Here is a 144,179-nt window from a genome sequence, read left to right as displayed (position 1 = left end):
TGGGATGGCAGCAGCTTGCGTGATCAGAACAAAGCAAAAGAGCATGACAGAAAATCCCTCAATACCCGGCCTTTAAAAAATGCAGGAGGCCAACGCACGCAGAAGCAAGTAAGGTAAATGTATAAATTATGGACCAAAAAAGTCTGCTTCAAAAAGAGGGAGAGATCCCCCACATGAGGCAGCAAACTTTATTGCATGTAAAGAGCGAGTGGCTGCAGCTGCTGACTGTTCCCTTCACTCTGTCGTGTTAAATAATGAGCCGGCACCTTTCTAATAAACGGACCGTGCAGAGCTCGGCTGCCAAATATTTGGCCTGCAGCCAGAGTGGTTCGCGCTACGTTGGGCCGCAAAAAAACTGTGATGAAGTTCTTATCACTTCCTGTTCGGTTATTTAGTTATATTTAAAGCACATTCATGAGGTCTCCTGACATCACACTTAAGCCTTACATTAACTAAAGTCAAATAATACTTTTACATGTATACAAATTCAAATACATTTTTTATAATGAAAACAAAAAAAACATAAAGCAAATTAAAAGCTTGTGTTAGATGTGACATGTCCACATATCACAAGCAATGAAGGAATGAAGGTAACAACAACATAACTTACAGGTATTTAAGTATAAAATTTGTCCCTTTAATTTTTCTGTTTTTGTATTTTTTCAAATTATTTTTAGAAAATAAAATAAGTTAAAATTTTGTCAATACAGAAAATGAAAAGAAATACTCGTAATTATCTTGGAATTGATTGTCAAATCAATCCTTGCTTATTACTTTTTTATTATTTACAATAAGCTTCAAATTAGTTTAAGATTTATGTAAGGGTTAAAAAAACAGCAGCATGTCAGCAGCAGCAGTATTTTTAAAATATTTTTAACTTTATTTACAGTTAAATATACTTTTTCTTAAAGGAGCCATGCTAACATGTACGTTATCACAGTGTCTGAGATGCATTCTTTAGTTTTCAGAATAATATTTTTTAACAGGCAGTATTTGTTACTCTACACATCCTGCTGACTCTATGGTTATTACCAGCAACTTACCAGGACAGGTTATTTTTTTATAACTGTTTCTGTTGTATATACACAATAACTTTATTCATATGTGTATTTAAAAGGTTTTAGTCTCAGTACCAATAGGAAAAACTGGGCCTCACTGAGTGTCCATAAAGACAGCAGGCCCATTTAATGTATTTTTATATTTTGCTCAAAATGTAGAGGAGCGATTCATTGCAAGAATGTGTAAGACTAAAATGGGTTGTAACATTAATAGTTGAGAATTTAAGCTTTTAGAGCCGTAGCAGTAATGATGTCAGGCTTCATGTTTTAGCTTACTGTGGAAAACAACTTTTAAAAGCAGAGTCATGAATAAAACAGTGGGCTATAACATGATAGATGAATAATTATTTTACATTTAACTAACAGTGTCCTGTGTGTGAGGGGCCTTTTTTGATGCAGTAATGATAAAGTGTTTATAATGTCTGTAAATGTAAAATCAAACTGATCCAAAGTCCCCTCACAGCAACACAGGACCGAGGTTTCATGTCAGACTACCAAATGTTGCTGCTTTCCTTTTAAGCACTCAGCGGCCGTGTGTTCCTTTGTGCAAATGTGCAAGAAGTGTGTGTTTTCTGCGTGTGTGTGCGTGAGAAAGACTTGCGCGTGCGCATTCGGCAGGCTTCCTGGAGTCCTCTTTAAACTGTGCATCAAAGCGTGACTAACAAGTCAGCACATGAGTCAGTCCGTGCCCGCTATGACAGCACGGCGTCATCACGCCAGTGTCTGAAGTCTTCAGCACACAGAGGGTTTGCATGGTAACATACTGTAACAATGCACACTATGTGGTTGAACTATGTGATTTTTCCTAGGAGGGGATGAGATGCTGCAGCACACCAGCTGGTCCTTTAAACTCTATGTATGTGTCTCACTTCAAAATTTAAAAGGTGCCTTACATAAAAACAATGAAACACAGAGAATGAAAAGTACTGCATCCGCCTGAATGGCCACTTTGAGCAGATTAAAAATATACAACTGTAATACAGAGATTTGAAATGTGTTTCATAGACATTACTATGCAATTTATACTGAACAAATACATTTCCCAGTGCGAAAAAAAATGCACCCATAAGCACATATGCTGCATGCACGTAACTTGATGGAGCTCTCTGGAGTCAACATTAGAGTTAAGCACCAGCTGAGGCACACTGATATAACACTGTATGTTAGACTGTATATTAAGGAGGGAGAGGATGTTCTCAACGAGGGCATGACTCATGACATTCAGCAGACAAGCTGCTCACTTACAGTGATGCTCACACTTCTGCTCCAAACTGAGCATTCAGATTATAAACAAACATAAACACTTCATCGCAATGCCGCCTTCTTTAGGACTAAATACACTGAAGTACGGCAGCCCATCCTCACCTTTCTGTAGGTGCAAGTTGCAAAAATATTTGTTTGATACGAAAGGCAGTGAATTATTCAGAGATTATTTAATAATGCAAAGAACTGAGGGGGAGACTCAAAACCATGGCAGTGAAAACTGCTCAGCCTGGCTGCCTGGAAGCTCTTGCCACAGATACAGAACACGCCATATGTACGTATCTCCCTGTTTGTTTCTAATTGGCAGCCATACCTCGGCGTCTCAGACATACAACCTTCATCTGCACTTCATTTTGCACTCATATAGTCCCTCACATATATCCCATTACTGAGCAAAGTAGAGGAAATGTAAATTTGCTCATTTGCTTTTCACATTAAGCTGCAAGTCCCCTGGATGCACCCAGAATAGCACATAACTCAGTGACACTAAGTGCACAGATTGTGTTTGAGTGTGCGTGTATGTGTGTGTGTATGCATTAATCTGGGGATCCTGCAGATTCCAGTTTGACGCACAGACAAGTGCTATCGTTAGAAAACAGCTGCACTTGTCACCAAACAGAGAAGGCCCTGGCAAAGAAGAACTAAAGCCGAGATGATATAACGAACCCAAACACACACTCACACAGACACAGACACACACACACACAGAGTGAACAGGGCTGATCTGTTTAGGTGAGTCACCACTTCTTAAAGATGCAGTGGGTGGTTACGGCAGCAGCTTTAAATAGACAGCATACAGCACCGAGTCAATCTGTAGAATAACAGACAGAGGGAGAGCGAGAGATGGAGAAGAAGACAGGGAACACAGGAAAGAGAGACGGGGAAAGATTTGGAGAGTGTATCTGAGTTGTGCTGAGTGTGTCGTGCTGAGCTAGAGGGCTAGGAATCATCTCACATCCGTCATGGAGGCTGGTTGCAGGGTCAAACTCAGTACTGTGGCGAATGGCCCTGTTATCACACAGCTTTACATTCGCTGCGCTGCCTTTACTCAAAGGCAGCAAAACAGGGCTGGAAGACAACCAAAAATAGAGACGCCCAATTAGAACTGCTCCCAAAGCTTTGATGGAATTAGCAGTGAAAGGGGGCTTGCATAACCCACCCTCCCAGAAAACGACAGAATGTGCAGACAGCATATGCAATGCTTGTCCTATTTACTGGAAATGAGTCCTGGGTCAATTTTATGGTGCTGGGAAAAAATTACATAAACAAACTGTGCAGAAGGTAACTTCCTTTTTACGTTGTCCCGTTTGTGTAAAGCAGATTTCTGCCTACTGTTACATTAAGTTTAGCCCTGTGGGCCTGGAGTGTGTAGTCTACAGATATGCATGTATGCATCCTGGTGTACATCCTCCACATCAGCAGCAGCAGCAGCAGCCTGCAGCCTCAGGCTGTACAGCCTCTCGCTGCAGAGGGGAGAAGCTTACAGTTATTTCATCAGGCTACTTTATATATAGCACATTTTCTTAAGCCTCCCAGTGCCAAACACTGACAGACACAACTCAAGACTCCACCAGCATTCTAATTCAATAACACTTTTTAGAGTCAGACTTAAAAATATTTAAATTAATATTGATAGAGCAAATCTAAAATGTTTGATGAATGCCTTTTTTAAAACTAGGTCTTTGTAAAAGAGGTTACATCAAAAATCAAACATTTCAAACAAGGAAAATATCAAACTGAAAACTTTTCCTTAGCTTTATGAATTTCTTTAGAAGAAACTATCACCTTGACATTTTCCAAAGGAGGTTTTGTCAGCTACCTTTGTGAAAGGCTGTTTACAGTTTACAAGTCTGTCTTTGATTTGTATATTTCTCTATTGTTTTAGCTTTGTAATTATACTTCTTCTTACACCAGGAAAGTATCTTCTTTCATGAGGTGACCTGCTGTAAACATAGCTTTCTTCTAGTTTAGTACACAAGCACATACAAAAATACACACGCTGTTGAGACAGTCTGACTCAGGCGTGTGATCACAGCTCCGCTTCTCAGCTTCTGACTGGACGTGAAGATCAACACATCCACAATCCAGCTGTACTCTAAAACAACAATAAGGCCTTAATTACCACTTTGAATAATCCAGGACTTCATCGTGTTTATAGAGCAAAGAAAACTGAGTCTGTAAGGCAATGGTAAGGCAACATGTCTTGTTGCCTTACCAATGACAGTGATGAATGAGAAACAATGCTAGAATTATCATATTTTTTAATAATTCCTGACAATTTGTGTGCATAACAGCTGAAGCTTGTAAAGGCTGTCATTTTGTTGCTTAATGACATTACACAGTTCATTTAAAGACACTTACACACTCACTATAACACACACACACACACACACAAACACCATTATGGCCAGTCTGTCAGCTACATTGTAATTGGTCGATGACATTTGTGCACACCCGTGAATGATTGGACAATAAGGGGCTTAGCATGACGTCTGAAGGCTGACAGATTTGGGGACCAATCATGTGTGTATGTATGTGTTTTTTTTTCCATTTTCACCTTTATTGACAGGACAACTGAAGAGATAGAAACAGGAAATATATTGGGAGGACAGAGTGGGGAACGACATGCAGCAAAGGGCCGAGGGTGGGAGTCGAGCCTCTGTATATGGGGCACCTGCTCTACCAACTGAGCTAAACCAGTTCCCAGCTGGTTTTTGATTTTTTATACCAATATATATATATTTTTTTTTTATTTTAATATTCTTATTCTTATTATTTATCTTTGATTTTAACCATTTCCATGCTGAATATCTTGACTGTCTTGGCATAGAGACAGACATTAACCATGCATAGGTTTGCAAGCAGCTCCTTAAAAAATAAGGGTGGTGTAATTTTAGATTTTTGGTATTGTTAATGAACCCCATCAATAGACTAAAACCAACAACTACCATATAACATGAGTTTTTAGAATACTAATAAATACAGTCTTTAGTAGATACACCAGCTCAGTGTTGTAAAGCTCCATTGTTGATCATAGTTCATCTAATAAAACACATTAATGAGCCCTTACTGCTTTGAGTTTTGAGTTTCATGTTCCATCATTAAATGAACATGGGCACTGGAGTTTATTGGAGGAGCTCCCAGATACACCATCCTGTCAATGTTAAAACTCAATACCGCACCACATGTGTGCATCCACGGCTGAAAGTAGTTCCCAACAAGTTAAAGCAGACAGTGGTACAGAGTGTGAACAAAGTCCTTTGTTTACACAGTTACATTGTACTTACTTTTATTTTGTGTAAAATTAATTAAATTCAATTAATTGTGATAAAGACAAACTAATTAAAGAGTTAAAGAATATTGAAAAAATGTATCAGTCCCTCCTTATAACTTGCCATGGTGTGTAAAATAATGGGTCGGCCTGCGCAGAGGCCAGAAAAACAGAACAACAGATAAGAAAAAGGGAGCAAGCGATTGCAAATGTGGCAATTAATGGGTTAAGTCTTTGGAGCAAATCTCCTGCTCCCTACCCAAACACAGAGAGAGAGTGAGGGAGAGAGAGGCTGCCGATTGTTGGAAGCTTCGCCCTCCTCCTCCTCTCACTAAGTAAGGAGTCGGACGGGTGGAGGCGGTGGGGGTGGAGCGAGTCGGGGGGACGGAGAGCGCCGCCGAGCGTGCCTAATCGGACAGGACAGTTTCTGCTTATTATAGAACCAAGCACGGATAATAAAATCTGAATCAAACTGCCAGCTGAGAGCCGCGAGAGAACCTCCTCCTCTTCAATTTTTAAACTTATGGAAGCGCTTGACACTGAGGTGGATCAAATAACACCAGTTTGCGTGCAAATACTTACTTAGCGAGCCAGCGCGGCCCAAATCTGCGCAGCTGACACGCAGGTGAGCGGGACTGGAGCTCTGGATAATTACACCACGGCCCCGCTACCCCCCACCCACCGTACTCACTCCGCTACCAAGCCAACACACCAACTGTCACAGTCACCCACTTGAGTTTATTTCTTTCCATTAGTTTTAATGAGAGCAGTGAGCACGATGACAAATTCCTGTTTTGGCTGCTGGGAGCCGGTAGCAATCATGAAACACCAAAACACCCAAACATACGGGAGGAAGACGAGAGCAGAGAGACGGGAACGGCCAAGAAGAGGCTGGCATGTGTGAGCGAGCTGCAGGCCAACCTTTATCTCCTACAAATTACGTTCATATGCAGCTGATTTGCATTAGCTAAATGTATTTGGGGCGAAGTATAATGCTGCCTGGATTATGTTTTTCTTCTGCAGATCAGACAGAACGTTGATACTGAATGTATCTACCACTTTTTTACTGCCAAAGTTTGTTAACAGGCTTAATTGTTTGTGCCAGCTCTGGTTAGGTTTAAAAAATGTTTTAAGGCCAAGTTAAAGTTGGTGCAATAACTCAGAGAACTAACAAAAGTTAGTGCAAGACACTATAGTAAAAAATGGGACTCAAACTGGCAGTACTGAAGACGATTTGTTCACCCATTCAACTATACTACACCTGAACTGTTCGCTACTCACTGGTTACATGGAAATTAAATGTTAAATGGACTGTACGTACTATATATAACACTACCACTCAAAGCGCTTTTAACACTAGATGTCACATTCACCCATTCACACACTCATTCATACCCGATGGCTATGTCTTAGTGAGCAATTTTGGGTTCAGGGTCTTTTGCCCAAGTACACTTCAACATGTGACTGTAGCAGTCGGGGATCGAACCCCCAACCTTCTGATTGAGAGACGACCACTGAGCCAGCAAGTTTAAGCACAGGCTACATTTATTTTGCTAAATAATGCTACTGTATAGACTGGGAGCAAAAGTAGTGAAAAAACAGTTAGCCACTTTTAGCCTGAATATCCATGGCACTTCCTGAATGTGTCTGATGGAGTTAGTGGCCACACATGATGACTTTAATCAACATGACCTCAATTAAATTTGCTTCTTAAAGTTGCCCTCAGTAGCTTTTTATTCTCAAGGTGGTGAGTCCGGAAGGGTGTGGCCATCAGAGAGAGTTCAGAGTTGCTCAACACATTGAAAAGTGACTCAGCAGCACTGTTACAGTGACATCACCGTTTGTGGTTACAGATTGTAACAAAGGACCTTTCTGACCACACACAACTGCACTGTTCAGAGATGCTGGATGTTGTCAGAAGTAAAAACTAGCCTTTGGCTAACATGGATGCATTTATATCTGTTTGAATCTTGATTACTGGACATCCCTTTTTGATTAAACAAAAGAAATAAGCAGATTTGGAACTTTGGAAGCAACAAGACAAAACAGCGAAACACTGCTTTACAGCCTGCTGTAAAGACTTTACTCTTATGCAGCATTCATGTCATATCAGAGTCATGGGAATTGCCAGTTTCCAACTTGTAAATAACATTTGCATCATTATCCAGGTCATTATTACAACCGGGAAACCGAGAGACCGCCAACATTTTCAACTTTGCGCTTCATTAACAGGGAAGAGATTAAAGGCAAACAAACATCCATCCATCCATCCATCCATCTTATCCTCTTCAGAATCCCGGGGAGGCTGGAAGCAATCCCAGCTGTCTTTGGGCGAGAGGCGGGGTTACACCTGGACTGGTCGCCAGTCAATCACAGGGCTGACACATACAGACGGACAACTTTTCACACTGAGATTCACACCTAAAGGCAACAGAGTCACCATTTAACCTAACAAGCATGTCTTTGGACTGTGACAGGAAGCCCACGAATGCATGGGGAGAGCATGCAAACTCCACCATGCAGCCTGACAAACAAACACAGACACTCAAGAAAAAAAGGGTCTATGTTAAAGCTAAGTAAGTAAGTGCATAATTTTCTACCACCAACTCTGCAAAAATACGCCCTCCTGAGTTGTTCAATAAAGTGAATACTCACAGGTCTTTAATATAAACTGAACACATTAAAACCTTATATCTGTTATTATTTGTGAATGTAAAAATGTGCAGGTTGAGAAATAAATAAATCTCACTTGATCTTTCATGCAAGTCGAAGCACCGGTCACTAAAAATCGCTGAGTGCACCGAACGAGGCGTTGCTCCGAATCCCTGCCCTGGTTTAGAATGCAGAGTGTGGGAATAATTATGCATCATCAACTTTAGTGTGTTTGTTTTTTTAAGCTGCCTCATGATCTGATTGGCTTGATTAGGTCAGCGGTGTGAGGATTTAACCTCCCTAATGAACACTGGACAGGGGGTTGGTTAATATTCATTTGCTTTCGGAGACATCCTGAAAGGGGAAACAGTTAATACTGCAGATATCCAAAACCGGTAGGCTAACTACAACTGTAAATTTAACCCAGTTACACAAATGTGATGCAAAGAAACACACTACTGAAGCTGTACAGTGAATTGTTCTGCAGCAGTGATGTAACAAAAGTAATAATCTATGGGGTCCAGCTGGTGTCATATAAAAAACAACCTAATTTGTGCTCTCTAATTAACAGCTTGTGTGACTGAATTAACGGACCACAGCAAACAACTGTTGACATTCTAGCATACAGGATATATAGGAGTCACAATGCTGTTCAAATGGCTTCAATTCATAGTATTTGTCTATTTCTTCTTCCTCAAGAATGTAAAAAAACTGCATTTAACCAAGAGACAAATGGCCTTGCAGGATTAGGCCCTGTGTCCACATAGCACCTTTTTCTGTCAGAAAAGCGGTGGCAGGGTGCTGGGGAGAGCTAAGAAATGAAGCTTGTGCGGTGCACGCAGGTTTTGTTTCTATGACAACAATACGTTTAACTTACTACACAGCTAACAACAAGCTTCCAAGACGTAGGGCGATAAAAGCACAACGCTTACCGGCCAATCTGCTCCCACAAATGGGCTTTCGGGTCTCTATTGTGATACTGTTTGTTTGTCATATCTTACAGCCCCGGGTAGACGGAAACGGCCAACACAAGTTGCACCTCCATGTTTGGGGTTAACCAGGGTGACGAGTGGCGCCCCATCTGATTGGTTGCCTGAAAAAAGCAGTGAATTCTAACTCGAAGCACTCGGAGCAGCCCAAAAAACAGGCGGAGCACTCTGGCCGGCTGCATACGCTCTGTCCTCATTGGGAACAATTGAAAAAGACACTGGCGCTCAGAAAAAGGCGTTATGTGGACACCAGGCTTTAGGCTACTTTGAGCTTTGAGCAGTCAAAGCTGTATTTGGACAGCGTGTAACACTACATGATTTAGTAGCTAAACTGCATGAAACAGAGAGCTGAGGTGAACAAATGTAATAAATTTGTGTATGTTGAAGGCCAAGGATAATATGAAAGAATGATTGCATTCTGTATTTTTGGCATCTCAAGAGTAAAACACAGCAGCAAAGTAGCTTCTCACACTCCTCCTGCTCGAAAGAACTTCATTCGTGCTTTTACAAAGCTTAAGATTTGATTTTGGATGGAGATATCTCAAAAACCTGGCCAGTAAAACGATATTTACCTGTAAAATATCAACAACAGCTTCAAAGTAATGTTATCTTTGCGTACAGAAAATACTCAAATTAGTTCATCATTAGCTTGAATTATTAATTCCTGAGCACAAATAAGTTCTCCTCTCCATGACAGCCAGCTGTCTCCACAGTATTCAAACAGCCTGGATTTGACGGTCAACCTTTGCCTACCTGACAGTAGGTGTGCCATCTGTGCTTGCAGCCCCCATCTGGAGTGCTTAGTCAGAGCCAAACCATATGTTTGGCTTTGCTCCGTCCTTTTTTTTTTTAATATGTGTCCACCGACTTTATCTCAGTGCCATAAATCCTACTGCTTGTCTTCTAGTGTCTGTCTGATGCCCGTACGAGTTGCCAAAAAACATAAACTTTATTTATACAGGGAAGTTTCACAGGGAGACAGACTCTCTTTGCAGGAATGTCCTGTTCACACTGACACAGCACATTAAAAGCAGGTAGGGTTTCCTGCCTCAGTCTGGTCCAGTTAAGTGAAATCATTCAGTGTGGAGGAGCGTCTCTCAGAATAAGTAAATATGTCATATTACTGAGCCACATTCCCCCTGCAGGCCTTATTTCCAAACAAAGCAAAGCAAAAATAGGGGGCTGAGTGTTTTCAAAAGGGAGGATAAGAAGAGCAACATCTCTGTGTGGGATCATTAGGGTTTGTGTTTTACTATAATAATGAATTAAAAATGTATTTGAGCCTTTGGGGAGTCCTCTCTTCCGTGTACCTAGCAAAGGTCAACATCTGCTACACGTCAGTACCCGAGCAACCGGTGGGGATTCAGTGTCATTCTTTCAGTCACTTAGTGGTCGCCTTGCAAACAAACATGGCCTTTAAACCAGGTTGTGTGGTGTAATTACAAGTCATTCATTCCCCCCAGTATATACTGTGTTGAAGACAGACAGTCTGATGAGCCTTTGGTTTGTGATTGGTCGCTCATTTAGCCCAATCTAAAAAATGGTTAACACATGTTTCATGTTTTATTTAAAATGAAAAATAACAGCAAAAATTTGATGTTGGGGTAAATTATAACGTTGTAGTTCAATGCGTGCAAAATGGGCTTTTGTTATTGTTATACCACGATGTTGCATAGGAAGCACTTTGAAAAATCTCAATCTATTGCAAATGCACTTCAATTCATCTCTACTGTGAGTTCAGACAGAAAGCAATGCAACTATTTTCCTTGTGCTACTGCTGAAGGCTTGGCCGTGGGATCATTTGTGTATTCACCCTGGATGAACACGAACCTTGAATATCCACCATTTCACATATTTTGCTAAACAAAACGCTGTCATGTCTGGGTTCATAACATCACCTTTCTGCTGCTTCTAGCTAACCAGAGCTGTGTTGGGCCCGGTCCTGTAAGTCGGTCAGGTAGGAGTCGGCTCATAAAAAGGATTTCAAAAATGGAAACTAACAGTGTTCCACTCAAGCTGAAGGCTGTCCATCTGTTAAGGTGAGTGGAAGTTATACTGAAATCTTTCAGTCAATCTGGTTTACAACTGCTGAGAAAGGCCATCCGCAAGAGGACAAGAATGTTGTCCGAATGGAGGTCAGATGGACTGTTTCCACAGTCTCAGGATGTCGGTGAAATCTCAACGCTAATATGCCTTTGCAACACAGCTTCACATGAAATTCTTGCATGAGTTGAATATTTTCTTATCACAGAAATTCATGTTATTCAGATGATTTGCAAATGAGTGTTGAGTGAAAAATTTGCCTCGCTTTTGTTCCATGCACACCGTAAGACTCAACAGGCCTTTAGAGAAAAAGTTCCAAACTCAGTTGATTCCCACTGACAGCAGACACTATGCACAAACCAACACATACAGGCCCTCACATTGTGTCATCTGCACTCAGCGGTAATTTAGCCGTCTGTGATGAGATCTGGCAGGCCGACATGACAGGATAATGACTGGGCTGACAAGTGTGAGCAGTACAAGAAACAGAAACAGAAAGGAGAGGAATTTGCTCTTTCCAGGGTCTGTCTGTGTGTGTGTGTGTGTCTGTGTGTGTGAGTGTGTGCATACGCACCAGCGGACAGAGGAGGCCGTTAATTACTGTGATAGAGACAGTGAGAAGGCTCGTCACGTTGGCCCCAGGTGGCTTTGACAATAGAAGGTGATTTACATGAAGGAAATGATGGAAGGATTGGAGGTGTCAGCAAGTAGAAAGGAATGATACAGTCTTAAAAAGTGTGTGTGTGTGTGTGTGTGTGTGTGTGCGCGTGTGTGTGCGTGTGTGTGTGTGTGTGTAAGGGAGCATTTGAGCATTCATGTTTACACATTATCTGTTTTTGTCCCCTTATAGTTTGGACTAAAACTCCACAATGAAAAACTTTCACTACAACTGTCAGCGTTTTAATTTGAAATTCTATCTAACAAACCCATAAAACAAAATACTTTGTAACAACATTCAGAGCTGCATGGTCTAAGTTCTTAGGAATTTTAATGACTTGTTTTTCAAATGTAATTTACTGGAAGTTTTTGTAAGGTCTGACTTTAAGTCTCCATATCAGAAAAAGTAGATAAACACTAAATAAATGATTGGTTTGTAAAATAAATCTAAAGCAGTGTCTGCCTGGCTGTAAGATGTATGTCTTTTGGTTCGTCTCAACCCACTGAAAAGGATTCCTTTCATATTACATGTTACTGAAGACGTGGGAGAAGTAGACAAAAGAAAGAACTGATGTTAAAGGAAATGAGATGACTCAGACAGAAGACGACAGATGACAGAAGACTAAAGGGGATGAGATAGAATTAGGCAAGATGAGATATTCAGAGAGAAGGACAGAAATAAGGTGATGGGAGCATTTAGAGAAAAGAAAATATGCTGACAAAGATGAGGCAAGACAAAATGAGATGACACGAGGCAAAAGGAATCAGGTCAGATATGAAGGAAGAAATATGTAACGAGACAAAATGAGAGGAGGCAACAGGACTCAAGGCAGAACAGAAAAAGATTAGATGTGAGAGGCAAAATATGAGTTAATGATATAATCTCAAAGTTTTTCACTTAAATAAACGTCTGTTAAGTCTCTATCTATCGCCAAATGAGGTAACACAATGGTGATTGAGCCTGTGGACCCACTGATGAAAGCCTTTGCATTTGCAGTATATAGTATTATTATGGACTGGGTGTCTGTGGCAAAGTTTGCGGAAAATATCCATCACCCAGCAGTGGTTGGTCTGCCAGAGAGGGTAGGCAGAGATAAGCGGCTGCTTTTCCGGTCTCTGCAAGTGTTGCGAGTAAACAGTAATCTGGACAAACAAAGAAAAGATCGATGACTACACAATAATTTTGTAGTCAACTGATCAAATTATCTTTCATACCTGATGGCTATGCCTTAGAAAGCAATTTGAGGTTCAGTGTCTTACCCAAGGACACTTGGACATGTAGACTGGATGGGCTGGGAATTGAACCGCCAACCTTCCAATTGGAGGACGACTGACCTACCTCTACATCCTCTCTATACAAGTGAGGTCTAGAGCAAAATATGTCAGGCAACATGAACATAGATTAGACAAAGTAACAACAGGAAATATATATATATATAAGACCATATATGGCATTATGGTATTAGACTAAACAGAACAAGGCAGAATAAGATAAACTGTCAAAATAAGATGAGATAACAAAAGGAAAAACTATACCAAATGAGACAGTTAAGGGCAAAATAAGATGAAACAAAAAAACTCATCAACATGTGACACAGAAAAAGTCCAATTAAGTGAGAAACGCTGGAATGAGAATAAATGAGATGAGATCAACAGTAGATGAGATTAAATCATACTAGAAGAGCAAACAAACATGTATTAGGATGCGGCCTTGGTCATCGTTTTCCTCTGACGCTGTCTGAATTAAACAAAAAATGAGGACACAGAGGGTCAAAATGAAATTAAAGGCAACCCGAAATGAGACAAGATGAGAGGAGACAACTGCAGATAAGTCCTAGTGAGATTAAATGAGACCAGATGAAACAGCGAAAGGACTTCATCTGCAAGTTCACTGATCCCTTAATGAGATGAATCCTGACACACCAATGAAGCAAAATGAGAAAAGATGAAACATGATTAAGGAAGGTGAGATAAAAAGAGAGCGATGACACAGCGAAAGGAGAAAGACGAGGTCTCTTTAGCTGCTGAATAACTGCAAAGACTCTCCAAGAAGCCCTCAGATGCTTATCTGCAAACCGCGTCCTGTCCCCCTAATCACTGCAGATGTGATAACTGAATTATCCGTCTCCTCTGATCTTTCCATCTGATAGAAAAACTACACTTCCTTCTCTCCGGGGCACAATTCAACTCCAGTGAACTGCCACTACTTCCCAGCCGCACATCTGCAGCCCAGCTCTGATCATATCTCTACGGTTCAGCAGGAGGAAAAGGAGAGATCACACAGAGTCAATTGCCTGTCATGATACATTGGTTAAGCGGCAGCCTTGAAGACCGATGCTTGTAATGTATGTCATGGCTCATAAGAAGCACACATTAGAATCGCAGCTTCACACTGGTTAATGGTCAGCGGAGATCAGAGCGGAGAGCAAAAAAGGCATAAATATTTTTTCTAGTCAATTAAATCAGATGTGTTCTTTAATGAATACAAACACAAGCACAGATTTTCTATGAAAACACTGCAAGCACTCAAAACTTTTGCTTTACCAAGAAATACACACATACAGAGATTTAGGGACGAAAGAGAGAATGGATGAGGAAAATATCCATATATACATGAACATTTTTGAAGGCTGAGCTTTACAAGATAATACCTTGTGTGGCTTAAATGCCCCGATACTTAAAGGAGGTTATTCTGCTGTTTCACATTTTAAGACATAATACAATGTTACAATGTTTGATGTCCAGAATAAATGTGGGTGAAGTTTCAAATCTGTAGGTAAAAGTATACTGGAGTTATCCCCAGGCTTCTCAGCTCAGTCTGCAGGCTGCTGTGAACGCCAGGTTTCACACAGTTTTTTCTACAGGCTGCAGCGGGCTTCAGAGAGCTGGCCAATCAGAAGGAAGTGGGCTCGTATGGGCAGGGTTTCTTAAAGGCGCAGAGCTGACTGAGTCGTTTCCGGCAGAGGCTGCACAGAGCACCAGTGAGAAAAATTTGTTTTTTTTAACTGTAAATTATGCTAAGCTACTCCACTGGTATCACAGTGAGTAAATATAAAGCTAAATATAAATCTTGAAATTAGCATAATACCGCCCCTTTAAATGTTTTCTGCATATACAAACAGGCTCTTGGTAGTTCATTTTCTGTACACTTGAACATGTTGACAGGAGGGTTGTTGTGATTTTTATAAGCATACCTAACCTGACACCTTCAACCAGAGGATTTTGGGGAAAAAATTGAGACACTCAAGTAACTATCCATCCATACATTACCTATACTGCTTATCCTATTCAGGGCCCCGGGGGGCTGGACCCTATCCCAGCTGTCATTAGGCAAGAGGTGGGGTACACCCTGGACTGATCACAGTCAATCACAGGGCTGACACATAGAGACAGACAACCTTGTACACTTACACTCACACCTACGGGCAATTTAGAGTCACCAACGAGCACGCCTTTAGATTGTAGGAGGAAGACGGAGTACCCAGAAGGAACCCACGCATGCTTAAAGGCCCACCTTGTCTGAACTAGACTGTCTAGCTGTGAGGCAACAGTGCTAACCACTGCACCACCATGCAGCCCCAGTCAGCCTATGACATTTTTCAACATCATGTTTTCAACATCATTATTTTTCTGAATATGATAACTTTCCCAAAAAAAGGTTTCTCTTTTCGCCAAAAATCGCATCATTGTTTCTGATAATATTATGACTTCATACTTGAAATTTTAGGTATCTTTTTTTTCCCTGATGTTGGCCCTATTGCCCGAAGACATTTCTTCCTGCACATGTGTGGCTCTTGGTTGTTCCTTGTCTGTAAACTTTGATAAGTGGGACAGGAGGAGATGAGGAATCACCCACAAACCCTGCAAGTAATGACATACTCACTGTAGTCCCTGATGTACAGCCATCCAGTGTTTGCCTGTGGTTTTTCAAGACAAAGACAAAAGACATGTGTGTGTGTGTGTGTGTGTGTGTGTGTGTGTGCGTGTGTGTGTGTGTGTGTGTTGGGGGGATTGCCATTATACTGTGATGAAGAGTGTAAATCTGTACCTGACAGCCACCCTTCCATAGTATAGACCTCAGGTCAGCAGTTCTGCTTCACCGACTGTTATCCTGCTCAGCTTTATAAAAATATAGCTGTTTTGTTTAAGGGAAATTGATTATTGCCACACAGCGCTCCACCTTTCTCATCCTCTTCCAAAGTGCGATGCAAAATGATAACAGATCGCCAGTTAATGAAGCATGAATGATTAAAGAGCCCCGCAGGGAGAGGTTGTCAAACACTGCAGACAGTAAACCTTTTTTTTATTCGTGTCATCCTCTGTTCACTTTCAGCTGGCGGGCAGGAGATACAAAGAGAAGAAAGAAGAAAGAAAGGAGGTGCTGTGCCACAGGGTGAACTTAAAGGAGACCAGACAAATGTGCAAGAAATAAGATAAACAGAGAGAATACGAGCCAGGATGAAAGACGGAGGTTTATCTCACCATCAAAGAAGTCTAATGTAGGAGCAAAATAAGGACCTTAATAAATACACAGGCATATTTAAGAGCCCGGCAAGTGACCTGCTCTAATATGAATTCAGAATGGCATGAAAAACCAAACCATTAAAATCTTCTCATCTCAATACGGGCCATTAGACCCCCACATTAAACCCCCCCACACACTCACACTATTAACCCCACAGCACACACACACACACACGTACAGTGAGTCAGCTTTGCAACTTCCTTTTCATTTCACGTCCCTCCCTGCGACCATCCATCTCTCCCTCCTCCCTTTGATTAGGAAGCGTCAGTAAACACAGGCAGGATTTACATCAGTGGAGGCAAGCTGTTCTCATCACTTTGCTGTGCCAAAACTTTTTCCATCAGCAGAGCATTCGAGGCTCCCAACATGGAGGGGGATTACATCAGCTCTTAGGGTGCAGTTTGTCTGTCAGCTCGACTATGACTGTGTCTCCCAGCTAGTAAATAATCCCTAAGTGCTCCTTATTTGACCTCAGGTTGATGTGCTGGAAGTAAATCTTATTACGATGTGCGTGAAAAGTATAAGGCTCCAATGAAAATATGAAAAGTTTCATGGCTGACTAATTTAGTCAACAAATTAAACATTAAGAAATATTAATATCATAAAATATGATGTATGTGGTATGGAGAGAACAGTAGCATTTCTCTCGTGCTGTAGATCAAACTGTTTGTAATTTAAAGCCTCTTTTATTTCCTCACAAAATAGTATCAGGTTCAATTTGTCATCAAATACCAAGTATACATGTTTTCTTCACTAGCCAAACTTGTAATCTTTGTAGTTTGTAGTTTCTCTTCTTCTAATCCTTTTTTTGTTGTTGCTGTAAGTTGCTGTTTTAACGGTCCATTCATTCTCTTTATCACATATCTTATTCAAGGGCACAGTGTACAGATGTACCCAGACACACTACATAAATGTGACCACTACAGATGTGCTGTAGCTTTCAGGCTGAAAGTTAGGTGCAAAGATTGACCACATTATCATTTTCGGTAACAATAAAGCTGCCCCTGCTAACCTGCTCACTGAGCATAAAGACTGGTAACAGAGAGAAAACACTATCCTGGTTCTTTCCTGGTGGTTACAAAATTCTACCAGCAAGTCTGCAGCTCACATTAACATGTTATATTTATTTGATTAGTCGTAGGCGTAGTTTAGGGGGTTCAGGGGGTTCTCTGAAGCCTATTTATTTATTTATAACAAAGAACTAGTAATTTATTGTAATGCCTTGCTCTATAATAATCAATACAAACAGTAAACTAATTGTGTGCCTGTGATTATTTTCATAAAGCTGTGGTAAGGTAGCCTGCAGAGACACTCTCACACACGCCCCATGACAGGCAAAGAAGAGGTAAGCGGTCAACATTCTGTCAACACTTGTTCACTGCATTGCTACTGCCTTACAAAGAGTTTTTGCCACGCCCCAATCATTCCTGGTTTCTCTAAGCTGTGGGGTGGCAGCGTATCCTAGGTTATACTGTAAATGACCAACAATCCCACTTCACTACAGACCTCTCTGTGTTTTAATATGCTAAGGTTTTTATTAAACGACATGGGGTCGGTCTACAAACGAGCTTGCAAGGCTCCTCTCTGGAGAAACACTAACAGCTGAGGATCTGTATCAGCTTTACTATCGGGTTCATGGTTTGTGTGAGTTCGGTTTCTGTGATAGGCCTAGTTCTTGCAATATTTCATCACTCTGCCTCTGTTGTACACATTGCATATCTTTTATTTTTTGCTAACCACCAACGTCAAAGTTCAAACTTTATGTGTTTAGTTCATCATAAAAATATATAAAGATCCGCACAGCAGGAAGCTCCCGTAAAGGGTTTTATTCAGCACAAAGTGACGTTTCGAGCCAACATGCATGTCAGCTCGTGCTGAATAAAACCCTTTACGGGAGCTTCCTGGTGTGCGGATCTTTATATTTTTTTTTGATATACTTGATTGTTTTGGATCCAGCACCCACTAGGGGATGTGCGTGTCTGTATTTGATTTTTTGCTTTTAGTTCATCGTAACCCAAGTGTAAAAACAAGAAGTTGTTTCACTGGGGGCTATGTGCTAGACTATTTATTGGAAACTTTCTGTGGACCGGCGTGTTTTGTTCCATTTGTCATTAGTTAGTGCATCTCTTTGAGATGGATAACTCAAATAAACAAACATCTTCGACATAATCCCTCAAAACAAATAAAATACATAAAACGTAAATTAAAAAGTTTAAAAGAACACAAGTTTAAACAACTGCCATCTTTTTGATACATGTTTTAATTTTATGAACCTTAGATGATGGCAGTAATGTGAAGAAAAAGATTTCAAATGAAATACATATATTTTACAAATTACATTTTGTGTATTTCAGTGAAAACAACTTTTTGTGCCAGTGTAACACGTCGATGGACCTTTAAATCCACTTGATAACAACTGGTGTATCGCAGCAGAGGGATATAAGCAGATAAAAAATTCAACTTCACCACTTCAAACACCAGTAACACTTAAACAACAGTAACCTAAAGTATAATCCAATTTTCTTAATGACTTTTGGCTATTCATCTGCATTGCTGATTAAGCGCCTCTAACACAGATGTGCCCCATTAATGTACAACATTTAAACAGACTGTCACATAATGGGGGTCTCCCAATATAAATACTGTAAGTGAACTACTGGTGCTATATAAAGAATGATCAGAATGTGTTCTTAGCAGAGCAGATGGTTGCAATTGTGCCAGCGCTAACTAGCGCCGAGCGATTATGTGTGATGATAAGTTGAAAGCCTATCATTAGAGCTTTAATTAAAGCAGTAGCCAGGGCGGGTGACACTGTCTGCCACAGATTCCTTGTACCCATGGGTGGGGGGCGTCTCACGCTCGTTCTCTTTCTGTCAGAGACACGTGGTGCATGTGTGCGCCACATGAATCTCTTTTTCCTTTCGTGTAAGTAGCTCGGTATACACAGACTCAGCAGCGTGCACACACAGATGGCAGTGTCTAAGACAGGGGCAACTGATGTCGCCTTGTGTGGTCGAGTGTCTAGACTAAGTGGATGCCCCGTGGCATTTATAAAAGGGATGGCTGGGGAGAGGGCAATGAGGAGTCATACAAATTAAAGCAGCCTTTCTCTGTTGTTTGGACACAAGAGCAGATGAGATGTGTGTTTGAACAGCAGAGACATTCAATCACTCTGCTCTGTGTCACCATGACGGACAGTTCTCAATACAAAAATGAAATATGATCTGTGTGTGTGACCCGAGCATGAAAACCAAAAGAAACAACAACTCTATCTGCAAGAGTCCGAGCTGTGTGTCACTGGCCTAGATTTTGGGGATGCAGATGGATTAATAAAACATGGTTGGGAAGAGAAGTTGTACCCAAGACCTGATAGGAGAGTCAGAGGAGGACAGTGTGGACACTCAGGACTCATCCAATCCAATGTAAACACATATTAAAGTTAGAGAGCATAGAAAGTAATATTTCATGTAAGTCATCATTTTGAATATGTATTGGGTTAATGATGTGAAGGCCTGCACAGTGCCACAAGTGTATATACCATGTGTTTCCTGTGTCTTTTGGACCAGTGGTGTACTCAGACTATTTGAAGAAAAAAATGGGCACCCACTATATCCCATGGAGTACCAGCACGCAGAACGTTGTGATGGGAAACAACAGTGTGGACATTTTCAGCTATAGAGGCATACCATGAGGGCACATTGTCTCACACGTAGGAGTGTGTGGAGGCCAACTCATTTTCCAACATGTATCATTTATTCACTGGAAGGACACCCAGAGGGCACTTTATCTTTTCTTATCAATGACAGAAGCATCCATGAGGGCACTTTCACAGCATTTTTTCAGACATGGGGGCACGGGCATGTGAAATCATCAAATTAGAGATCATCGTCATTGTTTCATTACCTGGAGTTCAGAGCCAATTAATAAACAAGTTTCACAGCAGAACTCAGTGTTTACTCAGCCCGGTGAAAAAAGCTGGTATCTTAGAATAATTGCTTCACAGAAAGCACATCACTTAGTTCTGACCTTCTTTGTGTCTCCCTCTCTTTCTCTTCAACTTGCTGTCTCTTAAAGAGCACTTTGGAAGCACCAGGCATCTGGCAGCACCCTTATTAAAAGAATATACTGTTAAATTGAACGCCATCAATACCACTAAATTGCCGGCGCTGTATAAAATGTCAATCAGTGTCCCTGGGAGGCTGGCCATCGACTGCTGCTGGAATGAGCTGATTTGAATGCTCCTCCACTTTGTTCGCATCTCGGGATTTATAGAGGCTGGAAGGACAGTTGATTTTATATGAGACAAACTGAAGGAAAAACACTTCAAAAGATGCGGCATCACCTCTAGCAACAGACTGACGTTTATGCATGTCATTTTTCAGAACATCCATTGTGGGATAGACATCTTTTCACACAATAACTGGCAACAAAAGTTCATATGGTTGTATTTTTAATTTGTTCCTCGCAAAAACAGACATGTATAATCTCTCCTAAAAAAGCTGAGCATTTAATTTATTCAACCCTTATGGATGTTCTACTTTCCTATCAGTATGTTTAAATGGAGCTTGATGTTGTCCTATACATAATTCATTCTCTTATAGTTTTAATCCAACCTAAAGGCTGAACACTCCCCACTGAGGTTGTTTCTGATATTTGGATTTGCATTATTAAGTGGGTATATTAACACATTTCCTACAGGTTGGTGAAGTTCAAAGCATAGCTTACATTTAAATACAAATATAATTGATGAAAGACTCCTTTTTGCCAAGTTCACTTGTCTTATATGGCTTAGTAATGAGTAAAAATACAAAGGACTTTGATGTTTTCTATGGTTTTCCAGCTCTCTGGAGTTATTCGTGAAAAGCATGTTTCCATATTTTTACAAAGCTGAAGAATGTGATCCCTCCAAGTTCAATTACAGTAAGTGATAACATGAAGCTAACCCGATCCTTTATTGAAACAAAGTTTGACTGATGGGTGTCATTTCAGACAGCCTGGGTGTGTTTAGCCCAATAGAGCAAGCTATCTAAACACTTCAGCTGTTTGAATTAATGCTGTACTGCACTGTAACCACCTGGAGAAAATGAAGATGGATGACCTGGCTATGAAAAACATTTCTTGGTCAAAGGTTACACATCACCTCACATGCAGCTTCTGACTCTCTCAACTAATAATCCAGTGTGCTGAACTCTACACAAACACAATCCTGTAGCTTACCAAGAAGTTATGGACAACGTGGAGGCCAGAACCGTCAGACGCACAGCAGAGGCAATGGTCTGACAATGTGGTGCCTGTGGATTGCTTGGAGTAGAACAGATCAAAGCTACGACTTTGCAATGGGAGATGTTTATAGTCCACCACACAGCTCCAAGAGTGCTTTGGCTAACCTAGTAGCCAGAAAGCGGTAAGCTAGCAAGATTCAAACGAATAACATTGCGTACATTTGACATACAGTGCGTATAATTCGACAGTATGTTAAACAACAGAACTAGCTAGCTAACCAGGCATGTCATTGTCCCCAAATTAACACGAAGATCTTCATTAACAAGTACTAGGTCATGTTTCCTGTCGGCTACAGCCTGAAGTAGCAAGATGAATGTGGAATGGGATGTGAGATTATCTCTTATGTAATCCCTAAATTTAGATTATGCGTTACAGGTGCCATTCTGAGGTGTTCAGAGGTGGCTCACGAAAAGACTGCACTCTTTGTAAATATTCTTTTAAATTTTTGTCATTGTTTAATGCTATGCTAGCCTGTTACAAGTTACATGCATTGTAAATGGAGGCATTGACTTTAATACAGGCTAATACCTAGCCAGCACATTCATTTAGCAGGTGAACAGTCAGTTTCACCAAAACTACTATGAAGGTGTCCAATAGTCAGGCATAACCTAACACCCTGCAGCCAATCAGAAGCAAGAATTCATCTAGACCATGGTATATGCACAGTTTAATGTCTTTGTTGGCACCAAAGCTCCAGAAAGCTTTTATTAATCAACATTTAAGATGAAGAAAACAAAATATGGGAATTCTTGCATATCCAACTGCATATGATTTATTCATGATTAGCATCTCTGAAATTGAAAGTCATTCTGTCCCCTATTAGCTGACTATTATATTACAGTCTCAGGAAGGTCGAGGTGACATGTGTAGACTTGTTCTGCTCCCCTCCTTGACACGCAGAATTAATTCACGGCAATAGCTGCAAAGTTGCAATTTCCTGTAATTTGCTAGGAGGGTACTCGCCGCCCGGGGACCCCGCAGGGAGAAGCCCGTCTTTGCTCGATCTCCTCGTGCTTCTCCTTTTTTCTTATTTGTCCTTTTCTCCCCTGTCACGTTCTCTATGACCCTCACTAAATGCAGCTGAGTCAATTACCATCTCAAGCCTGATGATATGAAGCCCAGAAATGTTCCACTGAGAATGATTCTGTTTTCCAAATGGCCGTAATATTGCTGTGATACCCTGGCTTTTAGCAAAGTACTTCATATTTACAGTCCACTTTCTGGTCTCAATTCATAAATATTGTCCATTTCTGGGCTGTGCTACGGTTGTGTACTATTATTGCAAACTGCAGTCGCTTTCTTTGGCGGATTGATGGTGAAGCTATTGTATGGGAAGCACAGTCAGAACGTTGTTCAAAGGTATCTGTTTGAAACGTATGGGCTTGATGCTTCTTTACCTCTATAAAGGCCTTTTCAGAAATGTTTCTGTTGAAAATAGGATACTTTTGAAGCATTTCTTTATGGCCAGACTTCACATTTTCCCTTGTAGCCCCCCACACAAAAGATAAAACTAAATAATTCATGGGCTACATTTGTACGGAAGGTGTATCATCCTATGAAACGGTCGGTTTGTTCTCTACACCAGCTGAAATTGTATTGTCAGCACAGCCAGGTTGGACCATAAGTGCTTACGTCTGCTTATACAGATCCAGCCGTCTGAGCGTCCCCCCCTTACACAAAACAAACGCTCCCTCATGGGTCTGTTCATCGTCACAAATACCTCTCCATCACAGGAATGGGAGGAATATCATGGGCTGCTTGAGTTATGGCCCTTTCTGTGAATACAGAGAAGGTTTATATCCTACAATGGACACTCAGTGGAAAGAAATAATAATAAAATGGAGACTGTTTTGCTGACACATCTGCAGTGGGTTACTATGCTGCCAACTGGCAGCTATGACGATGATGACATATTGACAGAGGCTCCACCGGGATGCTCCCGGCTCCATGGCTTTGTTGGGCCCGGGGCAGAAGATTTCTGCTTTGGGGTTTCGTCAAGGGAAATCTAGACGCGGCTGATGACGCCTGCGGGCCTCTCGGATGAGGATGGATGAGGACATTTGGCTGTCAGCAGTGAGGAGGCCTATCTGGCTCTGTCAGAAGTCCACAGGGGACAAAGAAGACACCAGGGGCCGGGCTTGGTCTCAATAGGCAAATGTAGCCTTCCTCACATTCATCCCTTACGTCTTCATCTTTCACAGGCTGGAATTTGTGGTATTTTTGTGTCTGAGTTACTTTCTAATGCCAGGATGCTTTTCATTCTTTTTTCAGTCATCGATTGCTGCTTTAGTACAGAATGTGCTTGCTATTCTTCCCTGAGCTCTAGTGTCTTTAACAAATCATGCTATTTTATCAGTGGAGGTGCAAGTAAAAGTGCCAAGGGAGCCACTTTAGATGATTGGGAAGAACCCATCAGAGCTCTGTATGAGACGGCCATTGATTTCACTGTCTTCCCCTGCCTGTCTGTGTTGTTCAGGGCCTTCAGGCAGCTGTCTGGTATCCCGCAACAAACACACTGTGGGGGGTGAGCAATCCACAGGCCAGTCCACAGGGTGCTTTATCAATCAATATGACCTTCTGCTACAGTCTTCCCTTCGTCTTTGCCTTTACCCTCCAGCATCTTGAGCAGCCTACAATGCCGCTGGGTAATGTAGTCCTTTCATACCTGCAGAGCTGAGGCAATCTGTGCTCATTATCTGGCTGTCCTTTAAAAAGACATCAGCAGGTGAACATTACGTGTGGAAGTCTGGCTTGTCTACAGGATTCAGCGCAGCCAGGATCAGAGTATATTTGTAACCCACTGGCATTACATTGAGTTGTTGAGTCACTCCTTGGTGAACCATTAAAAAGAGTCCTAGAGAATTTCAGAAGGAAGGTAAAACTAGACGTGGATTTAATAAATGACTACGACCCTCTTGGGAATTTGAGTCTGGAATGTTTTCATTTTCTCCGACTGAGGACCGCTTCACTAATTGGGTTACGTGGGCTCAGCGAGGAAGTTGTCAAGCTTCAGAGGTTTTTATTTGTGCCTGGCCGTCAAATCACAGCCCAGGGCCGTGACCCTGAGGGCGACGCCCCCATGAGGCTCTTTAAGGTACAGCTGTCTGATGAGTCAGTCCAGAAGCCCCGCTTTCTCTTAAAATCCCAGGTTCTGAGGTGATAGGGTGTCAGAAAGCAAGAGGCCACACAGCTTGGCATTATGGGAGGGTTTTACTGGCCCTCAGGTCGGCTTGGTGGCTGCTGAGAAGAAGTAGCAGCTACGCATGGTACCTCATTCACAACTTTAAAGCACAAAAAAGACACGCTGGTGACAGCCTTGGGGAATGATGCACTCTGTGGACAGCCATGTACATAGAAACACACACCCTTATGCGACTGTAATGTTTTATCCTGGATCAAGTGCTCATGATTCGGTTTTAAATACTTCAACTACCTGATGTTTCCGTATGTTAATAAATCACACACACACTCGCACACATTTTTTCCGTGTTTGTTCACTTAGGAAAGCGTTTAAAATCCGATACTCCCTTTAATTTTGCCACTAAGCTGCTGTAGCCTACTTCAGCTGATTATGCTTCATTTGCGTTTGTGTATGAGCTTGAAATTTTAATGAGTCAAAGGTAATAATACGGTCTGACATTGATTTTTCCTAGCAATTTTGAGTCTACAACACTGCTATAATTACAAGGCCACCCTGCCGGCCCAGATGTTGGGACTTTACCAGATGTGGTCCACCTGCTGGGATGAGGACACTGACTTATGACCAGCAGGTCGGAACTACTTTCTTCTTGTCCCCTGTCCTGCAGAGCGAGACCAGCTGAGGAAGAAAGCAGACTCAGATCACAGCTGCTGTTGACATACAAATGGACGGCTAGCGATGACACAGAGGGAGTGTTTGCATCTGTGCGTATGATCACAGGAAGCTGGCTACAAGGAAGTAATGAAAAACAACACATGTACATAATGACTACCTGACTCACAATAATAGCTGACATGTATATAACTCATAAAAATGAAAAATGTACCAACAATGTAGTGTCAGAAAATAAAAGAAACATTATAAACATATAATAATATAAATATTAAATATGATAGTTATGGAGTTTTAAAGCACTGCCTTAAGACAATTCCCCATACACAATTTAATTCTATTGTAAAGCTCTCTCCCCTATTTTGAACCATAATTGTAGTATTATGCAGGCGTGCTAAATGAGTAAAACATAGTTGGACTAAAAAATTGATGTAAAAATGTCCCACATTGTACATTAAGTGCATATAATGCGATACAAATATGCATTTATGCCTGTCCATGCATGTATGTGGGAATGAGAGCATGTCTGTGTAAATGTGTGTGTCTCCGCGTGTGTGTGTGTGCCTGTCTAAATGCAGCTACGGTGGTGGTGGCTTCCTGGGGAATTGAAATTAATGAGTGTAATCAGAAGCAAACAGCGAGCCAGGCAAGGGCAATTAATACAAGCAAGGCGAGCAGAGCTGCTGGTTTGCGCGGCCAGGCATGGCTGGAGCTGAAGAGATGGAGGATTAAGATGCAACCACAGACAAACTCCACAGCTTTTTCCACACGCAGCAGATGTCCACGGGGAGGGCGCTGGGAGCCTGGCATCGACACGCATCCGCCAAACGGCCACTCGGTCAGCCCGGCCCAATAAGAGCTGACAACCTCCTGGCAGCATCCTGATAACACCATCCTCTCTGTTTAGTTGGAGAGCCAAGGGAAGGCCCTCACCGGGGCCCCTGCACTGCATACGAAAGGGACTCGGTGCAAAGCTGCACAGAGGAGCTTCTATGTGTGAAAGAGGGAGAGAGACAGAGGGACATAAAGAGATAAAGAGTGAGAGAAGAGGGGAGGGCATTGTATGCAACTCAAGTACATCTCAATGTGAGGGACATTTTTCTAACCCCTGTTCCCTCTCCATGTTTTTGTGATTCAAACATCCTTGGATGCATGCATTCCCTCAGTCATACATATTTGCCTAAGTATAAAGTATAAACAAACACATCAGACCCAGCTGCCTTCACAAGCAGCTCTGCTTGTTGTTTTCTTTAATTGACGCTAAACGAGAGCGTAACCGCCCAGGATCTTTTCACTCAGTCCCTCGCTTTGTTGCCTTGAATGGCGTTTGTTCCCTCGGCGGTCTCGCGTTTCCACTGTTTACGTGAGATAATGATGCATGTGTAAGGATACACCGGCAGGCCAAGAGAGACGCTGATATGAACTGTGACGGCTGCCTCGTCGGGTCCAAACCAATTTGTGTCGAAACGGAACAATGATGTCAGCTCACACTTTGGGGAACATGCTATAGAGAGATGCAACAGGGGGGTACTGCAAACACAAAATAAAGGCTCAAGCTCACTCCCCAGAAGGGCCTTGAGTTCACGTAAGGTCAAACAATGTGAGGCCTAACCTGATTCTGCAGACACCAGAATGTTGTTGAACTCATTCCCCTTTTCTCTAATGCCCTAAAAATGTTGCATCTTGAGTTTAAGCAGACCTATCAAGGAAGTTACTACTTTGAGGTTAGATGTAATCTCTTTCTCTCTGGATTTTAGATCAACTTGCGATGTACGGATAATTAACTTGAGTAGAAGTGAAGCAGAATTAGAAAAATTCAAATCTTAATAATAACCTTGCAATAGGCCACAGAAGTCTGTCAACTCCATAAACCCAAACAAAAAGTACAAAAAATGTAAACCCCCTTCAGCAAAAGTATAAGTTTGGAGAGATGTGGATTGTGGCTTTAACACCGATGCCAAACACAGTTGACCTCATTCCCTCCGCCCCGAGTTATGTGGTTGTTTCTGTGCACTTTTAGTGTGTACTAGTTTATGAAACACTGCTGGGTTGGAGGGCAAGTCCAACAAAACAACCCCGTCACACTGTGATTGAATTCCCCTCCAACATGTTTTGTCAGCAGGAGAAATATCATAGCCTATTGATTGATTCCCTTCCCATTCATAAATCCTGTCCTTTATTGTCCAGTGAGTGCAGACTGTGGAGAGTATTGTGTTAAAGCTGTCTCCGACACCTTCACAGGTCCCGATAAATTACTGACACTTCAATAACTCGTGAAATACGTGCTCTTGTGCCTATGAAAGGCAACAGTTTAACGTGTCTCTCTTTTAGAAGCCCATTACTTTAATGGAGGACAATTCAAACTCGAAAAATTTACAGTTTTCCTCGTTGCTGTGGCCGGATAGAAATTGCCTGGTAGCATCAGCTCACTCAGATGGCTCTAAGGAATTGATGAGTTTCCTCACGTAATAGTGTTAAAAGGATTTTTCCCCTCTCTTTTCTTGGCCAGGGATCAAAGTCTTCTTTCTTCCGTCTGGTGTAGCTTGTCTGCCCTCTTCTGGCCTTGTGCTGCCATGAGGTCAAGTCGTACTGACTCCTCACTGAGCAAAAGAAGTATTACAGAATAAAAGTATTTTTTCTGTAAATTTGTCATTCAGAATCACAATGTAAAAGATTACATAAGAATTTCAAACAAACCCATACTGAACTATTAATGACGAGATTGATAAATCTCCCTTTTAAAAGCTGGAATTTAACAGTGATTGAGCTACATGTCTTATTCTAGCCATTTGGGATAATAACTATGGAATTAGAAGTACTATCAAGATTTGATTTATTCCTCCTTTTTCATAAAATGCCCAGAACCACTTCAAGGACTCTCTGAAGTCCCAGAGAAAACCCTGGGTGTCCCCAGGCGGCACTTAAAGAATTACTGCTGGAGGCATTTTTTAAAAATACACTTTGGCATTAATGGATCCGTAAAGCCATCATAATGCCACAGAGTGAAAAATGGCCGTAGCATGAAGCATTAAATAAAGTGATCTTTGATAACTAATGATGCTGTTCCTATGAGCAAACCTAACGTCCAATCAGTCACAATCAAAGTATATAAGGTGGAAAAAATGCATCGACAATTAAAGCAGCAGTCTCCATGGTTCACCACACATAAGCTATTTCAAAGAGCTGTGGATCTAAGTTTTAGCATGTTTCTTTATGAGAAACACACTTCCCTATTAGAGGAGGGGAAAGAAAAGAGGAGGGAAAAAAAAGCTCAGAGTCAAAACCATCACCAGACGCCACAGTAACGGTATTTTTGAACGTGTGCGTCAGAGCTGCGACCGTGGCCAAACCGCTTATTAAAACGCAGAGAAGCCAAGTGCCATAAAGACAGCAGGCGAGCAGCTTGTTATTATTCTTTCGGAGAGGTGAACAGGCTGAGATCAATGGCTGCAGTGGTTTCCCCCTCACCACAACTATGGCCCAGTGAAGCACAAAGGGCCACGCGGCTCCGACCCATACAGTCACAGATATTAACTATTCCAGGGCCCTTTGAAAACAGCTGCCAAGAATAATTTCCCACATGCAACATTTGCCACCAAAGCCACAGAGTCACACTGGCAGATTGTGTGCCCCAGCAGACCCTGAATGTCCTGAGTAGGATGACAGAGTAGAGTCAGTGGAAAACCAGATTCACTTCGGAAATAAGGAGTCAATTTGGCGCTTGTGAAATATGCTGTACATTAATTATTAAGCTTTATCCAATTAGTGTCTATATATTGTATGTAATATCAGTGCAAATGTTCTGTTGTGCAGCTGAAATGTGGCGAAAAATAACAGTTAGCGACAAAGGGAAATGTATTTTCAAAGCTAAGGCCTCTGCTACTTTGTTGCTTTGCGTTTTAATACTAACCTGTTGTCCTGCAAGATGCTGAATCTTCTCTTGTCTTCTGACTCTTGCCCTCATCACCCTGAGACTCAACCTTGTGTAGCAAGAAGGTGAGACCTGCTGTTGTCTTCTTTTCTAGCAGCAAAATACTGAATTTTAGCTGCTTTGAGAAGAGCTGGCCAGATACATCTGCATACCATATGCCAGTTAAGCCAGCAAAATATAAACATCACAAATATGTTGGAGGTTTCATCCTGACCATAGCTAGTGAATTTGTTTATTTTTATACCAGCCTGACCACCAAGGGGAATCATTGCAGTGTGGTGTGGGAGGCTGTCAGCCTGGAAATGACAACTAATTTCAAACATGGCTAAAGGGAATGGAAATGGAAATACTTTCACAAATTATTAGCCTGTCAGTCACAAAATATCAATTTTGGGCTCTAAAACTTTGTTTTCATACACTGACAGGAAACAATGACATGCTGCCAGGCTGGGATATGTGCATGCTTCCCCTCAGAAAATCAGAGGGATGGATTCACTCTGGAAGTTATCTTACTCATGATGACTGTATAAACAGTTGTGATTATTTGTGATTCCAAATAAAGTAAAAAAAAAAAAAAAAATCTGAAAAAAAAACACTTTTCTTTGCAGCGCAGTGATACCAAGATGGCGCCACCGTGGCTGACGTATTTGCTTCGTGCTCCCGGTACCAACGGTATTTAGTATTTATATTTGGGTTAATATGTATCTTACACATACAGTTAAGGGAGACTGACAAAGTAAGAATTTCATTGTATGGTGCAACCACTGTGTTTTAACCGTGCATGTGACAAGAAACTTGAATGTTGAACCAAAATAAACATAAGAGCATCATGTCTGAGAAACGTAGGACTTGGTGTTCATCTGTCTCTATCCTGCATCTCCTTCTATCCCATTTTCGGCCCATACAGTCGAGGCAGATGGCTGTTCAACATGAGTCTGGTTCTGCTCGAGGTTTCTGCCTGTTAAAAGGAAGTTTTTCCTTGCCAATGTGCCGAATTGCTAAGTGCTACTCATGGTGGATTCATGTTGGGCCTCTCTTTAAATAACTTAACAAAGAGTCGGTCTAGACCTGCTCTTTCTGTAAAGTGTCTCGAGATAACCCTGGTTATGATTTGGCGCTATACAAATAAAATTTGATTGATTGATTGATTGATTGATCTTGAGAACACTTTGCTGAATGATATGATTTCACATCTTTTCTAGGGCCTGCAATTCAGCATCATCAGGTGTTACATGTTTAGCTCTGAGACATGAAACTGCTTAGCTTTTGGACTACCGGGAAGTAAAGTAATACAGTGTAATCCATGTTCTGTTTTCAGTGGGGCCAAACAAGACTCACATCCATCAAGCAAGGTTTCTGCCAAATTACACAGTGTCCTTGGATAAATGGCAAACACAAAAAACAAATAAAAAACTCAAAAACTAGTCAGTGATTCTCCAAGTGTAGCTGCTACTGGGAATCAATAGCTCACACGTCATTTAATTCACAATGGTAGATGGTGGCTTAGTCCGTAGGGGCTTGGCTTGGGAACCAGAGGGTAGCCGGTTCAAGGCCTGTTGTGGACCAAGCCTGGAAATTGGGACTGGTAGAGCTCAAGAGTTGCTGTGTCGTTTCCTGGGCACTGCCGAGGTGCCAATGAGCAAAGCACAGAATCTGCATGTCCAGTGTAGACATCTCTGCATTAATGCATGTCCATGGAGTCACTGTTTGTGTGTGAGTGAAAAACATTGAATTTCCCCTCAGGGATTAATAAAGTATATCTTTTTCTTAAAAGAAGGCCCACAACAATGTTAGAGCAGCGAAACAAATGATCCATCAAAGTGGAATTCACTGCATTACAACTATCCTCAAAGAAACATCACAGAATTGTCTGTGTAACCGAAGCCATAAACATTACAGAAATTTTAAAAAGCACACATTAATCTTGGAATTTAATAATCTGTTAATTTATAATAACAGGTTTGAACCCTTTTAATGCAGCTAAATGTTCAGGCCCTGCATGTAAATGTTTACTTTAAACTTGTCTGTAATGTGCAATGCCACAAACAACTCTAAGTATAAATGCTGCAGTGCAGGCCAGATATATAACACGTAGTTTATGTATTAGCCACAGCCACCAGCACCAGGGGATGGAGGGAAGCCAGCACCCTGAGGTCAAGCACCTGTGTGGGGACATAACTTGCTTGACATGATACTTATCCAATTCATCTGTAAACATTAAGGGCTGACCTTTACTCATCCCATGTAAGCACAGCAGTCTAACATTATTTTCAAAATCAATTTTAATTGTGTTGGTACCATCATATGAACAAACACAACTTTTCCTGTTGGCATGCAGCGACCTTGTCATATAGAGCACAACTTAATATTCCATATCATACTACATATACATATACATACTGTTATACTGTATACAAATACTGTATCCCTAACCACTTTCATATTGCACCTTAAATTGAACAATATCTTATACCTTAAATCCCACTTTATTATTTCATACTGCTAAAATGCCACTGCTATTAACCATACATGTCACTTTAACTTGTCACTTTTACTACTACTTGTAAATCAGTTTTATAAACCTCTTATTTTTATTTTATCTATTCCTGTTTTTATTTGTAGTTACTTACTAACTACTTTGCCTTTGTGCTGTTGCAACACCGGAATTTCCCCTCTGGGTTCAATAAAGAATTACTCTTACACGAGTGTTTATATAATCTTTATATATTATACATATTTACAAGTATAAGGCACGGGATGCAAAAACAAAACTTGCTTTCCAACAAGGTACAGTGTCTATAAATGATTCCAAGAGAAGATGCAGCAGAGACTTCCATTGTCTGGAAAGTAGAAAACAATAGGGGGAGTTTTTACATGTGTTTAGGTAACATTACTCATTAAAAGGTAGATTAAAATGCAACGTCTGCTGATCTGTAAACCGCCACCTGGAGAGGAATGTGTGCAAGAAGAGCCATTTCTGATCTCTGAATACCACCGCCTGGGTGAACATTTTTAGGCAACGTGGTTGAGTGACGAGTAAAGGTAGAACATGCTTAATCAAACTCCACTTAATAAATAATATAAAAGAATGAATATCATCAACTGCAGAGAAGCTGCAGTTCAGAGGAGTTGTAAGTCAAGGCTGGCGCTGCTATCTCTGCCCCACCCAGAGCATCCTGCCCTCTGATCTTCAGGTTGACAAACTTGATCTTCCAACTGTTCTTCTCCAGTGGGGAGCGGATGAGGCCAAATATTTGCTCAAAGATGCCTAAACAGGCTGCATCTCTGTGGATGGTCCCGGCTACGGCCACCAGCACCAGGCCGTGGGGGGAGGCCAGCGCCTTGAGGCCATGAGCCTCCAGGTTGGGGCTGAGGAGGAGGCGCTCTTCCCTGGTTAAAGCCTGGAGACGAAGGCTAACCAGTTCAGCTCCCAGGAACTCCTCCATTTGTTCACTGCCGGCTCTGAGAACGAGACACACTGATCTGTCATCGTAGTTTAGTTTCGAGTTACGTTCCACAAAGTTAGTTGTAACAAATTAAAAAAACACTGTTCAAACTTATGCCATCAAAGTGAATTAAAATGGAGATTAATGTTCTTAAAGTATTTATAACATAGGCAAACTTAAACCTCAACATATATTTCTATTTACAACAGGTGCTCTTATGGTCGCTGCACTAAGCTCCGTCCTTGAGAAAATATCTGCTGCAAGGAGGTGGCAAAGGTAACAGCTCACCAAGAGCCATAAAAAAGCTAAATATCTTTGACCTAATACTGCGGCCTGACACTACTGCAAAGTCTATGAACACAGGGAGATCACATTGCATTATTAGCTCGTATTATTAGTTGTGTATTGAATACAAGAGGCAAGTAATTGACACACATGTACTTGTGTGGTTATAACACATTGCAGCCTGCATAACTGCTGACCCAGGTTTCAAACCAGTTGCCCTCAACCCCTATGTGCTGCAGGCTGTGTATGGGACATACAGGCAGCTCTATGAGGAGATGCAGGAACCAGAGCTCAATAGGCCAGTTTTAGGAAATCTAAGTCAGTTTATACGGGGAATAGTATTTAGAAAAATTTTTATTCATTTTTTAAAGTTGCTAAGACACCTGGTATATCGAAAATTTGTGCAGTGGTGCTGGGGATACCTGGGCCAGCACATCAGGGTGGTCTTGCTGTCACCCACATAAGGCAAGAGTTCCCTGAAACTGGGGAAACTTACACCGGTTTCCAACTCCCTCCCCTTCAATAAAATATTGGTGGAGCTCTACCATGTCCACAGCTGTGTCCATTCCATCAGTTGTTGAGGCAGGATGATTTACTGACACATAACAGAATCTAATGCAATACAGGTTTGATTTAAAAATATAGTTGGAATCAGACATGTTATATATTTTTCATGTAGTAAAAAGGGATTAAGCGATACATATTTTATGTCATTTATAGAGAGAATCCCATGTAGATGGAAATGTCCTGGTCCTGGTTAAGAGGCAGCAGCAACTTCACATGGTGACAGCATATCATAAAAAATGTCATAAGGCCCTTTATCATATAAATAGTTGTAGGAGCCGCAGTGGTAGTAGTCGTAATACCAGCTGCAGTAGTTGTTGTGGCAGTTGCCTAGATGGAAATACCGCCGGCAATACTAGATGGCTTTTATCAGGGAGGGGCCTCAATTATTACACTTTTGCTAACGTACTCTGTTCTGTTTCACAGTTTAAATTATGTTAGTACTACATGATGATGGTATGTATAGATGGTATGGTTTGGTATATATGTAGACAGAAATTTTTGTCAGAAATCCAAGATGGCCACCAAACGGACCCTTGGGACAATATTTCAAGTTGGGAACATGAAAATTTGTTTACTAGACACCTTGAGGATTACAAAAATCTAAGTTAGAAAAATATATCCATGGGGTGCATGGGGACCCTATCTTTCTTCTAGACTAATACTCCCGATGGTCCTTTATCCAGGAGAGACCATACACATGACAAGCAGCCTCTGTTTATCAAACCAAATCATTTTCAAAATGCACAACTACCTTCAAGCGCTGAGAGGCTAAAAGACCACAAGACCACACATCACCAAAGCTACATTACCTGGAGAGCAGGCGTAGCTTCACATCTGGCCAGAAGTGCTGTGGTCCCCAGTCCTGAGGCTGCTGGCCCAGAGAGAGGTTCTGACTGTTTAGGAGCTGGAAGAACCACTGGCAGAACTGCTGGCCGAGGACAAGAGGGTCAAAGCCCTCTTCAGTCTTCACGTTTGTTGAAACAGATGTCGTATCTGCAGGCAGTCTCTGTCTGGTCTCATCCCTGTCTTCAACCGTGGCCTTAAAGGATTTAAGTTATTGGTAAATTCAAATATTTTGCCAAGTTGTGCCTAGAGTACGTTTTAGTAGACATGTCCCAATAACACAAGCTGGCAGCTGCTAGTTATGGACATTTACTTTGTAGGAAGCCAACATTGTAAAACTAGTGTGCCCTATCCTTATTACAACAAGGTCTGAACAGGTGAAAGACTACAGAGAAAATTGTAACAGAACAATCACTTTATCAAAATTGTGTTTGAAATTGTAAATGTGTAATACTTATTCATTTGATTCATCTTTTATTTAAACTTAACGCTTAGATGGGTTTCCTTCCGTATCTCGTGTCGCCATGCCGGTATATTGTGAATGACTGACCTGACCTCCTGCCCTTACCTTCCCAGACGACCAAAGCTCCAGCGTCCTTTTCACCAGCTGGTGTTTCTCGCTGTTCGGGGGCATCACCACACCTTCTTTGGCCAGGTACTTGAATATGAGGTCACGTTGAACCTTCTTCCTTCTCAGAAACTCCTCGGCATGTTTAGTGAAGGAGAGAATAGTTTCCATAGCCTCTAAAATAAAAAGATAAAAGACAATTTGGTGACTTTATTATCTAACTATCTAACTATTATCGGCACGTTATCGGTATCTCCAGATATTGGCTTGAAAATGACAATTATCGGCATCGGCAGATATGTCATTTTTCTGCCGATATTTTCCGCAGATAAATCAATGCTAAACAATGCTTGATGATTCCCTAAAAATAAATATGGCATTTTGTACATAACCTCAGTTTAAGTAGTTTTCTTATATTGCCCAGTGAATGTGTAAATTCTAAAAAGCACTGCATTATGTTCTTTCTGCATCTGCCAGTGGGCCACTACAATAAGAGTAGGCACTACAGAGGAGACATGATGTTCTCTGCAATGAGGTGGAAAAAAACGTGTCTAATATATGAGTAATGAAATAGGCAATTTGCAAAAAGGTTGGACAATTTCAGCATATCGGATATCGGCAAAAAATCCAGTATCTCGCATCCCTATATCTACCAATAAAATCAAACACACAACTTTACCACACCCAGTCTGTTCTGGTGTGTCGAGATGAATGGGGTATTCTATATATACAGTCACTGGGTAATAGTCAAGGAATTTGACTGCGGTTGTACATGGAGAGTTATTTAAGTCAAATTCCTTGTATGTACCCACATACTTGGCCAATAAAAAAGGATTCTGGTAACAGTGGTGGATATGCTAATAACTACTGCATATGGACTTAACATGAAGTATATGCTTTCACTTGTTGAGTTTGTCATAGGAGAAAGTAAATTAAATGGTATCCTTGCAAATTAGCTAACGAACAAACTGAAAGCATACCTGCTACATCTTCCACAGTTATCATCTTATTCGTGACTGTGTCACTTAAAGAGAGTAAGTCGCCTTTTGACATTAACTTCAATATCTTTGTACATCCAGCTCGCTCTGTTCTTGACAATCCTGACATCTTTGACGCCGAAAAACAAAATGTTAAGCTCTTCACCCTCCATTCGTTTCCTACTGGAAAATTGTCCGTACTAGAACAAAAAGCAGTCTGACAACGTTCCGCTCAGGCAATAGGCACTACGGTACGTCAATTTATCCAACAAGAGCTCTGTTGCCTTTAAGGCTATAGGAATTATTAGACTCTCAAGTTAAAATAACACATCAGTTCCATCACGTTTCTTTCTCTCTTCTGCTCATGTAAAAGGGTTTATTAGGTTTAAGGCTCGTCGTTATTTTCTGATGTATCCATGTCCATTCTAAGAAAGAAATTATTTTTCATAGGATTTTGAAATAAATAGTTTCTAGAGTTTTTTAATTTAACATGCACCAGTCACAATTTTTGGAGTGATTCGATCTTAGCCAGTTTGGATATTATTATTTTACTATTACTATTATTATAGCGGTACATATGCATTTCAGCTCAGTTCACCAACATCAGTGCCAACCCCAGGACTATTATTAAAGACCAGGGAGGTGGCATTATATGTCCTGCAAGTAAAAAAGAGAAATAAAGTCTAAACAGGTCTGAAAAGGCACTGGGGCAGGACCGATCTGGGTGGGTGGGCACAAAGGGCAAATAAGGCAGTCCCGTAATTGTCAGATAAAAAAATAGAATTATGTATGCTTTTATTGGCGTCCAGAAAGTTTCAAATATACAATCTTGGACAAAACAATGTAGTTTACTGAGGCAACTATCTTCTTTCATGTATATCCCACCGTATACGATATAGTCAGTGGTTTGCAAACAGCGCTAGAAGTTTTAATCTACGAGGAACACTTGAAGGCAGCACAAAACAGCTAGCTCAACTAAAGCAGCTAATATTGGCTAGCCTGCGCAGTGATGGTGTACTGTGAGCGCACCTGGGTAATTTCCCTGAAAGACAAGCGACCTCTCAGCTGGCGTTACGCATAGTATATGTTTCAACTAACATGTTTTAACAAACAGGACAAACGGGATCAACTGAGCGAGTTAAAATTTTTACTGACAGTCGCTGAAAGGTATCGTATCGTTGTTATTATTGTTTGCTATGTTCACATTAGCGAGTTCCACAATTGAGCTAGTTAGTACTGTTAACACTATATCCAGCGTTAAATAGTGTTACTCATATATATCTGAAGAGTTGTGCAATGGTTTAAAAATGGTTGTCACTTTTGCTCGTTATCGCTATATTGTTGTTTAGTTATAGATTTAAGCACAATGTGTTTGCATACTGAACTCCATAATACATGGGGAGTGATATTTACTATTTCCCGTTTCACTCACTATAAATTAAAGAGCTTTTCTAGAGTTTGTACCATTCTGTGTATACTGTATCTGTGGTACCTGCCGTTTTCTATATTGGTATAATGTATCCTCTGACTTAAAAAAAGCTTATATCCTATGAACTGATATATATGAAATTACTACTAGTTTTGTTTTCTCTGCCTTCATATTCATCTGTCTTCTCTTTTTCCTATTTTGATCTATCTTTTAAAAATTATTATTGCTATTGTTACTATTATTGTTACTATGGTTTTTTGTTACGTCAGCCCTTAAAATACTACTAATAATATTAAAAAAAGAGTTAGTACCATTCTACAATTCAATATTCTCATACAACCTAACAGTGATTTTAACTGTTAAATTTAAAGATTCACTACTTTGTCAACTCAGTAAGTCATCTTCCATCTAATTTTGGAGGCATGATTATTACTCTTAAATACAACCAATTTACAGCATCGTGTGGTAATACAATAGTGTGTGGCAAACAGTACCAACTAAACAAACTCGAATAATAGACAATGTGTGAATCATTGCTCGGCAAGTATGTGTAAAATGTTAGGCATCACATGTCCACAATGTAGTTACACTGATTCCTGACTGATTTTTTAACAGCAAAAGTAAACGAACGTTGGACCTTGACCGTTTTATTCAAACTGAAATCGACACGAGGTGTGGTTTGATCTGGCACTTGATAAGCCTAAGCTAACATTGACTAACTGATGCCCTCCAGCTGTATCAGTATAAATGAGGAAGAACCATTGTCTAACTTCATGTAAAATCACCCACTAACATTTCACATAGTTGAAATACACATTGCGATAGCCGGCTTTCAACACAAGGAAATGAGCCTGGAGGAAGTTGTGCCATCAGTTCTCAAGTCAGAGAAGGAGTGCCCTGTTAACTCCTCTTAATCACCTCAGATTACTAAATTAAATTCCTCACCTGGCTATGATAACATAACTCTAAATCATCCCTATAAAGGCAGACAAAGAGAAATGTTTTTACATGTTTGTATATATTCACACAAGTAATGTCGTAAGTATACACATTAGCTAATACACTTGGTATGAACTGTTGTGTAAAACAGATTGTTGCAACATGGAGCTCAGCAAATTTCTCTGGACCACTAAAGATGTTTGTCCTTTTTATTTCCTTCATATTTGCAGATGGGGGACTTGGAGAAAAATCTTCTAGGCCGTGTTACAGTGTACTCCATTCAGGGCTGTCCACACTGTGTGCAAGCAAAGGCCACGCTGGGACGTTTGGGAGTACCGGTATGTGACGTAGATGTCGGGAAGCATCCGGAGCTAAGATCCATAGTGAAGGAGCTGACAGGACGCAGCACAGTCCCTCAGATCTTCTTTAACAACATCCACGTTGGAGGCAATGATGACCTACAGAAATTGGTGAGGAAGATGCTAGTTCCCTATTTGACTTGTGAACTTAGTGTCATACAAATCCTAATTTGATCTACAAAATTGCGTTTAAACTTGTGTGTCTTTGTTGATTTGTTTCCCTTCCTCAGGCTCCTGAGGAGCTACAGAGGTTGGTGACTCTGGTAAAGGAAGAGCCTCTTCCAGCAGATGCTCCACCGCTACCAGAGGAGAATCCATCAGAGGACACGGCCGGGGAGAGCGATGGAGGTGAGGGATTTATAGGTCAGACAGAAGAAAAGATGAAAAGGAACAGCCAATTATATCTCTGGTTAAAAAAACTGCAGAGGAAAACTTAATCCTGCAGTCCTTATAACCTGTTCTTAATCCACAGTGCATACTATGTTTAACTTTTATAGAACAGTGCTCTCTCTCATCATAGTGATTTAGCTGTTTAATGTTGAAGGATTAGTTTGAAAACAAGATGAGTTTCAGATTGCTTTGGTCTGCTCTGAAGTTGATTGTTAAGGGTAAAAAAGGCACCACTCTGATGGGAAAGCTTCCATACTGACTCTAATGAACTGTAGCTTAAAACTAGTTCTGGCTTATGTGGACTTGATTTATGTTTGGGTAACAGCAGATGTGTGTGTGTGGGTGTGTGCTCATGTCCAGTCACTTTTGCCAACACAGGCAGTTGATACAGGAAACTCTGATACTCTGGATGAGCCTGGCAGGCCCAGAATACCTCACAGTGCCTCATTAAATGTGGTTATTAACTTCCTACTGTGTAAACAAAGTCGATACAACAGGGAGCTTGCACAGCCTTTTGTGAAGAGAGATTTTTTTTTGCCATTTTTGCCTTAATTAGATAGTGAGAGCGATAGAGAAATGGGATACGGGGGGAGGAGAGAGGGGGGTCGACTTGCAGGACAGGGATCAGGGTTGGAATCAAACCCTGCAGCCACTTTTGCAAGGACTTGACCTCTATACGCGCTACCAGATGAGCTACCAGTGTTAGCTTTAATGTAGTGGTAGCAACATCATCACTAGTTAGTTACCAGTAAGCTAGCGGCTTTGCTTTGATAGAGAGGTGCCTACAAAGCTTCCTTCATATTTATATAAATATTCCATTTGTTGTTGTTTATTACAACATTTATTGTATTATATTATTATGTCTTGTATGTCCCTACAGGAAGTTGCAAAGTTGAGATTCAGCAAATGTACACAAATTCTGTCAATCCCCGCAACTTTTTGGCGACCTTGGAATTTTTCCCCCACAGGCGTTGACGTGTACATGACCAAATATTGATCTTCATAGGTCTACAATGTTGTATAAACATCGGAGAGTATTGTTTACTGTGCCTTGAATTCCTCCAAAATGCTACATACTAGAGACTATTTTGCGGTGAAGCAGGCAGCTGCGCTGGTCTAACGAGGCTCTGGTGCAATCGTCTTTCTTCTTTCATAAACTACCTAATCGGGTCTCAAATTACAGTGTCTTTAATGAGACTCTATAAAGTGAATCCATAATAACAAATACAATACTCAGTGTCCTCTTGTGATTATTTATCCATGTTGAAGGCCGTTCACTTAGCTACATTTTTATGTATGGGCCACTTTATAGTGCAACGTTAATGTGGTGATAAACAACCAATCATACTTGTGAGGCCATAACAGTCTAATCGGAATGATCAAACTGGATTTAATGTTGTTTTGTTTAGTTTGTTTGTTAATGGATTGCAGATTTCCCATTAATTTACATTGTATTTTCTTTGACATCTCTGAAAAATATTGCATGTTAAAAGGAAAAATAAATACATAATAGAATCTCAGCTGGGCTCTGCATGACTAACTGGTTAGGATTCCATATAGATAAACTTTGATGCTTCTTTCTGAAAAACTCAAATCAGCCATGCTGGATTTGGAGAATCTATCACTTTCATTTTCCACCAACAGAACATGTTTTTTTTCCGGCAAATTTGCACGTATTCTTTCATACCTATGGCTGTGAACATGTGTATCTCTGTGTGTTTGTTCATGTGTGGCTTGGCATAATCCTGCCCTCACAGACTTTCAGTGTGAGAGAGATGAGTTTGCAGACCTGGTAGAGGACCTCAAACATGGCAGTGTGATTGGCAATCATAGGAGGGGACTGACATTATACAAAAAGAGCTTCTCAGGTGATCAACTGGTTGACTGGCTACAGAGAGAGAAGGGCATGGGTAAGTAAGGCTGTAGACCTGCAGTAAAACAGGCTTTTCAATGTCTGTTACATGAACCGTCTAATTGTGCCCTGATCATACAAAGTGAAGTCAAATGACTGTGGCCCTGTGTGTGCTAGCCAGGGCTGAGGCCTTTAATACTGGCCAAGCATTGTTGCAGAAGAAGTACATGGTGAGTGTGCGAGGCTGTGGGCAGCAGGATGGCAGTTTTGGAGAAGGGAAAAGCACCATGGACACTCTGTACAGGCTGCTGGAGGATGACCCTCATTCAGCCCTCAACGCAGGACAGACTGCAGCCTGCAGTCCCCTCGAGGGTAGGTCGGGACCGGACCAGGCTTTGGGGCACACATACATCGCAATCGAGTGTTCACTGGTGTCCTCCGATGCTCTCTGTCCGCTGTCCTTTCTTTGCTGCTGGCTTGTGTGATCCTGTGGGTTGGCTTGGGGTTGTGTGTTACGTTGGCTTTGAACTACAGTAGGGCTTAATAATATATCTTATAATGGCCTCATAAAAACATATAATAATCCTGTATGGGTATCTGATAAAGTATGAGCTTAAAAGACTAATATTAACCAGGAAATACCTGTAGCTTTGTCATGATTGAAAGTTAAAAAAAATCTGAATTAATTTTGATGCAGTATGTTTTGTGTAAGAAAATTAAGACCCACCATTCTCTTACACAGTTTATCAGAACTAATGAGATCTCCTAATATAAAAAGGGAAAATGTGGCCTTAAAAATGTATATCATAAAGCCCTATTGGTGTATCTTTTGAAAGGTAAACACTTGTTAGGTTTAAAGTTAAGTTTATTCTTGTCCTTGCGTTGGTGGTGACACATACTGCCTGGCTCTGTCCTGTTGTATTTATAACTGTATGTTTCACACTTCTAGTGGCTAACTAACAAGCTAATGTCTGCTTTATTACACGTAGGTTGTTCCTATCACGGCTTTTTTAAGTGTTACTGTTATCCTTGTGTGTTTCAACATGTTCCCTAAAAATGATCTAATTTAATCAACATCAAGGTGCAGTTTTTCTCATTTTTGCCATAGGTTTATTTCACCGCAACTTTGAATATAAATGTAATGATTTTGTAATCTCTATTTACAGATTCTACATAGAAATGTAGAATCTGAAGGCAGGGTTGTAGATTTTAGGGATGGCAAGTGTTCTGGTTTCCATCTGTCCGAGTAATATTGACCAGTCACGTATCAGCAAGCTGCGGCCTATGCAGGAAAAACAGTTCGTGTGGAGAATAAAAGCAGGCGAATGTAATGCACATCTTAAGCAAGTTCAGCTAACTATCCCCTCTGTATGAAAAATGCAACTTGTCACAAAAACCATTTAGCGTTCAAATTACCCTGACTTCCTCGAATGCATCAGATCGATCCAACCTCCGTTCAACAAACGAGCATTTTAAAACATTCTTTCTTCACCTCTTGAGGACAGACCTGACAAAGCTTCATTTTTATCATTTTTCATCATGATGTCATAATTTCGGCAAAGGTAAGATCTGTAAATGAACGTAAATCACAAGAAAAACAGTTTTTCTGTAAACAAACAATGCAGCACGCGGAAAAGGAAGTCTTGACTGGAAGTCGTTTATCACTAACTGCTGGCTACACAGGACACGCCCAACATGTTCACCATTGTCCCGTTGGCTATATCATGGTCAGACTATGACCAATGGGATCTGAGATTGCAGATTCTGTAATATGGCTGAGTAATACCCCCCAAAAACTTGTCCCAGCTTTTATTTATTTTGCATCACAGCAAAACATGGAATATGTCTTTTTTAAAATATCAAATCTGTCCAGGTTCTGTGGCTTTGCTAACATTAATGCTTGGTTTGGTTCTTCTTAATTGTCACCTAAAAACACTGTTCAAAGTAACACACATTAAACATCTCTTTCTCTCTCTCTGTCTCCCCCCCCCCAATGCTCTTTCTGTCTCTCTTTCTCAGCTGCTGAGCTCTCTTTGCTATTACGGGACATGATTCTGAAATTGTTCTCTGAGCATCTCTCTGCTGATGGCAAGGTAATGTCTCCATTATCTCAGGGCTTCTGACCCTATGTACTGGCCTGTATGCCTCGTTGATTTGAATTGCAAGGTTTTTATAATGTTTCATACACTCCATACTGCTGCATTGTGCAAGTTGTTATTATTAAGTTTAATGAGCATAGATGGAGCAAAGTCTTACACACACTAGTTAACCTGTGTGTCTTATATGAGGCCTTTCATGACACGTGTCAGTTTTTGTTTGAACTACGCAACCTTACTGTACAGTGATGTTGCTAAATTATGTAACAAAATAGGTCAAACAAACAAGTGATTCTGTGATCTAATTTTTAGTAAAATTAAATGTAGTTCATGTTGCTCTTGTCCTTGCTCCCACAGTCTGTGGACTACAAAGGCATGAAAGTGAGCCCTGCCTTTGAGCGTTACTGTGAGCTAGCCATTCAGCTGCAGAGGGTTGAGCTGCTTTCGCTGAGTCGGGAGGAAAAGCTCGCCTTCTTCATCAACATCTACAATGCCTTGGTCATCCATGGGTATCTACGCCTGGGGGCCCCAACCAACATGTGGCAAAGATACAGAGTAAGATACCGCTGCTTTACTAAAATATGCTAGTGTTTCCTGGACCCTCATATTGTTATTATGTTGTTGCATTATGTTACTGTGTAAAAATTAATAAGGTTTTTTATTTTGTAGTTCTTCAACTATGTGAGCTACCTCATTGGAGGAGAAGTGTTCACATTACAGGACATTGAGAATGGCGTTCTGAGAGGGAACAGAAAAGGTGTCGCACAGCTTCTGAAGCCGTTCTCCAAAACAGACCCACGACTACAAGTATAAAAAAATAATGCTCAATCACAGCTGAATATTTCATCAATTATGTTTTTTGTGGAATAACTAATATAATGTCGAATTTCACTTCCCATGTCGTCGACTAGGTGGCACTTCCTGATGCTGAGCCCCTCATCCACTTTGCCTTGAACTGTGGTGCAAAGGGCTGCCCACCAATCAAAACCTATACTCCACAGGTAAGAAGATCAAACACATCTATAGAATTTCTTTATAAAATGGTAAATATGAAGACAAAATCTTAGTCATAGAAAAGTGAGTCATCTACCATCTACAGTGTACAACATGTCTGGTAAGTAATAAGAGCTTGAATGACATGAATTAATTTTGATCCTCTCAACCCTCACAGGACATTGACAGTCAGCTGCGCATAGCTGCTGAGGCCTTTCTGGAGAATGATGACGGGTGCATGGTGGATTCTGGGAAAAAAGAAGTGCGACTGAGTCAGATATTCAAGTGGTACAAAGCTGACTTTGGAGGCACTGATGAAAAGGTACATTTGACTCCCAACTACATATAGGCTACCGTAAATTCTCAAATAACAGCCCGTAGTCAAATAAAAGCCGGCTCTCTATAAATAGCCGGGGCCTTGGTCGGCAAGAACAAATTTAGGCCAACCCCAAACACAGGCCGGGGAAAAAAAAGTCAAATTATTTAGAAATGTATTTTTGAATTATTAATGAGTGATGAATTTTATCATTCTGTTTATTTACAAATATGAGCCAATACAATCATGTTACTTTTAACAAATCAAACACTTGTGGATTACTCATCTAAGTGTTAGTGTACTGTCTCTGCGGGTGCAATCTAACCAGAGTGATAAACAACTTTAAGTCAAGGTTTTATGTTCCGCGTGCTGCATTGTTACAGAAAAATAAACTGTTTACCTTTGCCGAAATTTCAACACCATGATGCAGATTTGTAATAAGCAAAAATGAAGCTTTGACAGGTCTGTCCTCAAGAGGAGAAGAAAACTACACTGCAAAAAAAATTAAGGGAACACTTTATTGTCACATTATAACACCAAGTCAGTTAAACTTCAGGGATATCAATCTGTCCATTTAGGAAGCACAAGTGATTGTAAATCAATTTCACCTGCTGTGGTGCAAATTAAAGAGACAACAGGTGCAATGGAGAGGCAAGAGCAAGACTTGTTCTTTAGTTTTGTGTTCTGCTAGTGTCCTTGTCACTACTGGTAGCATGAGGCGGTACCTGCAGCCCAATCAGGTTGCACAGGTAGTCCAGCTCCTCCAGGATGGCACATCCATACGTGCGGTCGCAAGAAGGTTTGCTGTTTCTCCCAGCACAGCCTCAAGAGCATGGAGGAGGTACCAGGAGATCGGTTGTTACACGAGGAGAGCTGGCTAGGGCCGTAGAAGGGCATCGATCCAGCAGCAGGAGCGATATTTGCTACTTTGTGCGAGGAGGAACAGGAGGAGCACTGCCAGAGCCCTACAAAATGACCTCCAGCAGGCTACTGGCTTGCATGTTTCTGACCAAACTGTCAGAAACAGACTCCATGAGGGTGGCATGACGGCCCGACGTCCTCTAATGGGACCTGTGCTCACAGCCCAGCACTGTGCAGTTCGATTAGCATTTGCCAGAGAACACCAGAATTGGCAGGTCCGCCATTGGCGCCCCGTTTTCTTCACAGATGAGAGCAGGTTCACACTGAGCACATTTGACAGACGTGAAAGAGTCTGGAGATGCTGTGGTGAATGTTATGCTGCCTGTAACATCATCCAGCATGACCAGTTTGGCGGTGGGTCAGTGATGGTCTGGGGAGGCATTTCCTTTGAGGGCCGTACAGACCTCCTTGTCATAGCCAATGGTACCCTGACTGTTGTTAGGTACCGGGATGACATCCTCCAAGCAATTGTTAGACCTTGGTGGTGCAGTGGGCCCTGGGTTCCTCCGGGTGCAGGACAATGCCTGGCCTAATGTGGCCAGAGTGTGTAGGCAGTTCCTGGATGACGAAGGCATTGATGACATTGACTAGCCCTCTCGTTCCCCTGACCGAAATCCAATTGAGCACCCATTGGACATTATGTATCGGTGCATCAGATGCCGCCAAGTACCGCCACAGACTGTCCAGGAGCTCACTGATGCCCTGATCCAGGTCTGGGAGGAGATCCCCCAGGACACCATCTGCCGAATCATCAGGAGCATGCCCAGACATTGTCAGGAGTGCATACGGGCACGTGGGGGCCATACACACTACTGAGTCACATCATGAGTTGCCATGATGACATTCTCGCAAGTTGGATCAGCCTGTGATTTCAATTTTTTACTCTGATTTTGGGTGTGATTTTGAATCCAACCCTCAATGGGCTTATGATTCTTGGTTCCATTGACATCATTTTGTTCTCAACAAATTATATAATGTACATCAGTAAAGATTTTCAACTTGAATATACGTTCATCAAGATCTGATGTTTGATTTAAGTGTTCCCTAAATTTTTTTGAGCAGTGTACTTTTAAAATGCTCATTTATTGAACGGCGGTGGGATCGATCTGATGCATTCGAGGAAGCCGGGAAATCGGAACGTTGAAAGGCTTTCATGACACAGTGTCAAGGGAATTTATCTCAGGTTGAATCAGCAAAGAAGACAACACAACAGTTTACATTAGTACATGACACGATGTCACAATCTGTGGTGATAATGTATTATAATGGTGATATCACCCCAACAACCTTCATTACAGTCATTAACTTCAGTTTGTGTTTTCTTATCCTTCTTGTCTCCCTTGTAGCTTCTGAAGTGGGTGGTGGAGCACATGGGTGACTCTCCAAAGAAGACCAGCCTGCAGGGCGTCCTCGATGCTGGAAAGACCAAAGTCAGCTTCCTCCCTTACGACTGGAGCACCAACAGTTCCCACTGAGCACGCACATGCCAATACATACACGTCCAGCTATATGCTGTGCCTCCTTTGCATCTATCTACTTTCTACTGAGCTGCACCTTCGTAACAACCAGAAGGTTGGTGATGACGTTGGTGATCCTTATCAATGCAAATGTTTTTATGCAAACAAACTGTACACCCATGTGGTGAGGGGATATTTGCACTGTATCACTGAATCTCTTACAGGCTAATCCTAGCTTTAAGGTCAAATTGTAAGCTCTCACGCCCTTTATTTGTACGTCATGTACTCTATATGAGTTGTTTTCATTGAATTTATTGGTTGAACTAATGACCACAGAGAATGGAAAAAATGAAAATGTATTCAGCAGCAGAATTAATCAGAAGTGTGTGGCATGTTTGAGTAAGTTATCACAGAGAAAGCTAACTTTAGACATGCTGTATGATAATACTCATCAATATGGCTTCCATGTTCTCCAGTTCTAGTATGTCAACACCATGTCAGGAACTCAGGAGTCATAGAAAATCAAGATCTTCATCATTTTATACAGCACTCGTTGGGCTATTTATATGCAGCCTATAACCAGAGCAGATGGAGATAACACACTGCCTCAACAAGCCATATCAACACCCTCTGAACTTACACACCTACTCATTCATGTCTAGCAGATCCTCCACAAAGCTGGTTCATCATTTCAGCGCTGTTTTTAAACACATGTAAACAAGTTGATGTATTTTCCACAGAGAAAGGGACTAATAGCTATTGCAGTTTTAATACTTGATATTAAAACATTCTGTCATATGACACCCAGTGGATATGAAAGAAGAAACTTAACTCTGCTTGTGGCTTTAAAACACCAAAGCTGCTTCACATATTGTAAAGATTTATTGACATTTTATTTTCAAAATACATATGACCCAGGTACTGAGCTGTTTTTTCATTAGACAAACAGATTCATCTGGTTATGTGCTGCTCATGTCACTTATCTTCCAGTTGATTGGCACAGTTTGGACTGGAACTGCAGTGTGGTGCAGTGGCTGTGATGGGCCGTGTCCTCTCAAGTTCCTGTCTTTGTGGGCAGAAAGCTTTTGTAGGATCCAGAAGTAAAATAGTTGCTTTTGCATGTCATGATCTCAAACCCCAGTGGGTATTTTATTTGTTTGTTCCTTTCCTCATGTGAATCTACATGGTTGTTTACCCCTCTTTTTGATCCAGGTCTTCCATCTCAATTCAGAAAAGTGCAACTCATCTGTTTTTTAACACAGTAATTTACAGTCTGACACACATTTGTACTTTTCACCGTTAGTTCATATCAGAATTACAGGCTATTTATATTTGGTAGGATATATATATATATATATACATATATAAATATATAGTTACAGAAATGAGTAGTCATGATTCCAATTAAATGTAGCAGTTTATTTTGATTTGAGATTGAAGGTTTTTTTGATGTGTCAATTTCAGCCTACACAGTCTGCCCCCCAACCCCCCACCTCACACAAGTATATAAGATGATATATTTTTAACATGATACATTTTCCATTGTTATGGCCACACATTAAGTTAAAATGGTTACTTTAAATGATAATGAGTGGGAAGATAAGAAAAACCTCTTTAAGGGCCTTTTTTCTGTTTGTATAAGTCTTAGAATTATATTATCTCAGGTCAAATGAAAATGTGAGTGGAAACACTGTCAACAACTCAATTGGTCATGACTGGATGCTGCATGCTGTGTATAATAATTTCAGCTCATTCTTCCCAGCCCATAATCCTTTGCAAAGACATTGAGTCATGCATATTATTACAACTGTCAGTTTCTTTCTCTTTGAGCTCTAGCAGCACCAAAGCATATGGATAAATCAGCATGTTTTAACTGAAAACTGGAATGCATTAGCTGCATGACATACTGGAAACCCTCGGATGCTAAATGCTGGCATGTGGCAGGAGTGGCTCTCTGTCAACGCTTTGTTTTAAGCCTGTAAGCTTAGCTACAAGAAACACATTACACTTAGCCCTCAGTAAGACAAATTTCTTTGAAAGCCTACCTATAGAATACAGTAGCGTAAACCCAGGTTTGATAAAGCCAGCCATATTTAAACTGTCAACTTAAACATGCAATAGATTTAAAACCCTGCGTTAATAATAGACACCCTACTTCTGAGAATGCATTCCTTTAATCGTAAGTTTACCTTGGCTTTACTTCTCTTAACTCCTTTATTGAGTGACTAATAGTAAATCTAAAGGGGAAGACACACTGTAAGCGAAAGAGAATAATATGATTTTATTAACATATATTGATGATCCCTGTCATTTCCAAAATTACCTCATGTATCAGGAAAATGTGATGCAAAAACTTTTTTAAACAAGCAATTCAAATGTAATCATTCTACTCCCCCTTTTCCTGGGGTTAAGAATAAAGCAATATGTTTATGAAAAGATATGCAATGCTGAACTGAAAAATAAACTATATTATCAGCCTGTCTGCTCTTTCTTTTACTGTGATTCATTTCATGTAACATTGCTGCTGTGGAGCAGATGACTGAAAGGAAGTAAAAACTCTTTGGTTGTCATCCATCCAACTCTCATCCATGAAAACACACTTTAAGTTTCATTTGTTTATTCAAACAAACCTTTTCTTTAACAAAAATAGAATCATTACCTTTACAAATCCAAACTATTAACATTTGTACATATAAATAAGGTTGAAGAGTGCAATCCAATAAAAGCAGTACATTAAAAAGTTATTAAACTCAATCATCTCAAAAGTATATACATAACAAACGACCAGCTGGAAATATTTTACATTTTGAAATTCATCGTCGTAGAGTTTAAGTAAAAGTGAAAAACTTTGATAACATGTAATTCAAAGCAATTCGATACTGTGTTGCTGATTTTAATGTTAACCTACAGTCTAACACTGTCATGGAGGCTTGGCACTAACAACATTTTACAAGCTTGTATACAGTTCAGATTAATAGTGTTACTGTATGGAGGCAGATTTCTAGGGTTTCAGACTTTTTGGTCACGGCTTTATTGAGTATGCGAGTTCTTTTTGTCTTACACTGATCAGGGGTCCATTTCACAAAGCAGGTTTATTGAAAACTCTTAGTCTGTTAACCCTGAAATGAGGGAAACTCTGAGTTTTCCGTTTCACAAAGGGAGGTGACTTAAGCTCTCGGTCAGTTGCCGTAGTAACAGACTCTATGAACCTAACCTGGTCGCGAGCAGGTTTTCTTCAGGACACTCAGAGTTTCTCTCTGTCTCCTCCCTCTAGAATATAAAACCCTCATTCTACTTCCTCATTCATTCAGCCCGTCTCACGCGTGTGTTTGAGCGGTTACCGAATTAAAAGAAGAAACGTTGCGTCTCTGTGCTGCTCTGACCCCTTTGCAAAAGTCTTTTATAATTATGATTAAAAAAATCAGGAGACAAACCAAAGTCATCATTTTTAGATTTTCCACCACCACTGCCTTTTTAAACTAACACATTCATTTTAATCAACATGAATTATAATGTATGTGAAGTCAGCATCATGTTAGGGATAAAGCTAATGCACATTAAAACAGCCAGTCTCCCGCTGGATTGCTCCTAAATTAATATACATTTTAGCTTCCGGTCGTGATTAAGTATAAAATAAATAGACCAGTTCAAACTTGCGCATTTACTCGAGCAGCAGTTTCTTCCCACGCCGCTTCTCTCTCTTTTGCAGCTGCAGCCGTGTTACTTTATTTTTCTAAAAACAAGCTCGTATTCGCTGAACGTCCGCATGAGGATTTCGAGCTCCACTGGTGTGACGTAGGAGGACCGTTGCCGTTGTGTACCGTTGCCGTGGTGACTCGTGGTATCGGGGTTCCATTAATGCTGGCTTTTTACAGTCAGCGTGCACACACTTAACTCCGGCTGAACCTACTCAGAGTTGATTGAACTAACTCTGATCAGCTGTTCTGGAACCGAAAACTCAGAGTTTCCTATCTCAGAGTAGATTAACTCAGAGTTCAGGGTTAGACTTAGAGTTTGTTGAACCTTCTTTGTGAAACGGACCCCTGAAGACTAGTTAATAAAGGAAAACATAATCCTGCTTAACTCCAAAAGAATTATTCTGAAAACACCACCTCTTACACTTTTCAAACTTGCTGTATGAGATCAGGGTTTGGAAGATTCATTTAAATTATAATTTGACCATTTTAGGGACGTGTTCTGAGTCGTAACCACCTTATATCCACTGTTTAAGTCATTTTTAGTGAGATTGTTTTTATTTTTTTTAAACTCCTCGATAAAGAGAAAAGCCCAGAGTGGTGCATAATTCATATGAAAGAATCAATAATCAGATATGTGTTGAACAAAGAGGGCAACACAGACCACTTCCTATATACTGCATGTAAAATCTATACTGTAAGGACAAAATAGGACAGGATTTCAAATTATAAACTGAAGCTAGTAATGGCACCATGTTTTGGACAACCTTTTGAACACCACATGGAGGACGAGATGTCCCTCTGAGTATGACTGGAGACACTTTACCAGCATGCAAATAATAACAATCGATAGACAGATCCTTAACGACATCCTTCCAAATTTTTGTCCACAAAATAAATTGGATGGGAACTTTTTTATCCCTTTGTCTTTGCAAAATGGGAGTTAATTAATTTAGTAATTCAATGTATCTGATATAGCTCCAGAGAGGCTTAGTGAAGTCAGAAAAATAACAAATCTGATTTACAGATCAGTTAAATTCAATGTCAATTTCTTAATGTGATTAAAACAATGTATGTTTGGGCTCACTTTGGCCGACATGTGACACAAATGGATATTTACTTTATATTGTTAACAGGTTAAATTGAAAGCAAACAAAAAGAAGTCATTTTAAGGAAGTGTATTTGTAGAGACTCTCTTTCAGGTGACAAATAAATACATTTCTGAATCAAATGTTGCTTGAAACGGTGAATAAATATTGACCTATCATAGAGAGAGAGTACTGTAAGTATCTATAGATTTATCACAGATTTGTGTCCGTTTCTCCTACTTGACAGACACCACACTGAGGAAATAAAAAATGTTTCAATCTAGATTCGAGTTGTCAAAATTATTGCTTTAAAAAAAGTTGTATTAATTAAATGAATAGAGGAAAAATAATCCTCACATTTACCGTTTTGGCACATACGTCTTCTTTTGTATACAAACTTGTAACCCAGAATCAAATAAGAGGTCCAGTGTTCCTTTGTGTTGAATGCTTTTCCTGAGCCAAGTAGGAGAGTACAATGGTCACTCCAGTCAGACCTCCACTTCACTCACCACTAACCTAAAAATAAAAAAAGAGAATTATGTTAGAAAGATTCACAAAATAATGGTTTTATAGTCTTTGTAATCAGTGAATCAAGCATTCTTACTTTCATCGTCGGAATCGAAGCCAAAGAGTGCAGAGCAGGTGTTAAGTGCTCTGTGTTTCTCTAATTCTTCTAAGCTGCTGAACGAGGAAAGACATTTGTCACAGCGATGCCTGATCTTGTGCTCAGGAACCGCAGTCTCCACCTGTGGCTGAGTTTCCTGGTCAGGGTCCTTGTTTTTCTTCGGCCTCCAGTAAAGAATTTTCTTCGGAGCAGGTTCTTCTTCGGACCTTCTCCTGCGCATCGAGAGCACGGATTCGTCCAGGTAGGTGGAGGGGGGTGGCCGGATAAAGGGAGCTTTTACTACAATCCCATAGGATGGATCTTCAGGTTTGAAGGTTCTGTGCTCGGTGATGTGAGGCTCGCCCAGTTTCTGGTGCATTCCCTCAGTCGTAATGGAAGTATCCTCATGGTCTTTGACATTCAAGGGGTCCACCTCGACGTGGGTTCTTTTTCGCCAACTCCTACTTGGAGTTTCTCCAGGAGCACCAGAATGGGAAGCGGAGACCTTTTGCCCTGTCACTTGACTTCCTGTTTCATCCACATATCCATTAATGGCAGCTTTGTTGTCATCCTGTGGTTCTTTCTCTGAACAGTTTCCTGATTTTTCCACCTCTTGACTGCTGCCTGGGACAGTTGGTTTATCATTTTCTTCACAATGACTTTCAGTTTTGATCACTTCTTTGCAATCCTCAACATTAGAGGCCTCACGAGCAGGGGTAGGATTCTCCCTCTGCTCCGTTTTACTCTGCAGCCATATCTCCTCCACCTTCACTCTCTGCTTCCATGGCGCTTCAGAACTTTCCTTCTGTCTGCTGGGTCCTATCCCCAGCTCGTCTCTCTGAGGTGCTGGGATGTAGTGTCTCCATTCGTGGTCATAGAGACACTGAAGGCTTTGGAATAGCTTCTCACAGGCTGTGAATGGACACCGAGGTCTGATTGGTTTGTGGGTACTGACATGGTCCTTCAGCTCCTGCTGTGTCAAGAAGCGTTGGTTACAGTCCTGATGGTAGCAGAAGTACTGAAGAGGATTATCGTGCTGCTTCATGTGATCCTTATAGTGCTGGAAGAACTGCATTTTCCTGTTGAAAGAACAATAAGCAAAATGAGAAAAGAACAGAACAGAACAGGAATAAAACATAAAGAGATGGAAACATTAAACAAAAGGTGGTCTGCATTTTGCCTGATATACTATACATCTTACCTAAGGCAAAGCGTGCACTTGTGTTTGGCCCAAACGAAGGTCTTCTCCAGAACCTCCTCTTCTTTAATATGGCATTTGATAGCATGCCTCATTAGTGTGCTGCTGACCCTCAAGAACACTCGATCACAGGACTTCGAGGGGCACAGGTGATACTTGATTTCCACACCGTAGCCATTTTCACCTGCTGGCTGACCCTCCCCTTCTCCTTCTCCCTCCTTCTCCATCACAGATGGACCCTTTACAATTACAAGTCCATCATTTATGATCACCTGGTCATTCTTGAAGTCTATGCGCTGGAATACATTTGTGTTTGGATTCTTGCTCTTTTTTTGAAGCCCAGATGTCTTTTTGACGAGGGTGCGGAGGTTCCTGATGATGCGAAGTTCCCTGTTAAGGCTTGACACTTTTGGCTTGGCTTTTTTGCTAACCTGAGGTTGGGATGGATTTTGCACATCTTCTATTCCATTTTCAGCTGGAGTTTCCTCAGAACATGCCTCTCTAAAAAGGGGTTTCTCTTTGCACATTTCTTCTATGTGGTCTAGAACGTGCTTTTTGGCAAAGGAGAGCTGTTTGAATTGTTTTCCACAGAGTATGCATTTCCTGCTTTTAAGGTGTGACAGAGCATGCCTCATTACATTTAAGCCTTTATAGTCTTTGCAGCACAATTTGCAGTGAAACTTCAGGTGAGCATATTGTTGAGTGCGGAGCATTCTCTCCCTCCATGTTCTCTTGGCTATCACCTGGAGAAAAGAAACAAACAATTGAAATCAGCTCAACAGAAAGGGCCTGCAGAATATCAGATTAAGTGCTTGAACACGCTCGTGCATGTCCAAAAAAGGAGAATTCATTTGAAATACATTTACCCAGTGACGAACAACTGACCTTTGTGTCTGAGACTTCCGTTTCCTCTTTGGGTTGTGGCTTTTGTTCTGTGTCGCCGTTAAGCTCCTCTGATGCAGGAGATTCTGGAGGTTGTGGTTTATCACTGTCAGGCAATTTGGATTTAAGAGAGTAGCTGTGTAACTGCTCTATTGGGCAATCAACTAACTCTAAGGGTGGACCATCAAGCTCAGGTGCAGCTTCGACAGCAGCCTGAGGCTCACTAGGAGGACTTTCTACAAGCTGGGAAGCAAACTGTGTTGGACACTTCTCTTGAGTTTGTTCATTGAGGCTGCTGATGCAGATCAAGTCTGGGTGCTTCTCAAATCCATTTTCCACCATTGGCTCAGCCATCTGCTTATACTGGTTCTCTTCCAGCTCGCTCTTGATTTTAAGTTCATTCTCCAGGTGAGGCATTTCCAGCTCGTCATCTGTGACTGTTATCTTCTCAAAACCTGACTCCTCCTCTGTGATTGATATTTCATTTTCAGGGTAAGACACTTCTAGTTTATGTAAAGGTTTCCTTCCCCGTTTCTTCCCTTTGATCACAACCGGCTGAACCTGCTCCAGTCTAGGAAGTCCCTGCAACCACCTGTTCTTATGACCTTTCCTTTTCAATATCTGGCTCTTCACACATCTAGACAAGTATTCTCGCTTGCGGTCTAGAGGAAGTTTTCCAGCTGCAGAATTTTCCTTGTTAGTGTGGTTTCGTCTTAGTGAATACATAGTCTTATGGCCAGAAGTGGATTTCAGATTGTATTTGAATTCTGGATCATCACCCAGCTCTGCCTCGTCATCAGACATAGGTGGTTTTTTCCTCCGCAGCACTCTCCTCCATTTTCTTCTCTTTAGAACAGTTTTATGTGACGGGGCAACGCTCTTTACCATCTCTTCATCCTTAGTTGGCTCTTCTTGAACGTCTTGGCACATAATTTCAGCTTCAGTGCATGGGCAGGGATTGAAAACTTGAATGCTTGTATCATTAACATTATTCGATGACAGCTCTTCACTGTATTCCGTCTCTTCTTCCTCCTTCATCTCACTGAGAACAGCAGCCTTCGTGACCTTGTCGCTCATCAACTCCAAGCACTGAGTCCTGATGGCCAGGAGGTTCCAAAACTCAGGGTCAAAACACAGGCGCTCCTTAAGCATCTAGAACAAAGAAATGTAGAAAAGTTGGGCACAAATAATAATGCTTACATATCTAATATATCATATTATAATATAAATATAGTTTCACAAGCTCCAACCTGCAGAATATGGAAGCGCACACTGGTCCGGACAGGGTTGTTGTGTGGATGTGGCTCCTGGTCAGGATGCATGTAAAGCAGGCAGACAGTTCGGTAAGCTTCCAGGCTGCGCTCCTGGCAGAAGACCAGCAGGGCACACGCTCGACAGATCTCCAGGTCATGGGGCAGCAGGAAGGCGATAGTCTTGCAGACCAGGGACCGGGTTACACTGTCAGCCTGCATGTCACACAGCTGCAAGGCCCTGGCACACAGCTCCACGCACACCTGGACTCCTTCACCCCCCAGCTGTCCAAAAACAAATGCACGTAGGATTAAAACAAGCTCATATAATATTGAGGAAAAGGATTTTTATTGCAACCTTTACCTCTACATACAATAATGGGCAGATTTTGAACATTTAAAGGCTCTGTTACACAAAAGCTGTGAGCATAAATGGCGTAGAGGGGGTTCGGCTCTGACAAACAGCTCCCTCAGGTATAAGCCTTGAGAAACATTCTTATCAGCTCCATGTGTGCCGGTTTGTTCGGGGCTGTTATGGTAAACAACCTTTATGTGTGAAATATAGTGGTCAGTTCATTGTACAGCAAATAGCCTTTTTGGCACGTATGTGGAGGAAAACTAAACATTTTACAGTGGCTTAATGGCCATGACTCTTACTTTATATTTTATCGATCCATATGCTTACAGTATGTGAAGGCACATTGCAATGGGGCGGAGTATAGCAGTAGGGATGTGCACTTTAACCTTGTGGGACTATTTCACCCAAGACAACGACAACAATGTTACTTGTAAATTGTGCAATGCAGTACTAATATACAGCGGTGGTGCAAGCACAATGCAATACCACATGCGAAGCAAACAACCACAACCACAAGCATCTCAGTTTCTCAGCTGTTTTTTTCAAGTCAAGAGGCAGTGGAACCTGTTCCTCAGGAGGGTGTGAGACGCCACCGCTGCCAGGACAGTGCCATATTGATGCTCCTTGGAGATGACTACAGCATCCCTCAATGACACTGTGGCAGAGGTGGACGCCTATCTGAGGGACAACCCCCCCTCTTTGGATACTAATCCTCTTACCTGGTGGAAAGTCAACTCGACGCGCTTCCTGAGGCTGTCCATTTTGGCAAGAATGCTGTCGGCCTCACAGTACCAACTTTTCGTTTTATTTTAAAATCACATGGCGTAATTAAAAAATCTGAAATCTTAAAAGTCAGAACTGTATAAAGCCTGAGCCAGACTGTAAAGGGTTTTCAGGCAATTTCAGCTATGAGAGATTCGAAATCGCAATAGATAAATTGCTGTTTTGTTGGCTGTTTTTGATCATCATACAAATTCTACTATTTGCTATTTATTTTATTCATTTTAAGTTAAATATTTCCAGAGAGATCAAGGTTATTATCTCCAGATATTAGGCCTATAGCCTAATATGGGGAGTTATACACTGCCTGGCCAAAATAAACAAAAAACAAGCAAATAGGAAAGAGCCTTCCATTGGAAAATTACTTGTCTGGTGTCTTAGTCAGTTTGGCTGTTTGGTGAGGGAGCGACACTACATAAGCGTGGCTAAACTGGCTAACCATGCTAAGTTGACTAGCAAGCAACAGCTGATATACAACAGGTGCACTACCAAACTTTCCAGGTAAAACATGAAACATGTTAGTATTTGGATTGAAAATTTGATCTCATAACAGTTACACCCGTAGTTTGTTTATACATGTTCAGATTTTTGTCATGAGGAAAACATCATGAAAACAGTGGTTCTGTGATGTCAGTTGTACCTCTGTGGTGACGAGTTTGATGAAGGGGAAGATGGCTCTGACGTTGGTTGCGGAGGAAGCCAACTGCAAGCACTCTGCCAAGAAGCCTTGACTGGAGGGATGGGCCCTAAGGTGCAACCTGCTCCAGATGAACACCAGGTCCCTGTAGGAGACAAGATAACAAAGTAAGTTATGTGTTAATGAAACAAAAGTTCTAATTCCTAAGTCAGTAAACAGAGTGAATACTAATTCAAATAAAAAATACTAAATATGCATCATGCAGACTTCCCCCTTACTACAAGATTCATCATACACATATGAGAGCATATGGGCAAAAATTAACTGTGAACAAAGAGGAGGATATGCCAGAAGTATTAGTGCCATGTAAATGAAGGCCATTATTACCAGATGTAGTACATGTCTCCATTGTGTAGCTGCTGGGTGAGGAAAGCTTTACACAGCGACAAGAGAAGTTCATCTTTTTCAACCCTCTCTGTGTTGCAGATGATCTCCACTGCATCGCGCCCATCTATCTCTGCCATCTGAAACAATACGTAGAAGCACACACATGCATCAAAAATAGTGCTCATTAATTAGTTGAGATTAAACATTAATTAAACGTTTGACTAATATGATTGACCATTTATTGATGTCACAGTCCAACTATTTATTGAAAACATTGATGGAGTTGGTGGAAAGGATGATACTTAAAAACAAGAAACTAAAATAGTTAAGCTAGACAAAATGGGAACATTGCATTCAAACACATTCATCTTCACAGCCCAACAATACCTCACATCCTTAAGACTTTCTACTTTGCCCTTTCCACTCTTTCCTACCTTTTTATGAAGATGTTCATGTAGTGAGGCTTTGTAGAGGCAGGTCAAGTAGGCCTGATGGAAATACAAATGCTTTCCAGACTCGTGATTCTCCAGGCAGCTTTTAGACAGTGCCTTGGCCTCTTGCAGTCGTTCACAGGCCTGCAGATAGCGAACCCGCAGCTCGAAGAATATTGGCAACTCTGAGCACAAGTAGTCTTCAACTGCAAGGGAAGGAATTTACAGTTACTCTAAATGATATTGGGGGTATTTACATACAATCCTTTCCTAGGGTAATGTATTAAATAGATCAAATAGAGGAGGATGACCAGCTTGATAAATCAGTGTTCTCTATGTATATCTGTATGCCATATCAGCTGTTTAATATGATCATGAGCCTACCCTCTTTTGGTGACAGGTCTGCCTCCTTTAGGATTCCTTGCAGCACTGGATTCTCCCATGGGCCTCCTGTTTTGATAATCTGCTTCACATGCTGAAGATAGATGTTCCTGTGTCTGTGGAGCCGAGTGTTGCACTCCTGCAAAACATATTTCAAGAACACAAAACGTGTAAGACGACCAATCACAACATTTACTCTTAACATACATTGGGTCATAATTGTAGTTGTAAGGTAACTTGTGTTGCAGTGGTTTTGGCTAGGTGCTGCAACTTTTACTTAACACTCTCAGCTAACTAATAGAAAGCACAACAGCTGGGTGTTATGACAGTGTTTTGTGTTTACATAGAAAGCAAGGATCAGACAGTGAGTCAGAATTTGTTTTTACCTGAAAGGAATCAATGATGCCTTTTAAAGGCTCCTCCACAAATTCTTCTTTGCTGAAAAAGAGCATCAGTTCAAAGAAGCTCCTGCAAGACAAATAGAGGTACATTAGTCTAGTCTGTGTGTATAAAACCAACATCATTAGTAGATTCAGCTCATCAACCCCTTTGGAGTTGCTATACATACAAACACTACTGTCAAAGAGGAGATATTGAACACATTTCTCTGCCACTACTTTGCAGCTTATATTGGAAAATATCCCTTTAAATAAAAAATTCTTTGTTTCCATTTAACAAACGACTTACAAGGCCAGACTGCTGAGAACATAGTGGATGTGCTGACAGTCATCAGGGAAGACTGCAGTGGCTTTGGTGAAGCTGCAGAGTGCCGTCCGCAGCACTTTCAGTTGAGGGAGAGGAACTTGCCATTGCCCTGTGTACTCCTCAACCAACTGCGCAAGAAGAACACATGAATGTAAAAACAAACCATAAACATAAAAATGTAATTTTTAGAGTGGTAGGGGTTTTCAGTGGAGATACATGTCTTAAATGCATTCTAATCTATATGATGTGTTAATTGAAAAGACATTGTCTCATAAAAGGAATATTCAAACATTAATACTGTTGCCTTTTAAATAAAATACAATAACTACCCATGACTAACACCATGTTCCTCAAGCATTGATTAAACTACTGATCACAACATCTTGCTACTCCGTTTGGGGTGAACTTTATTGAAAATATAACATTCTGTTTTGTGAGACATTTTCAATAAGATATTTGAAAAATTGACATTCCTAATGCAACTTTTCAAGTCAGCATGATTAATGTAGACAGCTTTGTGTACTGACAATAACTGACATGTCAGTCTAATTGTTAACAAGTTTTATAACTGTGGAAATTTCTGACTAAGGAACCCATTCAAATAAATGACGGCTAAAGAATTGGTTAGGGACTTTGTACCAATTTGCCACAGTAAATAGACAAAAATACAGATAATCAATTGTAATTTCAGTACTTTTAAAGCCTACCCCTATCTAAATCAACAATAGACTCCTTTAGCGTAGTGATATGTCGTTATGTTTTACTGTTTATCTTGCAAAAACTCTGCTTTTACTGATAACGCATTGCCAACTGATAGGCTACATCTTCAAGTTGGGAGAACACAAACATAATTGTGGATACTGTTATAATTGTCAAGAAACAAATGAATAAGCGTTTACAACGGCGTAAAATGTCGTGAGCAAAGCTGAAATCAGACATGCTTGATTTCGCAGGGGTAAAGTTAGGTCACATTGCAGGATAAAAACTGCAGCCGATGGTTGCTAATAATCAAGTTTCCCACTGGTGTCTATCGTTAGAGTTGAATATTTTTGCATTTCTCTGGCCTGACATTTCAGAGCAGGCTATATAATGCTTTCCTAACACAATATGTTAATAAATGCCAATAACGTTAGTTTTGCAAAGCACAACCAGGCTACAATACCCATGTTAACCTCATCCCTTTAATTAGCTTAGCTCTACTGACTAGCTCTGGAGCTAAGCATGATCAACTGTCAAGCAGGTAACTAAAAAAACACTGTTATTACATAGTGTTACTTAGCCAGAAGCACAGTTTATATCTAAACACCTTCTGTGAACCATGCCTACTGTGCTTCTGGCGGGCTATGCCACAATCTCAGCTACATAACTACATTAATAAAGCTTGTCTGGGGGCTAACGTTAGCTAGCGGAGCTAGTAGCATTAGCAATAAACACACACCGAATAGGTATACCATTAAACACAATGGATTCAAACCTACCTCACAGAACTCAGAGCAATAGCATTTGCTCTTTGGAGACGACTCGTCGCTGCAGTACCTACTACACAGTGTTTCCAGGGCTAATTCAAGCCCGTCTGTTTCCAAATCACTTTCGCTGTCCGCCATACTGTCTGGTGTATCCAGCGCATAGTCAAAGTTGCCAGGTTTGTGACGTAGCATCCTCCTACACCCCACGGCAAAACAATACAGGCTAAAACACTACCAACTTGGCAACCCCGTAATTGTAAACGTACTAATAAAGTTTTAACACAACCAACAGCCACCTCCAACCACTTACACCTAATGTAAGGATTTTTTTTCACTGGTTATGAAACAGACTGAAAATCAAACGGATGCCTCTACATGAAGTACAAAGGCAAACCAGACACTGAGGAATAAGACAAATGATTTGTAGTCTGTTGCCACTGCCACTGGGTGAATCCTATGTGCCTTTGTTCACAATTTACTCATATTAAAAAACGTACTTACACATTTACAAGATCAAATCTTAAAATAAATAAGACATATAGCTGTGCCCACAGTGGTAGCCAAAATCCACAACCAAAAGTTCCTTACAGTAGTGTTAAATGCTCCTTAAAGTTGGGTTCATTTCAAAAAAATATTTGACAAATAAAGCTTTTCACAGAATAACATAGATAAACACTTAACACTTGAGTTAAATGTCAAATTGCTACATACTATTGACTAATGATGTGAGTATCTTGATTATGATTAACATTTATTTTGAGACCAGAGAAATTGTAAATTAATGTCATATTTATCAGATTGCCTTACATATTAAGGGAAATGTTTACAGTAGACTTTACAATCATCAATTGTCGAGAGTTACAGGCTCAGCAGCTCAGATTACATTTTGGTTAATTTGAACAATCTAGAGGCCTACATGCTTAAATAGGACACTAGAATATTAGGTTAACATACATGCACAATCAAGTTATAATAAGACCAATTGGCCTACCTTAAATAAAAGTAGAGAGCATGTCCTTTTGTAGACTTTAACAAAGATATTCATATGATAGGTGACAAACTTTTTTACTTGCCTTGTAGTAGGTAAAGTATAGGATTTATTAACAGCAACACTGATGGCTCAGATCACAGGTGTCTCAGGTGTGACTGTGAGCTAGAATTCACTGTAACAGGATCCTGAACATGGAATTAATATCACCAGTGTTGTATACCTGCGGTTTTCGTATGCTTACCTGTCAAAATGACTTCTTTAGAAGAGGGCTGTTGTCTTTAGTTTTCAAAGACCTCTCTGAGGAGTAATTTTTACCTAATAGCCAAATGTCTCTTGAATTAGAATCCTGCTTCCATCCATCCATTATCTATACCACTTATCCTGTTCAGGGTCACAGGGAGGGGGGGCTGGGGAATGGTGGTGAAGTACAGTCAATCATAGGGCTGATACATAGAGACAGACAACCTTTCATGTTCACATTCACACCTACCGGCAATTTTCAGACTTTTAACGAGCATGTCTTTTTACTGTGGGAGGAAGATTGGGTACCTGGATAGAACCCATGCATACACAGGGAGGACAAACAAACTGTCGAGTATCCCTGTTTCATGTTTGTCTCTTAGTTGTTTACTATCTGTTAGTTGTTTACTATTTGTGAGGCTGGATTTGGGGCACAAACTCTTCTTCCCTGAGAACATCAACATTCTTTTAAGGCCTGGATGATTCCACTGGAGGCATACTGTTCTCCTCACCATGACGGACAGAGAGAAACCTTTGCTTTGTTTGTGCCAGGTGCCTGTACCGATGTTCTCTGGGGATGTACATACAGCTATGCTGCTGTTGTTGTTTGTGAGATATGGAGTCAGACTGGTTAGCAAGTCCCTGTCAAAACAGAGGTGGGCTCAGTTGGTTTGTGAAAGCACCTCATGAGCCTATGGGAACATGGACATAGGCCCTGCTATTATAACCTATAAGCTTTATATTTCAGGAGTCTGTTTTGGACCATAATAGGTGCTGCAGGGGTGAAATACTTGCAAACCCCTGCAGAGCCCCAGGCTCTATTCCTAGCAGTGGTAACTCCGAGGTAGACTTCGTTTCAGAAAACATTGCTGGCAGGAATCATGAGTGGGAAGCCTGGCTTTCCTTCATTGTTGCTTGACGCCCACTGGATGTTGGTTTTCCTGCATGAGGTGCTTTAATGAGGGAGATACAGCATGAACTTCTACCTATATAGCTTTGCTTGGTGAAGATCCGGATAAAACAGAAGAGGCTGGCCATGTTTATCAAAGGAGGCACTTTGTTTTCTAAATCAGCTCCACCACAAGAACTTGAACTGGAAATTCATACATGGTTTCTTGTGATGTCCGAAACCACGTTTGTATTTATTTTATTGTTACAGCCAAATGAATAATAACATATTATCAATTCCATATTTCCAGATTCACCAAAAAATTCACAGATTCTTATTTTTGTGCGGAAGGCAAGTGTTGCAGTTTATCAAATGCCATTTGTGACATCTGCAATCTTTTTGCTAGCCACAAGGTGGCACCATTATATCAGATTCTGTAAAACATTCTGTCTGTTCACATTGAACACCAAACTAAAAGATGGATATATGCAGTATATAATATCAACATTCATTTGCAAATACAGAATAACTATAAGTTATGATGTCTGTTATTCCTGCCACTATTCTCTCCATACACATAACATATTTACTCTATTCATGTATGTCACTGTTACTTACTTACCACATCAGTCAAGTCAGAGAAAAACAGGGCAACATGATTCATATATGGACTGTTTATTATTGATTATTGAGACAGTGAGAGACAAAGAAAGGAACAGTATACAAATACTCGTCATACTGTCAGTGATGTATGTAAGTATATTACACACGTTGGATTATCTCTCTGGGATACAGTACACCCTCACACTTGACTCATCCACAACATTTCCATCAACATATCGTGTGCCCTCTTGGAGGCAGTAAAGGAATAGTCGTTCTATTTCAAGTACTGAAAGTGGGTGGGATAAATGTAATGAGGATTTCTCCAGCAGTGGTTTTCACATTCATTAACCTAATGCTGGCGATGGCATGGAAGTGAGATGGGATGGCCTGCTTAATGGCTTCACAATAGATACATAATTAAATATGGTAAGAAAAAAGGAACGTAAAAGGTTGTGCAAAAACATCAGTTAAAGTGGCAGTGTCTTATTGAACCTTTATCCCTAATACCTTAAGCCTTATCCAAAAGTGAAGCTTTTATAATGAAAGTTCAAACAAGCTCTATTTTTATTTGTGGTCCCCCAATGATTGTCATAAATCATTACGTGTTATAAATGGTAGCATTTGGTCATTGATCATAAAACATTATCTTTACATTGGAGGAATTCTTATCTGTTAATCCTTATGTTTAAAAAATGGTGTGTAAATTCAGTGTTACGAAATTTATGGAAAGCAGTCTGAGAAACAGGCTCAACAATCTACAAATTCATATGTCATATGATTTGGAATGTTTAGTGTGGCTCAATAAGAATTCAACCACTATATCTGTTAACAATCACTGCGAAAGTCCATCTGATAAAAGTCCCTCCATAACATCAGGGCCACAGGCTGTCACAACTTGGTTGGCTGTGGTATTTTACACATATTCTCTATTTTAGCTATCAGGGTGGACTAGATAGAAAGGAGGTCATTAGATGGAACAGACATAATGGTGAGCTATTTCAAGACCTTTAAATTGGCCTGAAAAGGTCAGTGATGGCCCATTTTCTAAAAACCAACATGTCAGTGTCCCTTCAAAAACACATCAATTAGCATCAGGGAAATCCCAGGCCGGTCTAGTAATGGCAGGATTAGGATTTTAACGTGGAACCTTGCTGCAAAGCTCACTGCAGAGCTGGTGCCATTGAGGCTGTTGGCGTGGTGGAGCTTCTGGAAATGGTCATTGAGTCGGTATTCAGTCAGTATTCTCTGACCTCTAGTCTTTACTTTGTCCTTTCCCAGTTACACATGTGTGGTTGTGTATGGGTAAGATCATGCATGATTGTAGCCATCAGAGGTAATGACTGCACCTTACAAGTCTTTGGAAAGCTTTTTTGAAGTCTTCATTGAATATGGTGTAGATGAGGGGGTTGATCAGGGAGTTGAGGTAGCCCAACCATGTCAGAAAGTCGGCCATCTCTACTGAAGTACTGCAAGAACCGCAGGTGTTGACGATCACCTCCTTGACAAAAAACGGCAGCCAACAGATGACAAAGGCTCCTATTATCAAACCCAATGTGGATGCCGCTTTGCGCTCCCGTGAGCCTGAGATCCGTGGTCCTTGGTAAAACTGACTCCGCCGTGATTCACTTCGAGACTCATGCCGGCGTGACTTGCGCTTGAAAGCCTTAACAGATTTTCGCACCCGCTCCCTTGGTGGTTCCTCAGTTGAGGGTTCAGAGAAAGATTTCTCTGGTGGGCTTACGGGCTCTGGACTCCGAGGACCCCCATCCATGTCGCCGTCCCCAGCAGGGCAAGTCGATGGGATCATGCTCCCGTTGGTCATGCACGAGTGACGGCTGGCCCTGCTGGCCTCCCTTCGCATGTAAAGCGTCTGAGCGGCCTTGTAGATTTTGTAGTAGAGGATGAGGATGAGCAGCAGGGGGATGTAGAACGCTCCGAAGGTGGAGTACAAGGTGAAGGCCAAATGATGGTGGATGATGATGCACTGGTCTTCCAGCTCTCCATCCTCGCTGTAGTGCCGCCACAGTAAAGGAGGAAGCGAGATGAGAATGGACAGGAACCAAACCACGGCCACCATGGCCCCAGCCCTGGCCCCCGTGCGTTTACGAGAGTACTCTACCGCATCAGTAATGGCCCTGTAGCGGTCAATGGCGATCGCAGCGAGGTGTAGGATGGAGCATGTGCAACAAGTGATATCCACACTTAACCAGATGGTACACATCACCTGGCCCATGACCCAGGTCTCTTTCTGGAGATACATGATACTGAAGGGCATTACCAGCACAGCCACCAGCAGGTCGGTCACTGCCAATGAGCAGATGAGGTAGTTGGCCGGGTGGTGCAACTTGCGGGTGACTGCGATAGCTGTGATCACCAGGCAGTTGAAGAATGTGGTCAGGATGGCCACTACAGACAGGGTCACCGTGAGCAGGACTTTTTTGGAAGGGAGTTTAGTGGTCTCCAGTGAGTCATTACCACTGCTGTTGGTGGCAAATACCCCCTCTGTGTAATTGAGGAAATCCATTCTGCAAGAAGAAAGGAAAGAGAGTGGTGGATTACACAGGAAGGGCTGAGCTAAATTGCATTTCAGAAGAGGACAAACCATTTTTGTTTAATTTGGTTATAAATCAGGCATGATTTATTTAAGTTGGTCCACATATTAGGGCTATAATATTCACATGATTGGAGCAAAGTGTTATTCTTCCCCTCTTCATTTCTTTTCTTACATTTGTTGCAAATAATTTTGCTTTCTGCACTTATACATAAAACACTCAAAATGGATGAAAATAATGTTTTAATTCAAACGTGCTTTAAAAGATAACTCACTTTAAAAACTGTGTTCAAGGTCTTCAAATACTTAAGTGTTGGCAATGCTTAGAAAAAAAATGTATCCTGCCCACAAAAGTTTGCTAAAACTCTAAGTAAAAAAAACAGCAGTTCAGTCCTACCTGTCTAGAATCTAGGCTGTGGCATCCAGTTGGTTCAGTGTGCAGCAGACTGTCTGCTCTGATCCATCCTGCCTGCTTGCTCTGCCATCACATCACCTCTGTTGCTCACTCAGCACCTGGGAAAGAGAGAGTGAGAAGGAAGGAAGGAGAGACATTGTAAGTAAGAGAGAGAGAGAGAGAAACAGGGAGGGACGGAAGATTGACGATTGAAAAAGGACTTACTTAAAAGCAACAAAGTACAGCCAAGGACGAGTACACTTACACAACCCGAGAAATCACTGCAGATGCAATGAACGCTTTTTCAGAAGCTCATGTTTGCATGCCTGGTTGAATATAAATTCCCTTCATTCTGCGAGCTGTTGCTCTTCTTCAAGCTGATGAGACATCTGCTTTTCCAATCAGGGTTAAGTCTAGTGACCTGGTTTATTGGCTTTATTATTAAAAATATCAACTAGAGTTTCTTTTAATAAAAGATGACAGTCAAATTCAACAAGATTAAAATTTGGTGCAGAACTTTTTTGGAATCATTAACATGAACGTCCTTATTTTCAAAGTCAAAACATCAGACAGGAAAATTCAGCTTCATGCCAAAATAGTGTCCCTTACGATACTGAGAATTTATGTTTATTTGTCAACTATTAATTTCCCAGCAGCCACTATGATTAATGCTCAGGTATGACTGTCATTGCAGTTCCCCTTCACACTCTCCGCATTGCTCAGTATCCTGAAGACATGAGTGAGAACTGTTGCTATAGAAACACAAGAAGTACAGTACTTTTTCTTAATGTGGTGATAGAGCAGAGGCAGCCAAACCCTGACTGTCAGGTTTCTACTGAGACTGAAGCATTCCCAGGAGACAGGTTCCGGGGGTAGGCGGGTGGGCGAGGCTGGATGTCAGCTGACTGAGATAAGTGATTTCACTTCAGTTAACCTTAACACATGGCAAAGGGGCTGCTAATAGAATTTACCACAGAACTTCCAAAGCCACTTCTTCACAAAAAAAAACTGAGTGAACAGTATGTTCATGCACTACAAGTATGATATATGATAAGATGCTAAATCTAGGTGTTGTATCATTTTCATAAGCACCTTATGAAGTATAAATGTAGGTGAGAGTCACACAGAGCAGTGCAGAGGCATATGGTGAGTGTTTCACTACTTTATTCGAGGTGTGGGCACTGGCCATCCTTGAGCCTGACTGAGTCACCTATTTGCTTAGTTTGAAGGTTTAACTGCTACTTAATACTTTTTACTCTGTATGACATTTACATTATTTGAAACCCATAGCAGCGGGGCGATGGTTTAGCTCAGTTGGTAGAGCATGGCACCCGATGTACAGAGGCTTCAGTCCTCAAAACGCTGATCGCAGACTCGAATCCCGGTCTGCCGATCATTTGGTGCATGTCATCCCCCACTCTCTCCCTACATTTCCTGTCCTATCAATAAAGGCAAAAGCCAAAAAAATAATCTTAAAAGTAATGATAATAATAATAATTAAAAAAAACCAAAGCATTGTGTTTATATGTTTTATTTCTTTAACCTGTTAATATCCGCCAGATCAGGATTGAAGTTTAAGGACGTCGGTGACATCACACACTAAAAGTTCCCATAATTTGGCTCACAGGTCTAAAATTCACAAAGCTGACATGATGTTAAAGGTATGTCGTGATTTTCATTGCTGCAACATTGAGCATAGTATTGTTATTGCTTCTTAAAAACGACTTACAGAAGTGGAGACCTATACCACATTGTGGTCTGGGTCAGTGGTTCACAACTGGTGGGTTGGGACCCAAAAGTGGGTAGTGGAGCTGTTTTCAGTGGGTCGCGGGTATGCTTTCAAAAAAAAAAGTTGTGTCTATGGTGCGCTTTTATTTTATTTATTTTGAAGGACACAGGTTTCCTATTATGTGCTTGCAGTAGTAGTGTAGTTCATATTTGCACTGTATGTAACCGCTGACTTGGTTAATTCCAGCTAAAGTTAGATTTACATGCTTGAAACTTGATGAGCCTACAGTAGATGCATTTATTTTGCACTTTTAAGTTGATTTCTGTAAAAAAAAAAAATTGTAATTAATGTAATTAAAAATATGGCGATATTAAAGGGGTTAACTGCAAATTATGTTCATATCTTTGTGTTTGTAGAGAATAAACTCTTGTTTGCTGCAGCTACTAAACGGTGCAAGACCTGGTGTTTAAAACAGCATTTGCTTCCTGTTAGCAAAGGTCTTATAATTAATTTTCAGCCTCCGTAAAGAAAAACAACTTCCTTCCACACTTTAATAACTCCGTTTTTTGAGAGGACTCGGGAACAGTTCATTATGTTCCATTGGCTGCAAAACAAATTCAAAAGTACAAATGATTTTACAGCTATTCCACAACCAATTGCTTTGCTATTGTGAAGTGGCTCGTTGACGAATATTTGTTTCTTCATACCTGTGATTTGAATCTTAAGAGACAATAACATTGCTCCTCTCTGTGTTATGATGCAATTCGATACTCCTTCCCGTTTAGCCTTGAATGAATTTGGAAGAAAACCTCGTGCTTAATATGCAGATTACATTTCTCAGATAGATGGCTGATAATTACTGCTGCATTCTGTTCTCTATGTGGCTGCACTGCAGGATTCTCTGCTGTGCAACTGAAATCGTTCTTTTTCAGTGTCTGTGCACACATGTATATTTAGATACAGTATAGACACTGAAGGGCGTGTTTTGGGATCGTGCGTCCAAGCATGCATAAATGTATACGGAGTGATTGACGGCATGCGTTAACGGTGTCAGCCTGTCATTATGTGCAACAAAGAAATCATCTGCTTTTGTCTTGAAATGTTCTAAACCACAGGCTTTCTGTTCAAGGCCATCTGAAGATAAGCTCCAGTGAGCCGGTGCGAGGCTGCTCTCTCTGCTTTACTTAGAACAAAATGCAGTGCCCTTGCATGAATCGGCACACAGGGAAAACAGCTTCATTTACTGACTGATAGCCACATTGTTTAAAATTACACAACAACTTTATACTTTACTTTGGGGCACATTATATTCTGTTTTAATTATCTGTGCTTTATGGATGAGTTGATAAGAGATAAGAACCCCCTCATTCAGTAATAGGCTGCATTATCTGCAGAATCAGCCAATGCATTCAGCCTTTAGGTTGTGTAGAAAATAAGGACACACGTTAAAAATGTTTCATCAGCGTTCACAGATTAAGATGTTTAATTTAATCCACCAGCATCTCTGACTCATAGCTCTAACACTTCTGCACGCAAGAAAACACCCCGAGACCAGCACACGTATGTTGCAATCACACACGTAGGCATCCACATACTGAGGAGTGTCAACCCTCTGACATTCATCCCCTCTCTCTGTCTATCTCTCTCTCGCTCCGGTTACGAGAACAGGGAAGCTTGCATCTGTCACGTGGAGTACAATCTCTGAAACACAAACACTTTGGCCCGGGCAGGACATCAAGCTGCCAAGTGTTGTTGTGAAGGAGGAGAGCTGCGAGAAAGTCGATAGTGTGACTGACAGCTCTGGAAAGATGCAAAATAGATGACTAACTGTCGCACCATAAGAGGGCACAGCGGCTCTCATTCATTTGGGGCTCTATTTGTCTGTTTTTCTATTTTCATCGGCTGTATCCATCTAAATTTGCCGGGTGGAGGTAAATGACAAAGTTAGGCGGAGGTAAGACTGAAGTGCTCCATCTGAAGTGATGAAATGCTGTTTTTGTTTCCCGTTGAAATTAAATCTGAAACAAATGTCGAACATAAGTAAAAGTGAAGACGAATTGTACCAGTCTGGGAGGGAAAAGCTACCTGCACTAAAACATGAAGGAGAAGGAACAGCGACGGCATCGGGCGATATTTTAAACTAAAGTCAAAACAAAACTTTCCCCTTTATCTATTTAATATTCCACTGTCCCTTTTTAGCTAATTACTTAAGTGTGTCTAATTTTAAGAGCCTCATACTCACTGACCTGCATTTCACAAGGGTGATATCATCCCATCACTCTGAGTGGGCTAAACTGCTGTCATGTCCACTTTGCAGCAGTTCACTGTTCTCACTCATTGACCTGTGTCCTCGTTTCAAGCTTGACTGGATCACTTCATGCGTGTCGCAGCTGGGGTTTCACCACACAATCACACGCACACCATGTCACCGACAGCTCTCTCTACCTGCTTCATGCAGATAGAAGTATTAGCTCGCAAGATGCCCCGCCGAGGACGGGATTTGATGGAACTGGTTCAAGCGCTCGCCAAATTCACACAGGGCAGAGGTGGTGCATCTTCTCTGTGTTTGTTTGTGTGGTTTATTCGCAGTCAATACGCTTAACTACATGTAAATATGGCTACAGCAGGTGTAGGTGTTAGTAGGTGACAGAAAGTGAGTAACTTACTGCTTAGTCATCGAGGTAAACATTGGATTTGTCCAGAAAAATTAGGTTAAATATTCAACTACTAACATCTCTAAATGATAGATATGCTTATGTTGCATACATGTGGATGTTTTCTATCACCTCACTCTTCACGAATCACATTCGGCGATATCTAGTGTTGGATGATGTGGTTTTAAAACACAGTAGGGCCTCAAACACACATTTAGCAGTGTGTAAATGTTTGCTATTTAACTTCAAAGCAACAGAACATTATACATTCTCATTTTAATTACATCTACTCCTTCTCATTCATTAAAAAAAAAAGCCAGAATCTAAGGATACTTTTCACTTAAAAACTTTAATTGCTTGATACAAGACATTTTCCACTTCACTGAAACTCCATTATCAGTGTATGGGCACTGGAGATTTCAAGTTACTCGACTCTGATTGGCCAAACTCGTTTTGCAGCACATAATCTTGCATAATCATCCAAGTAACAATAAGAGAACTCATTTTAAGGAGAGGGATTTTAGTGGCATTTTTGTTTGGTTGAAATCATAGACTGTATAAAAAGATGGACGACATGACAGCTCCCCAAAAGTGAGAGCAAAACATCTCTATTGCCCCCTGCTGACTGGCTGCAGTATAGGTCATAAAGCCCCCCTCCTCCATGTTAACAAATGGGACATGAGTCAAACTATAAAATCTAAATACACGTCAAATAATTTTTTGGGAAACATGGTGTCTGTCATTAGAGTAAGTTATTATCATGCAGATTTATGTCCAAGTTTCATCTTTCTGACAAGTTTAGTTTGAATTATTTATTTGATGCTTCAAAAAGGGAGGGAAACATCATGATTGACATGTCTAGCCTTTTTTTTAAATAGCGTCCCGGCGTTGCAGAAGCAAAACATGCGTGAGGTGTAAACAAACAGCGAGTGCTTCAAATACACACACACAGCGCTGTTCCACCCTGCCGGCTCTGCAGTTTACACAGAAGCTGTTTTGCTTCTGTTTCGCCTCTGTCACTACCTCCGATGCCAGCTCAGAGGCGGAACGACCACCATTCCACATAGAAGACGAAACGTAACAGAGATGTAATAATCCCGCCTTGAACTGGCAGAGTAAAAAGGGCTTCTATTGACAATTGCGGTTCCTGCAGCGTTTTGTACCAGTGAAGCAGAGTAGAGGAGGAACGACAAGAGGAGACATAACTTGTGTTAAAACTAAGGGGTCGCTATGGCTCAGAGAAAGAGTCAGACGCCCTCTAATCAGAAGGTAGATCATGCTGAAGTGTCCTTGGGCAAAGTAAATGTGAGCGAATGATTAGCTGATTAATGACCTAGTATGGCACTAAATGAGTGTGTGAATGTGTGTGTGAAAGGGTGAATGCTGACATGTTGAGTAAAGCGCTTTGAGTGGTCAGAAGACTAGAAAAGCGCGATATAGTAAATGCCACTCCACCAGCCGATCTGTACTGCTGGCTCCAAGTGACATCATCAGCGTCAGACCGCAGCTATATTTTTGTTTCACTTTTGTACAATGAGAGGAGGTGGAGTCCTGTCATCCATCTTTGTTTAGACTCAATGGCTGAAATTGAGATTTTTTAATAAAATAATAGCCTACTGTGCTACTATATATGTATATATGAATACGTAGATCCAATGCTCAACATAGCTTCACTATATTGTACATCTGGGCTAAGGCTACATTTGTACATTAGCTTGAACTGGCTTATTTAAATGAAGCCACATACAAGCTATTACCAATATCTGTACTGTAAATGCTTCTGGAAAGTTGGGACTTTATCAGTCTTTATTGTCCCTTTCCAAAGACATTTCTTACCGTAGTCTGTACAGAGCCTTACATTAGTACATGGTTCATAAATACACTGAAACAACGTAAGTGAGGACATCCCATACATCCACATTAATACACATATACTACACATAAGCAAATGGCAGTGGACATTGTGTTTTGTTGGGTAATACAGGCCAGGGTTCTGCAACCACATGGAAGCAGAGTGAGGAAGAATAAGTCGAGGGGTGTCTGGGCTTGTGTGCTGTGAAGTGCTGTGATGTGTGCCCTGCGTGTAATGGCTTTGCTGTGAAAGAGAGTTTGTTCCTATTGGATGCAGAGTTTACATGTTGAGGAAACACAGGAAACAATGCAGGAGAATGGAATGAATTATGCTTTTGTAGAACAGCAGCAGAAGGTGAGGGGCAAAAGATTGTGCTTTGAGTCTGCAGATGGCAGAGGGTTTTCTGTGATAATACAGCTTATGTACAAAAACTCTAATCCTGAGTCAATATTATGAAGAAAAGAATGTAAAACAACAGAAGATGAAAAAAAGTGGGAAGTTTAGCGATATTCATTTATGCTTAAATCACATACACTCACAAATTCCAGCATGAAATATAAGTTATGTCCAGGTCGGTATCTGCTGTCCACAGCAAGCAAACTGGACAAAGCATGCTGTCAAAGCACATGTAGATGTAAAAAAAACAACAGAAAAGAATTGAGCCTTGACTTGTTTCAGATGATGGTGAGAACGCCTCAATCCCTGCTACACAGGCACAGATTAATTTTCGTGCTGCAGAAACGCTGAGAGAACTGAAAAGCTTCTATCAGGCTGCAAAGTCGAGGCAATATTTCCTCTGTCCATGGCACAACTGTCAGACAATTCTGAGCACAGATGAGAGCTCAGGTTTAGCATGATTTCTACTAAGTAAGTAGTCATAAGTAATGGGGTGATTTCCTTAATGAGTAATGAGTACAGTGTTCTAATTACTAACCTCCTCAACACATTTCAAACTCCAAATTCTGTAAAATGTGGCACAGCAAACAGATAATAGGTAAGAACCTTCTCTTCATTATAAAACAAAGCCTCTCGAGCATATACATAGCCAGCAGTGAATAAACCAGTGCAGGTATGAGGATGAACAAAACAGGTTTAATGTGACTATAGCAGTAAAAAGCCAATAATAACTGACAAGAAAGGAATGAGCATTGTTATTAGCGTCTGTCATCAGCTGTTCCTTACAGACTCCATTAATGCATTTCCTTTTAATTGACTGAGTTCCTTTGCAGGCAGCCTGACGAGCAGAATGTCTGATGTGCGGTCTTTAATTTGAAAGCCCAGCATCAAACCAACTGTAATTGAACACACTGATCCACTGTTTACTCTGATTAAAGCCCCTGCAGGATTTGAACAGTTTATCTTAATTGCAGAGAGCAACACATATAAGGGTCTATAAATCAAGGTACAGCAAAACAATCACACTGAGATTAAATAATCAGTTAATACTTTGAGTTCTCCTGGTTTTACACTGCAAACCGTCATCTGAGAGTTGCATAAAAATAATTACTCACTGAGATTCAAGACAACACAACTGCCCAGTCCCAACGATCACCTGTGTCCTCATCCAATGGAGGTGACTGGAGATCTTCAGAGGTCTTAAACCCATAAACCTCAAAAGGATTGCTTTCATTTTCTTCCCTTTAGACTCGCCCTCAGTGATGTGTACAGATATTTTGGGGGCAAGGGCTCAAGCAAAAGGAAAAAAAAAAACCTCTAACCCAACCGACAAATTCTCTATTTCCACTCCATGTTGCCACCTCTCCAGTCATAATGACACACTTCGGTCACATGTGACTGAGATCAACTGTTCTGCCAGACAGTAATATCAGGAAGGATGTGAACGGCATCCAAACAGATTTCCAGAGTATTCAAGAGTCTGTCTGATTTATTAATTTTAGCCAAGTATATGAAACTGATTTGAGGGGAGAATAATTCAACAATTTGATGATATTGATAATAATAATAATAATAACTTTCAAGGGACCCAAGGCCGCTTTACAGAGTAAATAATGAGCAGACAACCGAACAAACCAAGCATACAAATAGGCAGAAAGAGGTAGCACTGAAAACAGGGGAAGGTGGTGAATTACAGTCCAAAGGCCGCAGTGAACAGATGTCTTTTGAGGGTGTTTTTGAAAATGTCCAGGGAGGCAGCGTTGCGGATCTCTGCAGGCAGAGAGTTCCAGAGGGTGGGGGCAGCAACACTGAAAGCTCGGTTCCCAACAGATATAAAGTTCATTCTGAGTTGGAATAAAAAACAAAAAAAACACTAAGCCTAGGACGATAACACAGAGCAATCAAACTAAAGACCTGCTTGTGGGCAAAAATTGCACAGAACCACAAATTGCACAGAGCCACATGACAAATGCACCCCGCTGCGTCAGTTCACTCAGCATTAGCAGGAACACAGGAACTAGACCGGTGTGCACGTCCCAAACTTCTTTAACTACAAGCCAAACTTACAGGAATAGCGAAGTAGCCTCAATTGTCTCTTTATGTTGATACTAGTGTGCTTTTCCCCACATATTTTGGAGCCAGAGACTGCGCAGTAGAGATCGGCTAGTGGAGCCGCAGTAACGATGTCCTGCCTCTTCCGCTAACCAAAACACACAGTTCCTGAAGAAGAAAAAAATGGCAAGATCCCTCATGTAGGGATATGGAACGGCTAAACAGCTTCTTGTGTTGGTCCGAAGCAGACGTTCACAGATATGGAAACTTCAATGACTGTAGTGATTGTTTTAGTTATATTTCCCATCGCCGTTACTCCTCTGGGCTGCTAATCCTTGCATAAGCTGTGGCTCAGGGTTCGATCCCCGTCCAGTCCACCTTTCGAAATTCAATAGTACTAACCCCAAAATTTGGTGTGAGAATGTATGTGTTGATAATGTCGACTTGTATGGCTTTTCATTAGTGTTAGAATGAGTGGTCAGAAGACTATTGGTGCTGTGCAGTCTGAGTGTGGTCATGTTGCCCCCCCCCTTATCTTTAAACAGCATTTTCAATGTGCAATCAATGTTAATGACCAATAGCAGTTGATGCATGTTGGTTGGCAGGTGAAATGGCTTCTGCTAGTGTGACATCATCCAACACTTTCTTACATAGTATGTTGCAGTGTCTCTGTGCACATCACCTAGCTGGTACTTGGTAGTTGTTGTTATTGTTCTGATGAATCTAAATGTCAATGCACCAGGAAACGGAAAATTACTATGATGAAATGAAAATTAACTCCATTAAAACTCACACATAATAGAATGCATATTTGTGGAGCTTAATAGCTTGAATTTGAATAGTAATAATAAGTCCTTCCATTATGGAAAGGTACAAACACACTTTTCATGAATTACTGTGAGCGCCCCGAGTCGGAGCAGAAATCTATTTGCAAAAAATCCATAACCAGAAAGTGTGTCGCTCGGAGCACATACAAAAGAGGTAAGTGTACCATGCCTTTATCACAAAATGCAGCTTAAGAGTATATTTTTTATTTCACTTAGCTTTTTCTCCAAGGCCTCACTTCCTACAGTCTCCCGGTATAGGATTTGAGCCTTAACACAAACTAAAGTAGGAAACATATCCAGAAATAACATCAGGTGGGCATTACTGGAGATAAAACACTTCCCTGGGAAGAGTGTGTAAAGTGTTGTACTATTATTAAGAACCTCTAAATTTAGAAAAGTTGGGAGATTCAAATGTGGTTTGTAAGATGACTTAACTTGTCAGAATTCACATATGACACATGATGAGTGCAGTTTACTCAAAGACGTCTGTTTGCCTTCAGTAACTGCCAGGAAAGCAGAAGTTGTTATTTCTCACCAAATTAGAGCCACATGGTATTTCGAGTTAATGAGACTACTGTAGCCATTTAAATACTTAACATAGTGGGTGTGTAGCTTATAATTAATGGCCTGACAGCCAAATGTTACAGCTATTAGGTCACTAATCATGCTGTTTAAGAAGAAAAGTAGCGTCTCAATGAAATAGAATTGTTACTCGCTCGGAGAAGAAGCCAGATTAGAAAACTCCAGAGGAAAAATAGCAGCAGCCAAAAATATGATAATAATATTTTTCCACTCTAAATTGCAGAGACCCTTAATACTGGGAAACATCAACAAAAGCTGCCAGACAGCAGCCATTTATCAGCAGCTGCCTATACACATTATCAGCTTATCATTTATTTGGAGTTGTGCTCTGTCTGCCTGCTGACTGAGGTGTGATAACCAATTTCCTTTTAGTTCTTTTTTTGTCCCAACAGTTGTTGAAGGGAAATATCTAGGTCTTTAGATTGCCAGATGTTTGAGTTGCTAACCTTTTCTGTCTGCTGTCCAGTGCTGGCACACAATGGAGGAAGGTTTGTCAGATTTTACTGCTAAAAACTTTCAGTTTGTTTCGATTTTGGCGGCCCCTGTGGACTGGTTTGCTTCTGTAGGTCATACAGAGTAATCAGAATTAATTTCAGTCTGTTTCATAACCAGCAAAACTGGAGCTTTTATTATATATAATATTGAGAATTCATCTTTTTCAACATCAACCAGAAACTGTGATCCTTCTCAAAATCATCCCTCTGACTCATAAATAGATGCCACATTTACAGGAGATGGAAATAAAAGAATAATCTGTGTTTCAATCTGTTTGGGTATTTGTCATAAAATGAGATGACTTGGCTTATAGCTGTAGCTGTCAGAAAATTGGTAGTCTACATCAAGCTGTTTGCTGGTGCCACTCATATGCTCATACGTACAGTATACCTGTGAGTTCAGCTTCCAACAAATTATCATTTGAATAATGTAACTGAATTAATAACCTAATTTAGTAAAATAAGATATGGTTTGTATTGGAGTCACATCTTCAAAATAAGAAAGAAATGAGGGTAATAAAAGTTGTGGAACTGTCAATGGTCTTGGTGGAAGTCATCAGTGAAAATAAAACAGGATGTGAATAGACAAGTACAAGTAAATCCTTGCACTGAGACATATTGCATGTTATTATTTGATTCAATATTTGATCATTAAAATTAACATTCGATGTGAAAAAAATCAGCACTACCGCGGCGGTCTCGCTGTTCTCGTATGTCCGCGCTCGCACTCTCTTGGTTCTGAAGCATTTTTGAATGTACGCGTCACTTTATACAATGAAACGTTAATAATTAACTTCTGGCTGGCTGAAACGAGCTAACACAACAACCGTGTGCCGTGTGGTAATGATGGTGGAGAATTCAAATCCCAGCCCGGCTGGAGAGACAGAAGCTGTGTCCCGATCCAGGGGCAGCATCCTTCGAAGGGGGCAGTCAACCGAGGATGCTCCATTCAAAGCCTATGTACACCGTTAAAGCCAAACTGAAACGAGACGGTCTCTGCTACCCTTGCGTCAGCAAACGCTCCAGTCACCTTGCAACAGGTAGCTAGCAAGCTCACTAGCTAGCATAACTAACATTGAGTAAGTAAACCTATTATTTTGAAGATAACTTGTTTCAAGGGCCCTTTCATTTTGTTAAACATGTGTAACGCTGGCTATTCAAGTGAGCTGAAACCAAAAACTTTTACATTTTGAAGTATATTCGCCAGCCGCGTAAAAGTCCGCTATTTCATTTGAATTGGCGCACAATGCATCATGGGCCACGAAGGATGCACCCGATGGATCCTACGCAACCCGGGAAAAGGAGGACGCATTTGTTGGCCGCATCTGAAGGAGCCTTAGAATTGGGAAAACCTTCCGACGCTCTTCTGTGGCGCAATCGGCCTTTAAGTAGTTTGAACGACATTGTTTTTTTTACAATTTTGACAGAACTACTAAAAAATGAATAGTTCATATGGAAATCCATATGTTTTTTAGTGTCTATTTTAAAAACTGCAGTTTTCAATACAATGCCTTAACACTGGACTTTTGAACTCTGGTGTGGTTTGTTACTGCCATGTCATGGAAAGTCATCCTGCTTTGACTCCCAGTAGTTCCTATTCACACCTTACCATCCACTGACACCTGGTGTCTCTGACACGGAAGAAGTCTGGCGGTGGGGGGTAAGCATTGATGCGAAAGTCTATTGAGACCACATACTTACTTTTCAGAATCAGAATCGGGGTTTATTGCCAAGTAGAAATTTTACACATATATGGAATTTGTTTTGGTGTTCTTGTGCAGAACAATTATAACAGAACTAGAATTAAAATAAGATTTAAGTAGAATAAGATAAAAAATTGGCAACAAGACAAAAAACAAGGCGTATAATACAAAATATGTACAACAGGTGTAATTAAAAACTGTACAGATGTGCAGGATATTGAAGAGTCTCTTATAGTATCAAACAAAAAAATAGTGCAGTGCAGACAATGTAAAAGTCCAGAGTGCGTTAATGTTACGCATAGAGTCTGATTTAGAGTTGTATGTCTTGCATCTCACAATAATGTGTAGTACATGAGTTTACACCACTCATGTAAAATATGTCTTAAAATAAAAGTACATATGGTGAAAGATGCTTCAGACTCAGAGATGCAGAGGGGACAGTTTTAAATCATTTAAGCAAAAACTGCTTCACATAAGATAATCTTTATTGATCCTCCACAGGGGAAATTTACTGCAATTTGATTCAAGCCAATCAAAAATACCTTTAGCAGAAAGTTTAGCCGCAAACACAGTTTGTACAGCTAAGCCTCTAAACATTAATTCCCTAACCCCCTAGATTCATGCACTGTATGTGTGTTGAACATCGTGTGTAAGGAGTATAACTGAATCAATGTCTGTTACTCACATATTTATATGCACATACTTCGTTGTATGGAAAACAGCACTGCTGATTATTATTAGTAAACATTTGGTTCATGATTCTTTTCATTATGTGGAAATTAAAATGAGCCTAAATACTGACATAATCAGCCTCATGAATTAAGTGCTCCTCATGCATAGTTCCCCAAACCAGCAGGAGCTAATACCCTCTGCCAATGTTCACTTACTTCCACAAGACCTGTAATGAGTGCACCTCAGTGTAAATGGACTATGTGAGGGCAATGAAGCGAACGGCTAAAGTGATGGGAGGTCTATGAAAAAGCATTGTTCATGCAGAAAATGTCATCTTCAGTGTCCTTTAATAGTATTTCCTCTTTCATCAAACTACTGCAACCTTGTTCCGCTTACAACAGACATCATACAAACATGACTTTGAGGAGATAATGTGGAGTTTTATGTTTCTTTTATTAAAAAGGTTGCTGTTCATAAGTCAGGGTGTCCTTGAGTGCATCATCAGGAAGACTTAAAAAACAGTGCCTGTTCACAACATCATTGTTATGTGATAAGTTTGTCAAAGAAATATGGCTGGGTGATTGTTCACGATGCTGCGGCAGAGTTTGCTTGGAAACAGGCCCATCTTTTCAGCAAGTCTCCTTGAGGATGGCTGCTGCAGATCAAGGTTATCCTGGCAGAAGTCCCAGCCTTATTCTGGTAAGAAATGTCTTAATAACAGTGATGTTGCAAAATCTAATGCAGGTTAAGAACTTGGCAATAAAAAATAAATTAAGCATTTTCTTGGCACACTCTTTGATTGTTCTGGGTGCATATATATGTGTGTGAGGGAAGTGGAAAGGAGAATATGAAGCATGTTTTAGTAACATGTTAATAGAAAACATAACAGAACCTTCAGAAAAGGTTAATGAAATGACTGAATGTTCCTTTCATACGCTGCTGAGTGAAGCTGCATGCTCTCCACTGTTGAAACAGATGAGTGATTAAAACCTGCAAGGTGAGGGAAAAGGCTTTGAGTGCAGCAGCGTGCAGCTCTCAAATATGCTTGAGAATGACTTTAACTTAGCTGCAGGGGTTGAATATATCGCAAATTACCACTGAATTACATTATGAGGTGTTGAGATTACTGGGTTTCAAATTAAATTATTTCAGCAGGTATTGAGTCCAAGAACAATCCCCTGTCCATTAGCCTTTGCTCTGCTTACTACTGGCTGTTCCCAAACAGCACACTCCAAGCTGATACTCTGAAAATGGACCTATTACATGGCTGAAAAGCCATCATCAGGCATGGAGGTGGATTCTTTTGCTTTATTACAACACATGAAGAGTCACAGTATATTTAGGTTTTCTATTAAAATGTATAGTTAACTACATTTATTTTCAGAGAGCAGGGTTTACGTCTTTCAAAATAAAAGCCTTAAATAAGTGTCATGTTTTCTTCTGTTGGATAAAAGTCTGATCCTGACTTTTAGAGCATGTATGTACAAATGGGCTAGAGTTAGTAAAATCATAACATATTCCTTTTAGTCCCTCTTCTAGGAGTGAAGAATTTCTAAAATACTGTTTTGTAAGAAAGTTGCTGATTTCTTTAGACTTCAAATCCTAAAAAACGTGGGTGAAGTACAGTTAAGCTCCTTTCACACGTGAACGCCCAACAATTTCCAGAAAATATCAAAACAGTCTGCCCCTGACATGTTCCAGAGTTGCCTTGCAACTGGATATACTTGAACAATTTCGCCGTCTGCCCTCTCAGCCAGAAGCTCCCAAATCTCTTCATCTCCCCACTTTGCAGTTGTCACCTTGTAAATGATCCTTCTTCTTCACCCTCAGAACATTTTAAATCATCCTGTTATCTGTAGATCTTCTGGTTTCACACCGGTCGCAGGATATAAAACGTCATCACTTCACCCACTTGTTAGCAGTGATTGTTCCTGACTATTACCTGCTGCGTTCACACATCGGCTACCTCGACTTCTTGTGGACATTCTGCTAGGAGGCTGGCAGGAAAAAGGCTGCATTAAGTCAGGATGAAAAAATCAGCCTTTTGCATTCACACAATCAGCCCACCAAGAGAATATCGGGAATCGGTGAGGAGTCCAGTTCAAGTGTTAAAGGGGCTTTAGTTAAGATAAAGGAGCTATAAATACCAGCAGATCTACCACTCTCTTAAACCATGAAGGAATGCAATAAATGCATCTCAGTTCTCTTTAATACAATCTGACATTTTAAGACCTCTTCATACTCACAGTTGAAAAAAACAGTTATTAAATGGATCAGTATATTGTCATATTGAATTCATACCTAGCAGGTAATTTCACATTTACTGCAGTGCCAAAGAGGTAAGAGATGTCACTAGTTGGTGACTACACTACCATGCATCAACATGTAATGGTAATGCTATACAGTGAGTTAGTATACAGAGTTATAGCTTACATTCCAAAGAAAATCCCTAAAATTTAGTTTTGTAAATGTTTCACAAATAAAAGTCTGCCAGTTGGCTCAAAATCATTTGTACGTGGGCTAACATTTGCCTACTCTATGTGAGTGTATATTCCAAATACTGGTTCAATCATTAGAATTGGCCAAGGCTTCACAAACACAAAGGAAAGTGACATTTTCAAATGCACTTTAAAGTTTTTATTTTTTATTTCTCACTTACAAAAGATTTATTTTGTGCAATAGCTAATAACTTGTATGCTTTTAAGACATGTGAGTAAGTAACAGGTTGGCAGGAGCGTTTAACACATTTTATCAGCCAATGTTCAAAACTTGGAGGAAACATACAAAAAGTGTTACATTTTATATCGCTGTCCTTGTTTAACCTCACTCTATTGTTTATCAAAACTTTGGACTTGTCAGAGAGGAACTTTAAAGTTGGAAAACTTTACAACAAGATTTTTATCACAATAAACAATCATTTCATAAACCGTTACAAATAAGCCTGAATGCCATTACATGAGTTTAAAGGTTTAAAACATTATGACCACCTGCCCAATATTGTGTAGGACCTCCTTTTGCCACATAAACAGCCCTGACCCATCGAGCTGAAGGTGTGCGGTGGTATCTGGTACCAATACATTAGCAGCAGATCCTATTAGTCCTGTAAGTTGCGAGTCCAAACAAGGCCGATCCAGGGAGGCCCCACCTTGCATCTTGCAGGACTTGGATTAGGGATAGTTCAGTTTGTTTGAAGTGGGGTTGTATGAGGTACTTGTCAATAGTTAGTGTACTACATGAAGGAAAGCAATGACCTCTGGTCCCCACCGTGAACGGCACTTTGTCATTTCCATAATATTGTATTATCTTTTATTTGTTGTCTCTTCTTCAAACCGCTGACACAAACAGCTGAACCGACACCGTACGCAGCAGGCATAGTAAAACGTAAGCGTTGAAGTCCACACAAAGTAGTGCCAAATAAAGAGGCTTTCTTACTGAAGTACTAAGTGACTACTGATTTTTAGGTGAGACGTCCTTATAAGTGGATAAATTACGTGTGGAATTTGACCATATCTGCAGCGGCATATAGCCTAGCTTCTGTGCACTCCGGCCGGTTTCTAAACACCGAGGCCGTGCTGACCGGCATCCACTATATGTAGTACACTTACTATTGATCAGTATCTCATACAACCCCACTTCAAAGAAACCCAACTATCCATTTAAAGGATCTGCTGCTAAAGTATTGTACCAGATAGCTCAGTCCACCTTCAGAGCTCTAGTGGAGTCATTGCCTTGATGGGTCAGGTTTGGCGGCAAAAGGGGGATCTACACAATATTAGGCAGGTGGTCATTATGTGTGTGTGTGAGAGTGAATATATAATATCTGGATTTAACCTGCAAATGAGCGTGTGAGTTTTACTCGGTGCTGTGTGTGATGAAGAGCTAACACAACTTGAGCATACATCAAACTGAGGATTTCATGTGTGACAGTGACTTTGACAATAAATTTGGCCTATAAAGCTCAGGGAACAAAAACTACAGTAGATATATGTAACTCAGACACCTCATGACAGTATGCAACAGCATCACTAGATTGAGGTGGCCAATTTTTTATCCAAGCACAGTAAGTTTTTGTTCAAACATTAAGTAGTATATAAATTAGAGGTAGAAGAGAGTGATGCATTTGTCCACGCAAACACATAAACACACTCTCACATACAAACACTCATGTAGTCATTATCCGGCCTGCATCTCCACCCCTCCTACACACAAAGTTAACAGCTCTGAAAGTAACCAGAATGAGTCGCTGAGGTCAATGCTAATTCTCGCGGGATGAGTAATAGACAAGAACATAACAATCAAATACATTTTTCTAAACTCTTACACGTGTGAATCAATCAGGGACTATAACTGCGCATCACTTCTGCAACATTACATCAAGTGCTGTTCATTCATCAAGCATTCAGAATTTATTCAACAGTTTCACCCTCATGGCCGATGAACAACTGGTGAATCGACACATAACTCGTGTGGCAGTCCCCAGCTGAGGCTGAGCTGAATGGAACTACAAGCAGAGCGAATGAAATATTGGAAGTCGTTTCCAAGCCAAACTGCAGAGAGCCACTGGGGAAAGCCTCAGTGAGATTTGAATTCAAACCTGTTGGCCTTTTAATAGGAGAGCACTGAACTCCTTTTTTGGAGTGTATCGCTTACAGTATACACCATTATGGCCAGACTTGCTGGAATGTGCCCCAGAGTCCTGTCTGGATCCCAAATCCACAAAGCAATAACCCAACATATTAGCTTTGATCTTTGAGGCTTTCTAACATCCAAAAGTAAGTGTTTTGTGATTGTGGAAATGGCACTGCTTGCACAAATATTAGAATCTTCAAAGTCACACAAAGAAGGACAAATCTACCTTTTAATCATTTTTGTTGAATATCAAAGAAAAGAGCTGGAATTTCAAGCATCTGCTTTCATAGATCTCAACAAGGAGCTCTGCGATGAGTCCTTTGTACGAACTGTATTTTAATGGCTATTTTACATAAAGAGATTAGCTGTACGTAGGCCAAGTGTGAGATGTACATTGCCCTGCTGCTTATTTTAAATGTGTATTTTGTGCAATCCTAGCAGCTTAGTTTTAAGGATGATGAGGTTAATTGCTCAATTTGTCCGTCCATCAATAGGCAGAGAAGGAAATGCATCCTTCATAAATTTACATTTGAAAGACACAACAGGTGTTCCCTGAGCAGCTCAAAGAATGCAGGAGCCACTTTGTGCTGTTTTTGATTCTGGTGGTGATCGTTTATTAATAAATCATGACTCTACAGATGAGAAAGCCATTCCAGTAAATATGGAAGACGGACATAAACTTCACAATTTGTTCTTGGTAGCAGCTCAGACCTGTCATCATCAAGGTAATAGGCGATGGGTTCCAGGATCACATTACGGCCTATGCGCTTCTTTTGCCCTGCACACTGACTATTTTCCTGCATACAGCCAAAGCTCGCTGAAGCGCTTGTGGTCCATACTACTCAGACTACAAACAGAAACCAGAGTGCTAACAACACCAGAAATCTCATCCCCCACCAACAGATTCTGCATTCATATGCATTCATAGAGATCATCAGTAGTTACTGGACTGTGGGGCTGTAAAGCCATCGCAGGTGGGCTGTGCATGTATAGGAGAAAAAACATAGAAGAACCAAGTAAACCTAATAGGATTCACAAACACTATTGCTGTGTGAAACTAGCGAGTGCATTTAGTAGCATAGCCCTGTTTTACTTATGTTTGTTGCTCACAAATTGCAGAATCCTAACGGCCTCAGGCATGTTTTATCTGTGAAACGTTCAAAAAAACGTTTACAGGATAGAAAATGGTCTCATGTTTGCAAAATTACAAATTTCATGTTGCTAACTGATGACAAAGGCCCATGATTTTCATACCCAAGAGGGTGTGCAAAGTAGAGAATAACTTAGCTCTCCATTTTTATTAGCAGGACATCACTCAGTGACTTGGCACCTTCTGTAACTTCTTTTGTTTTGTTGCCAAGTTAATGGACGTAATCTGTTGGGATAGAGAGGCCTTGTCTCTGAAACTTAGAGGGCCAGTTCTAGGGCCGGGTTTTCAACCTCAGTCCTATCATTTTTAGACGATCCACCGGTATATTCTCGTCGTATTTTGGATTCTTTAGCGCTCTGACCCATTGCCTGCAGAGAAACGGTAGTATTTTCACTCCAGCGTCTCTCCTTTCAGAGAGAGGGGCGCAATGCACGCTGGGTGTTGTAGGAAAGTAGAATGGGCAAAACCACCAGCTGTTTGTACAACATTCTCCACATGGCGCCAATTTCTGCTTCTTCCGATTACAGAGAACACCAGCTTTGACTGACAGTGGCTTTTTCCAGGGGCAACTTGCTCCTTTAAGGGATGGCAGAACTTGTTGGGAAGTATTTTCTTTAGGTAGAAAGCAAAAATTCTGCCAGACCGTTTGTTATCCAGAGGACTTGACTTTTAACTGGGCCACACTTGGTCATACCTGCATGGTAGGAGAGGTACCAACCCATTTCCCCCATCAAGAAACGTTGCATCTTTAGGCCCACTCATTGTGACACTGCGAGACAGGTAAAAATGTAAGTAGAAATGTTAGTCATTCCATCAAACGCAACTGTTTGAAAAATGTCCAGGACACTGCAGCCTCTTGGCACCGTTAGTGGGCGTTTAAGCTTTTACTCTTGTTCCATTAGGAGTCGATTTCTTGTAAGGGGCCACGGGGAGAGCCACTACCTAAGACAGGGGCCACTCTATTAAATGTGTCCAGATGATGGATGCTCTGTTCATGTGTACTTCAGCCCCTACAGGTTATTCTGAGTTGGGCAGTCGTCCACCTTTACAAAGTCAGTTATTGTATAATTCAAGAATGAATCTCTGCTAACAAGACACCAGCATGCAAATAGGCGCTCCCTCCAGCTGTCTCTTATACTGTTACTGTGTGTGTGTGTGTGTCCCACATCACACAGACACACGAACAAGCAGCAATCCCTGCGGTAGTGTTGGTATGTTTGTTCTATGCTATTGGTTTTGAAGACCTCTCAAATGTCTTCAAAGATCCATGAAAAAACAATGAGAGCTGTCCTGCATTTGCATACTTTTGGCAGCTCATGTTGGCACGAGAACCTCTAATTTGAATTCTCATCTGTCATGGATTGGTGACAATTAATTAAACATTGATTCCTGAAGGCTGTGGGCCTTTAAAGGTAGCTCAGAAGCATTTGTGCGGTTTCTTTCCGGATGGGCAGTGCTAGCAGACACAAGAGGGGAAAAGAGAGCTCAAAAAGGCCTATTTATATTATCTGACATGAATAGTTAAGATGCATCCAGACAGATTCTGATTGAGGCTCTCCCTTCTGTGACATGTCATTGAAAAGCCATACATCAGATATCTGTCTGTGCCGTGTTAGTCGCCAGGGGCAAATAGAAATGCACCAAGAGCCAGCTCAGGAAAGTCTATCTCAAAAGCTGCAGAAGCCAAGATTTTAAGAAAAAAATGTCCTCGTCTTGTCAATCTAATTTACGTGGTAGGACCATAAGAGCCTCACAAAGTGCTTTTGTCCTAATGAAATTATGTTATATGGCAAAAAAAAACTCTGTCACAGGAAAGGACAAACTGAAATTTAAGAGGAAGCGCCAGCAAACAAACACTCCCTTCCATTCAAAGAGCATAAGGACCTCTACTCTGAGGTTGGTTTACATTATTTGATATTATCAGCACTGCAAATACCTGTGAGCAGAACCAGACGTATAAAAGCAAAAACAACAGGCCTTATTAAAAATATTGAACTGTGTGAGTTGCCCAGGTACCAGCGCTATAAAACTACAGATATTATAAGCCTTTTAACATTTGAACAAAGTGTTATTTCAGATCAATAAACAGTCTGTTCCCCGCTGAGATCTACCGGGCTAAAAAAACAAAATGAATTCAGCTGAGCACACTGCTCCTGCACATTATAAACTGAGGGAACACTCCAGTTATTAAATGTCAATGTAATATTAAGCAAGCATGTATTCTGAACCTTCAAACAGGCTCGTCTGCAGGCTGTTTGCCAGCTGGCTGTCACAGGTTTGTATGCACTTGTCAAAGTTTGTGATCCAACAACACCCAGTTAACAGGTGATTCAGTGGTGGAAAATAGTTTTTCTCTCTCTTTTCCCTTTGGCATTAACTGGTGAAAAGTCTCCAACAAACTGTCTTTTCGAATCTGTGTCTTCTTTTGAGGAACATTTTTGTTTGCTGGGGAAGAAATAACTTTAAGTTCACTGACATAACCTCTCAAATACCAAATACCTATGTCCATGGCAAGCCCTTTTAACATTTAATCAGTAGCAGTAATAACAATTGTAGATATCAACAACTGCTTTTTGACTAGTTTGAATTCCAAGCCACCATATCTACAATTTCATTTCAGATCTCAAATGCAATTGTATAAATCGTAGATTGTAATTTCTACATGTGAGAATATATTTGTAACATGTCAAAATTGTTTTACAGATATCTTAAATGGCGGGCTGCCCAGTGGTGCAGTGGTAGTGGTAGTGGAAGGTAACTGGTTCCAACCCCCGTTTGGGCTAGGTGGGCCTTTGTTCTCCTTGTGCATGCGTGGGTTCCCTCCGGGGTCTCCGGCTTCCTCCCACAGTCCAAAGACATGCTCGTAAGGTTAATTGGTGACTCTAAATTGCCCATAGGTGTGGGTGTGAGTGCGAAAGGTTGTCTGTCTCTATGTGTCAGCCCTGTGATTGACTGGCGACCAGGCCAGGGTGTACCCCGCCCTTCGCCCAATGACAGCTGGGATAGGCTCCAGCCCCCCCTGCGACCCTGAACAGGACAAGCGGTATAGATAATGGATGGATGGATGGATATCTTAACATTTTAAAAACTGAAAACTAAATTGCTACTAGTCAGCCCTACTGATTAAATGTTAAACGTGCTTGCCATATGTCCGATGCAAATTTAAATCAAGATGTAAGAATGCTCTCATCTTTTCTAAAATTAGCCATTTTCTCAATCCCTATAGACCTCCATGTTTAAATGCACAACTTTCAGCAGAAGTTATCATATAGCCTGGTCCAAATGGTTAATTAAATAATTTCCCATTAATGAAACAAATACAGGGAGTGACTTTATATAAAATTCACCTATTTTACTTACATTAGAGCTAAAGCATAATTAGTGATCAGCTTCTTTGAGTGGTGTATGCCGCTAGCTGTCTGCTAGGTGCTACTTTTAGTCACTGAAATGAAGCCCTAGCGTAAGTTTAGTCAGGAAGACCATAGTGTGCACGCTGGTTCTGTTGTTCATATCTCACACCATTCTGCTCACACTCCCCTCGCGCATGCCCACTCTTATTTTCCCGCAATCATCAGCTGTTCTCATCTGTCCAATAGTACTGCAGCACACTCTCAGCCTATCATATTGTTGCTGTCTTTATAAATATGTCTTTTCTCTGCCTCCAGGTCATTCATGCCGTCCTTCTGTGCGACCCTCCACCTCCCCATCACCGCCCAGTCTTCATCATCAGCCAACACCTCCACCACCAGTGTCCGGACTCCATGGGGGGATATATCGTGCTGCCGCTCAGGGCCAACACCCTTCGATCACCATATCTCCCCAAAGAGTCCAAGCGCCAAAGACTTCTGACCACGATTCATTATCACATCAATGTTAAATGGATGTTCATCCTTACTTCATTGACTGGTCTCTCCTGATTGAACACGATCCCTCAGCCATGTTTGTGGTGTTACTGCCTTTGGGACATATGGCTCGCTGTAAATAGTACTAACAGACCGTCTGCGAGTTAATTCTAGTCCTAACATGTAAGCACTAATTAGCAGGTAGCTAACTGGAGTCTGCACTCACGCATTTAGCTTGTTAGCTAGTTCAGTGTTTGTTTATATTTGTTTGCGGCAGATCATGCATGGGAGTCAGGATTATTGTGGGCTTTCCGTTGCCGAGAAGATGTTCACCATCCGCTCACTCTATGTATGCTAGCAAGAGGCAAGTTCACGATGTTTCACAAGCTCTTTTAGCTTTTTTAGTCTAATAAACAACTCCAGTCGACTATGGAGTGAATCTCATTCGGTGGAAAATGATGTCATTAACTTTCTAGTATGCCAACTTATTAAATGGACCTGTGCATAGGCCTACTGCTTAAATTGGATAACTTAGCATTTGCCAACCCTTTGCTTCTCATTAGCTCACCTCCTCTTTCAAATATAGTCACCATAAAACTAACATGGCGATGGCCATAATGCCAAACTCATCTTCAACACACCAGCCTACAAACTGTGGACCTTCATGGTGGCTACATGTAGGCTACGTTTTTTTTTTACATCCTATATATAAGACGCATTCTGATTTACTGAAAACACTCCGTTTGGATTAGGCAAAGAGTTTTTTCAGAAGTCCATAACTATAATGTTTTTGCGTTGATATTTTGTGACAACATGTATTTAAATGTATCTGCAATATAAAGGACAGAGTGAGAAGTAATATACTTGAAAGCCGAAAGATGAAGCGGGTTATCTCGTTGCAAAGTAATCGACATCATCAACACGTCCACTCACTCCATTTGAATGTTCAGGACTTGTACCTGCTCTGGCCCCACATCAGCTCAATCGGACATTACAAGGGCTTTGTACAAGAGAACTGTTGGAGGAAGTCCATTTAATAGCCAGTTTAACTGATTCAGACATTCGCATTGTCACATGCACCTCCTCTGGATTATTGTCCGGGTAAGTTCAGGAGAGCACTGCATGTGTAAAAGGGGCCCTGGACTCCTGTAAAGCACTCTCGGACAATAAGTGGATTGAAGAGCTTTTATGAATACTTGACATGAGTTGCTGTTTTTACTGTTGCACCTTTGCTATTTGATGTTTTCCATTTGCTTTTGCTAAGAGGTCTTGTATGCTTGTGGTTGATGTTTTGATTGTTCTCTTCTTTTTGCGCTTCCCTCTGTTTTTTATTGATTTTGCTGTATTTGTTTTGCACTTGTAAAGCCTGTTTGAACCTTTTTAAGTAATATGTAAATAAAGATCACTATTACCATTAGAGCTATGAAGGTAATGGCCACTATTATTGATTCTTCGCAATTTACTTACATCTGATATGTTATCTTAAGAGATATCCAGCTTTAATGATCCCCTAAAGGGAAATAACGTGATTGTGGAAGCGAGTAAGAGCACAGGAATAAAAGGAATACATGGAAATTTGAATAGAAATAAGAATAATGTCAACAGGGTGCATTTTCCATAATATAGCCAACAGTTTCTGGGATGTATGTCCTCTACTCCTGTTTAAAAATGAGACTTGAATATCAATGACAGACTGCCATTGGCACCCATACTCCTGCCTCTACTTACAGTGAAGAGGCCACGTGTGGTCTCTGCCCTATGTTAAATATCAAAATATGATCCTACACAGTTAAACTGACACTGAGTATAAAGTTAATACTCTGTGCAGGGCATTAAGTGACTTCCTGTATCATTACAGAAAACATGTGATTGGTGCATCCCCATATAAGAGCCAACTTGGCAGGGTGCTAAAGGATTGCCTCATATCATCAGCGACCGCAACATGTCCTTGGTGTGACTCTGCTACTCATCCCTGGTGTCCAATATTTTTTGCTTCCAAGATAACCACAGTAATTAAGTACCAGAAGCAAATGTGCCTCCTTGGCCGAGATCCTAGCATATAGGCCTTCTTCAATATTTCAACTCATTAAATGAAATTGTTATCTTTATTGTGCATAAATTAAATACTACCCTGTAACTGTTCAGGGATTTGCAGTGTGGCCAGGCCCGGACCAGCATGGTGTCCTGGGAGTAATGTCCACATCTGATATCAGTGTTCAGTGCCAATGCAGGCAGAGGTGTTTCATTAAAAGGGTGGAGGCTGGGGTGCTGGGTGAGCATGTAGTGTGTTCAACTTTCAAGCAGATGATCAGAGTTTGCATCCTGTCACAGAGCTGCAATTTCTATTGACCGTAACTACAACCTTTTTGTAACCTTTATCAAGTGTTTTTGTTGCATAACTATATAATTTATTGGCCATACCAAGGCTTTTCCTTGATCTTAACACATTACCACGCACAGATCCTATAAAGAAATGTAATCTGTAGGATGCATGCACAGTCAGATGTTTGCACATGCACGGTCCTCTTACATATACATGAGAAAGCCAGCCTGCGAGTCACTCACTCCTGTGATTCCTTCACCTTCCCTTTATCTCACCAGCCCACTCCGCCAGAAAATGAATCCTGCCAAAACGCTGCAACACACACACACTCCACACAAACGCAACGCTCTCACTGTCTGATATTATTTCAACGACACACACTTCATATGAAGTTGTGGCTTTGTTTGTCTTGAGTTGGTCCAGGAAAGCTCCCATAGAGGACCTGCTACTGGTCAGAGAGCCGTTTCATTGCAGCAACACACATGCCCAGGTGAATTCCAGCAGGTCTTTGGAGGGCATGTTGCTTGTGCTTCTAGTAAAGTCTACACCAGATGCTAAGATCATTTTGATCACATACAGCATGTGGACATTTTGGACACTCACAAGCACATACACAACAACTACTGAGATTTTGTTATCAGATTAACCCTCAAGAGAGAAATCTCCTCGTCATTAATCGGTCTTTGTAAAACAGGTGTGGTAAAGATCCCAGCAAAAGTCACTCAGTACAAATCACTAGCAGGGAAATTATTATTTTGGTCTTTGTTTCTGTCTTACATAATTAAAATATTCAGGGATCATAATGTACAGTTATCAGTGTTTTAGATCTGAGAGGGGGAAAAGCAGTGATTGAATCTCACCAACTCCACAAACATGTTATTGATTTTTTTAAAAAGACAAATGTGCATACATGCATTGCTCTGAAGTCAATGGGAACGTCCAGCCCTGACTTTATCATAATATGCATGAAAATAGTTGTGCTCAGCACAAAGGTGCAGGCAAAGTCAACACTAAAATGTAACGTTAATTTAAAAGCCAATTAGGATGACAACGGCAAATTTATGTCATTTCAATTAAACCCAGTGTGCATATCACATGAAGCGCACGTCTGGAAACTACTTCTCAATTTCGGAATTCAGAAACTGCATGACAGCCCGAGTCTCCCAATAAATGTACAATCTCTAAAATATTAACTCACCCGGCTTCCGTTGCGGAGATTAAATGACAGAAGAAAGCAGGCAGTGGCAGAAGAATATTACATTCCCTATTAGTGTCCATTCAGAGCTCAGCGACGTTCACGCCGACACCCGTTTACTGTGTCGACCGAGGGGGAGGCGCGCGGACGTGAGCGCGCGCTTCTTGGCCATAGACAGAGCTCAGAGAGGTGCGTCAGTAAGGAGGAGGAGGTGTGAAGACAAGATAAGAGTAATAACAGCCCTCCAGTAACTGAGGCTAATAAGGAGACGAACGTTTTCAAGTCAATATGACATTTTGTTCAATATTTTATCAGATACACAATAAAGGTCTCATATGGTTCAATGTGACTTTATAGTAATCTCACTCTATATTATTTATGAGGCCTAATTAGAGATCCCATTTAATGTGAATGGGATAAAAAGTGGATATATAGTGCGGTTTATTATCTGTGCAGTGAAATAAACATATTAAACTGTATATATTTTATTTATCAAACTTTAAAATGTGTTAAAAACGAATTGTTTTAAAACCACTGATGTCATCACCTACACGTTATTTCTTCCAGTTGATTTGTCAGAATCAGCTTTATTGGCCAAGTATGAGGGCACATATAAAGAATTTGACTCCGGCTTTTCTTTGTTCTCAATGTACAGACACACATACTAAACAGACTAAACTAAACAAGGACATGTTAGACAAGGTGACACAGACACTTAGACACTAAAAACTACATCTAAAACTACTATATAAAGACCTGTGGATACAAGAGCGCAGTACCGAGGCTGCCATCCGTGGCGCCATCTTGCCAGAGGGTCAAAACCAAGCTCAAATATTTATTCATCATGAATCTACTGAGCATTCAAATATGAAAATAATAAGACATTTTTTAAAAGTATTTGTTGCCTATTTAAGCAATGCTGTGTGTTTTGTGAGGGTTTTGACCTGCTGATCTTTGATTTTCTCAAACATTTCTGAAGATGAACTGAGCCACTCTTTTAGAATGCGTTACCATGGAGAAGGGAATTAAATACTCCAAACCTTTACCACGTGTTCCACTCATCCTGTTAAGATCTATTGACAACCCCCGCCCCGAACGTTCCCAGCTGATGTATAATGTCAGGTGGGATTTGGACCTATACTTTTGTGTGGAAAAGAGGTGTAATGCCCGAGGCTGTGTGAATTTATAGCAGAGTACACAATGTCTGAAATGTCCAACTTGCTCACATTAACAAGTTAGTTCACAGTAACACGTCCACTTATTTTACAGAGAAAGTGTGAAGTCTGCGCAGGTCTCATGCAGAGGCGATGAAAAGGTTGAAGTATAAAGGGAAGCAGAAAATGCAAGAGGAGCACGTTGATGTAATTTTCTTCATATTACAGGTTTAAATTATGGTCATAATTAGGGATTTAGAGACAGTGCTTATAAAATGAGCTGATGTCGAGTTGGAGGTGTTGTGCAGCATTTTCTATCAATCTCGCAGCTCACCTCCCTCAGAGCACTGCTGCTCTCTGCTGTTTCTGTAGCTGGCTGTTATGTAAATGTGCAGTCACTTTGTTTTCTGTTGGAAATCACTGATTGATGTTCAGATTCCCTTGACTGACGGTCAGGATGAGCTATGGATTGGTTTTAGCATGCTGTGGAGAAACAGAAAACGTGGACAGTCGGACGAGATGTGCGGGCTGATGTGCATGGGGGATTGATAAGGGAGAGGCCAAGGATAATCCATCAGAAGAACTGATTCACAGAATGTTTGATACATGGATGTTGAAGCTCTGTTTGTCCTCAGCAATCAAAAAAAATCTTTAAAACATGTAATTTTGGCTGGTAGTATGTTGAATTTTAGGAGATATTCCTTCATTGAATAAAATAAAATGACATCTTAAGGCTGTAAAAGAAATAAAAAAGGTTATTTATCTGCACATTTTCTGCATTGCAGTCACTCGTCTTGGCTGCAGTGATGAAGCACGATGATGGCTGCTGCCTACTACAACACTTCAGTAAAGCTCAAGCTCACATTAGTCACTGGGAACAAAATGTCTGCAGCAAAATGATAAAAAAAACCTCAATTTAATCAAGTATTGACAGAGCAAAAGAGCACACAGAGAGGATGTGGAGTGACTCTTGGACAAATGTTTAATTTCCTTTGAGAAATGTCTTAAAATGAAACTGTGAAGTGCGAGTGGCTCCGCGAGGACCTCAGTGGCACAACAGTAAAAAAAAAAAAAAAAAAAGAAGTTATCGGACGTTTGAAAAGTGTTAAAGCAAACCTCAGGAATGTCCCGAAAAACAAATGCCTGCAGCCTCACAACAGCTTTACAGCAGCACGGCTTCTGACAAAGCTCAGGGAAAAAAAGATGGAGACCTCCTTCCTGAAATACATCTGCTTCAGCAGCTCTCAGGCTCCTCGTCTAGTAGCTGTACAGTGGGCGGTGAGAGCCCTTATGTTCCCTGGGAGAATTGTGCTTGAGTAACTCACTATTATGCACCATCATGAGGGAAATTTCCCTTTTCTTTATGAAATACTAAGAACCCTCCAGAGGAGGATAACTCAACCCTTGTCACGTTTGAGATGTGTAGCTATAACCTCTTATAACAATGCATTAAATCACTATCTCTGAGCAAATAGAGGTTGTGATACACTATTGTGTTGTTTTTGTAGTAAATGCTGACACTCACTAACAGTGTATGTGTATAATACTGCAGCCACAGCCAAAAAAACTGGAAAACTCTGGCATTATGGCTCCTGTGTTTGAAGAGAGTTTTAAAGCTGTAGGATTTATATAATCCCACTAATAATCCCCCAAATGTGTTGCTTTAAAAACTCTCTTGTCACATCGGTTTCGTCTTATTTTTGTTTACAGGGGAAACAATTATCTCCAGCAAGGTTTGACACATTTATGTGGTGAATCAAGCATGAAATAAGAAGAAGTTTTGCATCATGTTTTATATTATGTTAAATGCATCAGCACATGAAATGGCATCACAGTCGACTTATATGTAGTTACTCTGCTTATAAGCAGTTTACATTTGAAACTTAAGTGCCTGCAGGACTATGTTCATTAAGTGCAAAGAAAAAACAAAGGTGGAGAGTGGAAGAGCAAATACTATTTTTAAAACACCTACTTTTCCTAATTTAAACTTGTGGTGGAGGTAGCTCTCGGATCCTGTGCCAAAATAAAATTAATATTTTAGTGCAGAAATATCCTGTTATGAAAAGGTATGAGGTAGGAAAAATAAAACATGCTCTTAGTTTGTACAAAAAATAGGTCTACATCAGCTTGTGTTTGCTTTCAGTTTTTGTGTGTGTGTTTTGTATTTCCTTCCCTGTACTTCTTCTGGTTTCTAAGATGGAGAGACAGTTGTCACAAAGGGGATTTTAATTGAAGATGCATGAACTGGATGATTTATTTTTGTTTTCTTTCCTTCTTTTGATGGGAGATTTCATTTCACTTTGGGATTGTTAGAAGGTGTACTCACAAGAGAGGAGTAGTATTTGAGTTGTGAAATAGGTGATTTGTTATTTAATTTGTTATTGTGTGTGCATGCGTGCGTGCGTGTGTGTGTGTGTGGTGTTTTGTTTTGTCTTATCTCATCATGGGGACTGTGTGTGTTTTTGTTGTTGATAATATAAAAAAAGAAAATAAAATATTATTTAAAAAAAAAAAGAAATATTCTGTTACTAGCCAAAATAATGCATAAGTGAAAGTACATGTCATTGTAATGCGTAGATCACTCTAACACTAGAACTGCCGAGCACTTGTGGGGTGCCTTTCACTTATTTTTACTTGTGTTGCAGCTGGTAACGGCAGAGTTTGAGAGACACAAGTGAAGTACAAGTACCTCAAAAGTGTACTTAAAGATGTAATCTCGAAGTTCTCAGTTTCGTTCTATTTGGCCGCGTCCCATAACCAGACGTCAATGGTTGGCTCCCTTTGTTACAGTTGTATCTCTTGATTTTCCTCGCTGACAGTCGCTTTCTTTTTAGACTACTTGTCGTCATCTGAGCGTCAAATTTGTTTGTTCAGCCATAGAAGATTACTGGATACACCCAAATTCACTGGTGACTTCGACTCAACTGGCGAACAGTACGAGTACTTCTACGTCAGCTAGCACAAGCACAACATACCTCGAGGGGAAACGCCTTCGATCAGAGTCACTTAAATATGGCAAGGCCAAATAAAGAAAGCAAATCCCCCAACATTTTAATTTACCAAACCTTTATGTAGCCTAATTAACCACAGACATTGGGAGAGGAGCAGATATGACACAGACCTGTGTGTTTCTTACGCTCTGTACCTGGCTCAATAACGTTGCGATCTGTCTTTATGTCCGCGCACAGGCACTGTAAAGTATAAAGTAGCCTACATCTTCACATGCTGCGAATGACACGAGCAGGAGCTGTAACCTGCAATCAGTTCATCATAGTTTAGAAAAAAGCAGCGCGGAGACACAGACATTTAATAACGCAGATCTTCACTGTTAACAGAGACTCCAGTCTGCTCTGTTGTTCATATATTTCACACAGAGCTGTTGAGGAGCATCAGGCTTCATGATCAAACGAAGTTTCATTATCATGCTGAAGTTTTATCATCACTTCAGTCCGCGATCACCCGCTCCCTCCCTCCCTCTCGTACCCTCCCCCTCTCAGCGCTGCGAGTCTGCATCACAGTTTTCATTATATGACGGAAGTCTGATGTAGTATGATTAAGATTTAAATGATGGGGGATTAATTAAGTGTCGCAATTGCAATAAATGTCGGGCTGTAGGCAAATGTCACGCTTGCTTTGCGATCCATTCACAATTATTTTCATTACAGATTGAAGTGTGTGTGTGAAAAGTTTAAAATGAAAATGTTGGGGGATTACTTTATTTGTTTCACTGAACATCGGTGCAGTGAGGCCTCGTCGTAAGAGACATCGCAGTCGTGTTTCCCCACAGGCGCGTCGCATCACACTCCTTGCCCCTTGTAATGGTGGGGCACATCGAGGTAAGGGGCGTAGATTACTGTTTACTCATAACACTTGCAGAGACCGGAAAAGCAGCCGCTTAGCTCCGCCTACCCTCTCTGGCTGACCAACCACTGCTGGGTGATGGAAAACGCGTCACTAACTGGGCGCCGCTTCTGATTTTTTCTGCGAAAGTCGCGGCGATAGATAGTGACTTAACAGCGATTATTTAAATGAAAATCTTCAAGATTATATGTTCGAGTACATCAGTAAACTTACTTTTCAGCTCACCAGTGAGCACCAACTGGGATTTCAACGCTGACATTTGGTTAAAAACAGGGTGAAATCAGGTCTGAACGTCTCAACACGTCATTTTTCAACCGGCTAAATTACAGTTACAACATCAACGTGTCAGAAAACAATTTTGTTTTATCATTTTCACAATTTGTTCTTTAGGCTATGAAAGAGTAACGAAAGTGATGATTGTGGTGGCATTTATCCATCATTTTGCAGTGGTGGGTGAAATGACAAAGATGTAATCTCAACACAAATTGGGGGCTGTGGGATGTTAACAAGAAGGTTCAGAGACTGCACATGCCCAGGTACTTTGGCTTTGCAGCTCTGACTGTGAAAGCAGAAGGACCCCTGGATGCTGACATGGTTCATTAATACCTGACAAAAACTCCACCCATGTATGCAAAAAATATTCTTTGGTGACTGTGATGCACTGCTCACATATACAATCATTTTAGCCCCTATGTGACGTGAAAATTGCCATTAATATGTGTGAAGAATCTTGTGACAGAAGCAGGTGAAATCTGGTCTAAACATAAACATTTAATCATCGTCTTCAAATTGTCAGTGGAAAAACTTACATTTGAAGCAGGGGCCATTGTCATAATTTAAACGGAAAAATGCTCGCTGGGTCGGCTTACATCAAAAAGTTTTCTGCTGTTCTTAATGACGCGATCAGTAACTTTGCCACATCTTCAAACAAAGCATGAAAAAGAGCCTGTCATCCGTGACGTTCTTTCACCTTGCCGTTTGTCAGCGTGCCGTAAAAAGTAACGACATGTCTGTACATATATTATTAACTGAATATTAAGTCAGACAACACTGGCATTTCATCAGGACAACTGCAACCCAACAGGAGTGTTCATCTTGCTCCAGCATACAGGTGATATATAGAGAATGACAGACACAGGCACCCCTGGCTGCACAGAGCGGAGGCTGTGCTGTCAGTGTGACGAGGCAGCTTTAGAGACGGAATTACACTTTCTAACAGAGCGTCAAAACTACAGAAATATTAGACTTAGAGGAGCTCTTTCCAAAATATAAAATGAATCAGAAATCCAACCAAAAGGGAGAAATCACCCGCCCTTCTGTCTTCTGCCTCACTCCCTATAGGGTGAAAGAACAAACTAATAGTACAAAAAATTTAGCAATCTCTAGTTTAACCTGTGTTGAGCTGCAATGCAAACACCACAGTTATATAGTGGGTGTGTGATACAAATGATCAGCATAATAATGAGATAAAGATCAACTGGAGGAAGCCTCATATTTACATACTTGTGTGAAGTTGGATTAATGTTCTGATCTCTGTCCAGTACATTATCTGACTAACAGAAGTGTCCACAGTTGGTAGGAAGAAGTGAGCAGCACACTATGAAAAATGCATGCTCCGTCTGGGAAGATAAACTGTCAGAATCAGATTGAAGGTCAAGTCGAGCTTTTATATTTCTTAAAAATGAAATACATTTTTACAAAGTTTGATGTAAATGTGCTTGTGTATGTACTTTCTTCTCTGGAGTCTTGGTCAGTCAGTTTACCCAAATGAAACAACAATATTATGTTTCCTGAATTCATGAAATGGAGAGAGAGAAGTTTTTGTACATGCAGTGCTGGTGCCCAGCATGAGCAGCTCTCACTTTGCAGAGGGATCTCAGTTCATCACGCTATTCATGACAAGTCTTACTGATTTCCTGTCACCTCAAAGGCTTTGGTTCCATCCATCACTGACTATGAAAACTATGAAAAGTCTTCACCTAAAATCCCCAAACTGCTTCTAATTATCGCCCCACCTTATTATTATTCCATTGTTTAAATACACTCAAGCTGCGTACTCACACCAAGGTTCTATTTCCAGTCTGTGATACAGAAAGACACAATTAGGATTCCTTAATGGAGAAATTACAGTCAACCTTGTTGTTGCTAATTAGTTTGTCTCTTATCTCGTCACTTTTGAAGATTACAGAGCAAATTAATGAGCTATAATCACAGTTTAGTCGCGCGCATGTGTACCACGGTCTTTAGCCACAGAATCAGGCAGTTTCAAGCTGTAATGCTAATTGACAATAATGCATAGCATGTAAACCACAAGCCATATCTAAATGGCTAATGCTGAGTGTAAAATTAGACAAACGTTTGATCAAATCATCATCATGGACTTCAAAATATATGTACTGCAGTATAGTTTACTCATATGATCCCTTTAACCAAACTTTACTGTTACTGAAAGCAGCAGATACTGTTGAAAAGCAACTCTTCCAATTATTCTGAGCTTGCGCCAGTAAAACAAAAAAACTAACACAGGATCGCTTGTCGACTCCTACTAGTGTAAATCTTATTTTGTCACTCTCTATGTCGTCATCTTAGTTGTGTAACAAGGTCGCCTAAATTTTCCACACAAACTCTGCAGGTGTTCGGCAAGACAATAGAAGCTGTGTGTTTTTCTGCTAATCTTTTAGCCAAGCTACAATTTCTACATAGCTCAGAAAAAAAACAGAGGGTTATGTCAGTAAGGCCTTCTCACCAAGAGTCTCATGTTTAATTCAGTGTGCTGTTTTTGTGGCTACACAATGTGTTTGTCTTGTTGCAAAGATCTGAAACTACGGGAGGCAAAAAAACAGGAATGGTCTCAAGCTGCTCGTGTTTTAGAGCAATTTAGTACAATAAAGATTACCAAGAACATTTAAGGTAATTAAGATGGAATCACAAAAAATCCACTTTTCTAAGAGATAGGAGAAACTCCCAAAGGCCAGCGTCCCTGCATGAAATTAAAATGCATTCTTATCTCACCTTTCCAATGGGAAGCAATAACTTTGCATTCATCACACTGTGGAGGTTGGCACCAAACTTTACAGAATGATCCTGTAATATTGTTCATCAGTGATATGACTGCCCTAGATGGCGTCATCATGGCATCCTGTGCCACTGTAAGGAACCTGGGCGTTCTATATGATCAGGATATCTCCTCAACTCACACATATAACACATTATACACAACGATACAATATCATTTAGCAGATGCTTTTGTCTAAAGCGACGTACATCTGAGAGTTAATACAGCACAAGCAAGGATCTAGACAGGAAGGAACAACGTGAGTAAGTGCCAGCCAACGGGGGGGGGGACAACAGAGGAGAAGAGTCCAGCTAGCGACAAGCTAGCAACAGCGGGCCCTGTTGTGAAGGCGCCTTTCATTGGCAGAGCGTAGTGGCCGAGAGGGAGTGTGGGACTTGGATGAGGGAATGCAACAGGGTTTTTAATTTGAAGCAAGCAGCGACTGGGAACCAGCGGAGGGATATGAACAGCAGAGAGGCGTGTGCTGTTTTGGGTTGGTTGAGGGCCAGTCGCGCTGCTGCGTTCTGGATCATCGGCAGAGGTTTGACTGTGCATGCAGGGAGGCCTGTGTCAGCGGAGAGATGCAGTAAAAAACTAGTTTGTTAATTCAAGGCTGGATTAATTCCCTATTATCAAGCTGCCATAATAACTCTCTTAGACTCTTAATTTGTCCAAAATGCTGCTGCACAGTACTGCTGCGTGTGCTGAGAAGAACAGAAAACAGATCATATTTCTCCAGTATTAGCTCAGCACTGGCTTCCTGTAAAATCTTGAATAGAATCTAAAATCCTTTTTCTGACCTACAAAGCTCTTAATGGTCAGGCACCATCATATCTTAAAGAGCTCATAGTGCCCTATACCCCTCATGAACATTGCGTTCCCATAATGGAGGCCTCTTTGTGGTACCTAAAGTCTCCAAGAGTACTATGAGAGGTATAGCCTTCAATAAAAGGGCCAAACTCAGTTGGACGGTAGAGGATTCCAAAGGAGAGGCCTGAGGCGTTCCTTGCGTAATGGTGGATAAATGTTGCGTCTGTAAAGTGTCATGAGAGAAATTTTGTTGTGACTTGGCGCTGAATAATCAATTTTTGATTGTGTGACTGATTTAATGGTCAATTCTGCTTTCCTTTGCTCTGCTCATGTTTCACACCTACGAAAATTTTGCAATGAGAACATCTTTGGACTGCAGGAGAACAAACTTGCAAACAAGGCTGAACATTTAAACCTGTAACTTGTGAATCAATGACTCTAACCACTTCATAACAACATCATACTCTCTAAGAAAACTGAAAGAACCAAGCGAGGGAACTCTGTAGTTGTTTGTCGTTCCTTTCATCAGACGGTTGATATCTCTTTCATTCCTCCGGCTTTGTTGGTATTTGATGTCAAGTTAGAGTTGGGTGGATACATAGTATCAGATCAGTAAAACATGCTTAAGTTGTGATGACACCCCTGCTGAGATGCCAGCCTCTCATGTGTCACAACACAGCTCTGGTGGTGATTAGGGCTCGTTTGAATCATCACAGTGTGTCTGTGATTGTGCGCCTGGTGTCAACTCTGATCTACATGTTGATTTCTAAAGAAAACCCTGAGGGACATCCATTCTCACAACTTGTTGTGTAATTGTTTCAATTCCCTCTTTTATTTTTATACGCACTCTTAAACTCTTACTGCAGGGTGTCAATGACTTGAACTGCAATTCCTCTAGAAGAGCCGTGAATTCGAGGCTTGAGGATCACTTGGTAAGAGAGCTTTCAAAAATCATTTTTCTGTTTCCCTGAACTGCAGTTCACTATTTCCAAAACAAATCAGCTCTTTCACCACCTACACGATCGCATATCAAGATGAAACACAAATAATTTGCACCAAATGTTCTATCCAGAGTGTGGGAACAGTAGTGAAGGTAGACGGCACACAACACTTTGGGTCATACTTGGATAACATGTGGGTACTGTGTACTCCATCATCGGCTATTATCCACGCAGAGAGACAGATGGATGGCTTCACGACATAATTATTATGTAATGATTTACAGCCCTTTATTTTCAGTAGAAGAGGAATTGTTGGAGCCGTGGCAACAATGATGGAGGTCTCATTCTGAAGTAACTTCTGCACCACCTTTCACCTTCACTTTACTTATATATCAGTTTAACCTGCACCAAAAGTCTGTTGTTTTTGCTGGACCTGCAGAGGCGGGTCTACTTTTTGTCAAATCTCACTTATAGTTTATTCAATTATTCCAATTTTCCAAGTTTCATGACTTCGTCAATATAATGGTTTCTGTTGTAATAAATGCTCATACCATTTTAGTCAAAAGTGCACCAGCTGCCTGTATGCAGGTTTATGAGAAGGAACTATTTTTGAGTTAATGTTTGCCATAGGACTTAAAATTAGGTATCACTCCCTGTCAGGTGGAATGGGTACTCTGTCAATCATTTTGAGGGGTGCAGACTCAGATTCAGCAGCGAACAGATTTCCACCAGTGACTGTATATAAAGATGGACCACCTCCTCTCGTGCAAAAATAAAGCGGAATGATCAGCTGGCGGAGCCGCGGTATTGACGTACCACCCCTTCCGTTAACCAAAACACACATTTAACTTACCAAAAAAACTGCAAAGATCCCTCATGTTGGCACAGTCTGCAGCAGAACAGCTTCTGGTGTTGTTTTGAAGCAGATATTTGTGGATATAGAAATTCGAATGTCTCCAGTTATTCTTTTAGTTACGTTTCTTCTGGCCATTCCTCCTCTACTCTGCTAATCCTGAACAGATCGGCTGCAGGAGCCGTATTTGTCAACAGAGCTGTCAATTCTTCGACCCTTTTTATAGCATCATATAAGTAATAAAAAGTAAACTTTTCAGAAAGATGAACACTACGACATTAATTGGCACAAAACTAACTATAATGACAGAAAAATTTATTTGACGGGTGTTTCATGATTTTGTAGTTTGACTCATGTTCCATCTGATAACATGGAAGACCTATACCAGTCAGCAGGGAGCTGTCATGTCATCCATCTTTTTATACAGTCAATGACTTCCTCATGTTTTCTTCGCCATGAAGTTTCACACAATATACATATAAACTTTTTCCTGAAATATAACTTCTTTTATTTTTTCAGATGACGATATCTTCATCTTATAAAACTTACACAAGAAGTATGGTTACATTAAGCTTTGATGGTTGTTTCTTATAGTTTAATCTTGGGGTCCTTAGGTTTTTTTTTTTGTTTCCCTATGTATCCATTGGCTCAGCGGAGCAGATATATTCATGTTGGAGATGCTTCAGGCGAATCATTTGTTTCAAAGAAGGACGGCTTGCCCACTCTGTATTGATGCAACTGTTGCTCGCAGTTTCTTCAAGCCGGGCTGTGTCGGAAAGTTCTGGAGATGTTTTTGATGTTTTGAAGGCAAATATCTTTTTTGTGTTTATTAGATGAGGACTTGTTGGCAGCACCAGTCCAATCTGTAGAACAGATGTGTGTCATGTACTGGCAAGGAAAGACATTTCTGCTACTATTGTATAACCTGTGCCACCCACAGGTAATAAGGTTAAGGGTAAAACAAAGTGTCAAAACAACCTTTTATCTCCCTTTTATAATAGTACAACTGAGTCACCTTAATACTATTGCAGCAAGGTTTTCACAGAGCAGCATGTCCTTGAAGAAAAATACTTAAAGGTATTGTAATTCAACTAACTTTGGTCGTAGATGGTAAATGTAGGTCATGGTTAGAAAATAGAAGTTGTCACTGTGTATTGTAGTTTGTTCCTACTGTGTGACGTGATCACAGAACCTTGGACTGCGTGGGTAATGAGACACATGTACACACACAGAGACAAAGAAAGACACAAGAAGGCAACATTATTTTATATATTCTCATGACGTTGTACTTGCTGTACTATAAATCTTACACTAAGGAATGAAGTGATACAGAACTGATATAAAAATGTCAAACTGCTCTTGCATGAGTAGCCTTGTTTCTCAGGAAAACCTTACACAACAACACCACGGCTTCAGAAATGACCAACAAGCTGAATCATCATCACTCAGCTTGGCTGTGCAGGGCAATTGCATTTGGGTTGGCTTTATACTGCGCAGGAATTCACACGTTTCACATTTCAGTTGTCTGTGGAGATTTTTTATTGTTGGTAAAACAGCTCATTTTTCCCTCTTGTGCTGAGATTTGTAAAAAAAAAATAATAATGTGCAGAGAGTAAGCATGGCCTGTCAGACACCTGTAGACCCAAAAGTTATGAGAATTAATCATCAGGGTAGCATGACTGTCAGATGCAGACAGATGTTTGCTTTGAGGGTTTCTTTTCTTTTAACCTTTTGGAGAATATGACAACTTTGATGACGTGGAAGCAGCTGAAAAGTGAAAAGTAAAGCATAAAAAGTGAAGAGCGAAACACTGAGGGGGGATTCACTAAAGGATTGCGTGGTTTTTGCACCCGCTAAACCTTTGACAGAAAAGAAAATTCCCAAAGCCCACGCAGAGGGTTGAATGCACCCCAAAACATTTATTTAGTCATTATGCAGACATTCGAGGCAAATTTGGCCCATTTCCATGCAAATTAACCTCATAGCAAAAACACAACTAATTCACAAACGCCAGCGCTAACAGCACAGCGCTGTTAGAGTGAAAATATTACCGTCTGCAGAGAGCTGGTGATAACTGCGGCGCAGTATTGGAGTAGAGGTGCAGACAGCTTCAATCGCAATCAGATGCAAAACAAGAGCTAACTTCACGGCCGTGTTTGCATCTGAATATCATTAGTGCCGCTTGCTTTGTGAATCGGACCTTGAGACGGAGCAGATAGCGGTTGCAAATGATGCGCAATTTATGGTCCTATCAGCGGCCGCAATTCATTCTTTGTGAATTCCCTCCTGAGTGTAGTATTTAGAGCCACCGGATGGTGCCTGTAACACACAAGCTACTAAGAGTACACTCAGAAGGTACTGATACTTTGCGTCACATCAAATTTACTATTCAGCTCACTACTTCAGGCTGCAGCCAACAGTAAACATAACCTATAATAATCATTAAATAGTATTTAAAACATTTTGATGTGGAGACTGTGACATTGTTAAACTACTGTGAAATGATATTTTCTGTACTTCAACAGTGCACATTGTTATTTGACTCTGGCTAGCTTACAGGTAGCTTTCTGGCTCCCAGCAGATCCGAAGTGTTTTATGAGCTCAGCAGATAAATATCCCTCGTAGCCAAGTTATATTGATCCATTCTGTTTACTGGGGTAGGGGATGTTTTTATTACATTTTTTAGTTTTTATTTATTATTTTAACATTAAATACATCAGATGAAATCCTGTTACATAATTACTAAACACCTTGCGTGGCCATAAATAGTGGAAATGCTGGAAGCTAAGCCAACATTTCACTGGCAGAGGAAGGTAAGAAAGCTGTTCTGAGCATTGTGTCCAGCGACAAAGCCAAGCTTCTTTTTGCATTTATCACACACGTTGGCTGCATGTCCAGCCTTTGTCAAAATTATATAAAGATACTGCTCATGCAGTTCTGCAAGTGCAGCTTAACCACTTCAAATATTGAATCCTCTAAATAACAGTTTGTACTTCCTTCTTACTAACTACGATTAACAGTGTGGGAGGTTTTAATGAAACCTGTGTCATTCTGCCTTATGGAGCTGCAAATCCAATGTAAGCGCCTGCCTTCATTAGTCTGGCTTTCACTGGCGTGTTTAAGTGTCCTTTGATGGTCCAAAAGCTGTTTCAGAGGCTTTTTGTTGCACCCTTGTATTTCAGGGGAGCTGTTAGAATTGTCGAACTGATGTATGTTGTGTGTCAGCAAAATCCTGGCTGCATCAGTCTAAAAATTGACACGAGTGTTTGGCGTCTAAAAGCATTCATCAGTCAGATTTCAGAAAGGTCCCTGCCAGTTGACACATAACGGCAGATTGCAGCGTGTTTGGCTTCCGCTCAGTGCTTCCCCCTCCTCAGTCCAGCCAAACGACGCAAAGGCAGAAAGAGAAAGTGCAACATCTGAAGGTGGGTTTAGCAATGAGGTAATAGAGGTTACTGCCACACACTAAAAAAGACCACACACATGCGAACACAGAAGCACACAACCACGGATTCACGTCTAGTTCAGCGGAGAGGAGATGAATCACTCTTTGAATAGCAGTCGCTCTCACATCTCACCAATGACTGAGGCTGTGCTAAAAACCACAGGCAGATTCAGATAATACCGGCCTGATCTGATGAACGGCAATGACAATGCACAGTGCCATTTAACACACTCGCACAGGCACTGAATGGGGAAAAGAGGGCATCTTCAACCATTGATATTTTATAATGGGCACAGACACACACAGGATTGATTTGAGAAGATAGTCCCTGAGAGAGGTCGGTGTTATTGTTGTCTTTTTAATCTCCACAAGAGAAGTTTATTATTAAACCACATGGCATTCTTTGTTTCTAAATCTGGTCAGTAGCCTGAGGGGGTTTCATTCCCACCACCTCCATGTCCTTGAGGTCTCAGCCAAACTTCACTTGGCTCCTGGGCAAAGGCTCTCTTTGAAGCAAATGGATCAAATCGTTCATTGGAGCCTGTCATTGAATTAAAGAGAGTGAATCTTCTTTATTCTCAATACAAAGTGCAAACACAATTCAGAGGCAAAGACTGGCTTTTACTCACATTGTGTTTTGTATTTATCACACTTTAACTTTCCTTCTAGTTCCTCTCAAACCTTTCAGTGAAATGTTACCTGTTAAAGGTCAAATTGAAATAGCAAGAAGCACTTTCAAAAAAGTACGCTGAATTTTCATCTGTGTTTTGTAGTCTGTGTCATTTGGCCAGATAAAGCAGATTTCCCCTGACTGGTGTTTGCTGTGGGAACAAGCAGCAGCTTTACGACAGTATAAGCAGACTTATTTACAAAATCCAGTTTTATACTCTCCAGAAGTCCTCTTTCTGCTCCCACATCTGCTCATTCACAGAGCCATACAACAGAGCAACAATACAAATTTCACTCATACTGAAACATTTCACTCATTGTTTGTAGTTTTCTACCCACAGCTGTGCTGTTTGGTTTGCTCTCACTGCACACAGTATTGTTTTCAATAGCTGAGATTAAAAATTGATAGCGCTCTCATATCTGTCTGTTAAAAAATAAAGAATCAGCTGCGAGACAGTTAGCTTAGCTTAGCACCAAGCCTGAAAACTGGAAAAGTAAGTTCTGCCACTTCTGCACAAAGGAAAAAATCTTCCTTCTGCCACATTAAAAGCTTATTAATGAACATGTTATACCCTGTTGTTTAAAGTGGTCATCTCAAAGATCTCAATTTCATTCTCTTTGGAGGAACCAATGGCGAGAAACGGTAATTGCGGGAGCACACTTCCCAGATATCCGGACAGTGTTGCATGTGTGACGTCCACGGTTGGCTCCAGTTGTAGCGGTTGCAACTCTCGCTGATGGTCAATTTCCTTTCTGCCTTCATCTGAGCGTCAAATTTGTTTCTTTTTCTTTGGATTTTCACTTATTTTTGAAGTTGTATCTGTAGTCATCGATCTTTACTTTGTTTGTTCAGCCATAGTAGATTACTGTTTACTCGCAACACTTGCAGAGACCGGAAAAGCAGCCGCTTAGCTCTGCCTACCCTCTCTGAAAGATCAACCACTGCTGGGTGATGGAAAACATGTCACTAACTGGGCGCTGCTTGTGATTTTTTTCGTGTAAGTCGCACCAGACACCCAGTCCGTAATACTGCAAATGCAAAGGCTTTTGTCGGTAAGCCACAGGCTCAATCACCACTGTGTTACCTCATTCCTCATTTAAATGAAATTCTTTGAGATTATCACTTTAATCAGTACAAACACAAATTTAAAAACACATAGGTTGTGAAGTAATGTAGGACCATGTTTTTGGTCGGGTGCAGGAGTTTTTTCTTCACCTCGAGGTTGTCTGCCATCACAAGAGATAAGAGGTTCATTTCCCGAATAAATCCATTAAGGTTAAACGAGTGAATGCTTAAAGAAAGTCATCATTAAGTCTATTATTATCACATCTGCGTCTGGAGTCACTCTTTATAGTGCTCTGTTTACAGATGGCATCAAATGGCTCCATCCCAGCATGGTTTTGATTCTCTAAAGAGAGCCCTGCTTATCTTGTACCTTTGCCTATCCTCTGTCTGCCTGGATCAGTAAACAGAGGCTGGGTCGTGGCAAAAATGCACCAAAATAATTTTCTCTGTCCACCCTCATTTAGATCATGTGCTCTCAAATAATGGAGGCCCAGATAATGCCTGGTGAGGAGCAGACCCGGTGGCTGGCAGGTAATTTGTTTGCTTTGTTCATTTGAAGCCGCCTTCCTTTCTGATGCAGCACACGCTCCTTTTTTCACCTGCATTAGAACCCTTTACAGAGCCACAAGCTATGATAATGACACATTTTCATGTCACTGACCCCATATATGTCTTTCATGTCTGATTTAAATAATCATCACAACACATTTTTTAAGCGACTGATTCTTTGTATTTCCTGTTTTTCTGAACCTACATTAATGCTTCTGTTTCATGACAAGGTCAAGTTTTTTTTACACAGGGTATTTATAGTCTGTTATAATTAAAGCTGTTTAATTTAGATGCCTTACCCTAACCAGAGCCCTGAAGGAACCTTCCTCCATGAAGAGCCACCCATTCAGCTGTTCTGTGGCGCTTTCCAGTAAGTGGACATTCAGCAGCATTCCTCCAATCCCCCTGATCGGCCAAATCAGGAGTAGCAGCTGCACTCGGCTTTTATCACATGCATAATTATTGAGGGATCGCTTCTAGGTTTTCTGAAATAATTGGTTTTTGAAGAACACAAGTACGGCCTATGGCCAGGGGAGAGAGTAATTTAAGTTGTGAATGCAGAAATGTGAAAACCTTGTTGCAAAACCACTGGCAAGTCACCAAAGCTGGATGCATTAATCAAATATATATATATATATATATATAATTTTAAATTAGTTTCTCTTTGTTCTGTTCTAAAGCAATGTTCTGCAAAAAAATCAATGTAATTACACTGGGGAAGAATGCGGCCACTTCCTTTACATCCACAGGAGGAATTTGCACAGATGTTATGTCATGTTAATCAATAACTAAAGCCAATACATTGATTGATAATATCTCTATTCTTTATCAAACACTGGGGTTTAACTAATTATGCATTCAGACAGACAAACAACGAACCCAATATTTAACTGTATAGATGTATATTAATTGAATTCTTAAAATGATGATGAAAAGGTTAATTCTGTCTTCAGTCCCACATTTGTGTCCCTCAGCCTTATAACATGCTTGTGATTCATAACAGGCTTTGCATTGTACAGCTGCAGAGTGGGTGGTCAAGCCTTCTCTCATTGTTTATTACAAAAGAACCGTGGTTGAGAAAATTGTCATAGTTTTGTAACTATCGTGTCTCAGCAAAAGTGGTGGTGTTTGAGGGATCAGGAGGCATGTAGGTGTAGCTTTGTGTTTGTGGGGGTGCGTATGAGTGAGACAGTTAGACCCACACAGCGGTTAAAATATCTCTGCTGGTTATTTCTGCCTCATGATGCTCCAGTAAATCACTTTTCTTCCACTTTGCTCCCTGTTGCCTCTTTGCGTTATTTCCTATTTGGTTAATTAATGTTAAGCTCATTATTTTTCTGTTCAATAACATTGCACAGCGCTTCTCAGAACTAATTATGCAAAAAAGATGTCTGAGACATTAAACAGACAAAGAGAGAGAGAGAGGGGTCATGGCAAATGCAAGGTGGGCAGCGTATTCACAGCATTATTCTGATTCATATACGTAATGTGCATTTATGTGACTAAGCAATATATTGTCTATATTCTGAGAGAAAGTCAAGTGATGAAAATGAAATTTCTTCCCAGATTTGAGTCCACATAATATATAATCATTTTTAGGGTCAAAAACACACATTTTGCACATTTTGTCTTCTTCTTCTAGATGTATTCAGATCCAGAGATCTAAAACCTAAACCTTCGTTGGATTTACGGTAGAAAAGAAAAATAGTTTTCCAGCGACACAAAAGATGTAAGTCAATTCCCTTTGAGATGGAGGTGAGGAAATTACCTGTCCTGTCATTTCCAATACAAATTACAGGTTCATTTGATAGAGAGCAGTGGTCATCATGTCTGCTTTTGTTGTGTTTTGTAGTAGTGCAGTGGGGTAACCGGCATTAAACAGTCTCACAATTTAATGATAACTACGGGAAAAGTAGACAGTCAGTGTAATGGAAATCCATGCAAGCAAATTTTCTGCAAGTGAATTGTCTTGCTGTAATGAAATCATGGTGACTAAAGCATGCTCATGCCCAAACATCATTACATGCATTTATGAGCAACTAATATTGCCATGGATGGGTTAGCATTACAGTTAGTTGAAACCCTGGTGTGCCTCATGCAGATGTGTGATGGTACCTTGTGTTTTTGTATGAGATGCAGTGATGGCTTGCAAAAGAGAACAGGCTGAACATTCTCACAGTAATAAGGCCAGCATGTATATGTGAAGCAGTTGTATGTGCACGCTTACATCTTTGTTTTTGCACTAAACATAAAGGACAAAGCAGAGTGTCATTAGTTCTGCAGGTATTTTAATAACCCACTTTTGGAACAGAAACTTAGACCCGATGATGTCGCTCTGAAAGGTCTTGGAATCAAAGTGTATTTCCTCTGGGGGATCATGGTTGCTGTTGATTAACACCGATCAGACATAACATTATAACCACTGACGGGTTCCCATGTTGACCCCTGTCCACCACAGAGAGCGCCCACAATGGGCACGTGAGCATCAGAACTGGACCACGGAGCAATGGAAGAAGGTGGCCTGGTCTTTTGAATCATGTTTTCTTACATCATGCAGTTGGCCGGGTGCGTGTGCCTCGCTTACCTGGGGAAGACATGGCACCAGGATGCGCTATTGGAAGTAGGCAAGCTTGCAGAGGCAGTGTGATGCTTTGGGCAATGTTCTGCTTGGAAACCTTGAGTCCTTCCATTCATGTAGATGTTACTCTGACATGTACCACCTACCTAAACATTGTTGCAGACCAAGTACACTCCTTCATGGAAACAATATTCCCTATTGGCAGTGGCCTCTTTCAGCAGGATAATGCGCCCTGCCACGCTAACAATGGTTCAGGAATGGTTTGTGGAACAGGTGTTGACTTGGCCTCCAAATTCCCCAGATCTCAATCCAATTGAGCATCTGTGGGATGTGCTGGACAAAGTCCGATCAATGGAGGGAACCACGTCGCAACTTACAGGACTGCTAACGTCTTGGTGCCAGATACCTCAGCACACCTTCGGAGGTCTAGTGGAGTCCATGCCTTGACAGGTCAGGGCTGTTTTGGTGGAAAAAGGGGGACCTACACAATTATAGGCAGGGGGTCATTATGTTATGGCTGATCGGCGTATATTTGAATAAGGAACCAGAATGTCGTTCTAATGGTAGGACGGGAGAAAAAATTCTGGTGTATCCCCATCCTGCAGCCATTAATGTCCAAAGCATGTTTGGTGCTAATCCATCACATAGATATTGAGATATTTCAATGAATAAGTAACTTATTGTCTTGCAAGGACAGTGAGTCAGAACCTTATATTAAGGCCGCAGGGGGTGTCAAAGAATACCTGAAGATGTGAATAACGTGCCCCACTACAAAGGCCACCATGTGACTGCTTTAACAAGTGACATGAATCCACTGCATAAATGTGTCAGTTCTGATTGTGGTTGTTGGAAGACGAAACACAAAGTATTACGAATAGCAGTCCAGTCAAAATTGCTGGCTGACGCCTCGGTCTGCCCTTTTTGTACTTGTTTATTAGTAATCATTAAGACTCTTTGTTCTTTGGTTCCTTTTTTTAAAGTCTAAATCTTGACTCATATGTTAGGGTGTTTCTTCATTACACTACTGTGTATCGTGATATCTTTCTCCTCGCGCTTGACTCACTCTTTTCTCTGTCTAGTCATCCATGATGACTATCACTGCTCAGGCTACAGTAAGCACCAGGTTTCAGTTCACCACTCTCTAGTGTACGCTGGGGTGATTGCATTTGCAGTGATCTTTGGTCATGTAGGATGTAGTCTATCCTGCCACGGTGGGAGATGACTCTTCAATCACTGTCAGCCTGCGTCCTGTGAGTGAAAGCCACATGTTGCCAGATTAACCTCCTCAAAAAGATTCGACATGACAGCCTCTTTATAGGAGCGCAGACACAATGCTTTGTGTAGAGGTCCTCACAATGTAAGAAGCAGCATGTACACACAAGTGGAAAGTGTTTGATAAGAGGCAACTTGTTATCTTGAATATAGCCTTTTCATTGTTGGAGGGTTAAGGACCCAGAAGGGACAGGAAATGAAAATGATGATCATTCCTGTCTGGGGACGTACTGAGCTCTGATTATCTGTGTGTGCCCAAACTGAGAGTGAGTGTGTGTTTCTTCATTTACACCGTTGCAGGATTATCTCTGCCTGAGTGACTTCCTGCTCCAGTCTCACTCCAGAAAGACCTGTATTCATTTCCACAGCGCCTATTACCCAGAAAGGGAATGAAACAACTAGCAATTACAGAAAAAAAGGCTTCAAAGCCCCAAGGAGCACTTCCACTAAGAACTGGTACATTTCTTTTATTTTTAATTCATTCAGGGAAATTCAAGTAAGCATCGTTAGTCTTTTTCAGGGGGGAAAAAATGGCTACCGTCCGTGCCAGTGCATTCATAGTCCAGAGGGGCAGCTTCCTATCACTGATGTTGCCCAGTTGAACCAGTTGCTGTTGTTTTCCAATGTTTCTTTCAAAGAACTGCACCCTGGGAGCTTCCAGTGCTCTGAGGAGGATTCTGTCTGCTATTAGTAATGATTCCTTTTTTGTATCAGATCTTTGCAGTCCTTCAAAACAAAAGCGGATTCACATGTGCACTCTCGGTCTGCCGTTGGTCTAAATGTCAATGAGAGGCGGAGACGGTGAATGGTATTTTGTGTTGTCAGGACAGGGAAGAAGGTACACATACAAATTTCCATAGAAGTACACACTGACACTCTTGCACATATGTGAAACACTCACAAAACCGATTATAGCATTTTTGAATTAGCATGCATTTAGTGTGTAAGTGTGTGCACATGCTCATTTATTTCTGTTTTTCCCAGAGAGGCAGCAGGGGGAAAAAAATTATTTTTGTTTCTACACAGAAAACACTTTCTCTAATTGGCAAAACAAGCTGTGTGTTGCAGCGGCGAGCATGAGCAATAGCTGCGGTTACTCGTTGTTAGCTCCAACACTCTGCCGAGCTCATTAGAAGCCACAGAGCAGAATATTCCAGGAAAAATAAATCACAAACAAACAGCTGCCTCGCAGCTCAACATTTGCAAGTGTCAGGCTCAGTCACCCGAATCTGCTCTTTGATCAGAACATTTAAATAGATTTGGCAATATTGCCTTTAAAAAATGCTGTCTTTGAATGAAAGCTATTTTAAATAGGCTAATACAAGAAATGTATTTTGGAGAATTTGATTTTATTTATCCATGATATGATGATTAAAGCTGCGTTTGGTGACGCAAACAGGAAATTCTCTGTCGACCAGACCAGTCTCATTTCAGTTTGGGCTTAGCGGTCTACACAGGCTGCGAATTAATGATCCTCAGTAGACTGCGTACTTCGAAGGATGCAGCCCCCGAGTTGAGACTACAGTGAGTGACTAGCTGGTGAACATGGTGAAACAGTTAGCAGCATACGTCCTACAGGAGATAGTTGAGCAGAAAAGGGAGTGAATATTTGTGCCACTCAGCCAGAAACACTACTCTTATTACTTATTTTTGGGTTTAAGTAATGTAAATAGAATATTTTTCAAAAAACTAATATATGTAACATCACCTACAATGCTCATTTAGGTGGACACAGGCTCGCAGTTTGCTGCAAGGCTACTAAGGTAGGCTGTCATTTTTTTCTTTATTTCAAATTATAAGGAATTATCTTCTAGCTCATTCATTGCTTTTTCTATTCTTTGGAACGTGTATGTCTCTCTGCTCCCCCAAAATTAGCTCTGTAATTCCCTTTTTTATAAAGTTCTGAAAATCACCATCTGGTGCTGTATTTCCACTCAATACAGACCCAGTCACAAAAGATACAGTGTTAGTCGTTGGTAATGTAGCAGATGCAAATAAGACAGAAATAATCAAAAGTTAAATTAAAAAAGTTATGAACAAATGCAAAGTTTTGAGCACACAAGCAACAAGTAAAGAATTAAATTAGAGCGAAATTATATCAAATGTGTTTGCCACTTGTTGTCTAATGTAGCTTTTTGTGAATGCACCCTTCACAATGAGGTCAAACTACAGAAGAGCTTTTTTATTATCTAACTTTTCTACAAACTGACTAAATGGACTGCAGCCAAGACTTCAGTCATCACAGCCTTAAAACGTATTTGCTGGGGGTCTTAGATGGTCTTGTACAGTCTGGCTCTGATTTTCTCTGCTTGCATCGGAGGAGTTGGTAAATCTGTGGCATGGAAAATGTTATCAGGAGCAGAGCAGCAGCCTCCTGTCAGAGAAAGTCAGCAGCACTCTGACCTGATGTGGTATTTTGATCCAATACTCAAAGGACTTATTACTATTTCTAACTAACTGTGCCACTGGAAGATGGGGTAGATGAGCCATATGGCCTGAAGATGCACGGAGCGAGCAGTTGGGGGCTGAGGCTGTGCGGCTTGTGTAAACCCCATGGAAGCTTGTTGCCATGGATTTGTAGCCTCATGCACCACCAGTTTACTCTGGGAATTTGGGGAATCACGGTCGGGATTACAACTTCTGAGGCGGCCAACAAAAGCAGTTGGTGGCTCTGGCTTTGAAGACAGGACACTTGGAAAATGCCAATGGGGTTCGTTACAAAAATAAGTTTTACATTTTGGAACACAGGAGTGGTGAGAGTGTACACTAATTCCTACTGAACGCTCCCACCAGCAGGCTGTTTCAGGTTCTTAAAGTGCCATACAGACATCCGAATCTGCCAGAAAATGCTGCCTTCAAGACTCCATTTTAACACTTGGACAGCTTCCCAGCAATTTCTGGCTCATGACCTAATTTTATCCCGCAATTTTCCCATTTCCCCATCAATTAGAGAGTTATCAGTTTTCATGTGAATTTAAAGCACGGTGGATTTTGCAGAAACATTTCAATCCTGTTTAATTTATTTTGTAATGAACATAAATCATCCAAGGATCATTATATCAATCACAGAATAGACTCCTAACCAAGTATAAATAGACCCAGTGTAGGGTCATGACCCAACAGTTGAGAAAGCCATATATGAGGAGCAGATGAGAGAGAGAGAATCTGAAACCTGCTGTAATACATGGCCTGTAGACCTCATGTGGCAACACCATGTGTTACAGATATACCAGACGCAACAAGAAAATGTGTGTAATACATGGCACTTTATTTCACACTCCATTGTCCTGCAACACACTTTTAACAAAAGCATAATATTTCAATACTATATAAAATCACAGGAAATGTGCAGGTCTATTTAACAGTGGCAAGGAGGGTCGTGCGTTTCAGGACACTTAAAACTAACTCTTGGCCAGTTCAACTGTAACAGCAGTGAAGGAAGGCCCCCGCCTGATAAAGAGTTCACCTGCCAGATGGTGCTCCAGGATTAATTTACCTTCAATCCAAAACTCAGTAGTGCAGATCCCCAAGTTTCCAACGACATAAAGTAAATTAAAAAAATTAAAATCATCACATTTTGTCTTGGTGGAAAGATACAACTTAATACAAGCATCACTGTCACGATAGTTGTGATTCTGGATGGGTTTTCACCCACTAAATGTGAATAAGATGTGTTCTAGTGATCCTGGCTTCTTACAGATGGACCGAAGCAGATGGTGGAAGCACTTGATCATGTGACTTGCAGGGAAGAAAATGCGCAGAGAGACACCAGAAGGAGGAGACACTGATGCATTTTAAATGCGAGGCCATGGTGGAGGAGAGGACACTGCAGACTTACTGAGGTGTTTCTTTTCCTAAGTCTCAAGTTCTGTTTCTGTAGAAGCAACAGACACCAAAGTCACAGCGTGTGTGTGTGTGCGTGTGCGCGTGTGTGAAGGAGCCAATAGAGGCGTGTGGCTCTGTACTGAATCTGAACTCCTGGAGCTGAAAACCAGCTGACTCTTTTTCTAAGGCTTGCTGTGATTTTTTCTGCTCTGTGACACTTACAAGAGGTCAAACAGGCCAGCAAAGAGGCGGTTTTCTTTATATTACCACTTTGTGTGTTTCCCACACATAGGCGTACTTGAATGCAACACACAGGTATATATTTATGGCTGTTAAAGCGTATTTGGAAACCCATTTTGCCCCTTTTTTTCCTTCCGTCCAGGACAATTTGCCCTCGCTCCAACCTCTCACATCGCTGTTCAGTCTGCTGTCATGAGGAGAGTATACAGGCAATCACACACATGCTCTGCAGAAAAACAGAGAGAGGAATCTCAAATAATTTTGACAGGCCATGTCCTGTGGCCCGATTACAAATAAGGGCAAATGACCCCCAGCCACAGTAACGATCTCATAATGAGAGACACTGTCTTATCTGTAAACATTTTGGATTAAATGTACTCTGTGGAGACCTGTGTGGCTGTGGCTCAGTGGTAGAGTTGGTAGTTTTTTAATTTGAAGGTTGGCGGTTCAATCCCTGGCTGCTGCAGTCTACATGTCAAAGTTTCAGCAAGATAATGAAATTGCACCTGAAGGCATAGCCATCGCTGTGTGACTGTGCGTAAATGTGCTTAGTTAGATCTTGGTGGGTAGGTTGGCACTTTGCACAGCAGCCTCTGCAATCAGTGTCTGACTGTGTTTGTGAAAGGGTGAATGTGACATGTAGTATGAAACCACTTTGAATGATCGGAAGACTATATAAGTACAGCCCATTTACCATGTACCTCTTATAGCGCAACAAAGCAGTGTTCTTATGAGTTTATTCTCTCTTTTCTTTTTATCATATACATGCACAAGGACCAGGGGCGGATCCAGACTTTTCTGACTGGGGTGGCCCAACTGGGGCCTGACTTACGCAGGGGTGGAATTAAGTATGTACACACACACACACACACACACACACACAAATGAATAGTATTCAATTAACCTTTCCTTTTAAGCTTAATTCTTTAAGAAAACAGAAGATGTGTGGTCAAAGTAACAATTTAAAGTACCAAAGGAAATGTGGCACATTGAATTGGAAAGGAAGCTACTAGCTGCCTGTTGTAACACAGCCCAAATAGTTGATTTTATCTGACAAGGCAGATAGCCAATCCTAGTTTAGGATTTTGGGGTAGCCAATCAGATTTCAAGGGGGGCCTAGGCCACCCCTCTGGATCCGCCCCTGACAAGGACACACCCTCATTCTTGCCACTATTTTTGTACTGATTGACAGTTATTGGTGGCTCCAAACTAGGTAACAGGGATGGTAAAATATGTTGATTATTGTGAGACAAGATGAGGGTTACAAACTGAATAATGCAAAAGTGTAAGACTAAGGCGAAAACCTTTCTATCTTACACCTTGACATCTTTTATATACACCTTTATTCAATCTTACAGCAAGATTCCGCTGCTTAAAAGCAGTAATAATGTATGCAGTGTGAGATTTGAATATGTCTGTCACATTGTGAGAAGTACATCTATACGAACAAGGAAGTCTAAAGCCATGCTAGTGGCTCTGTGAAGTTGTAGACCTTTTAAGGCACAGCAGTGCTTTTGAATATATGCTAACATGCTCAGAATTACAATACTGTCAAGCTAATTTCAAGCAGGTATAATGTTTACCAAGTTCATCATCTTGGTTACTGTCAAAAGTCACCGGGGGCGCTACTCACCCGGGCAGGCCTTAAGTGTTAAAGTTATTATAACCAGAGATCTTTGAATCAGGTCCTGCCCCTTTCTCTGTGCAGCCTTACTGTCACTTATAAACAACCTAAAGTCAAAGGAGAGTGATGGAAGACATATCAGGAACAAGCCTACATTCAACATTAAATATTAAACTAGTATCTACAAGCCTGCGAAAGACAATCGTGCAAATATGAGGAGTGCAACGATGCTGAAATATGATTTAGAAAACATATGTAATTACGTAACAGATGGGTTAATGTACATGAGGTCGATAGTTTCCAGTATTTACGGTAAAGTAAAGTCCAGATTTGTGCCAGATGACGGATAGTATTTACAAGAATAAAATGTTCGTCCATACGATATGATGAACAATAGACAGTCTTACTGACAGGTGACAGGGTTTTTCCACACTGATTATTCTGATGCTCTGTTACTGTTGAGTATTCATCAGAGTGACAGCCTGTGGGAAGAAACTGTTTTTGTGTCTGGCTGTTTTGGCGTACAGTGCTCTGTCACGCCTACAGGAGGGGAGAAGTTTAAACAGTTTGTGTCCGGGGTGTGATGGGTCTGCAGTGATTTGAACAGTCATGTATGTATGTGGTGCCTAAGTGTTTTTTCCTTCAGAGAGGTGCTAAGTCTGTTCTTGCTAAAATAATTACTGGTGAAGGTAAAGCCTTAATAATGTTCTGTACCAATTCCTTAGTAATTCCAAAGTTATTTCACCTGTAAGCTGAAGAGAGAGGAGTGGTAGAAGAAACAAAGAAGAGAGAAGCAGAAGAAAAGGAAGGGGAAGACCAGTGCTGGAGCTCTGATATGTATCCTCTGAGCAGAGGGTGCAGGTGTGACATTGGGTGTTAGCACACACACACTATCCCTTCTGCATGTGTGTCTCCCTTACGTCACAGAGTTGTGTGTGCACGTGTATATTGTCCCAAGTTGAATGAAAGTTCAAGGTGGATGAGTCGTACCAAGTGAACCCAAAGTTGATTACAGATGTTGGTGCAGTTTATATGCCCTCTTTGTGAGGCCTCTCACCTCTGTGGCCTTGAAAGGTGATGAGATAATTGGTTTACTGCGTCCGTCTCACAGATGGTGAGATCATCCGTCAGGTCATGATTAATCATGCAGGTATCCTTCTCTTCATCCCCTCAAAAAGTGTTCTCCGGGCTTATCTGCAGGAGTTAATGATGTACTGATGCTCACATCATTAGAAAGGCTGCACATCTGACACTGTGGTCAGCAGCACTGGAGCACCAAAGGGGATGGTACTTTCCCCTGTCTTATTCACCCTCTACACCTCTGACTTGCACATGCAGAAACACTCAGATGACTGTGATCGCTGGCTGTGTCAGGAATGGACAGGAGGGGGAGTATAGGAGCCTGGTGGAGGACTTTGTGAGGTGGTCCAAGTCGAACCATCTGCAGCTGAACACCTCCAGGACTAAGGAGATGGTGGTAGACTCCCGAAGGAACCACACATACAACTAGTGTCCATCGAGGGGGTTGACGTGGAGGTAGGCAGGACATATTTAGGGCTGCAGCTACACGACAGGCTGGACTGGACAGCTAACACAGACACTCTTCAGAATAAAGGGCAGAGCTGTAAGTACTTTATGAGAAGGCTGGGGTCCTTCAACATCTGCAGGAAACTGCTGCTGATGTTTTACCAGTCTGTGGTGGCCAGTGTTCTCTTGGAAGTGTGTTTTGGGGAGGAGGCAGCAAGAAGAGGGACGCTGCGCGGCTGGACAGACTGGTGAGGAGGGCTGGCTCTGTAGTGGGCACAGAGCTGGACCCCCTGGTGACTGGACAACGACCACCATCCTCTGCACAGCACATTCACCAGGCATATGTGTGATTTCATATGTCTTCAATTTCCCTTGGGATCAATAAAGTATCCATCCATCCATCCATTCATCCGTTCGTCTATCAATCCATCTGTCCATCCATCCATCCAAAAGCTCAAACAGTTACGCATGTAATTGAAATAGCTTAAATTTTGACATGCTGGTCAGGGCCAGCTAACCGCGTTACATTCTTGTGGGCACTTAATGTTTTGTGTGTTGCCCCTTGATGACATAGTAGCAGTGGATAAAGTGGTGGTACTCTCACCTAGGGCAACAGCTAAAACCAGCCCTGCTGATGGTGGAGGTAGGCGAAAAGTCACAAGTCATGAGTGCAGTTGTGACGCTGTTTGTACAAAATTGAATGTCAACCCTTCCAATTCTTGTAGAGATATTTCAGTCAGGGACAAAGAGGTGGAATAAGCATTTGACTGAGGATGAAATCCATCATGCTATAAACATGACTCTAAAGGCAGTGAAAATAAGAGTTTATATTAAATTACTTACTTCTCTTTCATTTTGAATTTTCTTTCCCATACACATTCTACTAATTAAATTAATACTTGATAATAAATACACTGAGGTCACAGATATTTAGAGAATTTTAACTTTGGTTATCAAAGTATTTTAAAACTCAGATACTGCTACATACCAATCCTGTGTCTTATCTGTGACTTACCACCTTAAGTCTGAGGGGTGACAGTAAAGCTCAACCCAATAAACAAGCAGGGATTTGAAATAAATAAAAATGGGACAACTTTTCCTTTTGACTGTGACTGAATTCGGGCATAGAAATAACCCAAGATGAAAAAGATTACCATTTGTGATTTCCTCTTCAATCCAAAAACTCAACACGGCGCTCAGCAGATCTCAAATGGAAACCACTGCAGGGAAAATGCAGAACATTCATCATCAGCCTGAAATCAAAGTGCCATGTGCAGAATCCAGCTGATTAAATAACGCGTGTTAAAACCCAATGCTGTATTTGGCACAAGATAAGACAGGACTTTTTTAACAGCAGCAGCAGCTAAAAAGTGTTGATTAATCTCCATCCCTGTCTGTCCACCCCTGAGCTTCCTCTTTTTACTTAAAAGATGATAACGGGGGGAATGAGTGACATTCTGTCACAGCACAACAGCAGGAAACCACATCTCAAGATCAGATCTGATGGAGGATGTGCGAGTGTTGCTGAGAATGACAGCTGGTTTCTCATTTCCTTTCCTTGCTGATGCTTTTCACCATTAAACCAGCAACACCTCCCAACATACAGCACTTTTCATGCACAGTGTTGTAACTGCTGCAGGGGAGGTGGTAGAATGAAATCACACTGGTGAAGGTACTCCAAGGTACTCACTTCACTCAAGACATTCTTCTTAACTAGATTTATGTTGTAATATTTCAATTTTTCCTTGTTGTTGTTTTTTTGTAGTTGTTATTCAAAGATTACATTTTGGGCCTTTTATGCCTTTATTGATAGAGGAGAGTGGATAGTGCTGGAAACAGGGGAAGCGAAAATGGGGGATGACACGCAGCAAAGGGCTGAGTGTGGGAGTTAAATCCAGGGCCACCGCATCGAGGACTACAGCCTCTGTACACAGGCCGCTGATTTAACCGCTGAGCTGAACCAGCACCCATTGTACGTTGTTTTCAATGAATATCCTGTAATAAACAATGGATTAAATACTTTTTATATAAAGAAAAAGGTCTCTGTTTTCTCATCAACTTTAACGTTCTTTCGTATGCTACAGGACAGACACAATTAGGGACTATCGCAACAATATTACACCTTGATGCAAAGATCACCAAGAATAAAAATGGAGGAACTTTTATGTTAAACACACACTTTAAATGTGTTCTCCACTCTCCTGCTGTCAGTTTGTCATTTCAATGTAGATAGTTGCGACACTGCTCCACCTAAGTCAACCCAATCCATCTCATCAGTGTCCGGGTCGAGCTCTTCAGATGTCCACCCCTCATTACATCCTGCATCCATCCTTCACCACCACCAACAATGTCTAGACTCGGGGGTATACTATCCTGCTCTCGCCTCACTTAAAAAAGAAAAATATTGTTGGGGTTGATGAAACATCACAGGTAATAGCCACATGGTTTGAAGAAACAACGGTGGTCATGCCTTTAAAGCACAACTTTAACTGTTTACAAATGGCTGTCTCTTGAGTTAAAGACTTCAGATCTCAGCCCACCGTTATCTTTTTATAGACTTTGTTGCTCCATAAAACTGTCACGCTTCCTCCTTTCTTGTCAAAAATTCCTTTGCCAACATATTATGTGGTTGTGGGGCACTTGCTGATGCTGTCATTTGTCTTCAGAGGAAAGTCTCAAATGTTTCTTATACTAAGTTGTGTAACAGTAAACGCAGCTGAAATACACCAGCAGCTTTATATACTTGTGACTTCCACATTATTCTCCCTTGGGCTGTTTCGCCACAGTCTTCAAACAATTTTGAGTTTTCCCATTCTTTGTGATATGCTGTCGATGCAACACTCTGAGCTTTGAAGGATGTGGCCTTGACAGTTGTAGAATAAACTGAAAGGCTGAAACATTCAAGCAAATTCAGCTGAAAACCCACAGTGCAGATCGCTGGTTATAAAAACACCTGAGGGTAGAAATGATAAAACCACAGTAATAGTTTAGGTGGATTCTTTCTTTTTTAGTCAAAACTTTCTTCAGCCGTAAAATGCACTAGAGAACAAGCTGGAGGATGGAGTGGGAAGAGACTCGTCGCAGCAGAACTTGCTTACCAAGAAACCAACTGGTGGAAGCCCAGATCACCAAAGTGAGAACTCCTGTCAATTTAGAGTCCCAAATATAGACTTAAAAGTAAAGTTTATTGATGAAACCCTTTTGGTAATTAACACAACATGCATTATTCCATTAGGGAAAGGGTAATCTCTATTTACAGATTGTACATGGTAGAATAGTCTACATAGTAGAATCTGTAGGCAGGGATGTGGATTTCCGGGAAGGCAAGTGTTCTGGTTTCCGTTTGAACTACGCTTGTAGTCTTAGCAATATCGACCAATCACGTATCAGCAGGCTGCAGCGGGTGCAGGAAAAACTGTCCGTGAGGAGAGCAAAAGCAGGCGGAACTTAATGTGCCGTAATGCCATCCCAGGTCTCATCAGCGTCTGATGACAATTTAGCTTCCTACTAATCTTTTTAAACAGACATCTGCAGCAAGTTCAGCTGATAAACTGTTCTTTGAGATCAATTCCCTTTACGCTGTGTCACGAAAGCCGTTCAGCGTTCAGATTTCCCGACTTCCTCAAATGCATCAGATCATTCCGACCTTCATTCAACAAACAAGCATTTTAAAAGTTTTCTTCTCCTCTTGAGGACAGACCTGACAAAACTTGAAGTTTTACTTCTTACAAATCTGCATGATGATGAAATTTCGGCAAAGGTAGGACCCATTAATAAGTACATCACAAGAAAACAGTTTTTTTTCTTTAACAGTGCAGCACAGGAAGTCGTTTATCGCTCACTGCCCGGCACGTTCACCGATGTCCCCAGAAGCTATATCGTCTCAGAGTAAAGCCGATGGGATCCGAGATTGGGGAAAAGGAAATAGTGCAGCAGTGTCCTGAACTGTCCGCTATGATGTATTGACCTAATACTCAGTACCATACTCATTGGGAAGGATAATTAAATGTAACACTACTGCAACTTTTAATGGTCATTCTTGGTTCAGTGGACTAAAGTGAAGTTCTGGTGGTATGCGCTTTTCGGCTTTAAATTAGTAAAAGAACTTAGGCCTGGCCCACACTAAAAGATTTTTAAATATCTTAACAAATTTTGAAAATGTAAGTGACATCACACATGACCACAAACAGGTTTAACAGTTTTGTTTCTATAGTCTGTGGAAAGCAACAATATGACCAAAACAGCACACCACACACCAACAGATTCATTCACCAACAACCTGAGTCCTGATTCTCAAGACTGGAACTCTTTAGAGGAACCCAACGTTAGAGTAAACAAACATGGTGGACGATGGACACGAAGGAAGGATCGTTTCGTTCCACGTGACAATCCCGAGTACTCGGCCGTCCTCAGGGTTACCCCCACACAACAGGATATCGGATCGTAAATACTGAACATGTTTAATATTGATGATTTGTTGCCCGGACGTTCTTCTGTGCAGATTGGGGGGAAGTAAAATCCCTCTTAACATACCTCACATCACAGGAAAATCTGACAAGATAATCTTGAGACTTTGCTTGCTTTGGCCGGAAGGGGGGAATCGGCCTGATTATCTTGTAGTGTGTACCCTGCTTTAGAAGGTTTTTTTTATTTTCTAAAACTATGAATATCAGTTGAAGGCTACCTTTGACATTCGTTTGTCCACTTTCATCATTTCATTGCTCTCATTATCTGCTCCTAGATCTTTCCCCATTGCCGGCTGACTTTCTCAACATTAACTCACCTCTCCTCCTCTTACAAATTTGTCCAACTTCAAAATGACTTCTGTGTTTCTCCTCCTCGTTTGCACTTCAAAGTCTTCTGCATTCTTAGCCGTGAGCTTATTCTCATTTTGTAAATCAAGTGCTCTCAAGTGTTCCTGCTTCTTTCAAGGCCACAGACACTCAAGAAAACACTGAGTCCTGGCCACAGTCCTTCGCCGGCATATCTGAAAAGATCGGCTAATTAAACTAACCAATAGACATTTAACTTGTTAACACTTCGGAATTGACAAATGGCTAAATACGCTCTTAAAATGCTTTATCACAAGAGTGCAGGTGCAGGCTTATTGTAATACCACATTCCACTGAACATTAACATAAACTTGATGAGAACAAAACTTCAACTCCTCTCTTTGTTTGCTGTTGAAGAGTCAGACGTTTTGTTGATTTAGTGTTCTCCTTCTTTATCTGCTCTCAGTCAGATTAAGAATTTATGTTTATTTAAGTTTCTCCTCCCCAAAACTATTTTCCTTTTCAATACACGTGTTGCTGCACCTGCTCTTAAGCAGCATAGAATTTACACACAAAATTAAACCTCATACATTGCATAAACTTTAGAATATGAAGTTTTGCTTAAACTTGTGTGAATATCAAGAGTGCTTAAACTTATTACTTACTAAAATGCATCCCATCATTTGCGCCATTCTCCCTTAAGTGCAAAAACTGTGTTTCCAGGTAGGCCATCAATCCTACCTGGAATTCCACATCCTGGTTAGACAGATCCTTTCAGTACATTAGAAGAGACACCAGACTTACTCTTAAATCAACCTGCCAAAAATGTTAATTTACATAATGTCATGCATTTTTCAGTGATGTTACAGCTGCGGGGAACTTTGACCTTTTTTTTTAATGATTCTGGCAGCCTCTGTGAACAAAAGTGGTACGCCTGGTACTGTGAAGAGCTTGATCTAGCTAAAGTGTGAAGTTGTTTTGGATGGGAGTGAAAGGATAGTAATTTTCATTGTTAACCACAGCTGTTTGCAGGACGCACAGTGCTTAGGTAACACATACTGTGTATTTGTAGCGATAAAATTGCAATATGACATTGTTGAGACCTTGTAAGCATTGTTTTAGTGCTGTTGGAATCTCTTAACAAAAAGATTCTTAATTTGAATAAAGAATCTATTTTGGTGTCGGAAGTGGTTTAGTTTCCATTTGTTTTAAGAGTAGTATCATCCACTATAGTTTCAGCAGGGATTGCCTGTATGCAGAATAAGCTGTTGAATTCAAGAAGAGCTTGTTATTAATCTGTATAACCTAACATCTGCCTGCAAGTTCACCTAACAATCAGGTCAAAGATATCGTCTCTAAACCTGAACCCAATTCTCCTGTCTCAAGTTGCTAGCCAGAACATAAACAATGACAAATCCACAAAAATAGGGAATTTTGGCCAGGATATTCTTTATCACTTATCTGAATTACTACCAGCTATGCTGTATGAAATTCAAGGTTTCCAAAGCCTGAGTCATGAAACAGCAGACAATGACTTCTGAGATTGGTACCATTGAACGCAAATAGCTAAACCCACAGTTTACAGATTTCGTTGATCAGTAATTGCAATTTTGTGTAAGAAACTCCAGTTCTAAACATTTCCCGGTAATTTTATGTATTTATAATAATTAGCTAACATCAAGATAAAGTTCAGTAGCAAGGGCAACATCAATGTTAAATTATAAGCCAGTAGTTTTACAGTCACGTCCATCAAGACCTCAATGCCATGCCTTGCAATGAATGTCATAAATAAAATTCTGACCAAATTTTCAATTTCCTCCTTTGAACTGGATAACATACTACTCACTGCCAATCTTTGTAAGTGAAAATGTAAACAAAGGCTCTTCTGGTCTGTGAGCAGAAAATTGCTTTGTCAGAATCCATTCCACTGACAGCTCTGACAGGCATTAAGAATACTATTGAAGAAGCCATATTTCATACTGATTGTTTGGTTTGTGTTTGTAGCTCATATGAAGGGCATCTATAATAAGTTGAGACTGTTTCATAACCATGTTATGGCACCTGTTGTGGCACTTTCTAATAACTGACATTTTTCTTTATCATTAATGTTTCTATACAGAAACATTTGTTGTTTTACAATCATGTTTGAAGATTCATATACATCTGGTGTTGTGCCCCCTGACTCTGATTTGCATGTTCTTATCGGCCCAAATCAGCTAGTTTAATGTGAGAATTCAAACTGGAAAATCAAAAGTGGTACCTTTTTACATACGTGTAATTTCATAATCTGCGTATTGACTTTTATTTTGTATGAAAATTATAAAAAATAAAATGGTGTTCTTGCTTATCGAGCGTAGGTCTTGCCTAGAGTTCAAACAGTTATTTCTGCTAATACAACCTTAGGGATCTTATCAGGGTCATTCTCTTTATTCTTCATTGAATAGTTCTGAGACCTTTCTTTCAGCTTCACAAACCCTTCTCTCAATGAGATGTTTTGATTGACAAGCGATCTGCTACTGTGCTATGTATTGTTGCCATGGTGACTCAGTAACTTTTGGCATCGTAAATTAAAATGAGTGTGTTTTTGTTTGTTTCCTTTTTCTCAAGGCAAGCCGGTCTTATCTCACCCCAGTGAAGCATTATATTAGTCAAGGTGGCAAATGCTATGAGACATTAGGGAAGCACTGCAGAGGAGTGATAGCACAACAGGAGCTGCATTTCAAAGCTAATCAGCTAAAGACACATGCTAATATGCTATAGCATACAAAACATGAAAGTGAGACACCACAGTGCAAAACATATTTGTGTGACTGACATGTGAATAGTTTTAGTTGCCTTAAAACTGCATTAATGTATTCTTTAATGTTTGTTTTTTGCTTAAAGAGCTATAAAAAGAGTTGCTATGGCTAATTTGTTAGCTAGCAGTTGCATGTTTACATCCAGCAGACATGAAGCAATGTTACTGTCATCTTTCTGAATAATTGGTGAATATTGGTGAAGTCCAGTATTCTCTTTCATAGTTCTTGGTGTCCAGCAACTTTTTGAGGAGAGATTTGGCTTTATAGCTGCTTTAAACCAGCTAGCAGCTGTCTTCCTGCCATCTGTGTAAAAGCTAATGAGAGAGTTTAGAGTGAACCAAAAGGGTGCAGTGACCCCTGAATAGTACACTGCCTTTAACTAAGCAAATAGGTAAGAGCCTTCCATTGGATATTTACTGCAGTGATTAATATGTTTCAGCTGGCAACAAGTTATTTAACCCTGACTGATGCAGCGAGTAGCTTCTCATTTCTTAAACAACCATATTGGAAGACATATCCTGTGGTCGTGGAAAAGATGTGACTCTGTGTTAGAAGGGTGAAATTGTTGGCCTGCATCAAGCAAAGAAAACCACTAAGGAGATTGCTGAAACCACTAAAATTGAGGTTAAGAACTGTCCAACACATTATTAAAACCTGGAAGGATATTTTTATCATCTTTGAGGAAGAAATGTGGTCCGAAAAAAATCTTGAATGATCGTAATCGGAAATCACTTAAACGTTTAGTGAAATCAAATCTTAAAAAATGAAGTGATGCACCCATCATGCCTAGTGCCTACCATACAAGCCTGTGGGGGCAGTGTTATGATCTGGGGTTGCTTCAGTTGGTCAGGTCTAGGTTCAGCAATGTTATGTGCCCAAAAAATTTGGTCAGCTAACTAATGATCAGGTTTTTCCATCAATGGATTTTTTTTCTTCCCTGTTGGTATGGTCATATTCCAAGATAACAGTGCCACGTATTATCGGGCTCAAATTGTAAAAGAGTGGTTCAGGGAGCATGAGACAAAATTTTCACACATGGATTGGTCAATGGCCACCACAGAGTCCAGACCTTAACCCCATTGAGAATCTTTGGGATGTGCTGGAGAAGACTTTACGCAGCGGCCCAACTCTGCCATCATCAATACGAGAACTTGGCGAAAGATTAATGCAACTCTGGAACGGAAATCAATGTTGTGACATTGCATAAGCTTTTCAAAATGATGCCACAGTGAATGCGTGCCATAAAGGTGGTTCAACGAAACATTAGAGTGTACAACTTTTTTTTGGCCAGGCAGTGTATAACATGACAGCTACAGCTTTGGTTAAGGAAATATCTTAAAATAAAATGTTTCATTACAATATTGTTTTGTCTACTACCAAACTTGAATCACTAAATAGTCAATAAACCTGAACTTTTTCTCCCCCCTTTGCCTTGATAATTGTGTATTTACTGGAACGCAGCGCACAAATGTGTGTGTAGGAGGGCCTCCCTTGTGTTTGCTGTTGGTTGCCAATGCTTTTGGAAATATCATCACTATAGATAGAGACAGAGCATGTCCAAATAAATCTTTAACTGCTCCTGCAATAATATTGCTGTTCCTTACCTAGTGTAACCAAAGATGTACAGTATTTATATATTAAGTGTCTAACCTTTAGTTGGAGGAGATGTACCTAAACTATTCACCTGTAAACATATTCTTTATAAGTTGTAGTTTTGAGTTTGAGAGTTCGGTGTTTTATGGATATAAAGGAAGGAACAAGGGTAATTAATTAATTAAAGCAAATTAATTGTGGAGTTAATAGTTTATTTCACTCTGCAGCATATTCATTATATTGAAGTTTTGAAGGGTCCTCATAAACATCAAACATTTTTCTTCAACAGCTCGAGTGCATGCCAGCCAGTCATCTCACTTCTTTTCAAATACAGCTTTGCGGAGGTGGCCTTCAAGGCAACAACTGCAATAGAAAGTAGCTGAACTGGAATATGTTAGCCTCTGACTAATGTGAAAATATCTTCAAAGGTAAGCTGATCAGGGAAAGGGTGCGTCTTACTGTAAATGCCCTTCTGTGGTGCGCTGAGATGAACGATCACACAATCTGACCAATGATCCTGAGTTCACGCTGCGACTCTTTGAAGCTTTTTAGTTACAGTGTGGCTCATCAGGGCAAATTAGCCTTCATTTGGGCCTTCTCTCTGATCTCTGTATCTCGTCCCTTCCTTTCTCTATCAGCCCTCGGAGACCTGCTCTTTTCATCACCACCACCGTTTGATCTGCGCCTCTGAGCTCCAGTCTCTACTGCACAGAGAGAAACGACTCATTGTTTTCAAATGTTATTGTGCAGCCCGTATTCTACTGATATTTCTGTTATCATCCGTGTAATTATCAATCCTTTTAATTTCCTGGCTATGTTGCTTTTATCACAGCAGCTCTTTGAATTAAGGAGAGAACAGCCCCTGGCATACTGAAATGTGATGCTTCCTCATGCTTCCTGCCTTCCTGTCACTACAGACAGAACCTGGTCTGCATATTAAACCAGCGCTGTTCTACTACACTGCCTTGTCTGCTGCTTATCAATGTACCAGTGGCAGACCCTGTGCCTGTGCCAGTGTGATCTTTTAGTGCTTAATCTGCCCTCATGACACCTTCAAAGACAGTCACAAGCAGAGTCGGCCTTTGGGCCCACAGGTTCATGTAAGGCCGTGTGCGTTTATTGAGTCTTGAATGTTTGACTTTGCAGGAACTAAGACATTGGTTTAGTATATTGCTTGGTAAGAATTTGTTTATAAAATACATATCAGTAGGGATTCAAAAATTTTGAAATCAATAATGATAAGTTAGGCAGGGTCTTTTTAACCTTTTGGTCTACCTGCCACTGGCTGAACTTATAATGTAGCTATACTTTTACTCCACTGAATTTAAAGAAAAATATAAAGTAGTTAAAAACAGCTCCACATGAAAAAAGTGGTGTAGGCCTACGCAGTAATGCTTTAATAATAATCCACTGATATGAATCATATTACTCTGAAATAGGCCATCCTGCACAATGAGTAAGCTACCTTGAGTTATTGTACTGTAAGAATATTTTGACACTTGTTATTTTCACTCTTGCTAAAGTTTTTATTGATTTTGTATTATTTGTATTTTACTGTATTTTTTGGAGCTATCTGGCATTGTAATTTCTTTAGGGATTAATAAAGGTGTATCTTATCTTATTGCAGGGCTTTTGCTTGTAATGAGTATGTATACACTCTGATTTTTTTTTTTCTTGAGTACTTATTTCATCTCTGCAACAAAATAAGCCTTTTATCAGTGCAGCTCATTAATCCACTGCACAATGAAACTTACAGTAGTTCTGATCAAGAACTCAGCTCTCTCCTTCATCGCTCATCCGACTGTCATTTACAAGCTCTTCAGTTCCGCTAGTGACCGTGCTGTAGCTCAGCTGTTAGCAATAGCCTCTGCTGTCTCCTGCTAGGTGTCTCAGGTGTTTAGCTTCTCCTCTGCCTCCAGTAGTGACAATGGTACAGGTAAATACTGTAGTCTAGATGCAGTGATGGCGAGAAGTGAATTGGAAATATGTCTCCACACCATGGAAACTCAATAATTAGCTGCTGTAGCTAGCAAGTCCACATTAGCCGGTGCGGGCAGCTAATGTAGCGTTAGTTCCCCATCCGGCAGCCCCTGTAGAGCCGACACCTGTGTGACTGTGTGACTGTCCAAAGGACGCATAGCAGTAAACAGAGGACGCCCACGGTCCGCCAATGACTAGTTCACGTTTGTAACAGCTGTTCTGTTACACCTGCTACATTTCAGGCGCGACGAGTGAAAGTGTAAACTCCTTACTCCCTACTTATCAGATTGTTGGCGCACTAAAGCCCTGTGCGAGCTAAGTAACAGAAGCGTGAGCGCACTGATGGTGGTCAGTGAGGGTCAATTAAGGGATTGCAATAGAATTATTCACGGACACATGCCAGCGTCATTGCAAAACAAAACTTAGTCAACAACTTAAAGTATGTTTTGTAGTAATGGAAGCACCCGCCCCTGGCGCCCGACCTTATTTATTTTAGTCGCCAAATTAGATTTTTACCCGTATTTGGCGAGTGGTGGGTGCTATTTTTGGACCCTGTATGGGAGTGTTCAACGTTTTTGTTGTCGTGGTTGTCGCGACCTCCCAAATGTAAGTCCAATATTTACTTTCTTTAGGCTCAGTTTTGTTCTACACCAACTCCTGTTTAAAAACCTCTTTATTTACACTAATGAGGTGCTAACTCTGTATCTCATTAACTTTTTTAGTAAATCACAGAGCTCTTACGCTGGAAACCATTGCCTGTTGGAGAAAGCTCGTAGCTGAAAGACATCAAAAAGACTGCTGAGGCTGCAAATCAGCCTGGCTTCTTATTCTTCCCAGTGGCCACTCATGGTATTGCAAGGAGAAGAAGAACATTTTTAACTCTGTTTTTACAAACATCCTACACGCACAAAGGCTAGAAATACACACATGCACAAACAGAACCATGTGGAAATGCATTTAAGAGTGAGGGGGCCGCACATGGACAGTGCACCCTAGCAGTTGGGGGATTTGGTACCTTGCTCAAGGACACCATGACAATGTCCAGGAAAGGAACTGGCACCTCTCTATGCTTGGTCCATATTGAGACCGGCCACTCTCCCTAACCCGCTGTAACAACATTGCTTTTTATTTCCAAAAGCTCTTGAAATTTGAAATATCTTTTACAAGAGTGTCCTGGCCAAGACAGGCAGCAGCACATTAACAAAGTTACTTAGTGCTAAGACCTAATATAATATAATATAAATCATCACTTTTGGGCCTCTATACATGTGTGTTGGTAAGTGTGTTTTGCAGACCCTTGCATCTATTCTGTTGTTTTGCTTTGTAAGAGACGTTTTCAGGAGGGGTACTGTTGTGGTTCCCTGAGCCAGTCAGAGCGTATAATTGAGTGTGGGAGTGGTTCAAATTAGCAACCATTCAGACGGTCAAACATGGCGAAAGAGCGATACAGAGTTGGCCTTTCTAATGGACAGGTAGGTGCCTCAAACCGGGTAGGGCAAGCAAACCTTAGCATACTAGCGCAAAGCTAACCGTGATGCTGTCAGCGTTACCTCGGCGGGGTGGGTGTGTTCTCGAGAGAGAGAGTGAGCTTCTGGTGATGAAGAGCCCAGGAGGAAGGGCCCAGTTTGAATGTGTTGTTGACAAAATGCAAGGAAACATCCTACTTATTATACCTTTAAAACGAGTGTGTTATTAAAAAAACAGTAGAATTAGCTATTTATAACAAGTTCGTACCAGGCTGTAAACAGCCTCAAGTGGAGACTTGAGGAATTGCAGTTTTTTGCACTTCCGCATTGGCTTTATTTTTCAACACCCGAGGTTGCCGCTTAACAGCTACCTGCAAAGTAGTAGGAGAGAAACAGACACAGTGCTTCGGGGATTTTTTTTTTCTGTAGTGACAAAAGGAAATGAAAAATACAGCATTTTATTTTCCATTAACGGAGGATTTTTTGTTCTGAAAAAGTTATCAATATAATGGATTACGTTAATTGCAAAAGTAGCGTGTTTCGTTACTCGTTATAACAAAAAAGTAACATATTACTTTGTAACGCAATACCCCCAACACCGCCGATGGGTTCTGAGATTGCAGGAGCGATAATGCTCCGTCATATTGTCACTGTGTGTGACCTTCTTTTGCATGGCACATATTTAACCTACTGGTACTTAAATTATTGATTTTTACAACTGTGGACTTTTTTATTGTAGCAATTTATCAGTGTGTGTCCAATGGTCCAGGGCTCGCTCTTAGTGATGCACCATTCCAATCTGCAGCCCCCTTTGGCTTTCAGAGCTTTTAGCTTTGCTGTAACTGTTCACTCTCAGCACTCGTAGCCTTGATTTCAGCCAAGGTTGGAGGTGGTTTTTAGCCTTAGCTTAACACCATACGGTACCTGCACAGAACAGACAATGTCAGCAATAAGCATGTAACACATAGGGCATTTAACAGTTATAAAACCCATCAGTTTCTCAGGACTTGGTGAAGACTATTACAGAACTGAAATAGATGTTAACAGTTAATATTTTACATTCAACAATTGGTGAGAAACATAAGTTTGTACAAATGATAATGTATCTCTATGACTGGTGGATGTGCAAGTAAGCAACATGTTCACCATATTAACTTAAAAGGTCGAGGTATCCAAGGTTGATGAAATTACATCAATAGCAGCACATCATTCTGGAGATCGTGGGGGAAAAGGATGAATTGATGGTGTTTGTGTTTATGTTGGCAGCGCTCTCCCCGACTCTGCCTGCAGTGCAGATTATGCAACCAGAAAGCAAAAATGAGGGTTCAAACACTCACCTGGCACTACACACTGTCTGTGCCACATTCAATCATTGCTTTGTAGCTCAGCAGAATGGAACAGGTAAACTTTTACAACTGCATCAGACACTGTAGTATCATTTGTTGTCTGCCAGGAGAGAAAAAGCACGCCTGAATGCTTGTTGGGGATTATTCGACACTTTAACTGTAATGCTTGTACCTGTGTGTATGACATTGTCTTTTATTGTATGTGAACAGCTGTCAGTAAGTTTCAAGCCAGGCTGTGAGGAGATAAATAAATAATCCGACATAGTTTACCAGCTTATCCGTCAGACTGTCAGGAGCCTGTCATCTTCTCAAATACAGCTTGAGCCGGCCAACAACAAATACCCTGATCCTGTGTAATGATTTTTCTCCCCAACACTATACTTTGATTTCTCTGTGTAATGAACTGTGCGGACAGGCCTGTCGACAGGTGTGATAGCATGGTCATGAACAAACCAAACATGAAGCTGGCGTCAAAGGAATAAGGGGAAATACAAGTTTAGCTTGTCAGTGGATCTCTATCCACTTTGGTCTTCCTCTCTTTGGCTGTCTCTCTCTTTTTCTCTTGTTCACTCAATGCGCGTTGCCCTGTAGCCTCCTGGTGGACAGGTGAGGAAAATGGACAGTGTAATAAGAAAGAAGCAGACAGTGAAATGCAATTTTAAAGCTGAATGAGGGGGCACATTTTTTGATACGGAATTTACCTTATCTTTGGTAGTCGTGATGAGCCCCAGAAGTCTTAAGTGTTACAAAGTTTTACCATAAAGCTCCTGTGAGGAGTTTTTTGATGGTCATGAAACAGACTGAAATTAATTCTGATGTCTCTATATGACCTACGAAAGCAAGCCAGAACATACACGACAAGATTCATTATTTCTATATAGTTATTATTAATGCCTGAAACAGCTGGTGGGGGGGTAGGTGTCAGATGAAGCTGCTGCCTTTATTTACATTTTCCAGGGCAGAAATTTAAAGTGAGTGATACATATGACTGTTAAAGAAACAGGATGAGATTTTTTGTTAAAAACCACCACTTAAGCATGTACAGGACAAAATCAGTGAAAAGATAATTTAATAACTACAAAAATTTAAGCCCAAAGACAAAAATCAATGAATAAAAAATACAGAAAAGGTGCAGCACACTGGAAGTCATTCATAATAATGTCCTCTCAGTTTAAGTATGAAGTGTGGTGATACTTATGGCGGGAACTGGCAGTACTGGAAAAAAAGAAATCTTGACCTGATGGTGGCGCTAAAGGAAAAGTACAAGGAAGTTTTTGAAATGCATCCTCTGTGAATCGTGAATATCTGTACCAAATTTCATAGCAATCCTTTCTATTGTTGCAGAAGCAGGTCAAACCTATGATAGCGCTGTGGGAAAGGCAAGAGGATTACCAAAGTCACTTGGAGACATAATCTGGGGAACATGAATTTCCTTACCAGCAATTGATATTGGAGATGTTTCAGTTCGGACAATTGATTGATATTGCCAAGGCAGTACAGGCCCAGTAAGCAGTTGACATGGTGACTCAATGGTTAGTCTACAGGAACGTGACGATTGTACTTACAAGACCTAGTTTGGCAAAGTTTTAAACAGGAACATACAGGTCAACAAGGCTTTTCGATATTTTCAGAAATCTTGTAAAAAGTTGCCAAAATAAAAGAAAGCTTATTTGGACAATTTTGCGATCACATTTGAAGTGGCCTTTTTGCAGTGTCGGTAGTTATCACAGTCACCAAACTTTGCAACATGGTTACACAACCACCAGAAATACTTTTTCTTTTTTTACATGCAAACTCTACCTGCACTAATAGAGCATAATATGCAGATAAAGATGCTTCTATCCCCATCAGCTTTCATTTACGGAGGCCCACAAGGCAAAGCCCTTGTTCAGCAAATGAGGGGATAGATGGAAACTCATAAAGCTTGTGGACTTACGGGGCACATGAGAAAACGGCCCTGCCTTGGTGCCTGTTGCCTAGCTACCGCCTACATCCATCCTGTATGATTTTTTTATTCTCTTTTCCGTTTTTTTTTCAGCGCAGAGAAAAGACTTGAATGAAGTTGATTACATCACTTGCATATGTGCGTACGTGCATCATATACTGCACACATCTTTGTGTCTCATTGGTCTCTCTTTGTACAGGTTTTTTTCCCTCCTTTGTTCCACTCTGTGCCTTTTATTTCACACTTGTTTGGATGTTTTGCATCACAACCCTGAGGACAAGATGGCACAGTGCATCAGCAACAGGCTAGTTTGCGTGTTGCACTAATGTTGTTGAACTTTGTGTCAGTGAAGCTTGGGAAGACAGATTATGTAAGAATTAAAATTTCAAAGTGTTACTTTCAAATATGTCACCCCATACAGCCCGCTCTTTCTATTATGTCTTTTATAATTTAAACATAACTGCTTCGATGTAGACCTATGTGTCAAAGTCACTTTTTCCTTATCAGTGCTTTTCAAAAGTCATCTATCTGTAAGATTAACTTATCCTTCTGCAGCATTTTGCTATTCAGCTGCTGTGTCCTTCACACTGCGAGCGCTGCAAAGAGCAGAGTAGAAGAATGACAGAAGCACAGCCACAAAGCGCAGTACGCCAGCAGCACTGTTGACTATGTAAGGACAGAGGGCGAAACTCAACTGGTGCCACAATTGTATATGGATCGTAAAATAAAAGTCTCTTTAAACATTCAGCATGCGGTGCAATAAATATATTTAGCAAGTCCAATATTGTCTGTGTGATTCTCAGAGGGGACAAAGAGACAGCGTGTGCTCACGGCTGAGGCTCGAATTCGGCTGTTGGGTTCAAGGGAAATGGAAGAAACGGAGTCCCCAGCTGGAACTCCACAGTAGGTTTATGCTAACATTTTTTATTTATTCTACTGCACTGCTTCCATTACTCGTGCTCTACAGTGGTTTATAATTATTGTGTTAGTTGTATGTGATTTTGCACTTGCAGGGTGCTGTGCACAAGGACATTTAAAGACTTTTTCTTGTACTTTGGTTGGTTGATTCACTCTTATCATATGAAGAGATAAGATTGGAGCACTTATTGGGACTGAACTGTTGCCAGTTTAAATGCTTGACAGTGGCTTTCTTTGAATAGGGCCAGGGGTTAAGTTAATGATGATATTTCTTCTTGCTCTGTAAAAGAAAAGTAGTGCTTATTAAACAGAGCTACACAGAGCAAAAAGATAGTCAGCTGTTGCATGTTTTGTGTATGATTGACGAATGTCCTAACTTTGTATCTGTATTCCTACTACTATACAAGACAATGCTATACAATGCAGAGAAAGAAGACCTTGAAAAATGCACTATAAGAGTTGTAAACAGAGTGAAGAGGTCCCAGAATACTAAACTGAGAGCTGTTATTTAACGTTGTGATAATGTCATTTAACCAGGAAATGTTTGACGCTGACATTTACTTAATGAAGTGAGATAGTAATCTGCGAGAGTCGAGCACAACAGATTCAGATTTCCTCCTATGGACTGTTAACCTTTGCTGTTGGAACACAGTTTGTTGAATATGTTGATGAAATTAGCCCTGTTGGCTGCTTCTGCCTGCTGTTTGTGCCGTGGTCTCTGTCAGGCGCAGCTCTCGGCAGATGGCGGCCGGTGCGGTGCATAAGGTACGCTTGATATTCATCAGGAGAGCTGACCTCTGCCGTGATGTGTTCCAGCATTTAACAAACCTCACTCAGAGTTCATCTTTGCATAATGAATGAACGCAGTTATTCAAAAAAACAGCTCTCAATTTCACTCCCACTTCCCTTTTTCATGCTCTAGTTTGGTCAAACTAGCTGGGATATTTTCACATAATTCAGAGTATGTAGGTTTGGAGAGCGAACACTGGTCTGATCCAAGGTTGGTTGTTTGAAAGATTTGTAAGAGTGGCACAGGGTCAATCAACAAAGTTCAACGTGTATTATTAAAAGAAATGCACACACCCACTCTCAGCCATGAAATTCTTTCTCTGGAAAATGGGCAGCAGCACAAAGCTGAGTCAGTTCACATTTGTTGGACGAGAGGATCTTTGACATCTGGAGTGAACAAGTTTTGCCTCATGCTGCATTAGCTGCTTCAAACTTTAATAGTTTGTAGTTTTGGAAACAGTGTAATTCACTCGATGATGCCTTTTATTTGCAATCGAATAATCCTTAATATTCGGGATTAGGTTACTGTTTATATCCTGTTCAGGGTCGCAGGGTGGACTGGAGCCTATCCAAGCTGTCATTGGGCGAAAGGTGGGGTACACTCTGGACTGTCACAGGTAGACACTACAGACTACCTTTAACACTCACTTTCTCCCCTACAGGCAATTTAGAGTCACCAATGAACCTAACAAGCCTGGAATGTGGGAGGTAGCCAGAGTATCCGGAAGGAACCCACACATGCACGGGGCAAAGTCCACACAGAAAGGCCCCCTACGTCCAAACCAGGGTTTGAACTAGGAGCCGTCTCTGAGGCAACAGCGCTAACCACTGCGCCACCGTGCAGTCCAATCAAATAATCAGTTTAACACAAATTAATGATTACTATGCAACTAACCTTTTGTGCTTTGTAAATAGGGAATTAAAATCAACCAACCAATAGAACCAACTTGGTAAAAGATGAACTGAAAGTGTAATATTCTCTCTTTTGTCATCATTTATGTCAGTCTGGCAGCACAAGTAATTAAAGTTACTATAAACATATTATTCTGACACCTGCAACATTGTTCACAAGGGTTTACTGTGCAATGACGCATCGAAACACACACACACACACACACCACTTTCTTTCCTTATAACGCTGCTAAACTACTAATGAGCAGGCAATTAAGTTTTATGCAATATGCGTCATGGTGTTTTGTTTATTGCAGCTTTCTGTGGTGTAAAGGGTCATGACATTTTCTTCAAGCAGAGAAGAACACACACTCAGTCACACACACACACACTTGTTGGCAAGTTTATTACACATCAGGACAAACCCCCTGAGATGAGCCAATCTCGTTTTCAAGGTGCTCTCTCTTTCCTGTTTTCACAGAAACTGCCGTGCGCGTGCGCGCACACACACACACACACACAGTCCACCTGGTGCACTGTATGTACGGATGTGATACCTGTGAGAATGTGTCACCACACTCTGTTCCCACTGCATCGCTGGATGGATCAGTGGTCTTTGGAGTGTGCGTGTACAGGTCCGTGTGTCTTTACCTGTGTGTGTGTGTGTGCGTGTGCGTGTGTGTGTGCTGCAGAGGGGGATATATCTTTGTTTGCCTACCCCTGCTTTTGTGCTTGCTACAACATGTTTTTATTGTCTGTATCGAGATTAGAGCAATGGTCAATTTGTCAACATTGGAATTGTATGTGTGTGTGTGTGTGTGTGTGTCTGTGGTGTGTGTGTGTGCGTGCATATGTGTGTAAGATAGAGTGTGTGTGTGTGTGTGTGTCGGGGAGGGAAGACGAGGAGGGGGATCTAGGACAGGTGCTTTAGAAGAACCCTTTTGACTCATGGTCTCTTCACTAATTAAATTTAGGCTCTTTATGTGCATATGCAAGTGTGTGTGTGTGTGTGTGTGTGTGTTTTGTGTGTTTGTACTTGTCTGTCCATGGGAAAGGTCTGCCTTTTCCACTCCCTCACCCTTTGATTATCTATTTTGTCCGCATCAAAATCATGTTTCAGCCTACAGGGAAATTTAATCCTGGTAGCAAATTTCAGTCTTGACAAATTTAATCCACGCTGTACGAAGCGAACATTTGATGCCTTACTTTGATTCTTACATTTTATGACATAAAATGTCTTAAACAGTGTTTAACATCATTGGACAGTTATCTTCAGTACAACTAAGAATCATATTTGTGATAAAAACAAACATTTTAAAGTCCTTGTCTGCAGCAAAATGAGGTACGGGGCTGCACGATAGTGCTCTGGTAAGCACTGTCACCTCACAGCTAGAAGGTTACTGGTATGGCCCTTTCTGTGCGGAGTGTGCATGTCCTCCCCATGCATGAGTGGGTTCCCTCCGATACTTCAGCTGAGAAAGACATGTTCGTTATGTTAATTGGTAACTCTAAAAATTGCCTGTTTTAGTGAATGTGAGTGTGAATGGTTGTCTGTTTCTAAATGTCAGCCCTGGACTGGCTGGTGATCAGTCAAGGGTGTACCCTGCCTCTCGCCCAATGACAGCTGGGATAGGCTCCAACGTCCCCGCGATCCTGGATAAAAATAAGCGGTATAGATAATGTATGGATGGAAAATGGGGTATAATTTTGGTGCTGACTAGACTATGTCTGATTAATAGAAATGTCAAATATTAGAAATAAAGTTGATATTCTAAAGCCAACTATCGACAATCACAGTCTCCTTTTTAATTGAATTAAAGGCAAAGGCCATTTTTCATGTTATGTCATCTCTGCAGGCTGTTACATCATCAACTACGTACATGTAAATCTGAAAAGAGTGTTTGACCATCAACATTTCTAACCAAAATGTCAGCTCAAACTAAAAGTGAGACATTAAGTCTGGGCACAATCAGACACAAACACACACAACCTCCATGTTGTTGTTTTTTAAGCAATTATGAAGAATTATCAGTCTGATCTTTCCATGTAACGTCTAAATTACAGGAAAATGATTTTAATTATCTGCTGTTGGGAGATTATTTTGGGAGATTCACACTACAGGGTGCAGATTGATACAAAACAGAGGTGGTTCAGTCTCCATGTGCAAAAAAAAACAAGCCTGCATTTGCCAGCAGGGAAGATGGTCTTTAGCCTGAGTGGGAGTTGTTGGCTGAAATGAAAGAAGAGAGAGATGTATTTTAAGGATGATACTGGTGTTAGTGAGATTTTTTTTCTTATTGTCGCACAACATTACGCTCAGTTGTCTCCTTAATATTCGGGATTAGGTTACTGTTTATTTCCAACCTGCTTGGGTGAAAGAGGATTTGTCAAAGGCTATTTGATTTGCTTGCTTTGAACACTAAATCTCATTGAGCAATTTTTCAAGGATGCATGTTGAGAGGAAAGGTGAAAATTGAATCCATGCCATCAGTGTTTAGACTTTTATTCAGATTTGAATGCCCATAGATGGGAATAAACTCGACAGAATTAACAGATATTTCCAGATTATTTAAAAATGTTAATGGGTCAACTGAAATCCAAGAATTTCCTACACATGTGTATTTCTCTACCTGACAACCGAGTAAATATTAAAGTCAGTATTGTAACCAAAAAAATAGGCTTTGAGGAGAAACACTGTCAAAAGTACATCCAGTCCAAATTTATACTGCATGCTTGAGCGAGTCGAGTCGTGCCTGCCACCCACAAGCTATTTTCCACCTGCTGCCCACCTACATCAACAATAGTGAGGCAGAATCCAGGATAAACACAAACAGACACAACAGAGTGCACATGGTGGTAACGCTCCTCGGATTAACCTTTATCCTCCCTGATGAGACCCGTTGTCTTTACCTGGAGCACTCTGCATTCAACACAATATAGACACCATGCTGAAACAATAGTAACCTTTTCCTCCACTCGCTCTGAGACAATGCTGCATGAGTTTTTGGGAAGCGGACCACAGGCGGACGGAGGTAGGGCTAAAGCAGTGCTCCTGACCTCAGGGTCAAGCCGGGTCCAGCCAACATAAAACATCCAATTTGCACCCAAAAGCTATTGCGAGGCAATTCAATTTATGTGGTGAAAACAAACGTTTTTCCAATTCCCTTTAGCGTTTGTTGAGGGTACACACAGGCAGGACAAAGCAGGACTGTTGGTTTGAGAGAATTATGGGCAATGCTTAAAGCCAAAGCATATTATATAAAAGTCACCTAAGTCTTTGTTGTTTTAATGAGGATTTTAAGTGTTCACTTTCCCTTTGCAACTACAACACAGCGCTGTAATCAGGGAGAGGCACAGAGAGATAGCAAGAGAAGGGGGAGGAGGTGGTGGATCGAGTTTCTCAGCCGCTCTGTACCCTAATCCTGGATTTGGAAGCAGGATGAGGAGAGCACAGGTACGGACAAACACAAGCAATAACAGCACTGACATGGGATTGGTAGGTGGGGGTGAGAGGCTTGATGGGAAATAGGGGGCCTCATAGGTCGAGAGAGGTGGTAAGTTGTAGGTGGGTGGGATATAAATACCTGCAGTAGACAAAGGCGGTAAAATGCTGAGCGTATGACAGACTCAGGCTTACCTGCGTGTATAACAGAGAAAAAGAGACAGGGGAACGCATCTCAGAGGCCTTAATGAGAGAAAGCTCAGTAGTTGAGGAAGACCTTTCAGCTGAACCACAATCTCATCACTATTCATCCTCGAGAGTCACGGCTGAGGGTACAGATGTGCCTAAAGCTGTGAAGAGTTCTGGCTGAAGTGCTGACATCCGTGTCTCTTTGAGAAAAAAAGGTAACCTATAACAGGGCTCTACCTGCAAATTCCCAAGCGTCTAGAGATAGAACTATGCTTGACTGAGCCAGGGAGCAAAGAGACAAGAAATACAAGAGGTGAAAGAAGCTGCAAGAAAAAAAGACAAGGCGGAATAAGAAAAGGCCAAAGAAGACAAGACCAAGTAAGACAAGGCAAAACAGAAGAAAAGAGAGTAAAGACACAGGACGAGGGAAGCAACAATGGGAGATAAGACCACGTAAACCAAGAGAGGATAAAGCACGAAATCCAACTCGAAAAGGGAACACATCAAACGTCAGTGTGCCATTGGGACCATTCAAGAGAAAGAGAAAAGATGGCCTGCCAGGCATTCAGTGCAGATTCTTTCACCCCACTAACAGGAGATTCACCCTTACCAATCCTCATGCACCACGCTTCAACCAGTGACTGCCTTCCAGCCACATCACATGCACACAGCATGGTTTCTGCAGGTAAATGGGGCTCTTTTGTCCTGGAATGTTTTCTGTTTCTTTAATTCTCTTGTTGTTTGATTGAATTTGGACTCATTTGTAATATATAAACTATGCTTACAGAGTTGCAAAGTTAGAAGACAGTGGAAGTAGTAGAGTTGTTCCAATGTTGATACCAGTGTCGCTATCGGCCTCCAATACTGCCTAAAATGTGGTTTAGGGTATCGGCAAGTATGCAAGTCCGTGCACCGATATGATATATTTTTTAGTCACACTAATATCAGAGCGGTATCAGAATCGGTATCTGGAAGAAAAAAATGGTATTGGGACATTTTTAATCTATAGTGTTGATGTTAAATCCCATCTGCACTATGGCAGACCTCCAACAATATTGACTAAACTGTTGATTACTAATGAAGTCCCATGGGTGCTGCAGGTTAGTCAGGTCATAGGAACTACAAGTTGCGCCTATAAACCTCTAAGTGACCCAACCATGCTTGCCTACATCCCCCCGCCTCCTTACCAAGGCACAGTTGTGTTCTCGAGCAACGCTAAGGATGAATTGAATTGGAAAAATACATTTATTCAAAGCCGATCTAAATTATGTAAATGTATCTAATCAGCTGCTTTGGCCCAGCTGTCTCTACTCAGTGGATAATAGCTTTGAGGATATGTTATCAGTGTGACAGACTCCCCATAGTCTTTTTCAGCATGGAGCATTGTGGAGCAAACTTCCTGCGGGTTTTAGAGCCGGCTCATTGTTATAGCCTGGATTGTACTGGAGCGGATCATGCGAAACACTAGTTAGACATTGGATTTATCCAGCAGCAGATAAAAAGTATCGTGTAAAATCAATTTTCCTACTATAACAAAACTGTAGGTGCTGAATTTGTGCGTGTTGACCTGGCCTATATGTATTTTCTGTCTTCCAATGAGTCTATAAATGAAATGCAAGATGTGGCCATCTAAAAATGAACATAAAACATAATTAATGTGTAGTTATGACAGAAGTTAAATTTGCAGAACATCGATCGATAGCCTCATAAACAGTTTGTCAGACAAGACACGGTAGAACTCAGACACTGTCTGTACATGTGTGTTGATGATACGGTACCACTACAAAGTCAGAGTGCATCTTAACAATGTGGATTTGCATGCATTAGTTCTTGAAGTGTACACGGAACTGAATAAAAAGATGAATATATGAATAACTTAATAAACAGACCAGAGCAATGTTCAATTAGATTTAAATACACTTAGCAAAGAAGAGCCTCCACAGAAAGGTAGAGGTTTTGATGTAAGTTATACTGTATGTCATGATGAATATATCAAAATATATCTTGGTTTTCATGTAAATGTTCAGATC

The 144,179-nt window shown here is 40.9% G+C and overlaps 5 protein-coding genes across 5 annotated transcripts in view; 2 read left to right on the top strand and 3 right to left on the bottom strand.

Moving 5' to 3' along the window:
* Nucleotides 1-31,828: 31,828 nt before the first annotated feature.
* cunh3orf38 (chromosome unknown C3orf38 homolog) lies at nt 31,829-36,356 on the bottom strand. The gene is made up of 4 exons (XM_069663468.1): nt 36,173-36,356; nt 35,193-35,368; nt 34,591-34,820; nt 31,829-32,945 (listed from the first exon to the last, which is right to left on the bottom strand). Exons 1-4 carry the CDS (start codon nt 36,297-36,299, stop codon nt 32,582-32,584), a joined length of 897 nt encoding a protein of 298 aa, XP_069519569.1. The 5' UTR covers nt 36,300-36,356; the 3' UTR covers nt 31,829-32,581.
* Nucleotides 36,357-37,179: 823 nt separating this feature from the next.
* On the top strand, nt 37,180-49,393 carry LOC138592898 (uncharacterized). Its single transcript, XM_069663798.1, has 11 exons — nt 37,180-37,336; nt 38,768-39,007; nt 39,127-39,244; nt 41,044-41,196; nt 41,316-41,510; nt 43,158-43,231; nt 43,592-43,789; nt 43,904-44,041; nt 44,146-44,235; nt 44,406-44,549; nt 46,811-49,393. Exons 2-11 carry the CDS (start codon nt 38,768-38,770, stop codon nt 46,937-46,939), a joined length of 1,479 nt encoding a protein of 492 aa, XP_069519899.1. The 5' UTR covers nt 37,180-37,336; the 3' UTR covers nt 46,940-49,393.
* A 196-nt stretch (nt 49,394-49,589) lies between these two features.
* Nucleotides 49,590-60,921, bottom strand: znf654 (zinc finger protein 654). The gene is made up of 12 exons (XM_069663064.1): nt 60,796-60,921; nt 59,300-59,445; nt 58,999-59,080; nt 58,616-58,751; nt 58,235-58,437; nt 57,801-57,937; nt 57,417-57,558; nt 55,639-55,923; nt 54,392-55,540; nt 53,510-54,249; nt 52,309-53,387; nt 49,590-52,220 (listed from the first exon to the last, which is right to left on the bottom strand). Exons 1-12 carry the CDS (start codon nt 60,919-60,921, stop codon nt 52,216-52,218), a joined length of 4,230 nt encoding a protein of 1,409 aa, XP_069519165.1. The 3' UTR covers nt 49,590-52,215.
* A 2,638-nt stretch (nt 60,922-63,559) lies between these two features.
* On the bottom strand, nt 63,560-92,624 carry htr1fa (5-hydroxytryptamine (serotonin) receptor 1Fa). The gene is made up of 3 exons (XM_069663065.1): nt 92,555-92,624; nt 66,455-66,570; nt 63,560-66,031 (listed from the first exon to the last, which is right to left on the bottom strand). The coding sequence occupies exon 3, from the start codon at nt 66,028-66,030 to the stop codon at nt 64,834-64,836; it is 1,197 nt and encodes a 398-aa protein (XP_069519166.1). The 5' UTR covers nt 66,031; nt 66,455-66,570; nt 92,555-92,624; the 3' UTR covers nt 63,560-64,833.
* Nucleotides 92,625-142,698: 50,074 nt separating this feature from the next.
* Nucleotides 142,699-144,179, top strand: part of pou1f1 (POU class 1 homeobox 1) — a 10,450-nt gene continuing 8,969 nt past the window's right edge. Inside the window, exon 1 of the mRNA XM_069663630.1 lies at nt 142,699-142,834. Within this exon, the coding sequence (XP_069519731.1) occupies nt 142,699-142,834 (136 nt within the window). The remainder of the gene's footprint in view (nt 142,835-144,179) is intronic.

Source organism: Semicossyphus pulcher, unplaced genomic scaffold (genome assembly GCF_022749685.1).
Source record: "Semicossyphus pulcher isolate SPU_LCO1_2020_fin unplaced genomic scaffold, fSemPul1.0.p SCAF_15, whole genome shotgun sequence".
Classification (NCBI taxonomy): Eukaryota; Metazoa; Chordata; class Actinopteri; order Labriformes; family Labridae; genus Semicossyphus; species Semicossyphus pulcher.
The sequence above is the reverse complement of the archived record's forward strand: the minus strand, read 5'-3'. Positions and strand labels throughout refer to the sequence as shown.

Bases quoted from the DNA above. Each gene is read 5' to 3' on its own strand.
- znf654 (XM_069663064.1), bottom strand. From the start codon at position 60,921: ATGGCGGACAGCGAAAGTGATTTGGAAACAGACGGGCTTGAATTAGCC. The intron at 55,924-57,416 runs GTACAACTGACA...GTTTTTGGACAG, and splicing joins TCAAACTCGTCACCACAGAG to CTGGGGGGTGAAGGAGTCCA. The intron at 54,250-54,391 runs GTCAGTTGTTCG...TCTTTTCTCCAG, and splicing joins CGGAAGTCTCAGACACAAAG to GTGATAGCCAAGAGAACATG.
- LOC138592898 (XM_069663798.1), top strand. From the start codon at position 38,768: ATGGGGGACTTGGAGAAAAATCTTCTAGGCCGTGTTACAGTGTACTCC. The intron at 39,245-41,043 runs GTGAGGGATTTA...CTGCCCTCACAG, and splicing joins GGCCGGGGAGAGCGATGGAG to ACTTTCAGTGTGAGAGAGAT. The intron at 43,790-43,903 runs GTAAGATACCGC...TTTATTTTGTAG, and splicing joins ACATGTGGCAAAGATACAGA to TTCTTCAACTATGTGAGCTA.
- htr1fa (XM_069663065.1), bottom strand. From the start codon at position 66,030: ATGGATTTCCTCAATTACACAGAGGGGGTATTTGCCACCAACAGCAGT.
- cunh3orf38 (XM_069663468.1), bottom strand. From the start codon at position 36,299: ATGTCAGGATTGTCAAGAACAGAGCGAGCTGGATGTACAAAGATATTG. The intron at 35,369-36,172 runs GTATGCTTTCAG...TTTTTATTTTAG, and splicing joins AACTGTGGAAGATGTAGCAG to AGGCTATGGAAACTATTCTC. The intron at 32,946-34,590 runs GTAATGTAGCTT...TCTCGTTCTCAG, and splicing joins AAGCTACGCCTGCTCTCCAG to AGCCGGCAGTGAACAAATGG.